Genomic DNA, 108,305 nt, shown 5'->3' on the forward strand with positions numbered 1-108,305 from the left:
AAAACTAGATCCACCCTGGTCACCAGATCTATTGTACCAGCAAACATGCATCCCAATTTTACTGACAGTCTTACATGCTCCAGTAGAATCTACAATTTGCAGTACATTTACTGGGCTTAAAGTCACTTTACATAGCATTTTTAATGTAATTTGATGACATTTTGATGAGTCACACCATTTAATTACAAATTTGGATCAGCCCTTATTTTAAAAATTATTTCTAAAAGTGTAATGTGAGATCTTCAAGCAGGTAATTAGGGGTTAATGCCCTGAAAGGCTCCAATCTGTGCTCCTTGACCCTACTCATATACACATAGACTCGACTTCAGCATCAGGGCTTTAGATATGAATATGGACAAGGAACAGGCAGAAAGGGGGCAAACCCCAGAATGACTAAGAGAGCATTCAACATGTTGGTTGCTGTGAATTTACTGGTTTTGTCCCCTTTCTCCTGAGTTTTTCATCCAGTTCTTACCTATTCACAGCACTGTGCAGTGGCAGTTAAGTCTTTCCTTGGCAGAGCTGAGAAACTATAAACCTTAATTTTAGAACTTCAGAAAGAGTTCCTTCAGTCATGCTAATACCACTCAGTGTGATGTTGGAATACAGCTAGGAATTAATGGGTCAGGACAAAAAAATTTCCCCATTCTGGGAAAAAATATACATTGCTGTTGATTGCTTTATTTCTTTCCAAATGAGAGAGACTTCTTGTAATAAGATTTCAAGAAAAGACAAAAAAAAAAAAAGGAAAAAAATCACAGAGACTTTCTATATTTAGTAGCTTCTACATTTTGTCACATTTGCTTGCTAGAAACACCTAAATGGTATTACCTATTGGTGTGGTGGGGGAATCAATATTCTGCTTTTTACCATCCAAGCAACAAGAGAGGCAGACAATTGCAATTTGATATTCCCTCACAGTTGTCTGCTGAACATAGAGCATTTAAATGCCCGTTTGCAGAACATGTCGAGGAACAGACTCCAGTTAGTGCGTGGCTGAGGTGCTTGGCAGCACACCCAGCTGTGTCAAGGCTCAGCCCAGAGAGCCAGCAGGCAGGATATCAGTGCCACTCCTCACCTGAGGCTGGGAGATAGTGCCCTCATTTCCCTTTGGCAAGGCACAGTGAATGGGATCACCAAAAGCCACCCAAGACAGCAGTAGGATGTGCACAAGGAGAGGGGACATGCCTAGAGCAAGGTGTCTGCCCAAACTCTCATGCCAGGACACCTCTGAGCAACTGGGATACACAAATGAGGATATCCTCATTTCTGGATTAGGATGCAAGTTACAGTAATTTCACAATTATAAGCTGCACCATTTTGACTAAAATTTTGGTCTGAACCTGAAGCGCGGCTTATAATCAGGTGCATCTTATATATGGACAAAGATCGAAAAGTTGCTGTTTTAGTTTTGAGGACAAGTGTCTGCTAAGAAAGGCAGGAGCTTCTCTTTGAAATGGAGAATGTAAACCCCCTCTCTCCAAATTATTGTAATTTTGAAATCAAGGGGCTTTCAGGCAAAAATATAGGAATTAGGAATAACAGTTCTTTTCTAGGGAAATTAAAATAGAAATACAGTACTACAAAGAAACAAACTCCAAACCCTGACAAAGTCAGAGTACAACCTGACATCCTGTCAGGCAGGGTGTTGGTAGCAGTCCCATTAAATGGTGGCTGCATCCTCTTGCAGTGACAGATGGGATTCAGTTGAAGCAGTGATTCTGTAGAAGGTGCAGTTACCTCCCAAGGTCCAGTGGTGATGTGGAGAAATTCGGTTTTCCTCTGGAGTCCAGTGGAGAAAGGGGCTCCCTTAGTGTCCCAAAACCTCTGTTTTTATCTTGGTAAGAAATGTTGGGCTCTTCCCCCTGGCTGGTGCAACTTCCAATGGGATGAAGTAATTTTATCAGTCACACAGTGGGACTCAATGGGCCATTAGCAGAAAATGACTGGCTGGAGGAAGGATGGGTTGTGAAAAGATAAAGAACAATGCCCTACCTGGTTTCAATGGATGACCGATTAGCAGAATATCTCCCGTGGAGATAAGGATCACTGCCCCCACCCTCAACAGATGGTGACAGAATAGATACCTTTTATCACACTCTGTATTGTAATATGGGGCTTATAATCAGGTGCGGCTTATATATGGACAAAGAATGAAAAGTTGCCAACACCTGGAGATGCGGCTTATACTCAGTGCGGCTTATAATCGTGAAATTACTGTACTTCTTTTGGGAATGTGGGACGATGCTTACTCTGTTTCTTACAAGCACTGCCCCAGCATGGTGCCTGTTAGGCAGCCCAGTGCCCAGCACAGCTGAAGACCCAAGCTGGGATCATCTGCAGCCTGAGGGCACTTGGTTGTAATAGCCAGGCCTGCTTGGTTCCTGCATCTCTGAGGAAAGCTACTGATGCTGCTGCAGAATTGTGCTGCCCATTGTAACTTGGCTTACTTGAATTATGTTTTTGGGCCAGGATCTAGGGGCAAGTTTCCTTGTATTGGCTCCTAGTTTCATCCTTCTTTACATGACCAGTCATCAGTTTCCTGGGACTCAGCCTTCCCTTCAGTATAAACACCACTAGTAGTAACTATCTCCAAGCATGAAGTGGATTTTATGAATACACATGAGAGCCATTGGTTAAAAGTACTGAGTTGTAACCTTTAAACACGAGTGCCTTGAACCTAAAGTAGAAACTATTCCTAAAGAAGCAGCATAACAAGCAGTAAGGATTTACAAGAGCATCTCTAGGAACAGTAATCTAGTCTCCCCTTCCAACAGAGGGCTTGGGAGGCAGCAAGTGCAATGTCTCAACATTTTGACATGTGAGTCAAGATATTCAAGAGAAGATTGTCTAGGTGAACGTACTGTGGGATAATAACATTTGGTTAGAAAAGCATTTCTTTAAAATAGTTACCATTATTACATTGCCAAATGAAAGGTGTATTGAGTGGATCCTACAGGTATTCATCGGAGGGTCCAGAAGTAGTCAGTGTTTCCATTCATGAACTTGGATAATGCAAAAAAGAGTATACTTACTAAATCTGCAGACTACATCAAACTGAGTGGGAGTGAATACACTAGAGGACAAAAATAGAATACAAGACAATCACACCAAATTGGACAAATTATCTGAGAATACAAGATAAAATTCAACCAGGACATATTCATGTAATTAGACTTAAGCAGGAATAATCAACTTCATTAATACAGAAAAAGGAAGAGCTGTCTAGGTGGCAATTCTACAAAAAGGAGTCTAGAAGTTACAGCACACTGCAGTCTGGAAAGATGTAAAAATCATCCCTCACCACCACAGGACAAACAAGTATATTGGGACTCTAATGTCAGTCTGACAGACCTGTGATGTAGATTTTTCCCAGAAGGATTGTGTCCAGTGTTAGACATCCCACCCTGAGAGAGAGACTAATTGGAGAGAGCCCAGGAGAGAAGGGGAATGGTCAAATGTTTAGGATCCATGGCCAACAAGAGTAGACAGAACAGACAGAGGATGTCCAGATAAAGAAATGATGACTGGGGAAGCACACCATAACAGTTTTCAAATATCTGAACAGCTGCTACAAGGAAAAAACGGTAATCAGTTTTCCATGCCCATGGTGAATAAGAGGCAATAAATTCAACTTCAGCATGGAAGATTTGGGCTAATCTGTTAAGAATAGGGAAGCACTGGAATGAATTGCTCAGAGCTCAGTCAAAATATTGACAAAGGCAAAGGAGGTGCAGCTGGATATGCCGTGGGCAAGGAGACAGACTAGATGATCTCTCAAAGCCCCTTCCAATCCTATTTCCTCTAGCTTTTTTGATCAGTAGTAGCAAGTTTAAACCGAAGCTGTTCACAGAACTCTGCATTCCCCGACCCTCACATCAGATATTTTCCACTATGAAAAGGGAGAGTTTTGAAGTTTTTACAGTACAGCAAAACACACACACCATTCCCTACCTAGCTTCAGCAAATCTCTTTTCTAAATACACCAGATACATATTTATGTGTTGTCAACACTATGTGGAGCAGAGCCTGGAACATTAATCTTTCAGCAACAGAACCACAGTCCTCTTCCAACAAGCCTGTGTAACTGTTCCTAGGGGTGACTACAGAGACTCAGATCTCCACGGTTGTCTACACACACCTCCCTCACTCCATAGCCCCAGCTAGGAAAACTGTACGTCCCAGGCTTGCTGATCTGTGCATATTCCAGAAATATAGGATTTTTGGGGGTTGCTTTCTTTATGTCTTCCTGTGTGAACTTCTCACACCCTAAATCTAATGCACCCACCCAACAAATTATGGTCACATCTAGAAAGACTATAAAACCCTAAAACCAGTATCAGTTTCAGACTCCAAGAATAGGACCAATGGCAACTAATGTTTTTAACACCAGTATTTGAAGTCAGCCTCCCATCTCTTCGAAAAAAGAGAAGTCCTTCTGCCAAGAGCTAGAGCTGTTGCAGAACTTGTCGTGCAGGCAGACATGTCACAGTGTTCTGCTGGAGGGCAGAGTGTGCTCATGGAAATGGGCAGGGAGCATGCACTGGGAGCATCCTGGCCTTCAGTGCTCCTGGAGGAACACAACATGCGTTAGGGAAGTGTTTACTACCAAGAGGAGAAAAGTGACCACAGGACTAACTAGTGGAATTATGGCAAAGACATACTGCTTCCTTATTTAGTGACCATAAAACTTTTCTGGTGTTATGATCGGGATTGCATGAAACAACATCTCCCAAGCCGTACATACATCTCCATATGGTCCCATGGTGATTCTCTCCAAACTGAGAATGTCATGCTTCTTATTCAGTCAGCCAGCAATGAAGATCAGTAAGGCCATTTCTTAGAGGAACCATAAATTCACAGACCAGCACCTAGCAAAGTCAAGGAGTAAGACAAGCTCTTCAGGTGTCTCAGCTCCTCCTGCAAGAGCTCAGCTGCAGCTGAGGGGTTTTGCTTCCCTGGTTGTCTGTCTGTCTGGCAGGGGGCTACTGCTGTTGCACACTGGGTGTCCTCACCTCCTGGGGACTTATAGGAAACAAGGGCATCTCCTTAAGTTGTCCAAGTAGGACATTGAGTAATTTTGGTACAAGACAAAATTAGCTCCTCTGTACCTCATCTGGGGAGATGTGGGTCCCTGCAGCCTAAGTGGACATGCCACAGGGACAGGGCACAACTAAGCTTTTCTTATCAATGCACTCAAGGGGGGAACAGGGACCCCTGGGCCAGACTCTCTGCAGCTGGCCCTTCTTCTTCTCCCATCTCTCACTCACGGCAGCTCCCAGCAATGCTCCCAACACTGGCTGTGCCCCTGCTGCTTGAGTTAATTACAGTAATTATACCTGTGCTCCTCAGCTCCAGCTCACTTCTGTTGTCACTTTCCTGCCCATTCATTTGCAAATCTAATCACTCCGTGGATTTTTTTCAAAAGAAAAAGGGGTAGGGAGAGCAAGGATACAAATGTAAAAAGAAAGTATGATTCCTGCAACAACAATACAACAGAAATTGAGGCACCATTGAGCAGCACATGGGATTTTATTTAGTGACCCTATGAAGGCTGCATGCTGCTCCCAGTTCTGATATATAGGCCTTTGCTGGGTTGCAGCACTAGAACAGAGTGGGGAATAAAGAAATAATTGCATCAGCCTACCCCAGTGCCTGCCAAATTGCCTCAAGATACTGCCCAGTTCTTGAGAGTTCACTTGCAAAAAGGCAGGAGAGCTTCCTGGGCATCCAGTGTTCCCAACACAGCAGGATGCCCACATGGGCACAGGCACTACGAACCCCCAGCGCCCATTCTGCTTGGTGTGGGTCCTACCCATTTCTCAGCCAGGCCTTATGTATACAAGGGGTGCTGCAGGATCAGCTGTGGAAACAGAAATCTCTTTTCATGCTTGGGAGGCTTTCCAGCAGTGACCCTGGAAGAGCAGTGGCTAGAAGCGTGCACTTCAGGTCTCCTGTCTGATAAGGATAGATTTGAGGTCAATCCTTTGAACACAGAGGGGAAAAAGTATAACCAGAAAAAAAATGTGCAGAAAAGGCTTCCTAATTGTTTGCAGGTGCTCCAAAGAAGAAGAGAAAGCAAGAAGAGGAAGCTGCGATGTGCCCTGCCAGCTGACACTGGGACTAGTTTATGTTGTTGCCAGACAGCAAAGGAGAGCAGATGGGTTTTGTAACCCAGTACTATGTATACAGTTTTGAGGAGAAAAATACAAAAGTGTTATTTTTGCCTTTTACTGCCAATAGAGCAAAGAGAGTGAGAGGCAAAGGGACAGCCTGGTTCCTTACACTAAGTGTAATTATACTGCACTGAAGCATTTTCACACCAGCCATTACCCCAGTTGTTTTGCATAGACACACACTTCTGAACTTGTTCACAGTATCATCCCAGACGCCAGAACTTCCCAGGGTGTGATGACACTTCAGTACCAGGGCTTCTTTCATTGACCATGCTGGAAAAGCAGCCCAAGGGCTGCAGAAGTCGAGGAGGCTGAGAAGGTTAGGATAAAGTACTAGAAGTATTTAAGAAGACTGAAAATAGTTGATGTTTCTCATTACCAGAGTAAATGTTCCTTATCACTGTATGCTTTTTACAAAAATATTTATTGTTTTGCATACCAGCATAGGCAAGAGCACTTCTCTGGACAGAAGCAGGAAGTGGAAAGGCCTTCTGAACATCATGGGCACAAAGAGAGGTAGTCAGGGAATCATGCTGGAACTATAACACATTTCTATTTGCAGTCAATATCCAACTGGAATATTTTTAGTGAAATGAAAGCAACAAATTCATGTTAATGTAACAGACGGGGAAACGCAAAGCCCCCAAAGTAATGCCTTGTTTCCAGGCAAGAAATACGAAATGAACACTGCACTGCAAAATCTGTAACTGCAGCATGGCAAACTAAAGGGTCTCCAAGCCCTTTAGGTGATGTGCTCAAAAGGGTTTTCTATCTCCCAGGAGGCTGATTGCTGGGGGAGGAGAGAGAGGACCTACAATTAGGTTGATTAAAATAGTGGTCCCAGCATGGTCTGTTCTTCACTGTTGCCAGGAGACTAGAAGGCTAGGATGAACAGTTCAAACTTTTTGTAACAAAAATAGGTATTTACTTCTGCACCATATGATCTTGGCCCTCTCTAAGGCTTAGCATTCTCCATCAGTTCACAAGAAAAAAATCCCAACCAAACTTCACTTTCTTAGACTTTTGTTAAGATAGATTGACCATGTTCAAAATTGCAACAATTCCTCCCTACCTCCATCATCCCAGCCCAGTGCCAAACTCCAGGCTCTATGCTAACTGTTCCATGGCTGTTCTTTCACTTTTTGTAATATTAATCTGGTCTTTCTTTACAGATTTGGGCCCTAGAACCCAGTAAGCTGGTTAATTCTAGATTACTAGTCCCCTCCACAGAATGTACATCTGAAGCTAAGGCTGGACAGGTGGCTCATCTGATGAGCAAGGACACTGAGATGGGCTTACGGGTTATTTGGTGGACATGCATTACCCTCAGTCAGTGACTGATGCTGGAAGAGGTGACCATAATATATCAGAAAACAGAAGATCTTGATGGAGAAACCAAGCCAGGTTGTCTTACCAACTTGCTCCATTTCCCCTCCACTTTTCCCAGCTGATACAGAAGTAAAAGGAAACACTAAGGTATATTGGTGGGAGAAGGTTATAGTCCAAAGTGAAGCCCTACTTTTTTCTTCAAGTCCCTTCTGGTAGCATCCTAAAGTATACAGGAGGAAAAAAAAAACCAAACAAAAAAAACCAACCAAACAAAAAAAACCCCACCACTCAAAACAGCAACAAACTAAAATAAAAAAACATCTGCAGTAGTAGCTGTTCCAAAGTTCTGAGTCTGAAGATCTTTATGCATTTGGAGCATTTGAATAAGGCCCTTTTCTTTCCTAAAGCCAGGTGCACTAACAAAGCTTAGCCAATATGCCTTTTCTAAGACTTTCACTTGTTATATCCATTACTACAAAAGCAGTACATGCCAAGCAATGTGTTTGTATTTTAGCATCCCAATGGATATTAAAATCCTGAAGTAGGTGGCAAGGGGCTGTGATAGATGGATGGATAGCAGGCGTGACAGAGTTTTAGAAAAGAAGGATAGAGATGACAGTGAAGGTAGAAGATTGCAAAAGTAGCAGCAAAATTAGCTGAAAGCTGAAGTCCGTGCTACAAATGTACTGTACATGCAGGGTTGAATGCCAAAAGAGAGAGGATACTTGCTCCTTTTAACACAGCAACAATCAGCAACAACAGCTGGAAAGAGGCATTTAAATCTCCCTATGTAGCTGTGTTGCAACCCAGTGCAAAATTACTCATCATGCTCCTTTCCACAGCCTGCACAAGCTGCCTGCTGGAATTCATAGAATCACAGAATGGTTTGGGCTGGGAAGGACCCTAAAGATCACCTAGTTCCAACTCTCATGCCATGGACAAGGACACCTTCCACTAGACCAGGTCACTCAGAGCCTCATTCAACCTGGCCTTGAACATTTCCAGGGATAGGCCATCCACTACTTCTCTGGGCAACCTATTCCAGTGGATCACCACCCTCACAGTAATGCACTTTTTCTAAATATCTATACCTACTCTCTTTCAGCCATTCCCCCTTGTCCTATCACTACATGATCTTGTTGAAAGTCTCTCCCCATCTGTCTTGTAGGTTCCCTTTAGGTACTCGAAGGCTGCAACTAGGTATCCTGATGCCTTTTCTTCTCCAGGCTGAAAAAATCCAGTTCTGTCAGCCTTTCCTTATAGGGAAGGTGCATGAGTGCTACCACAAAGTCTGGTTTGGTCCTTAGTCTTCAGGTACTTCAATGCATTCAGACTGGACAGCAGCCCTGTTAGTGGCCCTTCCCTGCATTTACTCCAACACATATACCCAGTACTATGAACAAGGATCTCTGGCAGACACATCCAGGAATCCTTAGAGGGGCTCAGATGGGAGCATGAAAGCACAGCCACATTAGAGGGGGATACAAACCCACCGTTAATAGCACTAGAAAAAGAGCCCCAGATTTCTCACCAGCATTTTAATAGGACTGTTTCTGCTTCAAAACCACCTTGACTGGATGTCAAAGACACATTATAAAGGCAGGTCAGTCCAGGTGTGAAGTAATGTAGCATAGAGATAGCAGCTGAAGGAGTGCCAGAAGCAAAAAACTAAGAATGCACCCCAGAACCTTAAGCCCAGCAAGCTCACTGTGGAATTACTAAATAAATTGCTTCCTGCAACCCCAGATGCTAATTATTTGTGTGTTTTAATTTTTTTACTTAATATTCTTCTGTCCAAATTAAAGTAAATCTAATTTAATGCCCCCCCCAGACTCCAAGCATTTTTTTCCTTGAGAGCTTTTGCTGCTAACCAGCACCTAGATACCATAGGAGGAATAGTATAATTTTAACTCCTATGCGGCTTTTGTCTTCATGTTGTGAAGACAATAAATTGTGTAACAGGTAAAGGATGGGCCTTCAGACATGTCTGTCAATTAGATATAGCTATCCACCCTTCAACAAAAGCTATTGGGAAGGTAACTGAGCCGAAAAACATGCACCACAACATGTTAACAGTGTCCAACAGATGCTTCCCAAGTTCATTTCCTGCAAGAAGGGACAGCCAGCCATAGACTCAAGAATGCATTTCCAGCTTACCCTCCTAAATTCCTACCTATTTACAAACTCTTCTTTGATAGCAGCCTCAAAGCCTTGCTTATATTTCTTCCATCTTGGATATTGCTCCTCTGACATTGTTCATTCCTCAAGTTTCCAGAGAGTCCTTATGGCTAAGATAAAAAGATTTAAAAGTCAAGATTGCTTTGTAGGGTCTACAAACCTAAAAGTTGTTATTTAGCACCTTGACATCAAAGTAGGTGGTGAATTTACAGAACTATATATCCAAAACCTATTTTGCCAGAGATTCCTATCACTTCACAGAAGCTCTTTGCTCCCACCTTGATGACCTTTGTCACTGATGGTAGGAGAGGAGGACATTTGTCTCAGCAGATTCACAGATACAGAGGAATCTGTGAGGTAGGTTATTGAGTAGCTGACACAAGGGGGATTAACAAGAGTATGGGTTATCTTCATAACAAATGCAGCCTGCCACAGACCTCCATATTTAAGAGTAGCCTCTCAGGGTCAGTGGGCTTGGTAGTTTTGGTCAGTCAATAAGACCTAGTACTAGCCTCAGCAAAAGTGTCAGATACTGCTTAATAAAATGTGGTTTATGATTTGAGTCTTCCAGAGATGTTTCTACTGCAAGCTTCTCCTCACATGGCCAAATTCTTTAGAAGACCAGGGAGAAAAACAGAGGTACTGGTGAGCCAACAGGCAGCAATATTTTTTGTCTGTGTATGCAATGCATTGATGCACTCACTCAAAATCCTCCTCAGTAACATGGGGTGAGGAGGAATACAGGCTGGCAGAGACCTCCACAAAAGGCTACTCCCTCCAAAAGTCTCTGCACTGCTTTGCTTTTCTCACAGTTTCTCACATTTGTCCTCAGCTGCCATCACACACCATCCCATGCCCACAACCAACATACAAGACAGGCTAAAGGTCCCTTCATGTACTCATTGTCAGGCTCACAAAGAAGTTCAGGAAGAGATATCTATCATATTCAAAAGCCACCACCATCTCCAGGGGCAGCACTTCCACTAGCCACCCCTGCCTTGTTTCTTTCCCAGACAAAAAAGCAGACAAATATTCTCCTTTCTCCAGGTCACCAGAAAGAACAGCCCTGCTCCTTGGGACATCCTCCCTGCCCAGAACTCTTCCCCCTGCCCCTTCTTCCCTTCCTTCTTCACATTGCCCATGTGTCACACCAAATGAGCTACCAAAGCCTTCAGCAGAAGCACTCGTTAACTTTAGCAAGAGAAAGGGCAACCAGAATCCAGAGCTGCAACCTGTGTATAATTTGTGATGAGTTGATAGGAAAATATTTCTGCCTGATTAGAATCTTTAGCAATCTCCTGATTATTTTGAGCAGAATATGGCTGACCTCCTCTTTTGTCCCAGCCATGATTGCAGGACAGCTTCTAGTACACTGTATGTATGTATCTCTTACCCTCAGCCCAGCAGGAAGAGGTATACTTACTCTTCCCCTTCTGTGCCACACCCTGACAATAGCAAAAGTAAAATACTGTTGGTATTAATATATCAGTCCTTGCTGTAAATCAGGGATAAACTTTCTGCTGCTTGGGAAAAACCTTTAGTCATCAGCAATGTCACCATAGACGTCAGCTAAAGACACTGAGTCACATTGCACCAGAGAATGTTCTGTGGTTGGGGGTTTTAAGACCCTTTAAAAAGTACTTGGAACCAAGATGTTTCTTCCCTTGTATTGTACCTATTAAAAAATTGATCAGCTGAAGCCATGAGTACTGTTGAGTAATCCCACTTGCAAAGAAAAACTGCAAAATCGGTATTTAAAAAAAATATGCATTTAATACTGCATGGTAACCACAGGGCTGGGGACTCCCAAGGCTGAAATGCAGCTCAGGAGCTACCACACTTTCCCCAGATACCCTCCTTGCTGGCAGCTTGGGGAGGAGCCAGAGAGGCCATGACAGCAGATGTTCCATCATGCCAAGGGGGATCTCTGCAAGGTGGGCTGTGGTGCATCTGCAAGGCTGTTCTCTGAATCACATCAAGAGTTTTCTTGTCTTCTTTCAGCTTGAAACTATAGATGTCCCCACAAGACCTGTCCCTTCACATTTCCCCGGCACTGCAGGCCCACCAGGCAGTGGCGACCAATAGAGGCCAGCCCCTCTCCACCCCATACATAAAGTCTGGGACTTATATATGAAGAGTCCTCCACCTTCATCTCCTCTCCAATGTCTCCAATTCAAGGCCCTCCTCCTGCTTCACATTCTTCAGACAAAACCCTTGCAGCCTATGCTCTTGATTTTCTCTCCAAAAGCCACAACACACAGCAGTTTTTCTCATCAAGTGATTCCTTCTTCCACAGTATCTTTTCCCTGGCTCCCCAGCATCCCAAACACCAGGCCAATGAGTGGGAGGGGACAGGAGAGGTTCTCCAAATTCAAATTACTTTATAGCACAACTGATGCACTTGGCATGGAAATTGGTTTAAGTTAGTCCCTTATAAATACACAGAGGCAGATTTTGAAAAAGAGGTAGGATGAGAGAGGAAGGCTTCAGCTTTGATCTGGCTGATAGAGTGTGGTGTGGTCCTGGGGGCACACACCTGGGCTTTGTGGGGGTAGCTCTGTATAGATACGTTTTCCCCACCCTGGAGCTAAGTTTCTCTTTCTATGCAAATTAGTTACAATGTACAGTTTATTTCTTTCTGAAAATGGGTCTGAAGTTGTTGGGGGTCTTTGGTGGTCTTGATCTTCCCCTGACCTTAGCTCAACAGTCCATGACCACTCCTTGACCTCATACCTGCACTTGCACTGTACTGTGTTGTGCTTATCTCAAAGAGGTAGAACAAGGACATTTGTCCCAGAAGAGCACTGCCCTACCTCTTTATGGGCCCTTTCTCCAGCCACATAATGTTCTTTCTTGCTCATTTGCACAGCATTTTCTTACCAGCAGTCCTTGGTTGGCTCCATGACTATAGGTTTCTCTCTTTTTCGGTCCCTCTTGGTATTTGCCAGGACCGGAGAGTGCTAACATGTAGCTATCTCTCAAGAAACCCATATTTCATCAGATGAGAAAGACCGGAGGCCACGCTTGACGATTTCCACATGAGTTTATTTCATGCGAAAGGGGGTCAGGCAGGATTCTCTCAGAACAAAGGGCAGACACCTGTATTTATAGGTTCAGGAAGGATCCAACTACAACCAATAGAAATTTATACAAAGAACAGAAACTGACCAATTGAACATCCTAATTTCTAACCAATTATCTTCCGAAGTGTTAGGAGAGTGACCAAATTCCTAAGGCATCTGGCTCAGCCTTGGTATCTAGGATATCTTATCTATTACAGCAAATTCCAAGGGCCAGGAGAAAATGGCTTTGGAGAAATTGTATCATCCACACATGACTATTGGTGTTTGAGACATGCATTTTAGCCCCTTTTCTTCTGGGCTTCTACCTTTATTGCATTTTTTAAGACATTCTGGAATTTACATGCAGTTGAGTGGACTGCAGTCAACTAAACTGATCTTGGGAACTGACATGCCTCATATGGTCTTCGTGATTCAACTCCAGCCCACACAACCTAAGTGCCTAAGATGATGTGGTGATGTAATGAAGCCAAGTGATTCACATAACTAGGAAAGCTTGGACAGGACATCTTGGTGACCACTGTGACTGTGACTCAGTCTTTGCCACTGTTGTATCACAAGGAATGGCTGGGTCTAGAAAGACATAGTCAGTTGATTTGTCACTGTGCCCTACATTGGTTATAACAGTTTCAAGGCATTCAGGCACAGCTGCAATATATGTAATACACATATATATATATATCTATATATATACATATATATTCATAAATGTTAAGAGATACAAATTTTCTTGTTGAAAGTTTAGGCCTGTTATAAACATAAGTATAAAGTAGGAAGAAACTGCTCCACTTGGCAAGTTTTAAATGTTCATTTGTGTGGCTTTTCCACCACCCTCTGCACCAGTCAGAAAGAACTACTTTTAGAGGCTGCAGGCCAGACTAGATGGAGCATTAGTCTAATCTGGCCACTAAGATTCCAGTCTTACGTTAAAAATTGTGGTTTTTAATAATAACTAGTGCTAGTATTTTTAATTACTTTTTCCCATCCATTGTCCTTTAGTCTGTGTAATGCCAAATGTTTAGAGCATATGGTTTGTCCTTCCAGCAAAAGAGAACTAGAAGATTTGTGCCTGGGAATAGTGTACACATTTGCTTTACACATGCAGCCCTGGAGCAGAGGTGGTGCTGGTGCAAGTGCTCTCAGGGACCTCAGTCCAGAACTGGTGTGGGTTTCTCTTTGAACTGACATCGATGAATACCCACAACAGAACAGTGGTACTCACAAGGCTCTCACTTTAGGTCTCTTGACTCTATCCCAAACCTTGCAAAATCTCTGTGCCATATCACATCATTCCATGGCCAAAAGAAAAATAAATTGAAAGATTGTGTGTAGTGGGATCATCCACTGGCACATGCCATGACAATATAAACTTATCCTGTCCCTTTGACACTGGTTATTCAATTTTTAACTCGGGGATTAATGCTTTCAACCCCTATATATCAAAGCCCTTCTGTGAAATGAGAGATGCTATGTAGGCTGCTAGAAGCCTAGAGATAACCTGCTAAGATTTGGAAATAATGGCAAATATACTCACTGACCCAGCTGCAGATCAGAAAAGTGAAAAAATCCTCTGCCCAACATACAGCTGGTTTGGTGTGAAGCCCAGAATGGCTTCCCTGGAGTAATGTAGTAAGGAGTTCAAAAACATCTTTATGTAAATATTGTAGTAACATAGAGTTGCCTTTGTAATCTAAATTCCCCATTTCTTAATATAGTCTCAAGTAGAATCTGTTGTTTGAATCCATATGGCATAATATACCTGCCTGAGCACTTCTCATTGACATCCCAATACAGGCAATGAGGTCAGAGATTAAATAGCACTCTGCTCCCCAATCTCTCCCATTTGTAACCATGCAGCATGTGTGTACTTATGGGCAGAGGCTGCGGTGTCCCACTGTGGAGAGATCAGTGGGCAGCTGTTTTCCACTGAACATTTGAGAAATCAATGACAAAATGAGGGTGCTGGTGGAGGCTGAGTCCCATCCTGCTGTAATAAATCCAGTCATCTTCTGTCTCTCATGACTAAGCAAGAGCCCTTGACTTTTTGCTGTATGCTTTTAATTTCCCTTTTGCTCCCTCTTCCCCTCCAAACCACAGTTTTCTCTTAGAATTGCTCACCCCCTCCTTCTCCAACTGCTGTCCATGCTCAAAGTGATTAACTCTGCCCCTTTCTCTGGGCCTGTTCCTCTGAAGATTACTGTCTCATGCTTGGAGTGGATAATCCATCAACCAAATGGCCTGCTGCCACCCAGGGGCCTGTCGCAGTCCTTTGGCACTAGTGCTAGAAGGTCTCTTACTGCACAACCAGCGGAGTGTGCAGAAGGCAGACACTGGGAGCAGGACCAGCACAGGCTGGAGTTCAGTGTTCCAGCCAGCATGTACACAGAGAAAAATCAGCACACATATGCATGCTTATACTAGCAGCTCCACAGCCTCAAATCCCAGAAGATGGCTGGAAGAGCAGCACAAGAATGAATTATCTGTCAGGAGATGACTGCTCTCACACTGCAGTGACCTCCATTACATCAGGAGGGGATACTCTCCTTGCTAAGAGCTAGCCAGAGTTTTCAGATGACTTATGGAACCTGAATAGTGTTATTATCTAATGCGAATATGGAAGTGAACTGGAGCTGATTATACCCATGCTGAGCCTACATCCTGTGATCAAACAGGGGTCCCTGAGCCCTGTTCTTGCAATGCTCTAAGACTTCCCTGCCAGAGCTGGTGCTTCTACAGGATGCTTGACAAACTCCTGGCCTGGTGATGCCATTGCAGACCTGGCTTTCCTCATGGCCTTGTCAAAATGCCTCCAGCCTGACTGCTGTGCCTGTCCCAACTGCCCAGGCTGAGCAGAGATCTGAGTTACACCACTATTAAAGTCTAAACTATTGGTTTTTGAAGTGATCTAAACCACACCCAACATCCCTCCACAACAAGGACGACTGATAAGCAACTTCAGCATTTTTACAATATAGCCCAAACCACAGCCAGGTCTCCTTCAGCCTAGAGAGGCAAACCAAGCATGAGAGAAACACCACTGCAGAGTGGGCTAAGAAGGAAGGGTGCAGCAAGAACAGTAACAGGGAAATGAATTGGCACATGGGTCTACCATGCAGACTGCTTTGGGCAGGTGGGCACAGTCCTACCAGCTTCATGCAGCCAAGATGGGGCAACATCTGCCTTGTCACTAAAGCAGGGACTGAAGGGATTGCCCCATGCTGTCAGTCCCTCCCTGTGCCTTGTTTACTGTGCCACAGCACCAGCCAGTCATGCCATGAAGTGATGGGGCATAGGTTTTCAGCATAGCAGAAACTGGGCAGAAATCAGGTTTTAAAAAACAGTTGCAAGTGGAACAAATGCAAGAAGAGAGGTAAAGTGCAAGACACAAGCTTCTTGATGGGAGTGGGGCTAAGCTGGCCAGACTGTTTGCAGAGTGAATGGGCATCTGGCTGATATAACAACCCATTTAAGAAATCCATTTTCCTCTACTTTTTATAATTTTTCTTTCTCTTTTTTTCCTTTGTGTTTCCCTTATTAGTAATTTTTTAAGGGCAGACAGCTTATCCCATCAAGCTGCTCTGAGAGGAGGGACTGGGCTGCCTAAACCTCTATCACTTTTCTACTGACAAGCATCTATTCAAATCTTTCTCCAGTTTCAACCAAAAGAGGCATACAGATCCCAGAGATTAAATCTTTTAGATACAATGAAAATAGGTAGGTGGAGAGGAGAGAGAGAACTCTCTCAGCATCCCCACTGCAAGAGACTGCAGTGCGAGCTAAAATACCAAGTACCAGCAAACCTGCATGGGAGAAATCCCATAACTACCACAGGCCATAGGAAACATTTAATTTGCCTCTGCACTCAGAAGGGCACTTGTAGCTGGACATGGAGCAGGGAGTCAGCAGGCAACAGAGGCGGGCACAGCCCATAATGGTTGGATCAGTAGCAGGTGTCTGTTTCTGTGGCCTCTCTCCAGACAGTACACACAGCATCTGGGAGCAGATGCATCCATTGCACCCCGTCTATCATGTGGGTTCCCTTCTTGGCATCATTGGCCAGCCCTAAAATGTGCATTCATGTGTGAGACTGCCAAAAGTGTTTAAAAGGCCTTTCCATCTCTCACAAAGGAAAGAGCATTCTCATCCCTCTTTACATCTATCCCAAGGAGACTGTATCATCTATGCTAACAATGCTGGGCTGGCTTCATAATGAAGCCACACTGTGCCACTAATGCTCCTGCATCTTCTAGGCAGAGCGAGGCCAATGAGCCTGCTCTCTGTGCAAGTCTTCCCACATGCTCTCCACAAATAAGCTCATGGCAGGTCACAGCCTGACTCCACCGCTGACTTTGCTGGCACATGAGTGCCCAACAGCTCCTTTAGAAGTTGCTGAACAATACGAACCACGCTTAATGACAGATGCGACTCTTGCATGCTCCTGCGGATTTTCTGTACTCTGCTTGGGAGATCCCATTTCCCCTCTGAAAGAAGTAGGTGGCAAATGGAAGGGCATTATCCCCCACTTTGCAGCGAAACTTTGGTAGAGCCAGCACATAAAAAATGGAAAAAGCCATATACCTTCCTCTTTTAAAAACAGAAGGGCTAGGATGTTTTCCAAGCCTAGAGACAAACTTAAGGCCAAGGCTGACATTTCAGGGATCATTTCCAGTTAACTTAATGAATAAAATTCTCTTCTTCAGCTCTGCACATGCTGAAGAGGAGCTAGATTGTTTTCCTGCCCCAGTTCTGGATAATAATTTTTGCTGCATTCACTCAGAGACATCTGTCTGTTTTCATGCCTGCAGTGTAAGCTGGTGTTGAAGTTGCATCTGCTAAGAAGCCTCTCAGCTCCCTATCCTGGGGGCTATTTCAGGGCAAAAGTATCCATTAACTGCTTACTCTGAAGCACACATTTAACAAGAGCATGAGCAAAAAACATAAGGCTCAAACTCTGAATATAAGTCATTGGCTACGGCTGTGCCTGGAGAGATGGTGAGGAAGTGGTCGGGAGCAGGGTGGCGAGGGTGCATGGGCTCCCCAGCACCATGCCTGTGCCATGGCCTTGGCAGCAGGACTTGCCTCTGGGCATCCCAATGCTACCAAAACCCCCAGCCATGTGCAGTGCCCCCAGACAGCCACCGTTACCAAGTGCAGTCTGACTCTCATGGCAGCTTTGCCCACCTGCTCACTGGCCCTGGGGGGACACACACTGCTTCAAACCCTTGCAGTCCTGCAGACCTAAATCCACACCACCTCCACCCTCCTCTCACTGCCACCAAGGCCCGAGGAGGGCTCCCCCACCTCACAAAGGGATGCTTCACCAGCCACAACTTAAAGATGCTGAATAAAATACCAGTGAGTTCCAAAACCCTCTATAAAAAAAGAAAGGGTAAAATAGAGGGTTCGGTGTGGTTTGTTTCAGGGGGGATGAATGACTGGAAACAAACCCCAGGTCCCTGAAAGCTCAGAAAAAACAGGAACAAAAAGTGGAAGAAAACCACATAAGCAGGGGGGAGGTGGTGAGAAGGGGAGCTCTTGGTATTGATGTTTGAAATGGTCTCTTTAAAATGGAAGATAATGACACCGAAAATTATTCTGAGCTTTTCAAAGGCATAAATGACCAAACTGCCTCCTGACTCCTGAATTACATTATCCAGAAAGAACTTAATAGCATGTTATTATCGCTTCTCCTCACTGACAGGATTTCGGCACTGAAAAGACAAACAAGAAGTGCATTCATAATCACAACCGCATTCACCTCTGCGACGCACTGGCCACAGCTAATTTCAGGTAAGTGTCTCAGCAGCCAGCCGGGGAGCTCAGCAGTGAGGTAATTGCCTTTGTCACTACCTGAGAGGGAGCAGCTGGGTGTCCCCAGCAGCAGCCAGTGCCAAAACCCTGCTGTATGGGGAAGAGGGGCATGTCCTGCACTGGCTGATGGCAGCTGGTGGGTATCTACCTCCAGGAGGCAGGCTCCAGTGGGTCACACGTGTCCCATCCTGGCAGGTACCTGCGAGGGGCCTGAGGCTGTGTGGATGGCAGTGGGGTCCCTATGTCTGCTGCAGCTGTGGCTCTGCTGGCCTGAAGGGAGCTTGTAAGAATAGCAGCAAGACAATAAAGGGGAATATAGGGATGTGTGAGGGGTGATGAGTGTGAGTAAACAGCATGTCTTGAGCTGTCCAGGGATAGTCCCAACCCTCAGCATTTGTCAGATCATTAGTTTTCATGACCAGCAATCCTGAAGGAGACAAAAGTGTTGCTGATTTGCAGAACTGGGCAGTTTGGTCAGCCTCTTTCCCTATTCCCCAACCTCTGCCACCCCATCCCCATGCCTCAATTGAGACGTCAGAAGGCAACTTGGTAATATTGTGCTCCTGCCAACATTCATGCCCTGGCAACGTCCTGGAGGGGCCTGGTAATCATCCTGGTGTAAGTTTGGGATACCCCTGGCAACACATAACAGCACTGTGCCACTGTCTGAGAGCAGTTTGCTTTGGGCTGTTCCCACGGCTTTTCTTTACATCTTTCCTGTGCTCTACCAAGGTGTGTCACTGCAGTACAAAGCACCTCTCTCCCAGGGGGTGTTGCATCTTCTCCTGAAACCTCCCCCAGTGGCCAGAGATGGGGCTGGCTGAAGCAAAGGCAAGGCACCATGGAAGCCCAGCCCAGAGGGAAAGTAACAAGGAAAGAGGCAGAGAGCCATGTCTGGCTCTGCTGAGCTGACACTGCCATAGGATGCATTTGCATGGACACAGATCATGACCCAGACCAGCCAGATCTCTGTGCAGAAGACCATCCCTGCTATGGTGCTGATTTGACAAGGCCAAGCTAAATGCCAGGGGCAGCCTTCACACAGCACTGTGTGCTGCCTGTGATTTATGTCCCAGGTTTAAGAGCATTTCATTTCAGCAGCCATGCTCCAACATCTGCAGGCCCCTGAGCAAGTAAAGAAGGTAAGTGCCAATGATAACAGCCGATTCTGTGGTCTGTCACCTGCCTGCTACACATGTAGTTGTGATTTTTTTCCACCATAGGACACTATGGCAAATAATCCTTCCCCACTCCCAGCAGAAGACAGGCTGTGGAGAGAGATTATGCAGTGCACCCAGCATAATTCATGTCATCAGGGTAGGACTCCCCAGCCCAGACTTTGCAGAAGGCTCCATGGTAGGAGCCATAGGAGCACCTGTTCCCATAGCAAAATTTGGGTGCTGCCAAGGACAGTGCATATGGCACAGGAGCACCCAAGCAGCTTTGCAACCCTGCACCCTCCCATGGAGACCCGTACAGTGGTCCATTTCTTGTGCAGCCACTGCTTGGCAGAGACAGCAAATGCAGCAACCAAAGGAAACTATGGGAAGACCTACAACACAACTCCCTTGAGTAAGACCACGGAGCAGTCTCAAAAATGAAGGAGTTCCATCAACCACATAACCTGGGCAGGATGAAGACTGAAGAGCCAACTGCAGAGAACAGCCCTCAGCCAGCAAGGCCTGCAAGGGCAACCTCACACAGCTCTCCATCACATTCACTGGCTTCAGGAACTCTCATTCCCTGGGAACACAATTGAACAGCCAAGTATAGTTTCTCCAGAGTAAGACTCTTCTCCCATAAAATTAATTGTTCAGCCTGTTGCTCAAAGTTATCAGTGCTACCACACTTAGTTGACCCCTGCACCACATCAGTCTTTCTTCCCTTTGTCTCCCTCTGGTGCTCTCTCCAGTTCACACCAATGTATTTTAGGCCCATTGGTACCCCAAAGTAAATCCTCAGCCTGCATCACTTCATTGCTCAGGTGTCCAAACCAGCTGTTACAGTTATTTGCCTACTGACCTTTTGCTCACAGAGACTACAGTGACTGGCTCGCCCTGCTCCAGTATATCTGGTGATGCAGAGAAGCTACTGCAGTCCCAGCATAGACTGGGTGCAGTGCAGGCGGCCATGGGACTCGCTGCCCTGTGATGTATGCATCTTATATTGCCAAGTTTTCCTTTCAGCCTTATCGGCATGATGGATAGTTTAGCCTTGGTGAAGTACAAGACAGCAATAACAATGCCCATGATTTTTTCCCCACGTTTTCTTTAAGAGCAATATGGTATTACCAGGCTCCATGCATGTCACATTGTTTATTAGTTATCATTTAGTAACCTCTTCCATCTTTGCTTTATTAAAGCTAGATGTACTGTTAGGCTGAGGGTTGAGAGGAGAGCAAAGTCTCATGGGGCAGCCACCCTGGGGAGACGCTTGCTTGTGTACATCAATGCTGAGCCTGAAGTTGCAAGCCTGCAAACTACCAGCAGCTAATGTGCATTTTACATGCAGACTCGTCCTGCTAGGTCAGATCCAAGTCCTGTAACCTTCTCAGCAGAGCTTCAGTTACAGGAAAAGACTTTATGAGTGTTTTTTGTGCTCATGTGTATCAGAGTATAGAAAAGTAGCCTCAGCAAAAAAGACTCTGAATCAAATGGAAATAAAAACAAATTAAAATTAAATAGTAAAATGTCAAAGCTTCTCCCTCTTCCAGTGTTGATGCAGTCTAGGTGAACAGTCTTTAGCAGACCACCAGAAATCACGAGTGCCTGGTTACAGCAAGCAGCTCAAGGGGGAAGCTGTGCACAGAGCATCCTGAATTCTGACATTGTGGCTGATCTGGAGTGACACGGAGGATGGCGCAGAATTATGCTCTCTGGGTCACACAAGTCAACCCAAAAAGGTTGTTAGCATTTGACAAGGTCACCATGAGCTGCACAGGGTTGGCAGAAGGTGTACGGGTAACAGTATGGTGAACGTCCTGCCCAGGGCTCCCTCAGGCACTGCTGTGTATGGACACACAGCCAGGCTCCCTTCAGGGGACAGAGGCACTGATCACTATCCCTGTCACACGGACAGGTGCAGCTCCAAATGCCCTGTCAGGGAAACTTCAAACTTTTTCAATGGGACCATCACACAGAGATCATTATGCATTCTTCCAGCCCATTCAGGAAGCCTTCAGCTGGATGTGCATACAATGTACTCCCAGTTTAAGACCTATTTAAAGCGTGTTAGCCACAACAGGGTCCTGGGAAGGCACCCCCTGCCTCTTCTCCAAAAGGCACTGTGACGTGCAGGTTTTGTTCCAAGAAAGAAGGACACAAGAGACAGCTGGCTGATAAAAACTGCAAGACAAGCTACCCAGTCTGGCATTTGCCAGCACACGCAGGCTCACACCCAGCTCCACAACTGAACCAAACAGAAACAGTTGGTAAGCCCAGCCTGGACTTCAAAGCACAGACAAGATCTGGTCAGGGATGTTACCTCATGTCTGAGCACAGGCAGTGATGCAGAAAGAGAGCTGGGAAAGCTGAAACCCAGATCCATCCTCATCCTACAGCACTGACTCAATGCCAGTGTGAGCCAGCCTCCTGCCTGCTCCATGCCATGGCTATATGGCTTCACCAACAGGCTGGCTGGGAGGGGCCAATGTACATCTGACTGCTCTCCTGCTCTGAGGGAGACTCCTGCCAGCAGACCAGCTGAGCCACTCTGCGGGCCAGCAAGGATGGAGACCCTTTCTGGGTGACATGTCCTAGTTTTGCACCACCCTCCTGGTGAAGTTCATTCCTAACTTTGCAAACTCTGACTTGTGACCATCAGCCCTTTTTTACTCATCTGGTACTGCCAGGAGGAGATTGGCCCTAATCCCCTTTCAGAGCCTCCAGCCATTATCAACTCATGCCTTCACTTCTTTCTTCCAGGACTAAACAAGTCTATCTCCCTTACAGACTATAGGAATAGGTCACTTCTAGAGGAGCCCAGGATAAAGCATCCATCCCCTCTTTCTAACCATTCAGTTGTCAGGGGATGAAAGGAATAAGGTGCTGACTGCCCTGAGGCCTATATCACTCCAGGCATCCCTCTCTCTGCTCCCATCTGAATGCTGGGCATCTTGGCATAGACTGTTGTTTGTGACAGCTTCTTTCATGCCCCATGATCCAGCAAGCTGCCTATACCCCTTTTGACACAGGGTATGGGGGTGGAGGGAATAGTACGCAGGGATGCACAGTGGAGGTGGGAGAAGAGCCCTGCCAAGTGATGCACTGGAAAGGGAGGCCATTGTGAGGGGAATGATTTTGATACTGGCCAAGCTGCGCACAAGTCACAGTTCGTAAGACATATGCTGCGGGAAGCAATGTGTGATTCATTTCAAGGCTTCTACTCTGCAACTGCATGAGGTTTGTACACCCTGCAAGATGGCAGACAGCACCATGCAGCCTTGCTCTGCAAATCTAAATGCCACTCGTCATCATTAGCATTCACTAGATAGGCTAGGCAAAGGCAATGCTGTTCAGTCTGAACTAATGCTCTCCCTGGCTTTTCTTCAGTTGGATGTGCAAAGGCATGTGGCACTTCACACCCAAGATTCTTGAAGTTTTGCACAGCAACTTCATTTTTCCCTGACTGCCCCATTTTGTACTTCCAGCAGAGGTAATGATGGTACATATAAATGCTAGATTAAATGTCCATGGGTTTCCCAACATGTCTAAGAGCACTGAGAGCATAAGGATTGGTGACGCCATGAGGCTACAACAAAGTACTTCATATTACAGAAGCTGAAACACGCCCATTAGTTTTGCACCTCTGGCCCCAGCGCTAACCCCCAAGTTAGTCCTGAGAAACTGGTGGGCTGCAAGGCCAACAATCGGTGTCTGCACCAAACTTGAGTTTGCTCACAGCTGAAACTGGGCAGACAGCAGCCCACATGCTGCCTGCAAGCAAAGCAGCAGAACCTGTGTTTGCTGGTGGTTAAAACACCATTAAATGCAGGTTGGAAGGAGAGGCAAAGTGCACCGACCTGATCCAGGTTACCCATGTTTGACAACTACAAACTAGGATGAGAAAGTGTCTTTTCAAAACCCTGTTAACACATTCACCTTTGATAGCTTTCAGCAAAAAGACAAGGCAGGAATGTTACAGGGTCAAACTCCGCGTGTTTGCTTGTTCTTTCTTAAAGACAAACCTTCACTGATTGACTGTGGGAAAGGTGAGAACTGAGTGCAGCCAATGGAGGCGTCCCTCTGCTAACACTGCAAAACACAGCCTCCCAGCAGAGACTAATGAAAATAGACAAAGCTCTGCCATGTATTCCCTGTTCTCAGCCTGCTGCACACTGCCAGAAACCAGTCTGAAGGGCTGCTGGTTCCCCACCACTTTTAGACTCCGGACCTTCCTCAGGTAACAGAACTAGCAGTCATACAGTGGGATTTTGAAGGAGTGAAAGAACATGCATGACTGAGAGCACACTGTGAGTTTGACAGCCAATCCAAATACAGCTACAGGGAGCCTCTCCACAACATAGAATCCTCTAGAAATGAGGGCCTAAACATGGGATAAGCTTTCACTCACAGATGAGAAACGCAAACAGTGCTCTGGTCAGTATATCCAGCCATGAATAGGCAAAGGCATTTTCAGAGACAGCTACAAAGGTGAGGATGTGCAGTTGGTGACCCTTACTAGAGGGTCTCTAGGACTTAAATAAGTCACACCAGGCCACCTTTCTGAGAGGAGCTCTAATTGTGATGAGAACAAGTCAGCCCCACCTATGCTGGCCAGCCTACCAGCTGTAAGTGCCTGAGCAAGGCACTGATTCAGCCAGACTGCTCACATAAGCAAAGATTAGTCATGTACAGGCTGCAGCACCAATATTCCAGGACTCCAGTGACTCTTTGTCAGCTCAGAAGTCTCATCCTGCAATTACCACCACTCCATTCCCTGATGCCATCATATGACCCAGAAGTCAAGGGAATCTCTGACCTGCCATTACATGGATTGGGGACAAGATTTGCAAGGACGTTCAGTTTTACCAGGGTTTCTTTTTAGTTCTTAGCAAAGATCAGAGAGCACATCACTCCTGCTGCTGCCCCCAAAGAAGGAAGGGCTCAGACAGCTAATGCCAGGATCAGGTGATTGACTACATGAAGAGACCTAAAACCCACATTCAATAATACCCTGTCCAGAACTCTGCCAATCATACACCACTTCTTGGCAGTCCTGAGCCAAGCAGTTCTGCCTACATGCTTGTGCATGTACACAGCCACTGTCTGCACACCTGCAGTCCCCAACTCATCATGCCCAAGCCCACCCAAGCCAGGTACCTTTTCTGGATTACATTCCTTCCCTTTCCCACACAGCCAGCACTGATTGATTTGCCAGGCACTCGCGCGCGCGCGCACACACACACACACTTACCCACACTCTGTCCCCTGCTTCCATTCCCAAGCAAATGAACTCACTTCAAGGTGGGGTCTCACTTCTGTGCAAGCTGGGAAATTGTATGGAAACTGGGAGAGCAAATGGCCTTCTTGTGGCTTGCCCTCAGGCAGTTTGGTGCCTGAATAACCCTCAACTTAGCAAGTTTTCTGACAGTAGACGGACATTCTCATCCTGTCCTTCATGTCCCCTTTCACCAAGATAGTTTATGAGAAAAGCTGAGATGATGTGAGCAGTCACCTCCATCCACCCTTCCTGGCTAAAGGAGCCCTTACAAGCAGCAGAGATGTCTCCCAGTATCTCAGATATGTCTCACATAAAGGTAAGGCTTTCTGGTAGCTGTCCCACAACTGCAGAGTCAAAGCCATCAGACCTGTCACTTGCACCACTGATCAAATGGCAGGTTTTTGTCTGAGGTTGGAGCAGTAAAACATCACAGGCAATGACGAGGTGAAATGCTCACTGTGGCATGGCAGTGGTGGCATCTCACAGATGTGCTGCAGCGCACTCCCACAGGCAGGCAGGAGGCAGGCTCAGCATGGAGCTGGGCAGAAGGGTGCAAGGTGTCTTCCCAGCAGAAAGATGTCTGCTCCTCCATCCCATCCCAACACACATCTGATGCAGTACCAGAGGACTCAGATGTGGTACAAACCTCTTGGATAGAGAAAAAACCAAATGGACATTTTGCTTACAAGGAATTGCTGGCACTGTCTGGCATCATTCCCTTGTGGAGAAATGGAAACAGGACATAGGTTAGAACCTCAAACATAACTCTAGTGCACAGCCAAGCATCCCTCCCCCAAAGGTCTTCAATACAACACATTTATTTTTGTTGTGTGGAAGTATTGTACAGTACACATACATTACAAGCAGTTTCAGAGCCCTGAGCTGTCATTCCTACTGCCTTTCCTGAATTTCAGAAGAAGGGTAAGATCACTGTCCCCTTCCCCCATTTCACCTGAAACAGGCCAGGAGAAGTCCAAAAACAGAGGCAATTGCTGACAGGACTGGAGATGAACCTTACTCCCAGTCCACCATTCTCACCATGTGAGTCCTCCTTCCCCAGTGCTGGAAGAGAAAACCCTAGTGACAGCCTTCCACGAGGTCTCACTCCCCTGAGAAACCTTCTGCACACCTAGAAAGAAATCAGGCTAAGGAGAGTTCACAAACTAATATAAACCCTATTGCGTTTTAATGGGACTTACCATCTCTCTCTGAGGGTCTGTGAAACGTTTTGGGGCATTCTAGGTAGGGCTGGGATTCTCTTAAATTCTTTAAGATTGTTTAAGAAAGAGTCAGAGGCATTTGCTTCCAGCACAATCCCACTACAATCTGAGCGGAACTTAATCTGCACAAATGAGGAAGGTATCCTTTCCTGTCTTTCCTGGCTCAAGGTATCATGCACCTACTTTTCCTAAACCACAACACAGTAGGGCTCTGGTACCAACTCAAACCTCTCTGTGCCATAGAGGAAGCTAATGCTGTAAAAGAAAAGGACAGTGCAGTATGTAATGTGAAGTAAGACCCAAAAATAGACAGAAATAGTCAGAAAGGCAAATGTGCCATGGAGAGCAGAAGGGAGGGAGGGAGCGACCGGGCCTCTCCCACCAGTTCATGTCAGTATGTGAAATGGTGCATCCGTCTCAGGAGAGCAATGACCCAGTTCCCCAGCTGGGACCCCTTCAGCCACAGAAAGAATTCATATAAGTTGATCTGCCACAGGCTTAGGGCTTCTGTGAGTGAGATCTGGGCCCTCCTGTAAAGCGAGTGACTCTTGTTCCTCTGGTACCTAGAATGAGAGAAACAGCTGCATTAGATCCGACAGGAAACAGCTCAGGAGGAAGGAGGCCTGTCCTACATCTTCTGCACAACTGACCCTCCCCAAGAGTGGGCAATATCCCCCATACGGAGAATCCCCAGGAAGCAAGGATTTTCTCTAAGCAGTGCTTCTGAGGAGCTGGGAACTGACTTTCTTAGAATGAATCTGGCAGAAGAGACAGCCTGCTCCCTTGAGAACTCAGCTCTCTTCCCACTGGGTGTAGTGATCCTGGGATACGGCATTCTTCAGTTCCTATGCGCAGCTTCACCTCAGGTCACAGGAACAGGTACACACTCCTATTGCTTTTCCTGGTAGCACACTTGTAAGAGTCTAGCAGTCCTGACACCCTGATTCGAGGAAAAGTGTATCTTCACCTTTCTTTACCAGGGGCTAATTGGGATTCATAGGTCCCTCATCAGCCCAAGAAATAACTTATTTCATCTATAAGGATGAGGAATCAGAGGCAGAAGTGCATTGATTTGTAAGACTCACAGAATGAAATCACTTGCACAATTCCTGTTCCTGACTTTTAAACATCAGCCTGACCTTTAGTCAGTCTAATTCCTTCAATCAGGCTGCAGCGAACTTTCGGATCTTGCTACTCACAAATACTGCCCGTTAGTAATGCCTGTAAGGGGCAAGAAGCACCTTCCCCTCCTCTGGGGGGACAAATACTAAACCCTTAACCTAAGGCCTCCAACTCTATCCCTGTTCCCAGCCCCAGGTGACAGGTTTGTCCTCTGCAGAGGCTGATGGATTCAAGAACAGCACAGGCAGAGGCAGAGACATATAACTGAGTAGGGGTAAGACCACAATGAGGGGAAGAGATCCACAGCTAATAGTAATAGGTCAAGAGGTTAAGTCAGAGCCTTATCAGGCCCCTAAGTGGGGCCCTAATAAGCCTTAATGGCCCTGACTAGCTTGAAACCACACCCAACCCTCTGTTCATAGGCCCAGGAACCTCAGTTAATCTCAGATCTGTACCTTCAGTTCCTGCCTAAACTACACTGGAAGAGTAATGGTCCCCAGTTCATGCCCTGCTGTGAAGCCCCATGGCCTGGACTTCAACTCGCACATTGACCTCCCTTGCTTGACTTCAGCCCTGTCTTGTCACCATGCACCTGCTTGACAACCACTGGGCATAATCCGAAGACTGACTTTTTGGTTTGTTCTTAGACCTGCCCCATCACCAGGATGCTGCCTTATCATGTGGACTTTTGTTTGGATGTGACCACCATCTCAGAGTCTGTCCTGCTTGCCTTGTTCAGCTGCAGTGGGACTGGACCCTGACAGGCCTGCTGTACCTGGGATCTCCCTCATCTCCCAGACCACAGGGACAGTTAGCTCCTGTTGCTTCCTATCTGGCCTCTGATGCCTGGGTAAGAGACTCACGTAGAAACAGCTCTGATGCAGCAGCGAGACATGTTGAGGAAGGAGCTGGCACTGGCCCGTGTGTGCAGGGCTGACTCAATCCCCCTTAACAAGTCATTGGTCTTCAGCAGAAGCAGCATCTGGCGGGGAACATTGTTGAGGAGCTGGGTAATCTGGGGCAAGTAAGCAGCAGCGTTGGACCGGATCTCCATGTCCTGTGGCCACCCAGGTCATGTCAGGGAGAAAGGAGAGAGAAGGTGAGAGTACATGGGAAATCGAGGTCCAGATGCAGCTGAGATTTGCCTCGAAGAGACAGTGTTTTAACAGACCATGACACTAGGCCAGAAGCGACAGAGCTCTGTCCCGCTTTTCCTGCAGACACTGGGCACAGCACTCACAGCACAGATCACTCTTGCCATATCCCATCTGCCCCTCGGTGACATAAGGACTTATCCCGTCACTGGCAGGATTAATAGCCTCTCAGAATAGCCACTCACTGGTATCTTGGGTCTTGGTCCTAGGCAGCCTGCAGCAACCAGGTCTCATTACTGCCCTTAGAGACTTCTCACCTCACCAGCCCCAAAACTGGCAGAGTTGCAGGTAGCAGAATTGCTCAGGAAGGTGGAGGCATGCTGCAAAGACAACTAGGCTGCTTGCTCTTTGCTGCCCCATGCAACAAATGGCTCTATGCTATACTGATGAAGCCGTTTCCAAGGCCTGGTTTAGTCCTCTGTCTCCAACACAGTTCAGAAGAGGTGAGAAAGAATTATGCAGTTAAGCATCATGTTAACCCAAAAGATCAAAAATCGTCAAATTTTCATCTGTCAGATCTAGATCTGTATCCTGTGTGACAGCAGCCAGTAGCAGATAATTAAGGAAAGAGTGTAAGTCCAAGGCAATCCTTGCATTTTCTCTGGTTCTTCAGATTCCAACACATTGCCTATAGTAAGAACCCAGTGATAACTTAGGGGCTACAGCCTGAGCCACTTAAGATGCACTCCTTTCCAAATTCAAGGCACCAGAGCATGCAAGACAATCAGCCCCACCTCTTCCCATTTTCAGATCTGAGAGTTCCCTCACCATCCCAGCAAACGTAGCACAGTGTAGCTGGGGGCTGATCCTATCTGCACACCATGTCCTACCTCTTCCTACAAGGGCCGTGACATGAATCATGACATGAAATCCAAAGAAATCATGAACATCTGAAAACTACAAAATCCAGGAGGACATATGCAGGAGGGCAATAAATAACTTCTTACAGAAAGTGGGAAATGACAGCTCTTAAAGACTTCTCTCCTCTGGAATGAGGGATGGCCTATATTTCATGATGTGGGATCTCGTACTTACTCTTTGTGAACTTCAAAGTTATTATAAAGGAACAGACCTGCACAAACTGAATGTGCAGGTCATGATGGTCAGAGATGTACACAACTCACACACCACCATGGTTGCTTTGCTGCTGACAAACAAATCTTTGTGTCCTCCTGCCTCCATCACTGACCAGATATACAAGGCTTCAGCAAGAATTTGCTTAGCTCTCCTAAATATTGTTTTGTTCCATTATTTTTTGGCAGAAAATTCCTCCCTGATTATCTCTTATCTGTTTTCCTAACCAGCATCATCGCAGAGCCTTCATTATTTTCCAGACATAGGTTTTGTTTTCTATTTATTTTATTTTTAGGTCCAGCTGCTTGTCCACATCACAAAATAACCACATGATCTGTCATCAGAACTGTCATTTTCTGTCAAGGGCAAAGCCTGTGTGCAGAGGAAGAAATAAGCTACGCCACAGGACCTGAGAAAGCCCCTTGGCTGCAGCTGCTGAGGCTGCTGCAGGATGCAGCAAAAGACATCACAAAATCACACGAGATGAGGCTAGCAGCCACCCTGAGTGATCAGCTGCCTAGCTCTGGCTTAAGGCAGGAACAACTATACCTATGGCAATCCTCTTACATTTGCCCAGCCTGCACCTAAACACAAATCCAGAAACACAAATCCAAACCTCCCCAGATCATGTGCACTGCTTTGCCACTAAATCTGACTTTTCTCATGTTTAGTTGAGTTTAAACCCATGACTGCTTGCTCTGCTTGCAGCACTCTTTAAAAAACTCAAAAATTCCTTCTGTAACTCCTTCCTGACCTGCCTCTTCTAGATTTTTTTCTGACCTAACTTGGTCAGACTTACTCCATGGGTTGCACCTGCTTGGCCACTAGTCCTTGTAGATTCCTACTGGACTTGCCCCAGTTCCATCAAACCTTTCTCAAGATGCAGTGTCCCAGACTGAGGGCAGACTACAGATAAGACTTTGTTTCAGGAAGTTTGCTTCCTTGTCTCACAGGCTACTGTCATGCTCAGGCACATTCTCTGGAGCTCTGCACTGATGGTACCTGCCTACACAGCACTCAGCTTTTGCTACTGATAAAATCTTTGAAATTCACCTCTAAAGTAAGGGCAAGCAGCAGCTCATTTCCTAATGCCATAGCAAATCTGCTCAGCTCCCCATTATCTGCTGCAGGATTATCTAGTTTCAGCATTAATTGTGTCATGTAGGCAAAGACAACAGAGCTGGTTCCATACACGCAATTCAACTCAATGACAAACCTCATTAGCACAGACAGGGTATCACGTAGCTGCAGCTACAGCTACACCTCTGGCATAACCTTCACAAGCAAGCTGGGAATAAACATTGCTCACTAACTCAGATTCAACACTGGTCTTGCAGTATTGGAGTCAGCACTGTGCCAATTTGCTTTGGCACCTCTGAATTTTTTTCTGGAGCTACCAGCACCAGAACTCACTAGATCAATTACAGATCTGTTTGATAGTCATTATATTATTTATGATGTGCAAGAAATTTACTCAGATAATTGGGAGGAGGTCCATTACCCAAGATATCTGACCTACTCATTGCTATGGATAATGGCAAGCCAGTACAGCAAATTCTGCCACATCCATCAAAATGAAGAAACTTTTAGAAGAGAATTTCATAGGACAATAGTATAATTCTTCTTAAATTAATTTCATCCTCTCTACTACAGAGGTGTGTAGATAAAAGCAAAACATAGGATACAACACACTTCTACTTACAGACACTTGTCCATTGGCTGAAACACATCACTTTATGTTCTTCTCTAGAAACACCACAGCTGGCAGGGCTGCTACTATTCTTAAGGTCGTGTATTGTGTGTTATCAGGTGTGCAAGGAGGCATGAGAAGGATCCCGGCATGTGTGGATATGAAAGGGTGGAGAATGTAAGTGGCAATTTCCCAGATTTGTAGTGACTGAGTTGACAGGATCTGCAGTTAAGCAACCTTGACTCCAAGTTAATAGGGTTTTTGATTGGGAGGTAATTTCCAGGGGTTTTTGGGAGTTTATATCAGTGCTGATAGTCATTTACATGAATAGTAATAATGCATTATCCTTCTCATGTCTTCCCACTAAACCTTTATGTCTCCTGTACCTTATCCTAGCCTCCTTGATGGTTTCTTGCACAGCTGCATTCAACACTTTTTAAGAAAAGGACAATCTACAAATGTTTCCCCAGTCAGAAAGAGTGAACACTTAGGTATTAAAATATTATATAAAATTTAAGCAGCCCATGACAAGTGAATCTGGGGAAATTAAATTCAGCCACTATAAAATACATTACAGAAGGAGTCCTGACTTTTTCTAGCTCAGCTATCAGTGTAGAAATTGCTACAGAGCTGCCAGGGGTTGCCCAGCACTGCTGTACTATCAAGTGGTGCAAGTGATTTCAACAAAGAAAAAGTACTGTGGAGAAGCAAGAGCACACATTAGGGAAGGACACACAAAACCTACCTCACTGGCAGAGACTGGTGACTGGTCAATGCCCCTGTTGACAGATTCCCAAGATCTGGCAGTCAGCATGCAGGCAAAGAGAGGATACAAATCCCCTGCCCCAAGCCGCCGGCTGTACTTCTGCACCCTCTTCATATCAGCCTTGATGAGGGCCTGCCAAAGGTGGCAGTAGTCCATGCGGAATGACTCGCTCAGCACCTGGGAAGGGAGACATGGTCCCCAGAAGCCCACAGAGGACAGGAAACAGAGGGGAAAGTCTTGCACCCCTTACCTGTGCCCTATCCTCCATTTCAAAGTCAAAAAATATCATTGGAGGGTTATGGAAGTAATAGGAAAAATGTATTCATATGTACTTAGAGGGGCAAGGCTGCAGCCTGATGCCCAAAGGCAGCCTCACAAGGTCCTGGGAGCCCCTCATACATACATACCTGGTAGAGCCCATGATCCAGGAGGATAATGTGAGCCTTGCCAGAGGCTGGGCACTTCTTCACTAGCACATTGCCTGGGTGTGGGTCACAGTGCACAAAGCCATTCACAAAGATCATTTCACTGTAGAGCTTCCCCAAGTTGCGAGAGATCTGTGAGGAGACAAGAGATGGTCACACACTGCCACCCACAGTAGGGTACCTGCTGGGGAGGGGAGGCAGCCTCTGTGTGGCAACTCAGGAAGCAAGGGTCTGTACACACTGATATCCCCATGCAGAGCTCCTGCAGCTCTTCACATTGATGGAGGCACAGGGCAGCTGCTGACATCTACAGGTAGCAGGGTGGTCCAGGGCATTCAGGGAGCACCGTGAAGGTGTTTGTGGGATCATGGGTTATTTAAAGACACTTGTCTAGCATAAGAAAGAGATAATACCTGTAGGTACTATCCTAGGTAGGAATAGGGTTTCTGGTAATAAGGAGGAAAGTGGGACAACAGATAGTGGCAGACACACATTCACAGGGAAGACATGGAAATTGCTGCTGGGGTGGATGAGACTGCTTGGAGGAAGATTCAGGTGTTTCCATCCATGGATGGCAACAGGACACGGTGGAGAAGGGGTGGGGAGAGACTCAGCTGGTCAGTCTGCCCATGAGAATTAACATGGATTCCCTCTCCCCTCCCTCCATCACACTGTACCCCACTTTCCCTCTTCCCTTCCTCAGACCCATGCTAATCTGATTTTCAATGTCTGTGAAGATGAAGAAGCACAGAAAAGCTGTTAAAAACATCCTGTCACTGTTATGTCCCTCCATACTACTGCTCCTTATCACCAAGAGATATTATTAAAGTTAAAAACCTCCTAGGAGAAAGCAAACATCCCCAGAGCATGGGATCAATCCTTGCCATGCACTAACACAGCAGCCTTGCCCAGCCATCCCACCATCAGCTCTCCCTGCCACTCCAGAGGCACAGTGCTCCACAGCAGAATGCTGAACAAGCAATTTAAGAACAGTCATTATAAATTATTCCAAGCATATCTCCAACACACTCTGTAAGTAGCAAACTGGTAGCTGTCCCCAGAAGCAGAGGTGGTAGAAAAGGTAACAGGGACAGTAATAACAGCTTATCCTGCAGAAAACCAGACAGACAAGAAAGGGCTTGCTTTACGCACCTCTGAAATGCGGCCACCTCTGAGAAGAGCATTCATTATGAACAGTGGCCAAGTAACTACAAATGAGGAGAAAGAACAAGAACCCTTCCTGCAGCACACTAATAGGGAGAGTGGTAGGATCAGGTGAAACAATCCTCTGTCCCTCAAGTGGGACCTAGAGCCACTGCTGAATCGTGTGAATGCTAGCCCGCCCCATGATGAATCACGCATACAGACAGAAGAGCACAGCCCTGTGATCTCCTGTAGTGCAGCTTCCCTAACACCATACAAGTGTTATTTTAAGTACTGACTGAGGGGAGTGATGTTTCCCTTCTGAATCACCGGCAGAGATCAACAGAGCCAAGAAGTAACCCTTACAAGACTCCTTGATCGGCAAGCTCTAAAATTAGATAAGACCAAAGTACCAGGTGCTGTGATCTCATATAAGAGCTGAGTAGCCCTCACTGACAGTCCAAGGATGTGCCAAATGGTCTGTTTTAAGCCCATCACATCAATCATTCACAAAGCCTCCCAGGGACCCATACACCAGAAGGAATGGACTCAGACATTATGACTGATCACAGCATCAACCCTGACACTGGTGCACACACCGCGCTAAACACACTCAGCCCTCGCTGTCTCAGCTGCTTGTCCTCCAAGGGCATGGAGAAGCACAGAATTATTTAAAATTAGGACTTGGAGACAATCTGGGGCCCAACATGATGCCTCATACTCATTGAACACAAGTCTAGACAAGGGCTGGCAATTCTGCAAACTTATTGATTGGTCATGGCTGAAGTGGTTGTGCAATCTCCATCCTTAGAGGTTTGACGGACCAGACTGGCTAACACCCTGAGTAAGCTGGTATGACCTCATAACTGATCCTGCCTTAGAAAGAGATTTGATAGAAGCCTTCCTGAGGTTCCCTTCCAAACCCAAATATCCTACAAAAACACCTCTCACCAGGTAATCCATGCCAACCTCATTAACAGCATCTTATGATATCGCTGCAAGCTCCAGATGCAGAGAACATCCTCCCTCCTGAGTCCCCATCAGCAGAAATGTGACTAAATAAATCTATGGTCATAGCCTCTTGCAGCCCATAATGCAACACAGAAGCAGACTGAGATCCATCTTCCCATCCTCCCATGAAAGCTGAGGGGTCATAGCCCTGCTCAGGCTCACAGGCTAGGTCATGGATAAAAGACAATGTTCACTGCAAGATCCCCATCCTCTCTCTCTTCCCTGCTGTACTTATATTTACCTACTCCCCAACATGCAACCTTGAGTATCTCCAGTATCTTCAACTAAACTTTATGATTTCTCTAAGACATATGAATGTATTCTGTACTATTTCATTAGCATACAGAAGATATGTTACAGGGACTTACGATGCAAGCATATAAACAGTCCTCACTTTTGGAAAAAATTTACCATGGAGTGTGGTGCACACTAAAGTATTTTCACATAATTTTGTCTGTTGTCTTACCTCTAAAATAGAATACAAAATAATTTAAGATAGAAAGCAACAATACTGTCAAATTCTAAACAAAATAGGAACTCTTTACGCTCTAGGTCATAAAGCGTAGTATGTGAATATCAACCTATCATTATAATTCAGACAAAGGGAGCTCTCGTTTCTTGAGAAAAAGTTCAGGGAAAAAAATATGAAACCTTTATATACATTAATTCTTCAATATTGTGCCTTGTCACTTTGGGTCCTTATTCCACCCTTATTGAGAAGGCCACTGGATAAATAATATCTACAGAATTCACTTTGGAAGAACACGGTTAGGTGAAATGAGAAAACAGACCTATGGAAACCTCTGCTCAGGAGAAGGGAGGAATTCAGCACACATTTAGGCTATGTAAGACCTCAGGGTGAAGGTGCATCACAAATTAGAAAAAAGGTTGCAATGATTTACAGAAGCAAAGACCACAGTTAACACACAGCTTTTTGTTATGACACACAGAGGTCATCAGTCCTTTCCCTGTTTATCATCCAACAAACAAGGTCTTTATCATTACCAGTGTCCCTCAGCATTGTTCTGCTGCACACTGTAAAAAAATAATAATCAGTCTTGGAATTCTGCATTCACTTCCAGACACCTCATTAACTCAAGAGATGCAGACTATACAGAGGGAGTTCATAGAAAGCAAATAAATGAGCAGGACGCAAGAGGCATTTACTTGGGAAAAAGATTAAAAGAGCTGAAAATTCCAAAGTTGGCTAAGGAATGACAGAAGAGGAACCATCTACCAGTTAGGAGGTTTGAATAGCAAGGAAGCAGAAGCACCTGTAGTTCTGTATGTGCAACAAGAAATACAACCAGGCAAAAGCGGGTGTAACCATGAATGGCATAATTTAGGCATAACACATAAGAACAAAAACTATGCTGATCAGCAAGCAGAGCTTAGCTTGATATATCAGGATGACATCAGGCTCTGGGTCTGGCATGTCCCTGCCTATTGTCAGAAGGTGTGTTTTTGCCTAAAAGAAGTTAAATTTGCCTGTCTGTGTTGGAGCAGAACATGATGACTACAGTCACCAAGTGAGCCTGTGGCCTTACCAGTCAAGGCAAATACCAACCTCCCACTGCCAAATTAGGTGACATGACCATGACACCGTGTCAGGCAAACCACACATTTTCAGCCCAATGTTTTTATTTTGAAAAAAACCACAGATCTGAGGAATAAACAGATTGCTGACAACAATCAAACAATGGAGTGACAGATACATGTATAACAGCCGGACTCGGGAATAACTCTTCACCAACCTAAGAGCATGAAGTGCTTTTTACTTATGCAATCTGGCAAGGATGTTACATGTCACAAACTATCCTATGTGAGTTACAAACAAATACAGAAGAAAATAAAAATGCATTGCAGACATTGAGGGTTGTTATTGCACAGCATCACATAGTCCTATAAACTGGTCAAGTTCACCAGAAATATGTAAGACAGAAAGTATGACTTTGGCAGCTGTTCCAAAAATTTACCCTTTAGATGGTCAGAATGTTTCCCCTAAATCCTAGACTAACTTTAATGATGTTCAGTTTAAATAATTTCCCTAGCTAGCATAATCCTAGAGTTTAACTAGTTCTGCTCCTCTCCAGTATTTACTACCCCAATGTGTCCACCAGTCAGATATGAATCAGCAAAAAAACCAGCAGAAATATGGCCCATTTTCTACAGGATGTTTCTTTACCTGGTGCATCCTAGGAGTCCTGCCTTTTCCTGCACAGGAAAGACACACATCCTGCATCTAATGTCCTAAAGTTAATTCTAATATGGCACTTGCCTCTGACAATCTCCCAGTATATTTAAGAAACTCTTCTCATTAGTTTTCAAGCACATGACTCTTCACTTGACATTGCTCCTTTTCATCCCTTTCTACCACTTCAGTCCTCAAAGCCAACAAGTGTTATTGCTACTCTGGTCCTCCTCTACAATGTCAAACCTTCCAGCTTGGTGTCATCAACAATCTCCTTGACACAGTTCTGTTTGCGTTGAGATCATCACCAATTTGTTAAATGAGAGATGTTTGAAGAGCAAATCTCACAAAACTCCACTATGGTAACTTCTCTCCACCACTGCCTCTATGAGTTTCTTACCTACTTTACAATTTCCCTGTTAATCCCCACTTTTTCTAGTTAACTGAGTCATATCCAGTGTACCAAATATTTTAACAAGTACACCTACTGCATTTCTGCACCTAACTCAGAGGATCTCAAGCTGTAGTGCAGGTACCAGCAGCAATATACTTCTTCTTGTATATGTACACAGCCACAATACGTTACTGCCATCAGTTTTGAAAGCCTAGACAATTTGTCACCCTTGCCCCTGTATGCAGTTCTCCCCTCAACACAGAGCAACATGACAGTAACAAAATTCTAGAAAGTTCATCACAAGTAAGTATCTTTAAAAACACCAATATACAAGAGTTAGCAAGAAACCTCTCAGAAAAGAAAGAATGCACATTTGAGTTTATGAGTATTCCTACAGTAAAAAGCACATATATCATCCTCATGGGTAGCATGATATAATGTAATGTAACAAACCAGCCTGGGCTATCTGGGGAAAGTCAGAAAGTCACTGATACTTTCCTGGACTTGTAAGTAAACTGTAGTGGCTCTGGCTCCATGCCTCTAACTGTCATGAAGAAGAAAAAGCAAAGAGAAAAATACTGTGTCATGGTTCTGTAGAGATGATCTCACTGCCTGCCCCTGATAAGTCCTAGATGAAACTGCCTGATAGGGCATCATCCCTTCTCATCCTACCTCCATCTGTGACTGTCTCTTTAGATCAGGAGCAGATACTAGTCTCTGGCCTTAATTTGGCTGTAATATTTGCCAATTATTTTAAGAGATGGCGACACTAACTTTTATTGATCTCATTAAAAGTAAAGGTCGTTGTGCAGCTCATTTCTCAGGGCTCAATATTACCTCCTCCGGCCAAAATAATAACATTGATTTTGGAACCTTAATCGAAGGTTAATTGGATTGAAGACTGTATTGGGTTTTTGCTTGCTTTCACTGTTGTTATTACAGCCATTGTCTAAGGTTTTGCTTAATCCTGCTAGGGCAATTCTGCCCAATTAAACTGGTGTCAAATTAGCAAAGGGTGCGGACGGAGAATAGCCACAATTTGAAGCCTTCTCTGCCTCTGCTCTGAAATGGCTCTTATCCATAGTAGATTAGGGTGGTCACACAAGAGATCTGATTTCACACTCAGCTCTCTGTGATCCAGTTGTAAGGATCAAAAGTGCTCTCTTAGGCAGTACTATTACTATGCAGTGATCTAGCATCACAGCAAGATGATGTCTGAACACACTTGATGTCATTAAGATACAGGAATAGTTTTTAGGACTCCTGGAGTGAAGTCCTAGCATGCCCTGTACTCTCTGCTGGGGACTCGGGAAATTATTTTCATGCTCAATGCTCCATCTTCCATGGCATGTAAGTGGGGAGAAATACTCTGACTCATCCACCCAGGGAACTGAGGGACTAACTCATCAAGTTTGCACAGATTCTCAGAAGGACACAGCTAGAAAAGACTAGTCCTTGTTTTTTTTATTGTTTCTTGCATATCTGTCAGACTCAAAATGACCATGGGGACCATTTCCCTCGGCATTAAATGCAGTTGTATTTCCTTGGATTTAATATAAAGCATCTTGTTGAGACTTAAGCAATTGATTGACATTGATGCTCAATACCAACTTTCAGTAAGAAAAAGTCTGTGTATAATTTAGTTCTTTTACCTGGTGTCTGTGCACAGTTCAAAAGCTGAAAATACTGGAGGTCACTATTCCTGCTTATCATTGCCTTGTGAATTTCATTAAGCTTCAGACAAGATGAAATGTAGGAGAATCTGCAAAGAAACCTCTCCTCAGACTAACTCAGTAAGTACAAAGAGCAAGAATAGCCATTTTCCCCAGAAACAGCGTTCTTCATGCTCCGCTTCATCTAACACTCGAGTGTTATAAGCACAAATACTTGAGACATGAGAGGTTTCCAGTGCTGACAAAAGGATCCCACCCTGGGAAATCCCACTTAAATTTTAGCAGCTATACAGCTACAGCTCCTGACTCTTGGCAAAAGGGTAAATCCCACACTGAAAGCATATTTCAAGTTGCAAAGCTGTCAGCTACAGGAAAGTACTGGGCTCTTTATCGAGCTAAGAGATACCGTTTCAGTGCAGAACTCATTTAGTAACAGAAAGAAGCAAAAAGCCACAGTAGGATGGAGTAATAGATGGCAATAATTGTGCACAGTAGTTCATCTTAAGTACGTTAGCTGTTTGCTTTCAATTCTCAGCTGGACAAAACAGTTTTCTGATTTCTGAATCAACCATGGCTCGTGACCAGGCTCTTAGTGAGCTGAAGTACATGGCATCGTTTCCTTTCCTTGACTCAAATCCAAATTAGGCTGATCATGGGGACTCTTCACTTGGCTACCTGAGCTGGCTAGCTAGTTTAAGGCAATACAGCACATGCCATGAGCACATCTGGAAGCTCCACAGGTCCTAGAGCCTGCTGATACAGCAGCCTCTGCAGAGACAGGCAGAGAATTCACATGGAAGGACATGGAGAATCCACGTGGCAGACCAAAGATAATGTAAAGATTTGTATACAAATAAGATCTCTCTAAATGAATCAGGTATAATCAGAATGGATGCAAAAGGAACACTTGTGCCATTTGGGATCTTCTTTAAAAATCCATGCTCTAAGTAGCCTTGCTCCCCTTCCTTTCCCCCTGTATATAGTATGCTACAAATCCCCTGAGAGCCTCTCAGTCTAATTTTTCTCTCTTCCCTGCTCTCATTTCTTTCAAATATACTTTCCCAACCAAGACTGCAAATGTTATTGTGTTTCAAAATAGGAAGAGTCCAATTTCCAGATGCCCCCTACTTAGCCCTGCCATGTTCTAGTCTTCCCTTAAAATTCCTGCCAGCTCATTCTTGATAACTCCCCTCTCCAAATTTCCCTTTCACTGTCAATATCCTAGTTGCATGTTCCTCCTCAGCTACACTACAGTGTACAAGTGCACTTGAACATGAATAAGTAACTGTTCCACAGGCAGATATTTCAATGTTTGCACTTGTCTTTAGAAATCAAAGCCTTCTCTGATTAAATGCCATTACAATCCAGCACTTGGACGGATCCAGAGAGATTAATGTGCTTTTGGGCAGCTTTAATGATAATCCTGCTACAGACGGTATTAAGTAAATGTCAGTAACCTGGTTTGAAGGGAGCTTTCACCTCAGGGATCCTTTCCATTTAGAGCAGAGAGGCTCAGCTTGCTTTTCAAGGCTGCATTGTCATAAAAGAGAAATCCTGCTTAGTGAAGACCCCTCTTCCTCCATATCATAAAACAAAATGGAGTAAAGTGGTAGAGAGATTGATAAAATAAATATATTTGGGTGATTTATAGGGAGCTAATGCATCTCTTGAAAGCCAAGATTGCTGTCATATTATAAGCCAGGTCAAGTCACAGTTTTGAAACCTGGATTGCCACCCCCTCCTCATGCTTCCTACAGTGTCTGCTGCCTTTTGCTCATCTCCCCACTATGCCATGCAGTCCTTCAACCAGGGCAACAACAGCCAATAATTAACCTAGGCAATATTTGTCCCCATCTGCTGCAACTTGCTGCAGGAGAAGTCTGGGGCGCAATGCCCCTACCTCATCTTACTGTGGCCATAATAACAGACCTCTTTTTCCATCACATGATTCTGACAGGCTCAGTATTCCCTCCTTTCTCTCTTGCTTTGTTGGCAATCAGTAAAAATTAATCATTAATTTCAGGTGGTGGGGATAGAAAAGGAAGAAAGAAAATTCCGTCCTACCACTGAGCTGAGTAACATCCTCTACCTGACAGATGGCTGGAACTCTGAGGCTTGTACTTTGCAGTGGTAGAATTCTGTTGATAACTTTTTAAAAATTACTTCTTAGTTATTATTTAGAGGCCAGCTCATACCCAGGAAAGCATGTGATTTCAATGCTGCATAGAACGTATTGTGCCAAGTCATCACAAAACAACCTTCCCAAAGGCATGGATAAACAAAAAAAATTAGCAGAAAATTTCATCCTACATTGCTCCTATCACAAGCAAAAGCTGCTGTAAGTTAGAGAAACTGAAATTAGCTGTTTCTCTACAACTTTGCTATCTCCAGCAGTCTGAGAAAATTCAAAGAAAATCCCAGGGAGCTATGCTAACTACCTCAACCTCAAAATGGATCTGCTGTCTATGAGGAAGCCCACCCGAAAATCTAAATGTACATATTGCTCAAGAGCCCTTCCATGAATGCATCAAAACAAGCCCTTCTGACTATTTCAAGACTTGAGGAATATTCACTCTTCTGAGTGTGTGGGCTAGATGTCACCTCTGCCTATAGCAGAAGTATAGGATAAATTCAAAGAAACAGCTCTCACTTTGGACCAGTTGACTTCTCCAGGTGAATGGAGTTGACCATGTTTTGCTACAGACATAACTTTTCAAATCTTTCTTAATAGCAAAGTCCATCACATAAAAAAAATCAGAAACTTAAGTTGTTCTTTTAGGGTAACAGGAACTTCTATCCTGGAACACACCATGGGTGTCTTTAATGTAAGAACATGGTCATCTTTCACTATGTCTCCTTGAAGATCTCCCTAGTTCTGCAGCCAACAGGACAGTGCTCCTCAGAAAGGATTATGTACTTTTCCAAAGAGCACAAGAACTGAGATCTCTCAGATTGGTTGCTCTGTTCACATCTGTGCGTGCTTATTCTTCTGCCTCATCCCATCCTGTCCTGACAGCCTCCATTTTCCATCAAGGTCAAAATCAGTTTTGCACTGCTCAGCATGCCCAATTCAAAGACGGCCGAGAAACTACCTCATTGACGTTGATGCCATTTCTCTCCATATAGGCCCTGTCATTCACTTGTCCTCCTTCCATAAATTCCATGAGAAGGACGCGACTTGTTGAGAGCTCCCAGTAGATCCTGGGAACCTGAAACAAAAACAGATGGGTTAGGTCTGGCGACAGCTTGGGAAAGCAAGGAAAATATATCACACAAATCCCAGAAAATGAGGAAAAATGGAAGCAGCTGAAGCAAGGACTTGGCTTTTTTGATGAGCGCAAGGGAGGTTAATCCATCTATCAGCCTCTTCTGCAGGACAGCAGTAATGTGTACAAGGATAATACACCAATTAAACTACAGTCGGATCTGATCTCATGCAACAGTTCTGACCAAGCTCTACAGGATTTTGACCACCTCCCATTCCCAGCGATGTCTCAGATACCTTTCTTACCTGCTCTGCAGCTCCTCTAGCTGGGCTGTTTAACTAGTACCTATCGCAAGTTTCTGAATCATCCACTCAGCTCCTTTAGACAGGAGCTGCATCTTGTTTGCTATGCACAGGGTCCACTTAGGCAGCTTTAGAAATTATAAACCATCGTCATAAATAGTATCTCCGCAGTGCCCCTTGGAACACAAACGCCTTTGAGCTGACAAACCCTGCATACTTAGGCCATCTGCAATTGAACTGGGAAAGAAATCGAGTGTCACAAATAAGGGACTTGTCACAGAAACCCTGGGAGACCCTTAACTATCTTATTGCCAACACAGGAACAAGTGTAAAATGTCAAAGCACTTTTCATTCAACTGTGGTAGATCAAGCTGAGTGAGGTACCAGAGAAGAGATCTGGTGTCATCCAGGGAGGCGGTGACAAAAGCATCACATAGGCTGGCTCCCCATTTTCCAGCCTCTCTCTACACACAAATGTCTCCCACGCTGAAGTCCCTACTGTCTAGAGCCATTTTGCTGAATTCCCTTTTGAAACTCCTTATGTTACTGTGCTGACCAAGCCCTCAATCTGCCCAAATCTGCTTTTGCACATGGGTGAAGCCACATATGTACATTTTAGCAAAGACATAAGGGAGCTCTGCCCTCTCCCATTACTGTTTTGGACCATGCAAATAGCAAGCCAGCTGTGCAGTCTCCTCTCCTCCCCTCCTGACTCAGCCATGGACTCGGGACCAGCACCTTGGGACAGGACAGGAAGAAGTAAGGTGTGTTGTCCATCAACTGACCAAAATCAGGGGATGACCAGCCAGACCACTGTAGCTCATCATAGCTCCTGAACAAGCAGAATTTGTTGCTTTTAACTACTGACTATATCCCAGCTCCTCACAAACTATCTGCTTCCCTCCTGTTGCTGTCCTAGAGACCACTTCTACTTTACTACGTGTGCCACTTTAGATCAAAGGCTCCTTTGCTGAGCAATTTCAATGCCCCTCAGTCCCACTATTCAACACTCCTAGTATACTTTGCATGTGAACCTTGCTTAGACTTTGATGCCATAGATCCACTATGACCAAGGGGGATTCAGACACTCACAGCCTTCCCAGACTATCTGGATGCCTATTCTTTGCAGTTAGATTGGTGAGAAAGCTTTATAACTTCAAAACTAACAGTTCCCCATCCCATCTAGCTCACTGATCCCTTAGATCACTTCTGATGACACTCGTTCTTGCCTCAGGATTTACACGGTCAAGTCAGCGGGCTTCCAAAGTGCTATTCATGCTGTCGGAGATGCCTCTCTCAATCACAGCCAAATTCTTCAGTGATTTTTTTTAATTACTCACAGATGTTTGGCTCTAATGCTTGTGTATGGAAATAATTTATCTCTGGCTTTAAAAGCTCAAACAGGTTCACAGCACAAAATCTACTTCTCAGCTTTCTAGCGTGTTTAGGAAAATTTATGATACAGGAGCCCAATTCTTCTGTTGCTTTTAGGTGATGAACATGTCTCTGAATTGGCAGGTCAGACGGGAGGATCCATTATTCAGCCAACTCAAGTCATTTCTTATTGTTACATATATTGGTATCATGATAGCTCCTTACCTCAGCAAGGAGGTGATTGGCTGTCTCCATGGGGATTTCCTTCACAGTATGCTACTTACAGCTGCAACAGACACGCTCTCTGAGGCGCATCACTTCTGATAAGCACCCACTCAGCAAAACCATTGGCCTCAGCCTTCCACATGGTGGCTTTAAGCTATCTGTCTATGGGAAGGCCACTGTTGCCACTGAGTTCCAAAAGGAGTTCCAAAGCTAGCATTAGGCACCATGGAATTACAGCCCTTACACGGAAGAAGCAAAGAAAAATGGATATATTAGCCTGTAAAGCCTAACAAAAACTCACCTTATTTCAGACCATTGTCACTTCTGTCTTGTCTTCTGCATCAACAACAAGCTCATTTAGAAGTGTGTACACAGGAAGGTTCACAGCAGGGTGTGTTTTTTGCTGCCTTTTTGTATGTGCCATGGGCACGGTCACATCAGTGTCTGCAACCATGACACTATGTGTGTTTTCAGAAAGCACACACTGGAGGCTTGTGTCTCTTGTATGTCAGCAAAAGATTTCTGAACGTGTGACTTTGAAGATGTGACCTTATGTCTTTCCAAGAATGAGATGTGTACATGTCTGGTTGTACTTGAGACATCTATCATGGCCTAAGTGTATGGGAGGGGAGCGGGGGTAAAATATCAGAGGACCACACATGGGTGCAATTCAGTTTCTGTATGAAGGTAACATGAATGCATTGGCCACAGATGTGTATGAAGGATAAATGTCCGATTCTAGAGTGAGAATGTGCTTTTTTGCAGTATGAAGGACTTATGTGAATATGCTTCTTCCTGAGATACAAGGTGTCCTCAATACTACTTGACATCATCAGTATCAGTCTAGCTTTTCTGTTCTATGTCTATTTCTTGCCCTCAGTTGAGATAGAGACCAAGGAAAGATACCATCAGATACCTCAGCAAAGAATGGCAAATTCACAGTCTCTGAAGTTCAAAAACAAAATGAAATTCAGAAAGAAACTTGGGAAAATGAGTAGCAGGCTCCAGAGACTGCTGGTCCCAAGCCACCACTCCTGACTGAATAGAGTGCATACAGTAGGAAACAAACAAGGAGAAAGCACGTCTCAGAGCATTTTCTGGTCCATATCAGCAGAGCAGTCTAGGATGAACGACACAGAGGGGCTGAACTCCATTCTTCCTCCTTATGGTTCCTCCACTTGGTGAATAAGGGGCATAAGACACAGTAAGGGAGATTATTAATGCACATATATAGAGAGAAATATGTGTTTCCTTACCTTCAGGAAGTCAAAGTTTTTGAGCATATGAGCAACCTTCTCAGCATTTCTGCCTTCATTGAGGAAATCAAGCTCCAAGGGTAGATTCTTCTTAGCTTCTTCCACCAGCCACATGAACTCAAAATCTGGAAAAATCTGCTTCACAACCAAGAGGAGAACCTAAGAACAAGGAAAAAGACAATCAGTTTCATCCTGGCTCCAAAGCCACACAGCTACACACAGTGCTGTTTTGATAGAATCATTCCATATAACTCACAGATTTAAAAAAAAAAAACCTGCTCTTGAAGGGCTCCTGCACAACAGTGTCACGCCTTGGTCATGTAACACAAATTCTGGCTTACACTTCCAGAGAAAAAGGCACATCTAGGAGTTAAATGATAGCACACACATGAAAGAGAGGCCAGTTGGCTGCTGCCTAGAAGTAAGAGAACAAAGCTCTGGAGAGGAGATCACATGGCCAGATCTCACCAAGGGCGTTGCCCTGCAGCAATTATCTTCTGAGTTCTATAATTCTGCAAGTCATTCTTTGGCTTCATCTGAACAACTCTCAGATAATGAAGATAAGGAAGATCTAAAGTAAGACTTGTCACCTCTATGTTATTTCTTCCACTGCTGAGCACAGAAAATCCTCTGGGCAGTTCAAAGAAAACAGTGGAGTTTGGATACAGTTAGTAGGCTACAGATCTTTAAATAACCCTTCTGGTGGGGGTCAGATGGCAAGTTGCTCGTCAGCATCAGGCAAAGCCATCCTTATAAGGCTGAGAAGGTATTTCCCAAGTATTATATATTCATCACATGGAATGCTCTTCTTCTTAAAGGGATTAGATAGTCAGCAACATAGCATTTTGAAAATCCCAGGCAAAAAGTTTGATTTGATTGAAGCAACATTTAAGGGGTGAGTGAATCAACATTACACAATTGGATGGCATAATCAAAGTTGCACCACAGCCAAGGATGCTTTCTCTTCAAACAAAAGGACAGTTTCTCCACCAGAGCTGCAAATTTACACAAGATGATAATATGGACCACACCTTAAGGAAAATAATTTATTTGGTTATTTTTAACTAACTGAGTCATAAAACAAGTTAGAAAACCATAAAAATAGAATGCATTTTGCTGTCTTATTTCACCTGTTCTGCACATTCATCTGGCAGGCTTTTAAGTGTGTGTTATTGCACAGTTTCCCTTTCTCAATCTCCACCACTGAGGTGGGAACTCTTGCACTGCAGGAGGAACATTTAAAGTATAGACAGGAAGCTGCTATCATTGAAATGCATGACAAAAATAAATTTATGAACCATCAGTGCTCCCATTCAGGTGTGTGACAACATTTGTTCTCCACTCCGTCTCAACTTCTCTTATCTAAATGTCAGTTGCAAACTCAATGTTCCTTTAAAAATGTAATCACCAGGTTCCAGACACCATTGAATTGTATTTTTTACGTTATATCTAGAGGCATAAATCTTTTCAAATTTATGTCACCCAAATGAAATGTAACCAGTGATCTTCATGAACACGAACATAAACTTCTTAGAGTCTCCAAGATTATTTCACTGGTACCTGATGTGAGAAAATCATGCATTTTTTTCACTTTCTTCAAATGCTCTTTTCAATCAATTTGCCAACTTGACCATCAGACATCCTAACAAGTATTTTGCCTACCCCTTTTCTGACATCTGTCTAACATATTGTCTTGAAATAATTATTGATTATATAGAGAGAAGTGAGGTATCTCTCTCTGGGTTTATCAGATGCTGTACTGACTTTTAAAGAGTCAGCATTGATGCTGTGAAACCTCAAGTGAATTTTGGAATTTTCCAGCTACCTTTTCTTGTTTAGATTCCTTCCCATCAGTCTCTAAGTAAGACCATCTCCATCAATATTTAAATTAACCTCTTTACCTAGCTGCAATGTTGGTCTGATTCTTAAAGGACCAGAACATTAGTGCACGTGATCTGGCTTTCTATGCAGTCTACACAAAAACAGTCCCATACAAGGATACAATAATGCACGTAAGCCAAGACTCCACAAGAGAGACCTTTTAAAAACAAACTGCATGTGTCATGTTCTGAGCTATTTTCCCATACCCGTGTATATATATACAACATGCAGATGTACAAGAGGGACAGTACTAAACTACCAAAAGAAAATACACTGGTTTAGTTTCAAGTTTCCCAGAAGGAACAGTTTAAAGCCAGAAAAGATAGGACTCACTCTAAAAGAATTTGTTTAAATGTCTCTTACCAATACAATCAGCAATCACAGCAACATGGTGTGAGGAGGTATGTTTCTGTGATATCCACTATTAGAAGGGCAATCATCCCAAGGTAAACACAGATTTTGGGTCATTCACACAGAATCCTCTTATTGCTCTGATCCCATACTCTTTCATTACCTGCTCATCCTTAATCCTTGACTGCTCTTCATCTGCCACCTTGTTTTGGGAGGGAGTGAAGGATGTCATAAGCCCCCTGAGAAATGCTGAGCACGTGATGACACACAGGAACAAATTCATTGGACAGACCACTGCAGTGAGTCATGGAGAAGATCTGAATCAAATTCAAATCTACAGCTGGACCCAAAGCCAGTTCAAACAGTTGCGTGTTCTCAAAACAGCACTGAAACAGACAGATCCTATCTTACTGGGACATGTCTTTGGAACCCAAAAATTTCTTCCACTATGAGTTCAAATGAACACCCAGCTGCAAACTATTGTGCCCAGTTGGAACCAGCTGTGCTTCTATGCAGACTAGCCAGGATTGCTCAAAGCAGGGTATTTTAACTGCCTAGAGAAGCTTTAGTTATGTGGTACTCTGAGAAGCTGCTGGCAGAATCTTTGATTTCTGATCTTCTGTGATGGAGAACTGTGTTACTGCATCAGCAATATCCTCCAAACACTCACCTGAACTCCTCAGCTTAAGCTTCCCTCTGTAGTACCATGGACCTACCTGTCTCCCAATTAATGTGTACTTACTGTATATACAGACATATATATATGAGAGTGTGTGTGTGTATGTATATATGTATTTGTACATATATATAGATATATAGATAAATAGATGCTTTATCAGGAGAGTAAAAAGCTTTGGTGTTACCACTTACATACCCAATCCTTCCCATCTCCTCTGCCCCAGCCCTGTGTCCATTTCATGTTCTATACCTTATCGCTGGCATCTTTGTCTGTTGCAGTGCAGCACAATTTTCCTCCATTTCCTCCCTTCCATGGCCAGACTTAAAAGTTTGGGAAAAGCTACAGCACTGCACTGGGAAATAAGAGTGGTACCCACCATTCAGGAGAGGAGCAGGAGCTAGGCATTGAAACTTTTTTCCTAGCTGAATCCCTCATTTGTGTATTTGCCCCTGTTAAGCAACCCTCTCTGTATTACAGTGGTTTTGTTTCTACCATCAATCAGTTCAGCATTAAGGAGCTGATCAAGAAACAAAATTGAATCATAGCAACCTTGTCCACTGTTGAATTCACACTAGAATTTAATTGAAAAAAAACATGCTTATCATGGACCAATGATTTTCCTTGGCCACACAGCCCTGATTACAAGAGAACTGAGACCAGTTAATGGGCACACAGGCTGAAAAGAGATTTCAGGACTCGTTCTCTATTTCTTAAATCTTATATGACCTTACTATGATGTCATCCCTCTTTACCTGTCTTCTCCTTCTGCCCTCTTTCCCTCTTACCCTGTTGTTCAGTCTTTCTGTCCACACAATCACCAGCACTGCAATCCTCACCCATTTTCTGTATTAATCCTGCAAGACAGCATGGATCTCTGTGGAGATTTCAAACCCACAAGTTGGTGCTGTTATACTTTCTAACACCATGAGTGAATGTGGTCCCTATATGTTTCAATTGCAATTGTAATTGAAGTCAACAGGTAGATTTACCTCCATGAGCAAAATATCCTTGGAGCTCTGAGCTTGGACCTTGGGGTGCTGGATTTTCACTGCCACCGTTCTCCCATCCTGCAGCACTGCTTTGTGTACCTGGGCTAATGATGCTGCTCCCAAGGGAGTGTCCTCAAAACTCACAAAGAGCTCTTTTATCTGCCAAGAGAAGAGAAAGAGGCATCAGCTTGGGATAGCAGAGGCTATTCTCAAAAAAAGCCCTGCCCACAGGCCAGAGAGTTCATGTACCAAAGCTGAGAAGACTCAGCCCTTCTTCTGTCCCCTCTCTTAGCCTGGTGATTGTTTGGCCTCTGAGTGAAGCCTGCAAAACGCGCAAGCGCCCTGGAGATACTCTGCTTATGGAAGCCTGTGACAGAGTCCCAGCAGCACTTTCATCTTGGATTTGTAGTGGTCAGGCAGTACGTGAGAGACTTCTTCAAGCTGTCCTGAAAACGGTTTAGAGTGATTATGGTCAGCATCCTGGGGTGCAGAAGCCAACAGCTGTTTCTTGGCATCTATCTCTTTTGCAGACATTTAATACCACCCACCATCACCCCTGAAACCTGACAGTGTGTATTCCTGTGCATTACAGCAGCAGCACTTAGCTTACTTGGTGAAAGCAGCACATGACTGGGAGCAGTGGTTAAGGGCTGCACTCAGGGCAGGGGGACAAAAATTGCTGTTTCAACCCTGGCAACTTGGCCTGAAAACATGTTTAATTTGATGGACTTTGTCACACCTTCTGTAAAAGTTACCAGTGCTCTCAACTCATAAAAAGCACCAATCAGGGACACCAAAGCACTTGGCAAGCAAGAGAGGAAATTATTAGAAGCTCTGGCTGAGAAATTCAGGACTATACTACATGGAGAATTGCAGATGAAATAGATTTACCAGGAACAGGTCCAGGAAGCAAAATCCAAGGTAAACATGAGTGAGACAATGGGAGAGGGCAAGAGCCCATCTGCCCTGCATAATATAGCACCCTGCTAGAGTCTCTCTTGGCAGCACCAGGCAGCACAGGCTCTGCAAACACTACGACCATGGTAGTGTAATTTTAGCCTAGTTCAGTAGCCAGGCCCCACCACAGAATCAGTCAGCTCACAGGAAGGGCCAACACAGAAATGTGGCTTCAGGCGTAGTTCATGTAATGCATAAATGCAAGATTTTTGTCCTGCTCTGTAGGGCGAGATGAACATAAGCTCTGAGGTTTCCAGAAGTCAGCAAAGGGAACCTGTCCTACCCTTCTCACAGGCTAAACTGATTTCAAGTGAGCAATTGAGATGCCTGTAATTTATGCAGTAACAAAAAAGAAAGAATGTCAGTGCATTTTTATAACCTGCTTTTTAAAAGGTAATTAAAGATGGGAGCAGCAGCAACCTAGCAATTAAATATGAATAAAGACCTTCTAAGCAAAGTCTTCATGCAAAGCCTTAAACGAATACTCTTTTTGCTGAAAAGGAAGAAAAATACTACAAGGAGCAGCCTGTTCCCTCCTGCAGCTGCCAAGGAATGAGCCCCCTCCCACACCACCCTACCCCTTCTCTCCCAGCCCCTTCCACATAAAACTATCGCTAGCAACAAACTGGAGCATTTGCAGTAATTAGATACCAACACAGACTCAGCTGCCTCCAGTAATTCACTAGGAAGGTGCATTTTATTTATTTAATTAATTCGCTTTGGTCCTGGCGGCAAAATCAATTAAGTAAAACAACTGCATTTAAAAACAACTAGTTATGTGGTTTTTAATTACAGCAGGTCCATAATTCAAAGCTATTGACATTTTTGTGTCTCAAGAGAAAATGTGTTTAAGACATAGGGACTTTTACCTATGTGAGGTTTATATATTGCCTGAAGACAGGATCTGTTAAGGGTAAAGACTTAAAGTGACCAAGAGCCTGCTGACTGTAAGATCCTATAAGGAAGAAAAAAATGCAAACAGAACTTGCCACATTAAGTAGAGCTGATACTTTCTTCAACTCTCCACTATCCTACATCCATGTATCAGAAAGATGTACCCTTTATAAAGTGGTTACTAGTCAAAGTGTCATAAGACTAGGCTAACGTCACCCAAAAGTTAAAAAAACGTTCTGTTAAAAAAAAGTTCTGTTAAAACACAGAACTGTGAGTTCACTGTCTTGAATCCAGTAAGGTACATTTATAGTTAGATCATATATAAATTGGATAAGATTCCATCTGCTCTGGATTTCAAAACCTCTTAATTGCCTTCACTGTCAATGCAGCCATTTTCACCAGTACTGAATACATGCAGGGGAAAAAAAGCTGCACATGTTCCCTCTGGCAGGAATAATATATACCTCATTATCGTGTGACTAAGTTTTCTAAAGAAACATAATTGAAGAAAGCTGCGTCTAGGAGTTATTTTGGATAGAACAGTTTAATTTAAAAACTTGCTACTTAGGACATGGAAGTCAGGTTAGCAGACATGTCCATTAGAGCCAGCCCAGTGGGCCTCCTGCAATTCCAGGGCAAATCTGTGCACGTTCACAGGCTGCAGACAAAGACAGCAAGACGAGGGACTGCAACAGGGCCAGAGAATTGATGGATACCCCAGCAGGAGAAGAGCAGAGCATGCACAGGGGGAGGGAGCAGATCACAGCCGAACCATTACATGAGCAGGTGTGAGGCTGAGATAAAGAAGCACAATTGTGGCTGCGCTCCAGGACCCCCCACTTAGCAAATGACCCTCGTTCATTATCTAATGCCTCTGCTGCAGGCTGTGTGTCCCAGACAGGCAAAAGTGAGCAAGAGGCAGTATGACATGGAAGCAGAGAAGAGGTGAGCCTGGTTCCCACACTGCCTGCCTGGGAGTGGGGTCTTCCCAAGAGAAGGTGGCTGCATGCCTTTCATGCAAGCAGGGAGTTCTTGGAACAGGCTGCAGGCTCTCAGTGCTCACAAGCACCCTTAACTAAAACTGTCATTTCCAGGGTGGATAATTAGCAAGCAAAGGTCTGGGACAGTCTTGGAGCCAACCTGACTTAAGGAACTCTCAAGTTTTTTCCAGGCTAAAGGTGGTCTCAAATGGCCTCATCAAACTCGCTGTTAACCCTCTGTAATCCTGGCAGAGGATGAAAGAAGCATAGCTTCCCAATGGGTTTAATAAAGGTTTAAAAGGAACTCTAGGGCTGCTCTTTCAAAGGAATAGGACAGCCAGCTGCAGGTTTACAGCCGTACAGGTGAGCAGTGTCCCTGTACACAGGGGATTCCTTCTGCATAGCCAGGTCCCCATTGGGCACATGCTCCACCAGCAAATGAATGTGCACTATACTTCACTTTTTGGAAACACAGCCCTGACTGTTTAATTCTAAAGAATGAAGCTCATTTAATTTTAAATATGCAAAATATGCATGATTGTTGGCATTAGTATTCACCCCTCAAGGAACTGATAGAAAAGCTCTAACAGGATCTATTTACTTAGACACTGACTAGTATGTATTTGTGCTGAGGTTGCACCTAGAGACCACAGTAAATTCAGAGTGCAATGGTATGAGATGCACAGCCACCATGGGCCCTACACAAACTCATGCTTTCCAGGAGTTCCCAGATGTCAGCTACAGGCTTCCTCACATGCTGAAGTGCTTTCCCAAAGCACAGCTGCTCTTCCCAAGGTCTGCAGCACATACCACCTGATGCTACAATGTTGGACATCAGGATGCCTCAGTATTTTTTGTGAATCCTGTCCTTAAACACTTAGGAAGATACTGGAAATCAATTGGATTTAAGCTCCAAAATCCTGAGTCCTTTCTGAAAGTATTACCTTACACGACCTGCCCAGCATGTTCTGAGAAGTCTGTGACAGAGCTGGGATTTAACCCAGATATCCCAAGTTCCAGCCTGATATCTTAATCTCTAAACCATAAAAATTAAACGTGCATGTCTTGCTAGCTAATTTCTTTTGAAATATATTGCCTCTTAATCTCAACCTTTTTATATCCATGTGCTGCAGCAAATGATGGAGTATTACTGTCTGGTTTCAACTTGCCAACTTCACAGAGAGATATGTTCTCTTTCCTCTCCAGAAAGGCTGCTATCACAGTACTCTGGAGTAGGAGTCTAAGTCATGGAGCCCTTCCCCGGCCCAACACTATGTAACATCGCTCTATATGAGATGCGGTGGCTCTGCTCTGCCAGTGTGATGAGCGTTGGCCATGTCTCAGCAGTTTGTTCAAGAAAAATTTAGGTAGCAGTGAAATGCAGGATCACTAACAACAGAAGGCATCAGGACTTTTGGAATTGACTTTATCAACACTAGCATGCTATTGCTCTCAGAAATGTGAATGCCTTTCCTGGTTTAAGGAATGTGAACCTCATCCTAGGCTGGTCATCTTTTCCATAAGATACACATAATGCCTCATGTTACCAAGGTCTCACTGATCCCTGCAAGTCTGCAAGACCAGAGTTCTAGACTTCAGAAAAATGTTACCTTGGTATAGAGCAATATACTTCTAAGACAGCGAGTGAGGGTTTTTTTCCATTGTCCCAGCTATTTTATCCCCTCTATGAAAACAAAATGTCAGAGTGTTGCTCTGAGAATTATTAAGACAGCAAAAACTGAAAGATTAGATTTATCGCAGTAGACAGTGGATTATGAAGAATAATTCATCAAACATCAGAACAAAAAGCCCACAATTTATAGGCGGCTTTGTTGTGTCAGTGAAATCTGATTGGACTTCTCCCTACCTAATGAATGCCAAGCTTAATTGATGGTTCCTAAATTCATCTGTCAAGAACATGTATTTATTAATTCAGTGTTTTTAATAATATTGTAGATGTATACAGAAGTGGTTTTGTTTTCAGTGGATTTGCTGGTGTTCATATTACATTTACACATACATGCACATATATAGAGAGGTATATGCTGCATCCAAATGAATGTAGGTAAAGGTATGTGTGTATTCTCATGCACAAAACAATTACCTATGGCTTTTTACAGAAAATCTCTGCATCTTTCGGTGCACAGGGTGGAAAAGTAAGGTAGTTCTTTTCAGGGGAAAATATGCAACACAGTGCCTGCCTAGAATTTGGAAGAGCTGAGGTCTAACATTGTTTCTTCTTGATATTCCATGTGATGCTGGGCCACACCATGTCACAGCACTCACGCTTCAAGGAGCAGAATTAGGGCTGTCAACATAGCTAGAAATCTGCCCTTGCCTAATTTATAAGGACCAAATTTTTAGCTTTGCTTTTAGAAACCTATCTGTATAATACACATACAACAGTCATTACACAGCCACAAACATGTCACTTCACATGCCAATGGTACACATTTGCTCCTAGCATGCCAATCACCACTAACTTTGTTAATCACTGCTAACGTTTCACAACAATTGCACAAAATCAGGGCTGTCCATCAACCATCAGCATTTCTTCTATAAAAAGGACTGTGACTCAGGTGGGGTGTGAAGTTCACTTTTTCCTGTTATTTCTACCTAATACCACCTTGGACCTCTGCAGCCCGCTACCTCCCAAAACCCCGAGAATCTTCTCTGGGATCCTACCAACAGCATTTCTCAGTTACAAAGCCATTAGTGTTAACAGAAAATGAATTCTGCTAGAGGAAAAGTTCTTGATCCTCCTCAGCCTGAGAGCAACATTTGCTCACTCATTCATTGTCTGATACCTAGGATCTTGGCTACTTCCTGTTCTGCTCACCTAGGATCGTTTTTCTGTAGTCTCTTTTGGCTAGACAAGCAGTGGAAAAGCCAACATGAAGCCACTCTTGTATTCATCACATCCATCTATTGAGCTGTGCAGCAATAGTATCAGCCTACTTTACTTGCTATAGGTACCTTTAATTATTACAGAGCTACACCTTGAGGAAAAGCACGTTTTATTCCATCCCTGATGACTTATGCATAACAGTCTGTGCTCAGACACACTCATGGTAGCTTCATTTATTTTCCTGAGTAAGTCAAATCCTTAAGACAAGGCAGAATTGTCTGAGACTATCACTCATCCCAGATCGAAACCTGGATCTCAGTGGTGACAGCTAAAACAGGCAGTAAGAGCAATGAGCAGACAGCAGATGCATGTCTCCTGAGACCCTGTGTATGAAATGGACCTCATCTCCCATCTCTCTAAAAGGTGAGCCACTCATCCACGGCTGCCACAAACAAATAACATTCAGCCTAACCAAAGCAAGAATTGTCAAGGCCAGACTGGAACATAACTGGCTCGGGAACATCCTCCTGATTGGCACAAGGAGATAAATGTTTTGCACTAATTAAGCTACCGGATGTCCTACTACCTTCCAGAGACAAAGGATGCTAAGATTAACAGATTAGCTCAGCACCCAGAGATGCTTTCAACAGTTGGGAGTTCTACAGGTTTTCCAATAGCATTTTACCACAGCCTCTTCCATGTTTAGTTTCATTCAGCTGTTCTTTGTCCAGGTGCTGATTTCACAAAGCACTCTGAAAGCGGAGAAACTGCACAATAGACTTCTGATGTAAAGCAGATATCAAGCTAAATTGTAAGAAAGCAAAGTCCAGACATCATCTGCAGGGCTAGCACAACAGCTTTGGTAGCACAAGCATATGGATGAAACCAGAGAAAGGAAACAGCAAAGCTGGGATGTCTCCAAACAAGCTTCTAATCCACCCACATGTATGTGAACATACATATTCCTGGTAAAAGTACTCCATACAGGTAGCTTTCCCCTATGTCTATTATGTCATATGCAGAATTACATTCCAAGAAATTCTATTTCTCAAAACTGTCCATTACCAAGGGAAAGATTTTGCTGTTGGAAGCTACATTGTAATTTTAAGCTGCAAGTACAGTTCACTTCCCTGTGAAGAAAGAAGGTGGAAGAACCTTGCAAGACTGAATCAACTATTTCCTCAAAATCCCCAAGTGATAACAAAGGGATTAATCATCCCTCTAACACTGATATGGACATTGAGAAAATGCTTATTTTCTGTCTCCAGATGCAGTTAATTAGCACAATGACCTGTGACCTGTTCAGCATCCCACTTCTTGCCATCTCAGAATATAACATCTTGTGCAGCTAGTCATCTTCCTGATACCCTAAACCATTTCCACACCCCAGCCTGTCTGTGACTGGCCTCCAACAGCAGCCTATGCTTCCTTATTGTAATGATCAAGCAAGACACCACCAATAACTATGCTTGTATGGAAAGGGAAGATGTAGAACTAGTCTCTCTATGTACTCAGTAAACAATGTCACTGTGCACTCTATTTTGCATGACGTAAGTATCCTATAGCCTATGCAAAATGCATGGACCAAAGCAAATTAAAGCCAAGATGGGTATATACATATATAATCTGATTTGCTTTCCATTCCATCATGCTGAAAAAGAAAATAGTGACTTGTGAGCTACTTATTCACTCCAACAGTGCAGGCTATGGGGAAATGCTTCCCTGCTCTTCCCTTGGGCATACAAATTCTCCATTTAATTTGCTCTTTTTCCTTTCTCCCAGTTGAACAATGCTCATTAAATCCACTCTTTTCTCTCTGACTTTTTTGGGGGAAATACTACTTCCTCTGCATCTGTCCTGTCTATGAGGATGGAGCCACACTTGTCAGTTGTTCAGACAGACTGGAACCACAGTCCTTCAAGAGCACACGACGACTTCACTCCCAGACACCTTTTGTATTTTAATTGAAAGTATTCTTTCTCTTTCTTCCCCCCTGCTAACAAAGGAAGGTCTCATTTGTTACACCCGTGCACAGTGGAAGCACAGCAGAAGACAACTCTGCTGCATCCCATCTGCCCAAAGGGATTCTTATTCCATGGCTGAAGTAGAGAAGTAGTAGCCCCATTCTATTAAGATGTTCAAGGTTTTCTTTGTTCTTTGCAGCTCTTCAGCTCCCAAGCAATAGAGCTGAAAGTGCTAACACAGCAAGAACATCCCAGTAGCTCCTACGAAAGGAAAGAATCTCCTCAGCCTTCTGCTCTTTTAATGCCTCTCTTAGTATATCTGAGCAGCTGGCTTATCCCTTTCCCAGCTTTCTGGAGATGTTACACAAAGCTCTACCCACAACCTCTACCCCCACCACTGCATCTGGATAATAGCTCACATAAAATTCCCACTTCCTTTCTGCTGACTTGTAGTTCTGGCTCTGTACTCTACATCAGCCTGCTTCTAGCCAAACTACAATTTCAGCCTGTTTCTCAGTCATCTTCTTTCAGACAGTCACATCTCTGTTCACATTCAACAAAGCTAAAGCACAGTTCCTAATTTTCTCAGTCAAACCATCCTTTCTATCTCCTGTCTCATCACAACTGCGAATGTCACCAACTTTCTATCAAGCATGCCTGCAGCCTTGACCTTGTCACCAACACTGACTTCCTTTCAAGGTCTGAATCTAGTACTAGATGTCAAGTGCTAATGCTCACAAATGACAGGTGAAAATGAGCCAATTGTCCCCCATCCTCTCATAGTTCCCATTTCTCTTGAGCCACACATGTAGTAAGATATGTGGAGGTCCCCAACACACAGAACCCCTTGACTGAATTCCTGAAGATATATTCCCAAATGACATATCACCCCTACAGATGCCAGAAGCCTGGTACAGACAGAATATTTGTAAATAATCAACAAATCATAGAACAGCTCTGGTTGGAAGGGACCTCAAAAGATGGTCTTGTTTAACTTTTCATGGGAAAAGAAGCCTAGAAGAGATTGTAACATCTTGAAAATCTCCAGTGATGAAGTCTCTACCACACCCCTGGGGAAGTTGTTGCTATGATGGGTAGCTCTCGATGTAAAAAATTTCTTACCTGCACCAAAATGAAGCCTGACTCAAAATGCCACAGAGATGGGGCCAGTTGGCACATAAGCAAGAAAATTAGAATTAAGAAAACACCCAGAAGCAAATGAACTTCCAAGACCATTTTGACTCCAGATATAAACACATCCCCACCACGCACTGGTTGAAACCTGTGTAGGAAAGGAGCCACAACAAGCAAGCTCCATGTTAGTCACAGACAGGCAGAGGGAGGTTCAGAGAGGACTGCAGAGATGCCCCAAGGGCCCTGTCAGCACTAAGCCTGCACAACAGCAGCTGTGAGAAATAACCAGCTGCCAGAGCCTGAGGATATATGGGGACCTTCAGGAACACATCACCTGTGTCTCATGTTAAATGCCTCTGATTCAGCTTTGAAAGCCTGGGTGCTCCAAGAAGTATATAAGACAAGGCAGGAGGGTTGGGGTGGGAATGCCTACAGGCAGTCTTATGTGACTATACAGTGTGATGAGGGGATGTTTGGAAGAGGTTGGGTACAAAGATTTGGTCAGGAAGTGAAGCTGTGCCAAGGCTTGAGCACAGAGTTAAAAATGAAGCATGGAACAGGGCATTTGTGCACACACTTTGTATGGGGAATATTAGGCAAAATCCATCCACAGAGAGGCAAATGAAGAATAGGACCAGGATGGTGTTTGTGTGTGTGCAGAGGCAGGGTGTGCAGGAGGAGTAGAGGGCTCCTGCAGTGTGTGTGCAGGACAGTACTGCATTTTGTTCTACAGTATCATAGAATGGTTTGTGTTGGAAGGGCCCTAGTTCCAACCTCCCGGCCATGGGCAAGGACACCTTCCACTAAACCAGGCTGGTCAATGCCCCATCCAGCCTGACTTTAAACACCTCTAGGAAATGGGGCAGACACAATTTCTCTGGGCAGTCTGTTCCAGTACTTCACCACCTTCACAGAAAATATTTTTTTCCTAATACCTAACCTAAACCTACTATCTTTCAGTTTGAAGTCTTTCCCCTTTGTCTTATCACTACAAAACTCGTGTAAACGTTCCTCTCCAGCTCTCCTGTACGTCCCTTTTAGGTACTGGAAGTTGCTATGATGTCTCCCCTAGTCCTCCTCCAGGCTGAACAACCTGTTCCAGCCCTGTGATGATCTTCATCACCCAGGCCAAAAGAGCAGGAATTACAGAAGCAGCATTAGACAATCTAGCAGCTTGTCACGAGGATGGACAGAGGCACAGGAAAGTCCAGTCCAGTCCCAGACAGATTCTGCCCAGCTATATCCTTTCCTCTGGCTTTGATTATAATTACAGAGGTACAAGCAGGCCTGAAGCTTTACTGAAGCACAACACTGTCCCAAATTAATAGAACAGGGAAGAAGGAGTAAGAATCTGAGGTAGACCAGGAAGCACATGCAGTCTGGCAGATGTGGGCATCTGCCTGAACCAAACTGGTATCAAGAAAGGGATATAATAAGGTCACTACTTCAGAAAAATTATGCTTGAAAGGTAGTAAAGCTCTGCCGAAGATGTAAAGCTCATAAGCCAGTTACTGGTGTTAACTGTGCCTTGATGGGATACTGAAACACAGCACACATGACAGATAAGTCAATGTGAAAGACACAGCTATTCAGCAGTCCACACCAAAGACATCAAGGTCCAGAGACTAAGCAGAAGCTGAGGTAGAATAACTTACAAAGAGGTCTGGATGGGGCCCTGGAGTTTGTATCCTTTGCAGCCAACTCTCGGAAAAAATGTACAGAGATCAATAAAAGTCCCTCAGGAGAGACAACTGCATGACAAATTAAATGCACAACTGACTTTGCCAATAGTGTCACTGGCACCATGCATTGGGTCATCCCTAATGACCAGCCATACAAACCATGGAGCCCTAGCTCTCTGCAGGGATGCAAAGAGAAAAGTCCTATGCTAAACGAGCCACATCCCGTCCTGTTTCCTTCTAATCCTCTGAATATCAACTTTTCCTTTCTGCTCCTGACATATTTCCCTTACTTTTCACATGTCTGCTCTGTCAGGTCCTTCTATAGTTCATTTATTATCTGTCTTTCTCCTCTTCCTCCCATGTTCTTTTCTTTGCCCCCAGATCTTAGTGCAGAGCTGCCAAATCCCTGCTTCACTGGTGTAACCCAGCTGATTTACTTTCCTTAAAGCAGTGTCTGCTCTCATGTAAATTACTCTCCAAACCCAGCCTGTGAAACGGGCTTGTTCACTAAACTCTATGAATAGGAAAGTAGGCACAGCTGGCCTATTCATAATCAACATAAAAAATAGATTAGCACTTTACAGATTAAACATTATTGTTTCAACAGTTAACATAAATCAACTACACTTACAGGCTTAGCATTGCCGCTGTCACTGCAGGGTGACAAGTACTGCCACGGGAAGGGCTGACAGTCCAGGGTAGAGTAGGAAACAGCTTGAATGTAAGTTCTCCTCTGTCATCCCCAGTGTGTACTGCTAGAGGTTATTACCAGGACAAAAATGGACTACGGAAACAAAGGTAGGGGGGTAATTTTGATTAATTCACATGTATTTCCAAACAATCTAGCAACCCATTATTCTAAAGCCAAAATCCAACTGCCTTTCTACCTTCCCTCAGGCTGATGCAGCTCAAAAATGGAGCAACAAAGTCAGCCTCTGAAATAGGAGCAGGACCAGAAGTCTCTAAATACTAACTGGTATGTAGCTCTGTTTACTATAGCTCAAAATATTTGGGCTCCTGTGGATGCAGATAAACAGTTTGGTGGATTATATCTATTGTAACATCTGAAAATGCACCTCATTACACCCCAGGATTCACCTCACCAAAAAGGGGCCAAGTACTGAGATCCACTTCAAACGTGTCCTGTAGAGAGCAAAGTCAAGAGAGAGTATGACAGAGAGATCAGGCTGCACTTTCTCTTAGGTACAAGATACTAAGTCACTCGAGACACTCAGTCCAACACATTGTAATCATGGTGCTATGGTTGGGTAGTCATTAGAGAGATAAGGCCCACAGAACTAGTCTGCTCCATATCTTTCCATTCATTCCTGCTCACTCACTGAGAACCACCCACTGTCTCAAATGTTTATCTTGGAGCAGCAAATCTGTAGTTCCTGAGCTGGTTTTAATGACTGCAAGGGACTGACAAAGACCTTGGCCAGGATATCCCATCAAGAACCAGCCTCACACATCTTTCAAACAAATAAAATGGAAAAAAAAATAGAAGAGGAAGAGATTACATTATGGTCCAAAGGACAAAAGATGGACTGGGAGAGGAGGCAGTGGCTTATAGGTTTTCTTGGCAGCCAGGGCAAAGACATTAGCAGATTACAAAGTTACATGGAGAGACTTCTTTACTATAACCCTTCTTAACAAGCCCTGGTAATTTTAATTGCTCTAGCCTCCTTCTAGCCTTCTTGATAAATGGGAATAGCAGTTAATAGACCTGAACCAATCAGCTACATCCAATAAGATGCTTGAGAAAATTGGCTTTGTTCTCCATGCACAACTGATACCACCTCAGTTTCATTCATTATCCAAAATGAGCTAACTAATGTAAATTTCCCACTAATAATCTGAAATTTGGAAGGATTGGTGCTGAAGAGCCTTTTCCAAGAATTTGTCAATTTGAGATGCAGTGGTTATGTGAGTTTTGTAAGGGAGAAACTTGTAGGTTTGCTTCAGCTGAGCTCTCCTAGTACAAAAAATAAGTCATGTGAGTTTACTTCTTCGGTTGTCACAGACAGCTTCAGAGGTTTGGCTCTGAACTACACATCCTGTAAAACTAAATTCTGCAAAGTTTATAGAAAATAAGTGCAAAATGTGCCTAATGGCCACAAACATAACATGAGAAAACTTCCTCAGGCTAGTCTGCTTATAAGGAACAAACACACTTTTCTCACTAATGGTGTAAAGAACGTTGAGACATCTTAGATCCCAATTTTTGCCTCAATCCTCAAAACATAAAAGCATGTTGAGTGTGTGGCATCTCATAAGGAGAATTTTCAATGCTCCTAGCAGTTTTTTCACAGGGAAGAAAACTTGCAAGCAGAGTTGTAGTGTTTTTTATAGCTCAGCATCCTTCCATAAAATCAAGAGCCGCCTGTCAGACAGATCGCAGAAGCACCATAAAACAAAACTTATTAGATCATCATACATCTTATAAATTCATAAAAATTCTATGTGACTATTCTATGTGTTAGAAAAATAAAAATATGTCAAGGTCAGGCCCTGTAACTCCTTATTTCCTCTTATGTCATTTGTTTCATCTACAAATAACCTATTGCCAAAAGTCGCGTGACTCACTGCATTATTTTTTCATGTTTCTGACGGGTCAAGCACTAAGTAACTGTGCAGATGTAAAATTCTGAAAGAAATTAGGAGATAATAACTAGGCAGCATCAAGTAGGATATTAAAAGATCAGTGGGCAGGCAGATGACAGGATTCTTCACTCCTTCAGAGAAGAATCAGGCATAGTAAACCCAGCCTGTGTCAAGATCAGAGCATCAAGAATATTTCAGAGGGTATCAGCAGTGGGCTTTGAAACAGAAACCAGTCCTTCAACATAGCAGCTCAATGCTTTTGCCCCTACACAGATCCTCCTGTATCAGAAATGCCTGGAGATTGCTAAGCAAAGGAAATACACATTTGAAAAAATAAAGTCTCCATATGCAAAAATAAGGATTATTAATCCCAGTTACATACTGCAATTTCCAGTAATTGTTTGGAAGGGTTACCCACATGCTGAGAAGTGTTTTCTGTCAATGGCTTGAGCATTGCTGTGCAGCACATCCACCACCTCTGCAGGATGTGGACAGTGAATACAGCCTGACACAGCTGTTGTGTGTACTGTCAGCCAAGATGTATTAGCTTCAGAGCAACACTACAGGTGTAATCAAAACTCTGAGAAAACTGTATTGAACACAGCTTACCATCTGCACAGACATTGAGCCAACAAATTCCATGCAAGTATGTCATACACCAACCCCCAGGCACCCAAAGAATTCGTAAATTGAAGGCAAAAAAAGTCACTAAGCATCCATTTCGAACTATTCCTTACCAGGCCATTCTCCATTGCACTTTCTGATCTTAAGTTTTTCTCTCCATTACAGAAGGCCCTCCAAACAATCCTTCAGAAAATCTACTGTCCTACTTCTTATATTGTAAATCTTACTAATTTGAAAGAAGTCAAAGGAGATTATCCTCTCATCAATACTCAAAACCTTCCCTCTCTTAGATATGGGGCCTAGAGTACCCAAGAAGAGGCTGCCATGAGCAGGACCCAGCCAAACTCTCCCAAGAGCTCTGAATGGAGAGAAAACCCATGGAAAGAGGCAGTAACCTCTTCAAAAGCTGCCCTGGCAGTAAGGACACCAGGCTGTCCTTGGCATGACAGTAAGGGTCGGTAACACTGGAGCTTGCATACAGAGTGAGCAGGGACACAAGAAGCAAAGCAAGGTTCACTACCTGAGCCACATAAAGCTCTCTGCTTTCTCAACTGCCCTTGGAGCAGCAGTTCTGGACAGCTGCTGTCCACACAAGAGCTCAGTGTAGAGTCAGCCACACTGGGATCTGCCAGTGACTGGGACCTCTTACCAGAAACAAGGCAGAGCAAACACAGCAGAGGCTGCAGCAGCAGTGGGACTGGCACAGACAGCCACTTGTGCCTTTCAGTTGAGTAATGCAGGACCATTTGTTCTGGGTGACATTAATGCTATTCGCCATCCATCTCAGACTCTTTAAATTACCTTTTTATGGCCAAAATCCTTTTCATAATAGATAAAAATCTCTTTTTTATATCCCAAGTTATTGAAAGAAATGTGAAGGTTTTTTTATTCGTCATTACAGTTTTAATAAAAATGTGGGTTTTATTGATGTCTGATTGGAAGCTCTGCCGGGTGCACTGTAAGAGACTCAGAGTGGTAGGAGAAGGGTCATATCTTCCTGTCCCACTCTGCAGCCCCTCACACTGTCAGACTAATGGCCACCACAGCTCAGCTTTCACACTGGTGAGTAATGGAGGGTAATGCAGGATGAGATTTCCTGTGACCAACAACACCCATAGCAGGCAGAAGAGGCTCTTGCTGACCTAGATCTGGTTGCCCTGAGTCCATTAGTGATGTAATCCATAGTGATGGACTTCACAGACCACCCTGGCACAGCATTGCTGGAGATGGTGTTTTAGGACAAAACCAGGTTGACAAGCTACAGGAGACCTGGGTGTTCAGCAAAGCCACTCTGCATCAGTCCACAAGCAACCATGAAAGGGACTGTGCACTGTGCCATACATCAATGCTTTTGGGCAGAGCACTCAACCACAAGACTGTGCAAGACTGGATGAAGCAGGCACGTATCCTGGCATCCTGGATGGGTTAGACAACACTGTGTGCTTGGGAAAAGGCTTTCTGAAGCCATAACAGAACCTGCAGCAACCTTCATTATGACATGAAGACCTTGTGATCTAGTGCAGTAAATCAATCTTCTCTAGAGCACCGTATGAAGCCAGCTACAGAAAGTGGCTCCTACTACCTTGGGAATAACTTGGATGCTGTAGGACATGCAGTGTTATTACCTAACAGCCTACTGAAAGTCTAGTTCCTCTCCCACAGGGCTAAGCAATACTTGAATCATTCTGCAAATCAGAAATAAGCATGTCTCACCAGAGCTTAAAATGCTTATCAATTCCAGAAGATAGGGGATCAAGTCCCTCATTCTCCCTGTCACTGGCACAGCAAAGGCTCCCATACTATACCAAGAATTCATACAGAAATAGAAGTAAAAAGAATTCTTTCTATTCCTACTATTTCACATATTCTCATAACAGTATGAGGACAGGGAAGTCTCTTTCACTGGGGATTAGCACCTTGCTATGGTCTCATTCTCTGTCTTTCCCATGGCAGTACACATGGGCATACTATTTTTGTCCCTCCCTGTCAAATGGCCATGCAGCATCACTGCAGTCACCATTTTCCCAGGTCTACATGGATACATTTCGACAACAGATGAACAATATTTCATGTGCCCAACTCAAAAAAACACTTTGGGAACTTTGGGAGTGCCCTAGTTCCAATCAGGACAGGGTTAATTTTTTGCAGTAGCCAGGAGGGGTGTGGCCAGGACCCTAAAGTTACTTGATACCCCTTCATGCCATTGCCATGGGCAGGAGAAAGGGACTCTTTCTCTTCCAAGAAGGGGTTCCTTCCAATTGAATTAAAGTGGTGGACAGAACAGTCAGGTATTGTTTATTGTGAAGGGTATTCCACGTAAATAGTTTCTCTGTCTTACACCTTTCATTATTAATACTGTTGCTGTTATTGTTTGTTTTCTTATCTCATTGCTGTTTCCAGTAAATTGTTCTTATTTCAAGCTGTGATCTTCGCCTTTTATGCCTCCAGTTGGTTTTAGCTAGAGTAGTAAACTGGAGAATACCACTAAGGCCAAGACAAGGAGCAATTTAAAGTGTTGGTTGGAATTGGAACAAACCTTCACAAACAATGTTAGAATGATAATATAATAGCAAACCTTTATTTGAAAACCTTCAGGTACACAATATGGCAAAAACCATATATGATACAGTAATTCTACAATTTTTATAAGGTTAGTTGATTGGTATACCTATTAAATATTGTTCAGTTAGAAGAGCAGTTGTTTAGGTAATTTTTCCCTGGGTACTGCCCCATTGGATAGAGATGAACTGCTCTATCCCACTTCTTGTTGTGTCTCCTAAGATTCTGGTTGTCCTTGTTGGTGGTCCTCTTCTTAAGTAAGGCTAAAAGTATTTCAGGAATGTGTTAGAAGGTTAGCTTATAGGGGGAAAGGGTAGCGAAATTACTAGGAGATACAGTCAACAGTATTAGCAATACAGTATTAGCAATCTACAGGGCTACAATTCTATGAAAAATATATTAAAAGCTAAAAATCATTATTTTCCCCTTTAGAGACTTGGCAGAAATTCTATATTGTCTAGGCTCTACCACTTACATTTGACAAAGGGCAGTATTCTTGTTAGCCATGGTTTTGCTGCAAGGACAATGAGTTCTCAAATAAGGTGTATCTGTTTCTTACTTGCACAGCACTGGGCTGTGCCAGGTACAACAGCAGGAAACCAAGGCTGAATCCTCCAAACATCACTGTGAAAATGCATCCTCCTTCACAAATCACAGCACAGGAGGTTCCTCTACCACATGTGCTTTGTTTATAAATCACAGTCAAACCATTCAAGTATCCAGCCCTGCTCAGTCAACAAGCTCCTTTACTGTACGGCTGCAGGAGGTTTCTTGCAAATGGCAAAACAGTGCTTGAACAACCTATAAAAGCTGCAATTAACTGTGGATGAAATGGATGGTCTCCTTGGAGGTGCTGGGTAATCAAGCAATTAGAAACTACTTCACATTACCTGCATTTCCACAAAGCAGAGCTAGAATGACATCCTTCCAAATGACTATCTTTCCATCTGTTTAAGGCCTTTATATGATTTGGCTTCAGCAGAGAAGCCTTGACCTCTGAGCTCTCCCCAGCCTTTTCTCCCATCCTTGAACAAAGCAAGCACTGTAAGCAGAACTTTCAATCACTGGTGTGTTCTCCCTTTGGAGCCTGTTTTGCCTCAGCCTTCCCTGGAGCACAGCAAACTCACCAGCAATGGCCTCAGTATGTATACAGATAGGGATACCTGAAGTCAAGACTTCTTGGGATCCCTCATTTGATAACATTTGAGACTGCTCAGCTTCAACTATTTCTACTCCTCTGCAACAGTTTCAGCAACTGTTAGATGTGAAAGTAAGTCAAGGGACAAGGAGAGACACTCGCTCCCATGGCTAGTCACATGCCTTACACCAGCTCGTCACCCCCCAAGCAATGACAGCCTGGACACAGAGCACCTGGGCAGCCGCAGTACACAAGCACCCCATCAACATGGGAAACACCCTGTGTGGGACCACACTGCTCCCAGCTGGGGGGTGCTAACTTTATCCTTGCCCTAATCCACAACCAAACAACCTCACACCAGAGGCAGAAGCAATGACTAGAGAACCTGCCTAACAGGAACCTGCCAGAAAGGTGCAGGAACTGGGATATTTCTGAAAGGAAAGAGTGACAGATGAAGAAGAAGTGAGTGTCTCCCACCAAGGAAAATTACCTCCAATATGAATCAAGGCCCAGGTACAATATGGAGTACACAAATATATCAAGAGGGAGAATAAGAAGTCTTAGGGAAAAGGTCAATAAGTTGATTTAAAAATGCCAATGTGTAAGGATGGGCTGGAAGCTGATGAGCAATAGTCTGTAAAAAGTCACATCTTGCTGTACACAGGAGAAGTAATACAGCGGTGCTGAGTCAGTAGAGCTAGGCTATGACCTTCTGGGATGTGCAATATGAGGAGGTCTTTTGGTACCAGAAAGAGGTAAAAGTGTGTGTTGGTGTAGAGAAGAGTACACAGTGAAGCAAGGACATGTCACAGTATCAAAACTATGACAGCACTGTGCAGCAGCAGAGAAGTGAGACCCATATTAGGGAATGCACTGGACAATAGTGGAGTCAGGTAACAGAAAGGCACATATTTGGAAGACTGGGGTTGTAAAAGCTGACAAGTCCTTCTGCAACCACTCCATCCTATGACAAGGAATGCTGTGAAATGCCTTTAATCAGAACAGAGTGGCATCAACTCCCCAATATCCCTGTATCCCACAGCCACATTACAGTCCTTTCCAACAAACCTACCAGAGGGAGGAAACATCCCTAATCCCAGTGCTGCCAAAGTTTCTTCCACCTTTTCTTGTTTCTAAGCACAAAGATTTTGTGCTTTTAAGTCTTTCTCCCTAAATGTGCAGTGTCCACATTTCAACTTGAGTTAGAGCACTTAGCTGAACCAGCTGTCTCCTCCTGTGTCATTAATAGTTCTGCAGAGAAAGAACATATTCAGCTTGCTTTCATTTTCCATGCTTAACACCTTTTCACTTTCAGAACCTTGTTCAAGCAAGGAAGATAAAAATAGAGATAGGAGAGACACTTTCATTCATATCTTAACACCCATTTTTATGAACACATCTTTTCCCAACTGCTCCAAGGAATACACTCAGAACAAGCCCAACCTGCAGTATCTCCACTGTCTCCCCAAAAGATTCTTACTCTGTGATCTCACTGGTGATTGTTTCCAGCAATTATTGCAAAGATTTCTTTGTGCAGCCTCTCCCACTGCTACTACTTGTGTTACCCTGTGAATCCCACCCCCACCCACCTCAACCTCTTGCAAATAACCCTCAAGATCACCTCCCACCTCATCCTGCTGAGATTAGAAAGCCAGCATTTGCTCACTACTGATTATTTTTATTCCAATGATCCTTGATAGGCACACAAACTGGCCCTGGACTTAAAATAAGGTTGGACAGAACAACCCACTAGTCAGCATATATGATGCTTGTGCTTCTGTGTCAAATCCACACGCATGCCATTCACTTTTATGTCAGAGCTACATGCTGCAGTTCCCAGTCCCCAGCCATGATGTTGGCCTAAAATAGGAGACCCTCCACCAGCAGGATATCAGGTAAGTTTGTGTGGAGACAACGGAACTGTTGAACTGCCATAAATCCACCTCACAAGTGCTCTGTCTTTGCTCAAACATCTGTCCCATTGGCATGGTCTCCATTTAATCCAGTTTTCCCACAAAACATTTGTAAACATCCAAGCTTGTGATAAGATTCGCAGGAGCAAGTCACATCAGAAGGCAGACTGTTTCTAATTGACTGAAAATATAATGCTTTTGTACATGAAATTGGCTTTTTTTGATCTTCTTGCCCTTTTGCAAGCTCTTGCCTAATTTGTTAGCTTGTCACATTCCTCCCTAGGTATCTCTGTATATTTCCAGTTGCTCTTTCTCCCATTTGCTCTACACTGATCCAAGCTGTATGTAATTACTTCTTGCCTACACTAAAGCTTCATCTGAAGAGCCCTGCTCTTGGGCCTGAACAGAGAACTGGAAGTCATACCACTGAATTTGAGAGCAGCAAGACTAGACCTAGGCACCCTGAAAAGGTTCCCTCATTGTCATTTTTTTCTTCTATTTCAATTCATCTGCAAGTTCCCAGGTGTGATGCTGGCCCCAGGAGGGAAAATTTTAGGATCCCTCTCTGCATTCTTCTCTGCCCTGATACTCCACCTTACCACTCTGCCACCTATATTTCAGCTAAGTACATCATATTTAAAATACACTGAGGATCTAGCTACACTGGAAATTTTTTTTTTTTTTCCTGAAGCAACCCTATTAAACCTTCTAGACTCCAGCAATGACAGCTTTGGTGCATCGGGTTCCCAAATCCTTTCTGGTTTTAAATATCTTGATTTGTTACCTTGTAACTACTAATACAGGCATTTACATCAGCTTTTAATAATGCCTATTTTTACAAGGTCCTGTATTTTTATACATGTTATTCTCTTCATTTATCTCTTTTTTCATTGCTGTCCTGTTACCATTTCCTCTACATCACTTTCTTCCCATTTCTACCTTCTTTACCCTCCCTCCCTCTGTAACTTTAAAATTAAATATTGCCCAGCACTGCCCATGTGAAGGAAGTGAATGCTGTGAGGTAAGGTTGCTGTGGAGACTCTGTTCAAGCTGTTTCACTGGGAATCAATGAGGCACGGAGCATTTGTCGAGCTCCCAAGAGGCAAAAAGAAACCAGGGATTATCAGTGGCAGCTGAACACACGCTTGAGAGAAAAGGTCCCACCTCCAAGCACCTACTTCAGCCTTTAAGAGACACCACACAAACTGTGCCAGAGGTGGCTAGTGTGGTAATTTAATATAGGTTAACTTTGGGGTGGCTTTCCACAGCTTCTGTGGAAGGGAGATTGCCACATGGAAGCCCAGGGAGGCAGAGGCCTGCAGGGAGCAGCCAGCCTGCTCTGCTCCATCTATTCACTGAGCTATGAAATGCAGCCGGTACCAGGCATACTACAAGGATGGAAAGCTAATAGAGGGAGCATGTTGCAGACTGGGGGCTGACATTAACCCTGCCATTAAACTGTAGGGACATATTAATGGTCATTCCTGGCTAGACAATATGTAAACCTTTAAACTACACATAGGCAGACTTGCCCCATTCAAATCTGCCCATAATATACCCTCTTGGTGCAAATAGTTCACTTACCTCATGTTTCCCCCACACCTCCTTACCACACAGACAGGCCAGAACAACCAAAACAGCTCCAAAAACCTCTATATATTAGAAACAACAGATGTACACACTGCTTCCCTTCTTCAACCTCCTGTCTTCCTCCCCCTCACACACACTTTCCATAGCATCACCTTTGCACACTGTTGCCTCTTGCCTCCCTCCTTACCATATCAGTTATGATCCTTGAAATGCCTCTCCTCAATCTGGTCTAGAATGTGAGAGAACTCCTTGTAAAGAGCAAGATGCAAAGTAGCAGAACACCCTCTGTAATTTACTGTGGTTTACATCCCTTGTATCTAATGAACACAGTCACCTGCCTGATGACCTACTGATCTCAGTGCTGTGGGCTGCTGAGGGTTAATGATGGCACTGACTCCTGAGCTACTACGTTACCTGACTGCAGCACCAAAAGTGATTTATGCTATTATTTTCTTTGGGGGTTAATTAGGGGCTCGAAAAAGTAAAGGGCTGTCAGTGCTAGCTGGAATTGGTCTAGTGCAGCCAGGGGAGAGCAGTCATCCCTCACAGAGCTCTGCCAATATATCTCTGTCCTGAACATCAATACCTCCAGCTTCCACTCCTCAGTGTGGCACAGCCCTCCATCCTGACCTCCAGCAACCCTGTTCATCTTGGCATACAGAGTACGCTGCTCTGCTGAGTCCTGCCACTTCCATCTGGCACCTTTTACACCCTTACTCCTCTCTGTTATCTTCTCACCAAAGCCTGCCAATAATGCCCATTGATGGACAGAGAAAACTTGCATGGCCTTCACCCACAAACAAGGAAGGGATATCTCCCCTCGGTATGTCTTATAACTGAGAAACAGCAGTTTTCCTTCCTCTAGCTGCTGTTTTCCTTCCTCTAGTTGTTCAAGGCTTGCTGAGAAGCCAACACAGGCTATAGCTTCCCCTACCTCTTTGCCCAGATCCTCACGGATAACTTGCTCAATCTCCTGCCTGGTGCTCTGTGGGGCCTGGCTGTGCAGCACCTTGAGGGTGCGGGTGTACTCCTCAGGCAGGAGGTAGTCCAGCGCTCCCAGGTGCTGTCCCACCTTGATGAAGGTGCCTCGGTTGGAGCAGCACAACTCCCGGAGGCGCTCAGCAGAGCGCAGGTGCACCTGTGAAGAGACCAGAACATCAGTCAAGCCTGTCTGTTACATGCACATGACCACATATGTATCTTTTTTATCCAATACTTAAGGAGGCCAAGGATTTCCTTTCTTAATACTGGACATCATCATCTAACATGTCAGTTCATTATTAGGACTCTGGTTGGATTTAAAGCATCTGAACCAGACCAGAACAAGATGCTCCAGAATATAAAGGGTTTAAACACTTATTTGTATAGGCACCATGATCAGTAACAGCACATTAATTTTTGGTCCATCCTTGCACAGAATAAAATGTCTGGCCATAAGGCAGCGTTGGTTTGTCACTGTGATTCTGCACTATGATGCACGGTTTGGAAACTCCTTGTCAAAAGACAAAAATCACAACCACAATCATTATGTTAGATTCTCAGCATGAATGCAGTGAATTAAAATGAGAAGAAAACCACAGATACCATCCCAGAAACTTATAGGAACTCAAAAGAAGAGTCTGTTAAAAACTAGAATTATGTATCTCCCCTTGGCAGTGAGAAAGACAGTACATGGACAGTCCTTCATCTTTCTGACCTCACTTTGACACGCACAAGGGGAAATTACATCCTTCCAGTCCAGTCAGGTCTTGGGTCTAACTGCTTACATTGCCAACAGTCTGCAGTGACAGTCATTTGAACAACTAAGTGTTAGAAGACTTGCCAGCTGTGCTCACAGTGGCCAAATGACAAAACGAATTGCCAACCACTTGCCTGGTCTGTATTTCAGCTCTTAACAGTTCATTTTGCTCCTCAAGAATACACCAGCTTTCAGTGACAATGATTTATTCTCACTTTATTACTGTCACTAGAAAAGCCTCCTGCCAAGGACACAGCTATATTGAATAATATTTAATGAACTTCATATAAGTTTACCCTGATACATTAATAAAACCTAAGCAGATCAATAACAAAAAATACTGTGCACCCATCTTCTGTTAACGCCTGACACCAATCTGCATGAAGTCTCCTCATTCCTCTGGCTTCTGTGTCAGAAGTCATTGAAGGACAAATTCTATGTCTGCAGCCCTCATCTGCACAAGATCCTGTAGTGATGGACTCCACCAAACACCCTGAAGTACGTGACAAAAAGGAACAATACCACAAACATTCACGAACACCACATACATCCACACCATTCAGTAGTTATCTTTGCTCTCTGCGCAAAGCATTGCCATGTCATGCCATAGGACAGGCCAAGTATCTCACATTTGGGAATGTGTCAGGGGCAGACTGAGTGCTGAGCTGCAAGTGCATGAAACACAGGCCTAGGGGAGTGTGAAGAGAAAGCCAAATGTGCAAGTCTTTCCCTCAGTGTGGGACTTGACAGTTTGATGCACACGTGCTCACACACACGTATACATGCATTTTCCTAGGTGGGTACATACGGATGAGTGTTACTCATGCTAGTTGAGTGAGTTTCCCCCCAGCATATTGCCAGCTCACAAACACTCGCATATATAGGCTGCAAATAATACCCATGAGTATGCCTCAGGTCTCCCACATCATTCTCTTGCATTTTATACAACAGCTTTGAAGTTCCTATTGTAACAAGCCTCTGCTCTGGCTCTTTCCCTGCTCTTCTTCCCTGTGTGCAGCAAGGACAAAAGCAGGACAAAAGGGAACAAGGAAAGGAAGTTGTAACAAAAGATGAGAGAGCAAGAGTGGGAGTAATGGGATAAAAGAGAAAGGGAGAGAGGGAACCGATGCAGCTGAGTTGTTTGTCACAGCACCAGGAGTACAGCCCATGACAGCAAAACAGCTTTTTTGCAGCTCCAATAGTCACCCTCTACCCACTGCTTCCAGTTGCAGAGGAAAACCCCTGCCAGCAATGAAGTAGATTGGTGGCCAGCCACACACCTCAAGGTGCTGGGCAGCCATAGCCAAAGGCACTGGCAGGAAACAGGGGCAAGGCTCTTTAGAGATAAGTTCCAAGAAACCCACTGAGCTCCCAGCATTGAGCTCAGGCCAGCACAGGGTCCTGCAATCTCCCACACACAGCAGGAGCCCATCAAATGACTCCAGGTTGCAGCACGAGCAGGGCAGAGCAGCAGCAACACAGGGCTGTAGCGCAATGCTGGGTGTCAGGCCAAGCAGCCAGCTCAGAGTAGAGGTGCTTGCTCCAGTGCATTACCCACACCACATGGATTCCCAAGGGAGATGATAAAAACAGGCTGGAAAACTCATGTAGCTAAACATGCAACTGATTGTAGACACACTTGCCTACAGAGTGTATCTTCACATCTGGGTTACTGCTGAGAAGGAGATGGCAATAGCCTCTCTTTCCTCTAGCACAAGGTGAGAGGAAAATTTTGCCCCCACAAATTTATTCACACTGTTGAGAAGCTGGTTGGCCTTATGAATGCAGCAGTCCTGGAAAAGAGGATCCTTACAAAGGGCTCCAGGAAGAAAACAGAACCAAACCCCCTGCAAGGTATCCTCCACAAAGCTCTCACAACTGGCTTGGCTTAAACTCCTAAGAGACAGATGCCCTGGCTGGCTGGACAGACCACGAAATTCCAGCTCTGCCCTTCTAGAGAGACAAGATGACCAAGCAACTTTTCTCAAAGTAAACCTGTATCCCTACATCTTACAAAACTCCAGTCTGCATTAGAGGCAGTACTGTGAGCATGAAGCAGGACTGTGAATGCAGCTTCCAAGGACTCTTTTCTTATCAACCAGATCAGGTTTTTTAGCAGAAAACTTTCCTAATCTCTTTTATTTTCTTGGGTCTCCCCACGATAGGTCACAGTCCAGATGCAGCACTTGTTTCTCTGACAGACTACATTCCCCTAATAATAGACAAAGTAAGAGTGTCACATTCCTACTACACTGTCCAGTAGTGGTGGCCCACTTTTCTGTTCCACCTTGAAGAAAATGCAAGGTCAATGGAAATCCCCAGAATGGCTCAGAACTTTTCTTCAAGATTCTCTTTGTTGCCCATCAAATACTTTGAAGACTGTTTTTATCAGAGGAAAGAGCTGGAAACAACACCTAGTTTTATACAGGTATGCATCACCCCTAGGAGCACACTACAAAGAAAAGATGCATTACATGTACCAAGGAATATCAAGAATATGCTTCCATCAGAAAGCCCTTCAGTTCACAAATGCTCTCTGTGTACACAGCTCTCTCCTCAGTCCACAGAGGCATCTCTTTCTATCTCAAATTCCTTCTCCAAATTTCAGCAGGAGAAATTCTGCACTGGCCCACATGGCTATCAGATTCCTCTGCTTTACCTAAATCCCAGTAAGACTAGGACTAACACTGATTATTAAAACTGTGAAAGTAACAACTCTTAGGTGTGGAGAGGAAGCATCTCTGGGATGAAGCACATGCTCAGCAAACAGAGCTGCAAAGGGATATATGTTAATTTATGCTTGATGTACAAGCAGGCCTAGCTTCTCAAGTAATTTGGTTGCTTTTTAAGGAGTCTTTACTCACACAGAACAGCTCGTCAGAACATCAGATGTGCAGATGTCATAAACTGGCAGGTGCTAATCTGGTCTTAAAAATAAATGACTTAATTTAGAAGAAAATAAATATTCAAACCAAAATCTACCAGCAGTATTGGATATCTGGTGACAGATCTGTGGCAAAAGTGCTCAGAAAGGCCACAGAAGACAGTAAAGTAAGTGATGGAAGGAACTTCTCATATGGAATCCCTCAGAAAAGATATCCCAACTCTGTAGGGTACTCTTAGCTGGCAAAATATGAAATGAGGATTAGGAATGCAAAGAACAGCCTGCCCATCACTGCTTACAATGGAGATACACTCTCCAAGACAGTATTTCAAGAGACACCTTTCTTCAATCAAGATTGAAAACTTCAATCACATAAAAATTAGAGATTAATTCAAAAAGTAGCTGAGATGCTAATACCCATAATAAAAGGAAATCTAATATTAAAACTGTTAACTTGCAAAGGACTGAAAGGGAATAAACGTTGCCCCGTTTTTAAGAAAAATCTAGACTAATCTGGGAAACTAGTCCTGCAAGCTTTAATTCTGTATCAACTAAATTAGTTGAGACAATAATTACCAAGAATACTAAAAATCATCTAGCTAAATGTAATATGACTGATAAAAAGCCAGCAGGGATTTTGAGGGGAAAAAAGTCATTCTTCACCAGTCCAGCAAAATACTGTGAGTTTGTTAAGATAATAGCCAATAGAAAAGAGGTATTAGAAAAAGATATATTTACTAGGACTTTCAAGCGGCTTTCAATAAATATACTCACAAAGAATGAAAGGAAAATTCAGTAATTATTGGAGATACAAGAACATCACTTGCTCATTTTATCCCATTCTCAGCTCAGAAACCCAGCACTACAGACAGCAGCAATGGAAGACACTCAATTAGGATAAAGCTGCAACATTTAGTGCTGTTTTCACCACAATTTCATTTCAACCTGCTCTGAGCAGGTCATTAGACCAGACGATCCCACACAAACCTTGTCCATCTTAGGACCTGCATTCATTGTTACTTCCATGGAGAATGAACTAGTACTGAAAACATGATGAAAAGTGGAAGAGGTCCAGGAAATGCACAGAAGGCAAAAGGAGTTCTCTACTTTAAAAGGTGACCTTCATTACTGTCAAAAACAAACAGCAAAGTGTCCCATTATACCTGTTCTTACACCAAAGTTTAATTTTCCTGCTAGTGATCTGGCAAAGGAGAGAATAGAACAGTGACAAAAATTCCATGATATGTAGGAGATATTATTCACCACTGTGGAAAAATAAACCCTGCCAAGTCCCTACCAACAACAGGTGAAAAATCAATACAGTGGGAGGGAGATCTCACCCCCAGCACAGATGGCTGCAAGGTTACACATATTGGGAGATGCAGTCTGTCCTCCCCGCACACACTGCTGGGCTCTCCATTAACTGGAACCATCCAACACTTGGACCACATTCTTGGGGATAGCTCAGGCTGCTCAATGCACAGAGTGAGTCAGGGAAAAAAAACAAAACTGTTTGTCTGTTAGTAAAAAGATGAAAATATTAAAAATATCAAAACACTATTGTATAAATTGAATGCACAATCCCACCCTGGCTTCTAGACATCCTATCACCAAAAAAAGGTAGATAAATAAAAAGGACAGAGAAAGACAGGGAAAATATGACCGTGTCATATAGAAGAGTCTATGAAAACAGAGATTTGAAATGTTAGAAGACTGTTTAGAGAGTTGGTGCATAAGAGAGAAAAGTTATATGCAATAATGAATAAAAAGCTCCCATACCTCAAAAACCCACAAATAATAGGGCATTCCACAAAACAACTGTCTTTAAGTTAGGGTTTTTTTACATCCCATTTTGCACAATACAGAATTAACCAGTGGCACTCACTGTCAGAGGATAGAAAAGCCAAGAGCTTAATGGAATTCAGAAAGGTTTTAGATATTTATGATAAAACAACCATACCTGATTTTATATGTAGCTTTTCATCTTTAAAAGTGCTTTTACAAAGCTCTTTACAAAATTCAAGATTGCTATTCTCCATTTTACAGACTCATAAGAACATTACAGGTAATAAAATGTCTATGGGGCTTTAAACACTATTGCTCAAAGCATCAAGACAAAAATTACCCTACTCCTGGCCACAATGAGAGAATGCAAACAGGGTGCATTATTAAAACCTCTAGAGAACCTATTTGGTGTATCCAGCTCCCAAATTCTGGTTAAATCTTCTGCTGAGGTCAACCTGTTTCCAAGAGTCTTATATATTCACTAAATTACAGTAATTTCACGACTATAAGGCGCACCCTTATGACTAAAATTTTTCCCTAAACCCGGAAGTGCGCCTTATAGTCCGGTGCGCCCTATCTGATCTACAAAGTTGCAAAATTTTCCACCCCGGAAGTGAGAGCCGCGAGGGGGGGCGGCGCCGCGGGAGCGCCGAGTAGCCATGGTGGGGCAGCCGCAGGCAGTCCCAGGCACAGAGAGCAGCGCGGGCTGGAAGGCGGGGCATGGCCCCCGGCGGCCCCAGGCACAGGGAGCAGCGTGGACTGGAAGGCGGGGGGCGGCCCCGGGCTGCCCCAGGCACAGGGAGCAGCGTGGACTGGAAGGCGGGGGGCGGCCCCGGGCTGCCCTAGGCACAGGGAGCAGCGCGGGCTGGAAGGCGGGGCGTGGCCCCGGGCAGCCCCTGGCACGGGGAGCAGCAAGGGCAGGAAGGCAGGGGGCGGCCCTGGGTGCCCCAGGTACCGGGAGCAGCGTGGGCAGGGAGGTGTTACTACTTTGTAACTTTGTTGTGCGCAGCGGCCTGAGCCGACGGGACCACAGTGCTGTGCGCCGAGCCGAGCGAGAGATGGGAGGCAGGGCAGTTGGCGCCGGCGAGCCGAGCGAGGGATGGGCGGCAGGGCAGTGGCGGCGCGGGGCAAGCCCGCCGACATGGGGGCACCCGGAGCACCAGGGAACTCCGGAGCAGCGGGGCCCTGGGGACGCCGCACGGAGCGGCAGCAGGCGTTCCCCGGCCCTGGGGACACCGCACGAAGCGGCGGAGGGCTTTCTCCGGCCCCGGGGACGCCGCACGGAGCGGCGGCGGGCATTTTCCAGCCCCGGGGACGCCACACGGAGCGGCGGCGGGCATTTTCCAGCCCCGGGGACGCCACACGGACCGGCGGCGGGCCTTTTCCGGCCCCGGGGACGCTGCACGGAGCGGCGGCGGGCATTTTCCGGCGCCGGGGACGCCGCATGGAGCGGCGGCGGGCCTTTTCCGGCCCCGGGGATGCCGCACGGAGCGGCGGTGGGCATTTTCCGGCCCCGGGGACGCCGCACGGAGCGGCGGCAGGCGTTCCCTGGCCCCGGGGATGCCGCATGGAATGGCGGATACAGGCAGGCCCGGGGGCCAATGGCTGCCGGGTTGGGGCAGGGCCTTGGCCAGCAACCGCGCGGGGGGAGCTGGGGGCGGAGCCTCACCAAAAAAAAAAAAAAAAAAAAGTGCGCCTTATAGTCCGGTGCGCCTTATCTGATCTGCAAAGTTGCGAATTTTGCCGAATCCGGGGGGGTGCGCCTTATAGTCCGGTGCGCCTTATGGTCGTGAAATTACTGTACCTGCCATTCGAAGGACTTGTGACATTGGTGATGAGCTCTTGCTTGCTTTCCACAGAACAAAAGAACTGCTGCTTATGGTCTTTCATATTAAGCCTTTAGGATGCTGGGAAGAAACCTGTGGCACACGGTGGGTGGAAGCATCCTGACATGCTGTCAGCCATCCTGGACAAGAACACTCTTCCAGAAATGCTTGCAGTAGGAGACTGGACTGGAAGAGCCAGGTTGTTGTTTGAACTCCCTACAGAGGGGAAAGAGGATGTCATCACCTCTGTGGTGGGTATCCCCAAAACACAGTTGAGTAGGGAGAAAAGACATGTCAGAGAATATAGGAAAAATCTGATCATAGTCCTTTTCTATGATAATGACAGGGCCATATGTACGGACTAGCAGAACTGTAGAAACAGCTTTAGATGACTGCAAGGAGAGCACTAACCAGAGAAAAATGAAAAGATGTCCACCTCAATTTAACACAGTGAGAAACTGAAATCAGTGGCCATGCCAAAAGATCTGTAAAGATGCTTAGGAAGGATACAGCTACTGGTGATGTGAATAGGGTACTTGGATGCTTTAAAAACAGCAATACAAAACAGAACCCATTTCAGTGACAGTGTAGTTCTGTCTAAGGGGCTGTTATCTCCTCTTTCAACTAATCTGAATAAGTATACAGTAAATATAAACTGCTACAGTCTTCACTGATGCTTGGAGCCTGGTAATCAAACTGACTGGCAGCAAGGATGCTGCAGGAAGACACACAACTCTGAACAGAATTGTTATTGCCTGCTTTTTGTATTATCTTTCCTACTTACCTTTTACAAAAGCTCATTTCTAGGCACACTAGATATTTGCCATTCAAATGCTTCCTTATACCAATATTAACTGATCATATTGCCAATGATGGATAGACCACACCTTTGGAATAAGTCCTGGTGCAATGTACCTCACTACCTAATAACATGTTATTTGTGTGAGATATGTATAACTTAATAAGATCCTTCAGAAATTCTGGCACAACAGTTGGTTGCCAGTGGGACAGAAAGGAAGAAAGATAGCTTTATAGTTTGAAAAGGATTAAGGATGGAGATGATCCTCCTGACTAAAGTGACAACTTCTCAGTGTCATAAACACAGAAACAAGGAGTCACACTAGCAGGATGGCCAGTAAACTCGTACTAATGGAATATAGACAATAGGCCTACAGACAGATGAAATCTAGTGTTGGTGCTGTGGCCTTTTACCAGTAGTGCTACAGTCAGCTAAAATTAAAGCCAACATATTTCATAATTTGTGTAAAATTTCCCTGGAGATCATAACGGACTCTTCCAAACATAGGCCAACACATTTTAGGCTGAACAGATGCACAAGCTCACACCCCGAGAGCCATCAGGACTCTGAATTTCCACATACAAGCACACACAAGTGCTGACATCCCACCTGTGCCACACATACTCCCAAGTCTTCCTGCTAAAACTCCTACTCACAACTTGGTTCGTATAGGTGACTGAAGGCTGGTCCAGCAACAAACCACTAGTGTGAGATGCCACTTGGTTCAGAAAACATTTTTACACTAGGCTGATGCCCACGACTTTGGCCAGTCACTCCCCAAGCTGCTCTGGAGAGTAGGAAGCAGCGTTTCTGACCTACAGGGCAAAGTATCAGCAGTCACCTTGCTGAACCCTGCCCTTGCTGGCTGGTGCATGTACAACCAGCACCAATCGCCGCTTGTGTTCCATCTTCATTCTACCCCAAGCTCGGTCATTTGTGCTCTGATTATCTCTCATTACTGACGACCTTGCTGTAATGAGTTTTAATCTGCCTCGTATTAATTAGAAACATTTTCATTAGCCAGCTCAATTTTAGGTAAATAGCTAATAGAAGCAACTGAGCTGCAATTAGTTATCTGTGGGGCAGTTCAGGATAAAAATCAGAAGAGAGCAGCTGTTTCCCCTCTAGACACCTCTGCGACACAATGCACTGTTCTGTGTAAGTCTCCTGAGCCAGGAAAACAAGGAGCACAGGGAAGGGCTGGGCAGAGACAAAGAGAAAATAACATGCTAAAATAACTGGGCTTCTCTGTCGATAGAAGGAATCTGAGCATCAAGATAAGTTCCCTACAGCCACAGACTTTACCTCTGAACAAAGTTCTGCTCTTGAGGCTGTTTTACCCTGTGACTATTCAAGAGGTCCTTCACACAGGCTCTCTTGTGGGGAACGTACATTATTGTGAATGGTTACTTACACATGAGGATAAGATCAGATCAGATTTGCCCAAGACAAAAGGATCAGAACCATGTATACACGAAGATACAGTACTTGCAAAGACATAAAAGTGCATTCAGTGCCTTGTGGTCCTGATAGCTGATACACAAATAGATCTGTCCTGTGTTTCATTGCAGAGAACCCAAGGAGGATAGAAAGTAATTCAACAGCATGTCTGCAGAAGGCACAGAAACATTCACAGAAGCCACAATGAAATGAGGCACATGTCTTGATCCACTGATCACAGAGCCTGCAGCTCCAAGGAGGCAGGTGAAATTATAATAAATTTGACACAACACCTCTCAAAATCTGGCTAACAAAATTAATTTACTTCAGCTTGGATCAAACCACGTGGGATGCCAGTGAAAACAAGCTGAGTACTGTAAAGACATCATCTTATCTACTAAACATTGTGTTAAGCTGGAGGTGGCAGGGGGGCTCTCACACCTTCCCATCAGTCCTAGGAAGTCCTGTTTCATTTGCTCTAAGCAACAGTATCAACCAAGATGTACTACACTCAGAAGTGTTCCCTAAACAGGAACTGCTGACACACTCTGCAGAAACTGCATGCTATTGACAGAACAGTGAAGAGATGATGTCGTGCAGTAAAAAGTACCTGAAGGGAAAACACTCCCCAGACAGGTATTTCCATGTAAGAAGACTGTGGAAAGGCAGTAGCATGGGAAGTGAGGGCTGGTCTTGGGCCACGGGGAGGATGGGGGAAGAGCTTAAACAAGGCCACAGTAGCAATTAGCTGTACTGAAGCTCCTACAGATTTGGCTACACTTTCCAAGCTAAGTGAAGAATCCTAGATCTCCAGGTAGGGAGATTTGACAGCCTCTTTCCTGAGTTCGCACACTCCATCCTGCAATAAAATAAAGCTGGAAAAGCCATGAACTCCACAGGAAACTACAACGTGCAGAAGACAGACTGAAAGGCACACTGAAAGGTGAGTTTTATGAGGATGGATGGCTTGAGCACCATTGATAAAGCTCAGCTAAGTCTCATCTAGTTTAGCTGAGGGTCCAGACAGGGTAGCTTCACAGTCTGCTCTCCTACTGTGGGCGTGCAGAAAAGTAGGAAGCACAGAGGCAGCTGCTGCAGCTGGAGGGGAGAAATCGTCACATCCACTTTGTCAACGCTGAAGAATCCGGGCTGGCATTTTTCTCTTCCCAACAGTCGAATCCCACCCTACCAGCTGCACGTCACAGCTGACCTCCAGTCAGGACCTATCTGAGTCAACGTCAGGCGATTAAATCGCGCAACAGCAGCTTCTCCCCCTTGTACATATGTAACTTCTCTCCTGGCAGGTCACTCCAACAGCCAGGGGAGCAGAGCAAGCCAGCTCCCTCTCTTAAAGCCACGCAGACACACACCAGCATTCACCTTGGTGACAGACCCCAGAAAGAAGGGTTTTTATTGTGTCTCTAAAGAGAATACAGCCCCTTATCAAACTGACAGTGGCAGATTCCTTCCCCCTTCTTTAATCTGAGAAGCTCTGACCCTTAAAGTACAGACCTCTTCCCACAGGAACAGGATGCCTAAAGAGGAAAGAGACAGTAACACATGAAATACCTACAAGTGATTAAATTGGATTGACGAGGAAGTCAGGAAAGATAACAACCGTGGGATTACGCTGTCAATTCCAAAAAACTGCAGTGACTGTCAGTACCACGTCCAACAGAGAAAGTGGTTGCAGTGCCAATAAGTCATCACCAATGGCAAAGTGCGGTTCTACATTCAAAAAAGTCCCTATGTTAAAAAAGAAGAAAAACCACAAGGAATGTCCCTTTGTTACTCAGCAGATCTGTCGCCTTCTGGGTATCCATCAGAGTTGCTGACTTCAGTGAAAAAAAATAAATATAAATAACTCCAGTTTTTTCATCTAGTTGACACCACACAGCTCCACACCAAGAAAGGCAGCTGGTGTTTATTAGCATCCCATCAATGTCATCAGTATGGGAGACTGAGCTAGCGTCTCTTCTAATTCATACACAATAAACTTGTTAAATTGCAATCAGAAGGTCCAATTCTTTCTTGCAACCACTCTGTGCCTTCTTATTGAAAACAATAGGTTTATGCAGGTGTCAGTAGAAGCAGAATTTGGATAAAACTGGCTTATGTAGGTGCCAGTGAAGGTAGCATTTGGTTTACTGAATCCTTATGGCTGCTAGGAACACAAGGAAAAGAGAGAACCTATACTGAATGTGAGAGTGCCACTTTAAAATAGCATGAGATAGTAATTTAATGAAGCAAAACACAAATATCTGACATGACACCAAACTGAGATGAACAAAAGGAGAGCCCAGGTAAGGCCATGTTATCCAGAGTAGATTATTTTTGCTCCCACAAAAAGCAGAAGGAATTACTTCCAGCAGTACCAGAGGCAATTGCCTTTACTGCAGATGGTATCACAATGAACAATATTGTACATGCCTCCCCTGCACTTGGCTGTAGCTCACCAAGGTTGTGAAGGGAATAAAACTGAGCTCATCTTTCTATAGAACTACATATTCAACATTTCTCCATCAACAGGCTAGTCAAAGACAGACAATGTCTAACTTTGGCTAGAAGGCAAATAGTAAACTCAAGACAAAAGGTATTGGTGCAAAACCTAACAGAACAATAACACTGACAAAGATCCTCCAAAGAATCAGATCTTGTTGGCCAAGTAGAATCACTATGTATGTTCCCAAAGACAACATCTGCAGGGCAAAAAAGAGGACATTAAAGAATTTGCACAACACAAGATGGACATAAAGCAAAGAAATTAAAGAACATGCTAATGATCCAAATCTAATACTATCTATGACTTCTAGCCTCAAATATTTAACATTAAAGCATTTACGTACTCCACACAGAGATCCCATGAAGAATGAAGTTACATTGAAACTGAGAGTTGATGTCAGCAGGCAGAAGACAGAAGACTACATAAACACAGTCTTGATTCAGTCTCCAGAAAAGAACAGAGCTTCCCGTTCTCATGGCATGAATGGGGACTGTGCATTGATTGCCTCTAAAGATTTGCTCCTTTTCTGGACAGAGTGCTGCAGGGACAAACACTTGGCTGGAGATGGTAAGAGGGGATTCAGTCCCAACTACAGAGATCCTTTGAACTGTAATTGCCTGACAACTTGAGAGAAAGATCAAGGCAAAGCTGAGAACATGAACAGATCTCATATCCAGGAGCTTCTTTAAATCTACATGATTTCTATTTTGAAGTCTATTATTGGCTCCCTCTTAATGGTTTGCTCATCAGCACCTGGGATTTATGACCACCCCACAGTAGCCAATCAGCCATAAGATACACACCTAACTGCCTCTTTGAAAGCACAATTACCAAATCTACATGGATTGCTGTTCAAATGATTCATACACTGAATGAGCTTTTAAACACAGCAGTGAGAAATACAGGTATTTCAAAGACCTCCTCCTCTGAGCATTGACAGAACAGTTCAGTCACAGAGAGGCAAGGTGCCTCAATCCCCTCTACTACAGGAAAGCAGACATGTTTGGGCCACATCACAACAGCTCCCAGAGAGCATACCATAAGAATAATTTAGAGCAGGTTGTCTGCTACTTCCAGGGGGACCACAAGCGTACTGGCCACTTGGAACTCAACCAGCACATTAGTTTGGCCTCCCTGACACAGAAAAGCCTTAGTGGCAATAAAACAGGTCAGATAATGACTTAGTGTCTTGTTCTAAAATCCATAAAATCCACAAGTCCAGAATTCTTCACTTCAAGCCTTCATTATGCTGCTCAACCATGACCCAGATAGAAGACGTTGGTCCAATACCAACCACGAAGACCTCCCCTCCATATGTCAATGCCTCCACCCTAGTCATTTTGGTACATAATGCTGGAAAACTGAAAGCTCAATAAAAGCAAGCTTGGAAACCCATTCTATACTCTAGTCCTAGTTTTTCAAATCTCCCATCTCTAAGAAAAAATCTGTTGGCTTACAGAGAAGCATGTGTTTCTAGTAGTTATATAGGAGCTGTTAGATTTTACTACTCAGTTGCCTGAAAGAAAAAAAGAAATCCCTTCTGTTGGACGATTAATCTGTCATAACAAGATTCTTCATAATTAGTTTGTCCCTAACCGTTGCTTTGTAATGGTAGCAAGAATATTTCAGGAATGGCAATTACCTCTGGTGTCAAAATGATGAGGAAAACAAATGTTCAACCATCAACAAAATGCAGTGCCTTTTCCACTCCCACCTGATGGTGGGTGACAGCATTGCACATCAGAATTATAGTGTGGGTAATTACTAGGCATGTTGCTATTCATTTCCCCTCTTGAGAAGAAATTTGTTGAGCAATGCAGGTGGAAGGAGGGGCATCTGTCACTGGGATGGGGTCCTGTGGGTAAAGGGTCTTACCAATACATAGCTTCTTTAATTTACTACACATATGTCCAATAATTATAAGCAGGGAACACTATTTAAAAGAATTTTTCTTTATTAGTTACACATACATCCCACCATTTCTAAGATTATGCAAAAGGACAGAGCTTGACCGCTTTATTGTTGCTTTATTTAAATTTAGGATACTTCAAATAAAATTCACGTCCACATTAATCACTTCACTCCATCCATACTAATAGGAAATGTAGTGGGTTTCTAGGTTATTTGTAAATGGAAGAGTTCCTTGGGCCGTGAGCTCATTGGATTTCAGCATATTGTGGAATTTGACATCTGACTGTCTCTGGAGTGAGATTTACAGGAATGAAACTAAGGCACACACACTGTGGAGCTCACCTTCTCAGATGAGGACCAAGCTGTGCCAAAGCTGGGAATCCTACTCCAGAGAGGGACTGGGAAGGGGAAACCTGCTGGTCTGGCTGCCATTGGCACAAGTGTGCAAAGCCACAGCCTGTGAGAGCTATTCTGCCTGGGATATTTGGCAGTGTATCCTCTCAGCACTTGGGTCTCAGTTCTCAGAAAATTAGATTGTGGCAAATTTTTCACACATGAGTTACCAAGGAATGCAAGACCAGGTGGGGTAAGCCTATATCCAATCTGCCAGAAAGGCAGAGGCCAGGGAGGTGCCAGCCAGAGCTGAGGCATCAGTGGGCAGAGGTAAGGGCAGAGCTGGAGCAGGCAGGAAGCTGATTCAGGTCTGGTACAGGAGGGCAGAAGAAGTGAACAGAGAGCTCAGCTGTGTAGGGCCATTGTAGGAAGCTGCATGCATTCAGATAAAGATACACCAAGAGAGATGCATGAAGCTGCTTCTGCATGCATTTTACTCAGTACTTAATCACATTACCAAACACTTGCTGCCCTAAAATCAAAACATAAGTCTAAAAGAATCAAACATCACCCTCACTTCTGGTACAGATTCAGTCTGCTTTGGCAAAAGTGGAAGTCAAGGAATGTTACAGAGGCTACAACTCTGCCAGTCAGGGCAGCAGGAACTGGTATTGCTCTTGGGAGCCCCTCACATGGATCACATTGAAGTCACCTCTTGTCTTCAAGCACACAGTGCTGAACTAGCACCAGCTCAGAGTGAAGAAAGTGCAGTTCCAGCTAACAGCCTTGCTGTTTCTCAATCCCCATCACTTAGGAGCCATCATCCAAATTTAACATTCCCCAGTCAAGGGTCACTATTCTGTATATCAGCACAGAATAACTCCCAATTCAGACTGACACAGCAAAATATCAGCTTACTGCAAGAAATAAAAGCAGGGATGTTGTCCTGGAGAGGAAGAAGAGAGACAGAATAGGTGATACCAGGGCATTGCAGAGATGAAACAGCTCCTGCTGAGCTCTGGAAATGCCTGGCTGTGTTGCCTCACTGTGAATGCAAAGGAAAGGGCCTGAGGGAGAAAAGCTTATCTTCCCTACTTCTCTTCACACAACAGTCCTACGATAAACAAAGCCTGCTGCCCTTCAGCAGTTCTGTAAAAAACAACTTGTGTTCAGAAAAGCCCTACAATAATAAACAGACTGCACAGTTACAGAGTTCACAGGCAACTCAAAATGAGTACATTTTCAAACAAAGACTGCACAGGCAGTAAAGACATTTTAAGAGACAGGGTTTTTTTGAAAAGCAATTCTGCTAGTGACCTTTTCAGTGAATTTACCTCTAAATTCAGTAAAACTAGCAACATAGTAAATGGATTCAAGCTTGGCAGAAAGTATTTCATAAAACACTGGGCAAATTCATATATGTGCAAGCTTACACACAAATTATTTGTTAAAGTGGAGCTCAGAACAGAGTGGAGATGACCCTTGTTTATCTGCTGGCTGTGGCACACTTCCATGTCACGTCAGTTCAGTACACTGACAAAAACAAGTTGTTACTGGTGTCAGACCTGCCAAAATGATGCTACTGCAGAGGAAGGAGCAGCAAGCTGCTCTGAATGGTGCACCATCAGCAGAACTTGCAGCAACCGAGACAGAACTCTCAAGCTAAAAAAGATACAAGTAAACAAAAAAACCCAACAAAAATAAAGACACCCCAAGCCAGCTCTACAGGACCAAAAGTAGGCTTAAATGGTGTAGCAGTGAATGTGATTGGATTAACATCTTGGATTAACTCTTCCAAAGCCATCTTTGAACTTTTGACTCCATTCAAAAAATGGCTACTTTACTATAAGGACTCCCACCTGAACAAACTGGCATGTGTCTACAGGCAAAGAGATAAGCCTCTCCAGATATACAAAAATGCACCTGAACACTAGTAAATAAAGTAATGGGTAGCTTTAAAACCTGACACTGAGCAATACTTTTTGGTTTATTCCTAGAACTAAATCATCAACTACTCTAGTTCAAGAGAAATACAGCTTCATTTTTTCCTACTCCACAGGGTTTCCTCAGGCCTGACAGAGTCCTGCCTGGCCCTGGGACACAAGACACAAAAACACAGAAGTTCCTTTCAGAGACACCTTTCCCTCAAGTATGCAAACAATGTAGCCCCCACATATGTGAAAAGGATTTGCCTGGAACCCACTAAGATGCCTCCCATATTGCAAATAACTCCAGAGCAGTGTTTGCAAGACACCACCCACCACAGCAATTCCCTCACCACTGACTTAACTGGCTAAATGAAGACACTTGCTTGACGGGTAAGGTAATTGTGAGCTACCCTCTAGCACGTTATTTTATCAGATCCACTTTGGGGAGAATGTGATACGGTCACTGCTTTAGCAGGGCAAATCTACCATATTTAGTCCTGCTCTGAAATTCCAACCTGGACTGATACATGAAATATCCTCTGCATGCCACCTATTCTCTTCACCTCTGGTTTTACATCTAATTTGTACTCCTAATTTGGAGTCTGTCAAGATAGTATTTCACTGCAAGCTAAGAACCTTAGAACCTTAGAAAAGGGAACAGAATCCACAATATGGGTCTTGCTAAGGACTCAAAGGGCAAACAAAACAACACTTCAGAAGTCCACTTTGACATTGCAAGCATATGTCTCTATCCCCAAACAAAACTTTAAGATATCTATTTTTCCTAGCCTCAGATAAGATTATTTTTACTCACAAGACAGATGTCTTCCTGTTCTTAGAATAGATTAAGTACCAGCTACCTGTCAGCTCTACTGATTTTATACATGGCCTCCAACAACCATATGGGCCATTTCCTTAAAAGTTGGACTCAACTATCCTTGTGGGTCCCTTCCAACGCAGAATATTCTGTTTCTGTGCTCTGTGAACCATATAAACTGGTCAGTAGTTCAAGGCTACACAGCCCTTCATTAAGAAAACATCCCTAATCAGAACTTGATCCAATGTCAATGGGATCAGTGTTAAGTCACTTATAGTGGCACCCTAAGTAATTTCTGCTTTTTGTCTCCTTCTCTCTTGACACAGACCTTCAGCCTCTGAGATATCCCATGTTCGCATGTATTTGCACCACTCACATCTAGGGTGAACATCTAGGCAAATCAACCATGACCATGAGCTCTTCAGAGAAGATACCATCTCTTGCCACACCTCTTGACTTTGCACTGCTGAGTGTTCATTTCATACCTGGAACCAAGGCATAGTCCAAACACTAAATAAAACCTAATTATTTCTCCGCTTCTCATTTGTTCCTTTTATAATACTTGTTATGATGCTAGCTCCTTGCAGCTGCATCCTCCCAGGCCTTCCTAATGGTTTCCCCACTCTACCAGATGAGATTTCTTCAGATACTACTCTGGCTACTATGTACCTCTTCAGCAGCTCTACGGAAGCAACGTGATGACTTCCTCAGGGATTCAAATGAAAAGGGATAGCCCCACCTGGAGGAGAGACAGCTAAATGCTCCCCAGGCATATTGTGTCACTCCTGCTGGGAAGCTGAGAGACGGCTCAGGCAAGCCGAGTGCATGACAGCTCACACTTATGCTCTTGGAGCAAAGCTCTTCAGCGACAAGCATGCACAGCCAGGAAAAAAATGCAATAAATGAGGCACTACCTTCTTACCCTCACTTCCTTCCTTCTTCCTCCTTCAAAAATGTCACAGTAGATGGGCCATTTCTCCAAATAAATCATTGCAGATGACTGAAGAACATCTAGCTTCATAGGAACAGATCCCACAAAAAATGGACCTCTTTAATGCTAGAAAATAAAAACTTGGAGATGCTATGGCCAGAGCATTCAGCTGACACCACTCAAAGCACAAGGAGGAAGAGGAAGGGTCTTATAATTACAAGATTTATTTTACAGCTTGTTATGTTTTCAGTGAAAAGCTTTCATGCTTTATGTGTTGGCAGGAAGTTTGCTAGACAGCAGTGCCCAAATAAAGAGTCATCAAGCGACCAGCTGGCCCTGGTGGCTTTTTTAGACTGCATTAGTGTTGACCATGCCGTTTAGATGAAGAGCTATCCTGGGGAGCACATAATAGGGCAACCAAACATGATCAGCTCAGGGACTGTGGATGAGCTTTGAAGCTCTTCACCTCTGGTTCCCATTTAGTTTGGTGACAGAAAGTCACTGCCACCTAATGGCTATTTCGTATCTCATAAGAAAGTTCATTTGTTTCTCACCTCAATTCATGGCAAGCTGAAGCACAAGTAGATTCACCACTGCACACACTGGCTGTGAACAGCTCACAGTCTCCATTCACTTTTTGAAGGAATGCCATGGAGAGTTCCTGATGACTTCTCTCTGTGATGCAGTCCACTTTCATCAGGAAGAAACTATTTTAGGACATCACTTAATATTTAAGGCACACAGTGTTACTGAAACACAAGGGAAGTCCAAAGACACAGGCTATTTCATTGGTCTTAACTTGTAGATTTTGAAAAAATTGTAGAAATTGTAGACTATTTTTGAAAACACACACACATGTACATTCATTCCTCTTCCTTCCAAGATACTTCAACTGTGCAACTTCACTGTGAGACAAAACTCATTTTGAAAATATCCACTTCACTGTGAGAAATAAACATAGCAAAGCCAGGAAGAGCCTCCAAGGAGCAAAAAATTGCATTCTGTATAATGATGGCACAAGGTTATGCTTTTCAAATATTTGCCCAGGTACTGACAGCCCAATAACCTTAAGTTTGAATGAGGAGAACATCCTCATTCTGCTCTCAAAAGGAGGACATTTAATTAACCTCTGCAAATGGCTTGTCCCTGACAAAGCAATTTTGTAGCCAACAAAGGTAATTCAAGAACGAATTTCCACTGTCTTCTGAGATACCTTGACCACAGATCTTCTCTCCTTGCTGTCTCCATTACAAAAAAACAAAACTCACAGCAGTAACCTTTTGTCTTACAGAGGAAAACAACAAAAAGATGTCCTGCTCAAGATTTTCAACTGTGGCCACTTGTGCCAAAATCTGCAAGACAACTAACCCATTGCAACACTCTTACTACATTCACAACTCAGAATTCCATTGGTGCCAGCCTTTAAACAAACTTCATGTTGTGACACAACTCCTGACTGACAGCAGGATCAACAGAAATTGATGCCAGCGATGAAGACGTGTCAGCCAAGACATCCAGATGCTACACTGAGAAGAACACCACTGGAAATGTCACATGGTAGGCTGACTTGGTACTGAGGAGACAAACACTGTGAAGGGCCAACAATCATTGAGGTAGAGTAGCCTTCAGAGAATAAAATGTTTTGTTGAGAAAACAATAGGTAAGGAAACGGCACTGAGCAGGCTAAACTCCTTCTTCCTCTGGCCCAGTGCAAACAGGAGTAGAAATGAAAATAAATGCCCAAGCTTACATGTGCAAAGATGTCCAAAATAATTTAATGAAACAGACATGAAGTCAAGAAAGGTCATACCTTCCCTAACACTCCTGACAATAGACCTACAAATGTACAATGTCTTGGAGTCAACAAGGGCTACCACTGCCCTTGACACCAGTACACTGACAGTATCATCATATGCAGGAAAAGGGCCCACACTCCAGGAAAGGACCCCTAACTTAGGAGAAAGACTGAGTTTCCAATGTTGAGCCATCAGTTGAGAAATGAAGCAACCACTGGGAAGGATATAAAGCCCGAGCACATAAGCAGGTTCATCTCTGCCTCAAGCAGGTGCAGGAATTAAAAATGGCTATTGCTAAGGGACAGCAATGTGTGCCATTTGGCAAGTGGGTTCTCATATCTCCTAGTTGACAGGAGATCCAGGGAGAGGCAAACTAACCTCAGGACACGCAGTGAATTCCCTTATACTGCTTGTCACCTCATGGAAAGCAGTAAAACACTTCCCATCTGCTGGGGGAGTGCTGAGAACTGAGGGGCTTAGAGTATTAGCATCAAAAGTGGTCCACAAGGGACAGAAATATACAGTAAAATTGAAGATAATTCCTTGGAGCTAAGCAGGAACCTGGCTAAAAGTCCCTGGGGAACCCACTTCCTTCTTAATCTGCTTTGCATTTAATTGTTCCTAATGACTATGTCCCTGTTTGGCCCCAGTAGGCTTAGGGAATGGTGCTGCCACTGAACCTTCCCATCTCTCATACAAGGCCATGGTAATTTAAAGACCTCAGTTTAATGTCTCACTGGGAATGCACAGAGAACAAGTTAAGCATTATTTGCACTGGAATAACATCACCAGTATGCTGAGTACCACGAGGAGATCCACAGGAAAAAGTGTTTTTCCACTCCCAGCTGCAAGCACATCACAGATGTATATGCACCTGCACCCCAACACTGGAGACAGAGGCACAAAAAACCAGATTCAGACCTTTTGGCAGTCCCATGGTCACCAAATCTCACACTCTCACACACATACAGATACATCCTGCCTCACAGAGTCTCCCTTCTAGGCACAGCACCAAAACTGCATCTGGAAATCAGCAGCTAATTCATACACATGCTTAAAAGAAAATTACAAACTTTCAGTGTATATATAGAGCAGGTTAAGTTAGCCTCACTAGAAGGACAGAAACAAACAGAGTACAATGAAGGGCTAAGATTACTAGAGATCTATCCAGGACAGAAGCTAGTAGAAGCAACATCTGGATAAGTATTGTTAAAACACAACACTTATTTGAGTGGGGCATTCACACAATCTCGACTAATCTTAAGTACCAACTCCAACGGGGTAACTTCTTACAAGTCATTCTGAGCTAGTACAAGACCAACAAAATCAGCTGCCACAGAGGTTAAAAGAGCTGTGAGGTGGTAAAGACTTGGTTCCCATCCACTTAAAACTGCACTGAGATAAACCGTTTGGTGCGCAATTGCCCAGGTGCAAAGCATCTCCCACACCAAACTGATGCTTCACTAGCACAAGTTCTATAGGAATGTTGCTGAAGAACCCACAAGGGCTGTTCCTGCCAGGCTCAGTGGTGGCACTCCATAACACCTGTCAAGAGCAGGACCAACCTGGTCAACAAGTTTCACCAACTCATGCCATGCCTCTGCCAACTTCCTATCTCTCGGCTCATGCCCCTTTATGCAGCTGAAGGCAAGTCCCGGCCATGATGGCATGCTGTGCTTGCCACTGGCTCTGCCTCATGCAGGGGCTGACTAGTCCTGGCTGCCAATCAGGGAGGCCACATCTCTGTGCAATGCCTGCAAACAGGGCCCCTTCTGGCTGCTTGAGGCACGGATTGACGAATCATCAAAACCTGCGTAACAGAGGTTAATGAAACCATGGAGATACACAGCAAAAGATGAGGAATTTGCAACAGCTGCTGCAAATTCTGCCAAATGATAAGCTGTCCACAGTACTGATAATTCCACAACTTGGGTGTTGCTCAAGTAAGCTACATGCAGCCCTTCTGCAAACCAGGTTTCAAAGGTTCAGGGCAGAGACCTGGGCAGATGGACAGTGAAGCTCCAGACTCCAACACACCTACCTCCAGTTTATGCCAGGGCATCAGTGCCACCCACTTGGGATGCGGAGCTATATTAGAACAGCTTAGCATCTTTAGACAGCAGAGGATGAGAACAAGCCCAAGGAAGCCATTCTACAAAACATTCCAGATACACTAAGACCATACTGATGATGTGGATTTTCTGCCAGAGGAATACTAAAGCATGCTGGAGTCCAACGTCACTGATTTCTATCTTACTCAAGGCTATTTCCAGCTTTAAAGTCAGGCCCTCCAGCCTGAGAATCCCTGGAGAGCAGCACTCCATGCATTATAACCAGCCACATCAGTGGCCTAAATCCTACATGGACCAAGAAGAAAAATGAGGCTAAAGACCTTACTTCAAACACACTATGCAGACTGGCCTAATTTGGCACAAGCTCTAGTTCCCAGTCCAAAGAGGCCTTGAACTGGAATAGCAGAGAAACCCTGGCTAACATACATCACAAGCCCTCAACTAAACCCAGATGTCATTCACAGCTCAATGAACTATAGGGCTATAGGCTGGAGTGAAAGGTGCAGCACAAGACTTGAGAGGAGCAGAGGGGGGTGCTTGTCTTCCTTCTCACTAGAAATGCTTTTGCTATTATTGTTAATTACTGACATCAAAACACAACAGTGTGTTTCGCAATGAGATGTACACTTTTTTGCACAATTCTCATTTCCTCTGAGATCTGCAAGTCTGATTCATCTCTATTACCTCCTTTTCAACACACTCCTTTCACTTAAATCAGTCAGCTTTCATGTTATGGTGATTACCAAACAATATGCAGAATAAGAAAGCACTGCCAGGCCCCTCTCAGCAGCTGACTATCACACAACCAGTCTGGGCAGCAGAGATCTGCCAGCAGAGCCTAAGTGCATACACCAAGGACTTGAGTCTCAACTGGACTTAAGCGAGCACTGGATGCCTATGGCTACTTTTGACAAAGGACCTTCTTCATTGGGCAATGCAAGTCCTGCAAGATGGTGATCTAATATGGGCCTGTTATCTAATATTGCTGTTAACAATCTGGTAGAAAGCACATTGAATTATGAAGCTGGCAGCATTACAGCAACACACCTGTGCCTTGCAGTTTCCAAGGAATTCAGTTCAGTGCTGTTACTTACCTGTGATTTGAGGAATTCATACTCCTCTGATCCATATGGGACACTCCGAAGAGAGGTGAGGTAGTCATAGGTGATAACTGCCGTCTGCAAATGAAACCAGAAATGCTGAGCCAGCTCTGCAGTTATCAAAACAATAAGACTTCTGTTAAGAGAATGCATGTACCTTAAGCTTAAAAGTTTGGGCTCCCCAGTGAAGCCTATAGCAACAGACTCATTAATAAATTAAATGAAAATATTTTAATTTTAATGAACACTTTTAAAAAGAAGTGCAGGGGCATCAGTGATATGTAGCTATATGTAAGCAACACTTGACACTCCTATACTATCTTCTATTTGAGATGCGCAAAGCATTTTCCTAATCTCTGTACAGAACCTTGCACAGCAGACTCACATCTTCAGTCAGCCATCTGAGGTTTCCACAGTAAGGTCTGCTACTAGTAACAGAGGCCATTCAGATTCTGTGCCCCATCAGTTATCCCACACTTCACAGCTCCAAACTGCCTAACCAGCTTGCTCTAGGTAGAGGCTCAGCAGGAAACAGTGACTGAAAATAAACTCAGATTAGCACTTCTGGGCATGTTCAACTGCACAAAGTACTGTGGGGCCAAAGGGTCAAATCCCAATTACAAAACCAGGATATGGGATCCAGCTCAAGCCTGATAGTTAGACATTGCCACGGACAATGGAATTATATTCTTAAGTGCCTTAATGATTTCTGAAAACAGATGTAGCGTATTTCATAATTCCTACCACTAAATTCCTCTCTTTCCACAGTCAGAACATCAGTGAATGGGAGAGAAACGCACAGGTCATGTTTGACGGGAGAGAAGGAGATGTACACCTAGAGAAGCCTTTCCAGTAATGTGCCATTTGAACTTCAAGATCCTTGCCATGAAGAACTATTTGCATAACTCCCGTTGAAAGTCACTTTTCCTCAAACCTCTCTACTGAAAGGGTAGCATTCCATTCTGGCAGAGGATACTAGCCCCACCTTTCACCATAAACATGCCCAGGAAGGGCACAAAGTACAGTCAAGGTACCATGAAAGCCAGGGATGCAAAGGAAGCAAACCTGGCTTGAGACAAAGCCAGCGGAACTGACAACAGGGAAAGAACCAAAAGCTCAGAAATGCATCCAAGAGTGGACCAAGCTGGGAATCAGTAACAAACAGACACACTCCCTCCTTGTGGAGGTTAAGTTTCTCAATGTTTCCTGTTTTCCAAATTGTAAACTGAACACAGCAAGTTGGGGTTTTTTTCTGGCTTTTCAGGCTCTCTTGCCCCTGGTGAAGTTGGGAGCTGCACAGCTACAGTTGAGACCACTCAGAAGAAAAATTTTTCAAAGCATCTTCACAACCTCAAAGAACAACTTTGAAGTGGAGGGAGGTTCAAATCAGTCTTGCATGAAGACTTGAGTTGGTTCTTATTTTATCTCTGGTCCACAAGGGTAATTATCACCTCCAACTCAAAAAGAAGCAGCTAACAGATTGGCCTGTATTACAGAGGAAGAGGGAATTAATTAAGCGGTTGCTAATTACACTGTAATCTTAAACACTAAATTAATATTATGATGATCCTGATAGGCAACTCTGACATTGCCAAATCCCTCCCAGTGTCTAGCTACTGCACAGAATGTTCCTTCCACATAACCAAAACAACTGGTATACTCTCAAAGGATAGGGCAAATGCACAACAGCTCTGCCAGGTTTCTAATTTTACCAGAATATAGAAACGCTCTGCAGCGTGATGCTGCCCACACCACTGACTTCGTTCTCATCCAAGACTAGTGCTGTCATTCACGTTACAGTGTGAGACTGAAGCTCAGAGTTATAAAAAGATACACAAAATCAACCAAACCCCTCCTTTCCAAATGCCAGATTACAGTAATTTCACGACTATAAGGCGCACCCTTTTGACTAAAATTTTCCCCGGAACCCGGAAGTGCCCCTTATAGTCTGGGGCGCCTTATCTGATGGACAAAGTTCAAAAAATTTGCCTACCCGGAAGTGAGAGCTGCGAGCCACAGGGGGAGCCAGCAGGGCCATGGTTGCCAGGTGGAGGCAGGGCGGAGTGGCAGCGGGCACGCCCCGGCCCCGTGGAGGCGGGACGGTCCCTCTACAGACACCCCCCCGGCCCCGTGGAGGCAGAGCCGCCCCTCCAGAGGCACGCCCCGGCCCCGTGGAGGCGGGACGGTCCCTCTACAGACACCCCCCCGGCCCCGTGGAGGCAGAGCCACCCCTCCAGAGGCACGCCCTGGCCCCGTGGAGGCAGCACGGCCCCTCTACAGGCGCCCCCTGGCCCCGTGGAGGTGGCACAGCCCCTACACAGGCACCCCTCGGCCCCGTGGAGGTGGCACGGAGGGGCGGCGGCCATGCCCCGGCCCTGCCAGATACAGGCAGGCCTGGGGGCCCGCGGCACTGCCCCTGCCGGGTACAGGTGGGCCCGGGGGCCAATGGCTGCTGGGTTGAGGTGGGGCCTCATCCAGCAACCGCGCAGAGGGAGCTGGGGGCAGAGCCTCGCTGCAAAAAAAAGTGCGCCTTATAGTCCGGTGCGCCTTATCTGATCTACAAAGTTGCGAATTTTGCTGACTCCCCGGGGGTGCGCCTTATAGTCCGGTGCGCCTTATCTGATCTACAAAGTTGCGAATTTTGCTGACTCCCCGGGGGTGCGCCTTATAGTCCGGTGCGCCTTATGGTTGTGAAATTACTGTACTTTCACTGAGCTTGCATCCTGCCTGGTGTTAAATGTCTCACTTGGTACCAATGAATTCTCAACATTGTACACTCTTCCACTGCTCCTAAATCTATCTTCAGATCTTACCAAGTCATGGCACAATGTTTCCCCTGAATAGATGTCTACCCATACATAAGAGCTAGTTCCCTAAATAGAGGCTTAAAAAGAAATGTTCTGCTAGTGAGTTTCATCAAGTTTCTTATGGAGTCTGCAGAACAACTGAATCAATATGCTTAAAATACAAGTAGACTCAAATCTCTCCAAACTCAGAGGAAATCTGTCCAGAGTCTCATAATTATGTATTAGGTTGCTTGATCCTCATGTGTTCTTTTCTCTAGGCTTTCTTTGCCCCACTGTAACTTGTCTTAAAGCTTTGTGTCTGCTACTGCTGAACTTACTAGCTCTTAAGAATTGCAGTCTCTTCATCACAGTCTGCTTTAGCCTGGCTAAAGTTCAATGACAGAATCAGGTATCCAGGTAAAAAGCCAGGGCAGGGCTGGATTGAAGGACAGATACTTTAGGTCCATGTAGATGTCACCAATATCCATATCCAAAATCACTTGTTTGCTACAGAGATTTATCTTTCGTTTGCAAAAATAATAATCCCAAAGCTGAGCTTCTTAGAAGTAAACATGTCTGCTCTATTGGTTTCACCTGCTCCATGGCTAAGAAATGACAGCAAATCAGGCTGCCTGTGCTCAGATGAGAGCTGACTTCCAACTGTCCAACAATGAGCAGGGAAGGCAGAGGTCACTGGTGTAGCAAGACTACAGAAGCAACTCAAACACATGCAGTCATACATACCAGAGGAAACAGAAAATTCAGAAAGAGACAAAACACTATTTTTTAAAAGTATACACACAGATTTAAACATATGCTGCCATCACCTACAGAAGACTGAGCACTGGTAACTTGGTTTTGGGGTCACTGCTTGCAGCTATGGGTGCAGAACCCTCTAATGCATTTAAGAGCAGGACCAGTGAAGCGCTTTACAGCCAATGACTTGTGACCTCTCTGAAGGCAAAGAACATTAAAGTCAGGCATATCTGTGATTTGCCACCATCTAAAGCAAAGAATATTTCCTTTCCCCTACTTCCTATTCTTCAGGAAAGTAATCTTTTACCATCACTCAAAACACAAACCAACTGCACAGCCTCATCACTGGAACTTCTCACTTATTTTTGTCTTAAACAGTAGATTACCACAAAAACAGTGGCATAAGAAAGACTGAGAAACACTAGTCAAGCAGGCAGAACTCCAGGACACATTGGAAAACCCAAACACCCTGAATAACAGATTCTCCTCCAGCAACAAGAAGCTGCATTCCCTCTTCATGCCTCAATTTCCTGTGCATTAAAAGGGAAAGAGCTTCTCCCTGCTACCAGGCAGCACTCACTACCTTATGGTCAGGGACAGAGCATGAAGCTTAGCACTTGTTAAGTAAGAAGGAAAGATTACAGTTTGTATTTCTGCCTTCATCCTTTCAAAATAAACACTCATTTTTCACAACAGTTTATGATGCTGCACACACATGGCACCTGAGCCAACCCACAGAGCTTGTTTCTTATTGCATCTGCCCTCAGGAGCTGACTCCTTGTAAAACTCATTAACAAACTGCTTAAAAGTCACAGGAAATGCAGACAGACAGCTGCTTACCACTGGGGGTCTGTAAATGATGGAGATTGTGGCCTGAAGTGACAGATGTATAATGCAAGTGAGGTACAGGGAGACCGATACCCCCTCCAGAGTCTCTGCTCTCCATGTTCCTGGCTGCTTATAGATTCATCAATGAACATCATCAAGGAGAAGGCAGCAGTCTCCATTCCCAGTTTTCTGAGAATTATCACTGATGCTAGGCAGATACAGCATTCATTTTATACATCTGGAAACCACTCCAATCTCAGATGTATGTAATCACCCATCCTCACTTTACTCTTGCTTTGAGAATGATCCTCAAAACACCAGTCCTTCTCTCCCCAAATCTCATACCAAGGGTCACAGGGCAATGGTTACCCTAGTTTATTAATGCAACAGGATACTTATAAAAAATGTTAAAACGGCACATGCAGAGAAGAGGCTTTGAACTAAGTCATTCTTAAAAGGCAGCAGGACACCATACCTGGACAACTGACCTTGAAGGGTACCTGGTGAAAATGTGGGCCCAAAATAAGCCCTTGCTCTGAAGATCCCACCCTATCCAGGGAAGCAGAGACAGCTCTCTGCAGCTCAGTAACTCCATTTTTCTCTTTCAAAAATGTGCAAACAACAGCTGTATTCCTTAGGTGCTTTCACCTCCTTTCTCCTCACTGCATGAAGAACTTGAAGAGCTCCCCACAGACATTCTATTTCCTAAGCCAGTTGCCAACTGAAAATGCAGACATGGAACGCAGAAAATCCTGAGTTCTTGTGAACTTCAATTTCCTTACCCATCTAGGAATCTTCCTGCACATTGCTATCGTAGAACTTACTGTGGCAATGGCTCGGCCCACGCGAACAACTCCAAAATCATTAGGATCCAGGAACTTGTTTCCATACAGATAGATGCCAGAAGCAGCTGCTGTCAATGAGGCAAATTTCAAGGCCCTTAGTGCCATGACTGATGAACCCTGCTGAGACACAAAATAGCAACTGTAACATCTGATAAGGACATAGTGATCTGATGCCTACAGCCCCAGAGGACCTGACAATCCAAGTTTTAATTGTCTCTTTCCTAATAACACATTGCTAGCACTGCCCCCAGCCAAAGAGCTGAAGCAATCACCCAGCAACTGAGGGTGTTGCTCATCCTAACTCAACAGTGTACATGGGCCACAAATCCAGAAGTAACTCACTGCTAGACATTGCATATGTGCAACAAAATATTAGTTCAGGATCCTAAAGGCTTTTCAAGGAGACGCAACAGGTGCAAAGAGAAGGAAGCATGAGATCACCAAAAGTCAATTCTGATCCTATCATCAGGCACTTCTTCAACACAAATTTTTGAAGATATCACAGTGTAGGCAGATTTTAAGGGGACAACAGAAGATACAAAAAAACATGTTTAAAAAGAGTTCTTGCAACATCAAGAACACCCAAAGCTTGTTAAAAACTCTGCCAGGCTAGTTCTAAAAGTTCCACACTGATGATGAGTGGTCTAGGAAGAGGCAATGCATCCCAGAAGGATGTATGCCACTACAGCAGTCGGTGCCAGACAACCACAGAGAATGCAGGGGATGGGGGACCAAGTGAGATTCGTTTTCTCATTATCACCATCCCATTCAAGTGCCAGACAGGGAAGGTACTGGCAGAACAGTCATCTGCAGGAATCTACAGCCTATTCCTAGCTCTGTCACAGGCCCAATACAGGCCTGGGGTGAGACACTTCTCAACCACTTCTTTCCTGTGAGAGAAGGGTAGGGAATGAACACATTTCCCACACTAAGCACTTTGGATCACTTCATTCTTTGTTTGCAGACTATAAAGTCGCATAAACATGTAACTCTTTACATGCTAATATATATATATTCCATTTCTTTATGTCACCATAGAGGACTCAGATATGAAAAAAAAAATCAATTAATTAGAAACATTTTTCCTTCCTTTCCCTATGGCTGGTATTGGGCAGAAAGTATGATTGACCATTCCTTCTGCTTCTACTTCAAATCAAAAGGTATTGTCATTTCTCTGCAAGCTCTGAAGAGCATCCTTGACACAATGCAGGCTCTTACCCCATCAAGATGGAGTCTACTAATCCTCCCACTCCTAGGCTTGACTGAGAAACTTGCCTACTTCTCACTGTGAAGCTTTAGCAGGGTCAGTCTGGCTTGTGCCTTTTCGCTCGGAAGCCTTGTAACCAAAAAACACATTCAGTGACACAGGTCAAGTCTTTCAAAAACAGTTCACAAGAACACAATCAGCAAAATAAGCTAATATAACACAAGAGACCTTTGTACATGAACCTTAGCTAAACTTTATTATTTCCTTACAAACCCTAGGTAATTGTGAGGCAGAAAAGCTGAGACCCATTCTGTCGGTGCCTGTCAGAGGTGACTGCAGCAACTCAGCTCTTTCTTCTGTCAGAATAGGTAGCTGACTGACCAGGACTCCTTTGAATCTCCAATCAAACTCAGAAGAAAATAAACCTGGGCTCTTGACTGCAGCCAAATGTACACTCACTTCACAAATACAAAACTTGCCCTCCTTCCCCTGCCTCACTGGAATTCTAGAAATTCTGGGGTTTCTTTCAGCAGGACCAATGGTTTTCGTACAGAGATCTCTTGTATCCTCTGTCACCTTCAAAAGTCTTTTTTTGCAAAGTGTTTTAATTAAACCATTTGTGCTCCTTGTACATTTCTGTAAAATTTCACTTATTGAAAAGCGAAAGGTGCAGTGACATTTTCTCAACAAAAAAGATGCCTCTCTTCTTCATTATTTTTTCCTTCACTTGCTCAATTACTAAAAGATAATTTTATTGAAAGCAGGATGCAGGTCCATCTGTTCTTGCATCTTATTCCTACCTGAAGCTATAATCAGCAGTTTGTTACATCACATCTATTGCCATACCCGCCAGCTGTACGTCACAAACAGAAGATGGGAACTTTGCATAGCAAATAAACATGAAGCAAAGCTGAACTCTTCAGCAAGAAAGTTCCTGCTTTCATGCTTAACGTGTTGTAGCAATAAAAAGGGAATAATTAAAACCCCTCCAATATAAGGTACAGAAATAGAATTCCCTGAAGTAAATTGTATTTCAAATTTTCACATAAGGTATAGAGGAACCTTTTCCATGTAAATGAGCCCTTACGACACCCCTAGGGATATCTTAAGGGCCCTGTCAGCTGTGAAACAACCCTTGGGATGTCACTGCCTCTCGTTATTAAGCCCTGAGTTGATAGATCACCTCCAGCTGTTTTTTCACCTAGGTGAGGTGGCTTCTTTGACTTTCACACAACCTGACGCACCTAAGCGTCCCTCGCATTTCAGCTAGACTTCTGCTCCCACCAGGGGCAGCCGGGACGGGGCAGGCTCCCTGTCGGAGCTCCGAAGGTGACCCTACGGCCACTGCCCAGGCGCGGGGAGCGGCGGGGACCGCTGACCGCCCCGAGGATAGTGGGGACCCAGCGCCGCTCAGAGCCCCGGCCAGGCCGCTCCGGGCCCCGGGCCCGCGTCTGCCGCCGCGCCCGAGATCAGCCCGTGAAGGACACAAGGGGCCGGCGCCGCCTGCTCTTGGTTCTCCTTCAGGCCGGGCCGGGTTTCGCGAAGCAGCTTCCGCGCCCCGCGCCGCTCCCGCCTCCACGAACAGCTCCTCGCCGAGCCCTGCGACAACCGGGTCCCCGCCGCCGGGGCCGCAGCTGTGGGCCACATTGGCCGCCGGGGCCTGGAGTCCCAGGCACGGGCCGGGGCGGCCACGGGGGCTGTGAGAGCGGGAGCGCCCGGACGCTCCGCCGGCGCTCGGAGCGGCACTTACCGACCGCCTCGCCGGCACTTCAACTCGCGCGCGCCCCACGCCGCTCCCCCCTCCACCTCGCACACGGTACGGCCCTGGCCCGCGCGGCACGCCGGGAAACGTAGTCTGCGGGCGCGGCCGCTCGGAGGGGCGGGGGCGCGGTGGGACTGCAAGGGGCGGCCCTTGGGCGAGCCCACGGGAGATTAGCGGGGGGAGCGTAGCGGGGGGCGCTGCACTTCGACGGCTCCCGGGTGCGCTGAGGCGTCCGCCCTTGCTGCTGGGAAGGGCACAGCTGGCACCCCGGATTGCAGGATTGCAGCCTCGTCCCGTTCGGTAACTGCGGGTAACGCAATCCCGCTTTGTCAGTGGGGATCCCAAAAAACCTATCTTCTGCGCTCTTAAAAAATTTAATGCTTAAATTAAATTTCACATTCTATTTCACAGAATCAACTAGGTTGGAAAATACCTTTAAGATCATTGAGTCCAATCTGTGATCTAACACTACCTAACACTACAATTAGGCCATGGCACTAAGTGCCACATATAGTCTTTTCTTAAACACCTCCAGGGACTCCACCACCTCCTCAGGCAGCCCATTCCATTGTTTAATCACTCTTTCTGTGAAGAACTTCTTCCTAATATCCATCCTAAACCTCCCCTTCTACAGCTTGTGTCCTCTTTGCTAACCTTTGCTAAAACCTGCCATTGTTGGTTGCCTGGGAGAAGGTCCCAACCCTCGCCTGGCTACAACTTCAGGTAGTTGTAGAGAGCAGTAAGGTGTCTCCCTTGAGCATCCTCCTCTCCAGGCTAAACAACCCCAGCTCCCTCAGCCACTCCTCATAGGACTTGTGCTCCAGGGCCTTCACTAGTCCAGGTAGACAACATCCACACCCTTCCCTTCATATACCAGGCAGATCCCCTGGTCCTAAAAGGAAATAAGGTTGGTGAGGCAAGGCCTGCCCTTCCAAAATCCATGCTGGTGGGGTCTGATCACTTGGGCATCTCTCTTTCTGGCTGAATAGGTTTTTCATCCAAACCTCTGCGGAAAAGTAAAGGTAAATTATAAAGAAAAGTATAAAGGTAATTTAACCACCTTCTTCCTGGCTGTGGGACAATGGTGTGTTAAATATTTTCCTAAAAGATCAACATAATATTGGGAACATTTGATGGGTACCTGTACTGGATTTGTGTGGCAAGGTTTTGTTAGTGGTGGGGGGGCCTACAGGGTGGCCTTTGTGAAAAGCTGATAGAAGCACTCCCCATATCTGACAGGGCCAGCACCAGATGGCTCCAAGACAGACCCACTGCTGGCCAAGGCTGAGCCTGTCAGTGACAGTGGTAGCACCTCTGCAATAGCATAGTTAAGAAGAGGAAAAAAGTTATTATGCAGAAGTAATTGCAGTCAGAGAAGAAAGGAGTAGAAATATGTCAGAGAAACAGCTCTCGCAGACACTGAGGTCAGTGGAGAAGAAGAGGCAGGAGAGGCTATTTTCAGATCATAGAATATCCTAAGGCACCCAGAAGGAACATCAAGTCCAACTCTTCAGTGAATGGCCCACATTGGGATCAATCCCACAACCTCAGTGTTATTAGCACCATTCTCTACCCAGCTGAGGTAAACTCAGGATCATAATGCTCCAGGTGCCAGAGCTGAGATTTCCCTGCAGCCTGTGGTGAAGACCACAATGAGGCAGCTGTGCCCCTGCAGCCTATGGAGGGCCATGGTGTATCAGATGTCCACCTGCAGCCTGTGGGACCCCACACTCCAGCAAGTGGATGCCCAAAGGAGGCTGTGACCCTGTGACCCCCTAGAGCAGGACCTGGCTGGACCTGTGGAGCTGTGAAAAGAGGAGCCCACACTGGAGCAGATTTGCTAGCAGGACTTGTGACCCTGTGTAGGGGCCATGCTGGAGAAGTTAATGAGAAACTGGAAGTCATGGGAGGGACTCATATTGGAGAAGTTCATGGAGAAGTCTCCAGTGGAGGGACCCCACAACAGAGCAGGGGAAGAGTGTGAGGAGTTCTACCCCTGTGATAGAAGAAGCAGCAACGTACAATCACGTGTGATGAACAGACTACAATCCCCATTTCCTGTCACCCTGCTCTTCTGGTGGAGGGGAAATAGAGAAAATTGGGAATGAAGTTGAGCCCAGGAAGAATGGAGAGCTGGATAAGATATTTTTTAAAATTTGGGGTTATTTCTCACTATCCTACTCTGATCTGATTGGTAATAAATTAAAAATAAATTAATTTCCCCCAGTCCCCATGTTTTGCCCCGACAATAATTAGTGAGTGATCTCTCCCTGTCTTTATCTCAACCCGTGAGGCTTTTGTTCTTGTCTCTCCCTGTCCGGCTGAGCAGGGGAGTGACAGAGCAGCATTGGTTGGCACATGCCATCCAGATAGAGTCAGGCTGCCACAGTACCCCTTTTGTTTCCATCTGGCTTCACTTCATTTGTGTTTTCCTCACTTGTACTCCGTGGCAGACCTTAATGTCAATGCCTGCACAGCGATGGCTTCTTGCTAAATATTATCTCTAAGAAACAAAGCAGATACAAACTATGAAGGGCAGAGATAAGGGTGATTACCCTGCTAGCTCACTGAGGATACAGGGCCCACATGGGCAGTTGCTGCATCAGCCATACGATGGCTAAACTGGCTGCAATCCCATAAGTTTCTTTCCCTTCTAGGACAGATGGGAGCTTTTGAACTGATGGGGGGCAGTGAAGCATCACAGCTTAGTCTTGGACCATTACGAATTATGTAGGAAAGACTATTTGTTGGCAGGAAGCTTCACGGTTTAGAGGGAAAAGAGGAAGAAAATAAAAAGTCAGGAAGATGTGCACCTAATGTACTGCTGAGAAATGAGAGAAATAAATACAGATTGAACGTGAAGTAACAACTCTGAATCACATAATTTAAAAAGCTTGAAAATAGAGGGAAAAGGTCTACTGTTCTTGTGTCTAATACAGCATATGCAAGTTTTGTGATAGATTTTTGTGTTTGCAAATTCACAACCTCCATGGCTCAGGCTGATTGTGGTCTTAATAGTAGGGTGTCCATTTAAAGCTACTGTGCTATTGCATATAAAAATCAAAAATAGCGACTCTAACCTCAGTGCAACCACTGATTCCTGACCACAGCCCACTGCTTCTACTCGGGATGCTTAAAAGACCGCTGCCCGGGCTATCAATGCTCTGCTTTCACAGCTAGATCCCACATGCTGGCAATGCTCCCAGCACAGGGAGCAGGTCAGCATCTGATTTTTGATGGCCTCTCCTCGGAAAGCTATGGGAGGTTTCTTCAGAATAATTTTGTTCCTTGCAGTTTTCTGTTAAACAGGCTGACACTGGCTCTGCTGCAGGGAGGGGAATAAAAAAAGAGGCTTTTGTAGCATAACAAAGCCGTGTGCTGATGTGCAGTGGGCAATTATGTAACCAACGCTAAATCTTTCTATAATTAGAACAAGCACCTAGTTAGAGTGATCAGAGCTCTTTTGTGTGCGCCTGCACGGGGCTGTGCAAGAAAAACCTTGGCTTGAAAGAAAGATGCTGGCTTGATTTCCCTTCCCTTTTCAACTGGTGAATAAATTAAATCTCAGATTACCCCAAATTGCTGTGAAAGACAAACTGTGAAAAGAGTTTCCTTTTCATTCCTGTTGAAGACATTTGCATCCCAGGTGTGAATCTCATGAAATGCAGATGCACACCCAGAGACTCAGCCTCTCTGTCCCAAGATTTGGAGCAACAAGAGCAGCCAGACTGCCTGAAGAGAGGACAAAAGGTCAGCATCAGCCCTTCCTATTGAGAATCGATGTCTTTTTTTGATTCACTTTGATGAAGAACATGACAGGATATCCACAAAGGCTCACTTTAACTAGATATTCCTCGTGTATGGAGAGGAGGCATGAGAAAAGAGAACAAAACAGTCCCAGAAAGCAGGTGATCCTATGATTTTGTGGACCCAGAGGAGCATCTTAGAGAAGATATGAAAAGGTATGGTGAGAAATTGCTATCAGAACACCTCGACCGTTGACTCTTCTGATCTCCATCCTGTGGATGATCAGCAACACAAATATTGAGGCAGATCTATATTCTGCAGCTATAAACAAGTTCAACTCTGAAAATCACTGTAGTAGTGCCAATTTCTACAAGTTAAAGATGTGGCTAGTGGGATCTCTACTGCTAGAGATCTGTAGTTCTCAAATATTTTCTGGTTTTTTTCTGATTTGGTCAGATCACCACATGAAATATTACAAATATCTCTGTGTAACGGTTGACAGATGTGCAAAGCAACATGGAATATAGGAAATCCAGCAATCTCCTACCTGGAGGTAATTCCAGAAGATACCATACTCACACAGGTCTTCTGATAGGTCACCCCATTCTTGGTCTTAAATGGATATTGGCAGATCTTACCTTTATATCAGCAATGGAAAGGTCAGAGCTGACTCTGAAAGTCATAAAATTTTAAAATACCATCTCTTACTAATCATACTGTACAGAGCCAATATTTGGATAAAACATCTCTTGACAAAACATGCCCATTGCCCAAGGTCATTCAGTCCCTGTGACTCAGTAGTCACCAAAGTCTGAATGTGACAACAGAAAGTGATGTGGTCCTTGGAGAGCAGGGTTTTACATGAGCAGCAAATTCACTTCTACAAGTTCTGCAAGGCCTTTACTCAACCTTGTTGTGTGGCATCAGTTTAGACAATTGCATGCCACCTCCATACCTCTCTCTCATAATTTCTGTGGGCAAAAAAATTTCCCCTTACTTTATTTGCTAAAGTTGGTGCCTAAAGGATACTCCACTTCTTGCAGATTGTTGGGAAGGGTCAGTGGGCCAACATGTCCTGTGTGAAATTACCTTATCACCCAGAAACTGAATGTTTCCAAGACCTTCGCAAAACACCCCCCAGAGTCTGTGGTTTTTACAGAAATACATGGGAACATTTTTGCCTGAGAAAGTTTACTTTCCTACAATATGCAACAAATAACAGAAATTAAACCACCCTTCATTTCAGTCATTCCAGAGAACATAGACATGGCTCAAAGGATTTAAAGATTTTTTTACAAAAGCACTAATAAACCTTGTGATCTTTTTCCCCCAGCTATAATTATTCCTTCTAAATGCTGCCTATAACCCCTAAAGGAATATGAGGTACGGGGGTTGTTGATGTGGTTGAACCTTTCCATCTAGTTAAATTTCTTCTCTCTCACTGTTTAGCATCCCACCTGTCCATAATTTGTCCCTTGAGTTAAGAAGAGTCGTTTATTTTGATCATTTTTATACGACTGTGTGCAGCAACTGGTGGGCATACAGATATCTGATATTAACAATAGCTTATTCCATTACTTTGTATCATCATCTTCATTTTTTACAAGACATTTCATGAACCATTTAATTCTGGATTTGCAAATGTAAAAAGTGCTGAAGTAGATTAAAAAAGTGCAGAGAATTTAACAGCCTAAATCTACCCCAAAAGACTCCTCAGAATGCATCAGAAATATGTTCTTAAAACCAGCTGTGATATTCTCATTAAACTAAAAATGTCCCTGCTCCCAACCATGCCAAGACCTCTACAGAGCCTGAACTCATTATTCACCACACCAAGGATCATTTGGAAGGGACACACAAGGATCATTGAGTCAAGCTCCCGGCCCTGCACAGGACACCCCAAGAATCGCATCATGTACCTGAGAGCATTGTCCTGATGCTGCTTGAACTCTGTCAGCCTTGGTGCTGTAACCACTTCCCTGGGGAGCCTGTTCAGTGCCCAGCTACGTCAGGGTGAAAAACCTCTTTCTGATATCCAACCTAAACCTCCCTTGACTCAGCTTCAGGCCATTCCCTCAGGTCCTGCCACTGTCACCACAGACAAAAGATCAGTACCAGTGCCTCCTCTTCTCCTCATGATGAAGCTGTAATTGCAGTGAGGTCTCCCCTCAGTCTTCTCCAGATTGAACAGACCAAGGGACCTCAGTCACTCCTCAGAAGGCTTCCCCCTCAAGACCCTTCACCATGTTCTTAGCCCTCCTTTGGACATTCTTTAATAGCTTTATGTCCTTCTTACATTGTGGTGCCCAAAACCGCACACAGGACTCGAGGGGAGGCCGCACCAGTGCAGAGCAGAGTATAGCTCTGCCATTTGAACAATTACCAGGTCTGGGTCAGAAAAAGTCCAGACCCAGGAGATACGTGAAGATGCACAGAGATCATCAGTTCAGAAGGGAATATTAGCTTTTCTTGTCCCTCTGTGA

At 44.5% G+C, this 108,305-nt stretch overlaps 1 protein-coding gene across 3 annotated transcripts; it reads right to left on the reverse strand.

Moving 5' to 3' along the window:
- Nucleotides 1-25,817: 25,817 nt before the first annotated feature.
- On the reverse strand, nucleotides 25,818-102,152 carry ADCK1 (aarF domain containing kinase 1). Of its 3 annotated transcripts, XM_033061728.2 has the most exons (12): nucleotides 102,064-102,143; nucleotides 100,325-100,442; nucleotides 99,086-99,223; nucleotides 93,886-93,969; nucleotides 70,963-71,166; nucleotides 49,142-49,300; nucleotides 45,242-45,400; nucleotides 41,971-42,087; nucleotides 32,449-32,598; nucleotides 32,021-32,218; nucleotides 28,221-28,414; nucleotides 25,818-26,798 (listed from the first exon to the last, which is right to left on the reverse strand). In XM_033061728.2, exons 3-12 carry the CDS (start codon nucleotides 99,209-99,211, stop codon nucleotides 26,627-26,629), a joined length of 1,563 nt encoding a protein of 520 aa, XP_032917619.1. In that variant the 5' UTR covers nucleotides 99,212-99,223; nucleotides 100,325-100,442; nucleotides 102,064-102,143; the 3' UTR covers nucleotides 25,818-26,626. The 3 variants fall into 3 exon arrangements, with proteins under 3 accessions (XP_032917619.1, XP_032917620.1, XP_032917618.1); XM_033061729.2 differs by lacking the exon at nucleotides 100,325-100,442 and having other exon boundaries at nucleotides 99,086-99,226; nucleotides 102,064-102,152; XM_033061727.2 differs by lacking the exon at nucleotides 100,325-100,442 and having other exon boundaries at nucleotides 102,064-102,140.
- Between the last annotated feature and the right edge of the window lie 6,153 nt (nucleotides 102,153-108,305).

Source organism: Catharus ustulatus, chromosome 6 (genome assembly GCF_009819885.2).
Source record: "Catharus ustulatus isolate bCatUst1 chromosome 6, bCatUst1.pri.v2, whole genome shotgun sequence".
NCBI lineage: Eukaryota > Metazoa > Chordata > Aves > Passeriformes > Turdidae > Catharus > Catharus ustulatus.

Coding starts and splice junctions, on each gene's coding strand:
- ADCK1 (XM_033061729.2), bottom strand. CDS start 99,211: ATGGCACTAAGGGCCTTGAAATTTGCCTCATTGACAGCAGCTGCTTCT. Junction 49,301..70,962: donor GTGAGGATCTGGGCAAAGAG/GTAGGGGAAGCT, acceptor TTCTCTTGGCAG/ATAAAAGAGCTCTTTGTGAG. Junction 32,219..32,448: donor TGGATCATGGGCTCTACCAG/GTATGTATGTAT, acceptor CTCCCTTCCCAG/GTGCTGAGCGAGTCATTCCG.